The sequence below is a fragment of the Phacochoerus africanus genome, chromosome 9 (genome assembly GCF_016906955.1).
Source record: "Phacochoerus africanus isolate WHEZ1 chromosome 9, ROS_Pafr_v1, whole genome shotgun sequence".
Taxonomy (NCBI): domain Eukaryota; kingdom Metazoa; phylum Chordata; class Mammalia; order Artiodactyla; family Suidae; genus Phacochoerus; species Phacochoerus africanus.
Genome location: NC_062552.1, coordinates 59,698,924 through 59,842,289, shown reverse-complemented (window position 1 = coordinate 59,842,289; position 143,366 = coordinate 59,698,924). Strand labels below are relative to the sequence as shown.

Here is a 143,366-nt window from a genome sequence, read left to right as displayed (position 1 = left end):
TTTCCCAGCTCCCTCTGCAGCACTTAAAATGTAAATGTACATCGTGATTAGCCGCCGGGTCGCTAATTACCGCTGAAGCCATTCATTACTCTGACAGCGCGCGTTGCAGCCCGCCGGCTGTGCGCTCCTGCGGGGCCGCGGAGTGGCAGGACCGGGTGCGGAGCGAAGAGGGGGAGGAGATCGCGGGCAGGGGAGCGGAAAGATTCGAGTGGGGGGGCAGCGAATCAGTGGAGCGACGCTGGCAGGCCAGAAGCTAGGGCGGGAGAGGGGACAAAATGCTGGACGGTGACGTGCGGGGGCCGAGAGAGGCGAGGTTTGCCCAGGGCTGTTAGGAAAGAAGGCGAAGGAGCCGTAGCAAGGATCGCAGAGAAAGGGGGCGCTGTGAGCGAGGAAACCGGGACGAGGAGCGAGGCGACGGCAGGATACTCTGGGGTCGGCTGGGAAGGGAGTAGAGGGCTCAGCTCTGGGAAGGTGGATAAATAAATTTGAGCATCTGTGGTGCACACTCTGCGACAGTTAGAAACATGGAAAGACAGTCAAGACTTTCTGTTGAATGAACTAGGTACCAGCTATCCACACAGTAGGACAGGTATTTTTTAAGCTAGGGAGTGAGGAATCTATTTCTGTGTGCACGTTTATAGATGTAAATGTATTTTTAAAATAACTGCAAGAAAACAGCACACTTCATCTGTTACCTCTGAAGCTACATTTTGTTGGCCTCTCTAAGGAAAGAACTACTAAGTATGAATATAAAATTAAGCCCAGAGTTTTGAAATAGCCTTTGTTAAGTGAGGTCCTGACTTTGAGCCTGAGGTTCATTAACTTCTTTTCACCTCTGTGACTTGGGCATTTTTTTTTTTTTTTTTCCTATTTTGGCCTCCCCTCGGCATATGGAGTTCCCTGGGACCAGGGATCAGGTCCTAGTGGCAATTGCGACCTTCTCCAGTGCTGCAGCAACAAGGCTGGATCCTTTTATCCATTGCGTGGGGGGGAGGGGCAGGGCAGAAATCGAACCCGCAACCTGGTGCTTTGTGCCAGACCCTGTACTACGCGCTCACCTGTACTAACTCATTTCATACAACAATGAAACCACTACCCATTTCGTACCCATCAGGTAGAGCCAGATCCAGAGTCTGTCTGGCTCCAGAGTCTGTTCTTTTCTTTTCTTTTTCTTTTTTTCCCTCCCCCCTCAACCTCCCTCTCTGGCAACCACCAATCTCTTCTCTGTATCTACGAGTTAACTTCTGTTGTTGTTTTTAGATTCCACATATAAGTGAGATCATACATTATTTATCTTTATTTCACTTAACATCATGTATGTATACATACATAACACACAATGGAATATTATACATACACACACACCACATCTTCTTTATTCTTTTATATGTCAATGGACACTTAGGTTGCTGTCATGTTTTAGCTATTATAAATAATTCTGCAGTGAACATGGAGAGGCATATGTCTTTTAGAATTAATGTTTTCATTTTCTTTAGAAATACCCAGGGTATGGGAGTTCCCGTCGCAGTGCAGTGGTTAACGAATCTGACCAGGACCCATGAGGTTGCGGGTTCGATCCCTGGCCTTGCTCAGTGGGTTAAGGATCCAGCGTTGCCGTGAGCTGTGGTGTAGGTCGCAGACACGGCTCGGATCCCGAGTTGCTATGGCTCTGGCGTAGGCCGGCGGCTACAGCTCCGATTAGACCCCTAGCCTGGGAACCTCCATATGCCCTGGGAGTGGCTCAAGAAAAAGGCAAAAAAAAAAAAAAAGAAAGAAAGAAAGAAAGAAAATACCCAGGGTAGAATTGCTGGATCATACAGTAATTCTATTTTTAATTTTTTTTCTTCTGTCATTTTAGGGCTGCGCCCACAGCATATGGAAGTTTCTAGACTATGGGTTGAATTGGAGCTACAGCTGCCGGCCTACACCACAGCCACAGCAACGCAGGATCTGAGCTGCATCTGCAACCCATACCACAGCTCACGGCAACGCTGAATCCTTAACCCATTGAGTGAGGTCAGGGATCGAACCCACAACCTTCTGGTTCCTAGTTGGATTTGTTTCTGCTGCACCATGATGGGAACTCGCTATCAGAGTCTGTTCTTAAGCATGGCACTAGACCATCTGCAAGAGGAAGGAGAAGCAGAGTGGAAAGCCATCAGCTCTAGGTCTCCCCAGCTACCCATGATGAAGGTCCAGAACTTCAGGATAGAATTCTGCTCTGCCAGCTGCTTGCCTGGGATAGCAGGCATCAGGACTGCACTTCCTCCTCCTGCTTTGACCTTGGGGCAGAGCTAGGGTGCTTTGTTTATGCCTTCCCAGAATTATAAATATCCTTCAGGGGTATACTGAGTTTTTCTACAACTTACAAAATGCTTGCCTATCTAACACCCAGGAGCAGCTAGTAGGGTGGTTAACAGTGTGTACTCTGGAGCCAAACACCCGGATTTGAGTCCCAGCTCTGCCACTTGCTAGCTGTGCCCTTGATCAAGCTATGGAAGCTCTCTGCACCTCAGTTTCTTCTGTTGTAAAATGGAAACTATGATGGTGATAACAGGATTATCTCTTAGAATTGCCCCAGGTCCCCCCCATTCCCCCTCCAGGACCTCTATGAGATCACCACTCCCGAAAATCCCTTGTCCAAACTTTGCTTGTAGGCAAAAGTGGAGGATGGGTAGAGTTAAAAAAGAAAAAGAGGAGTTCCTGTGGTGGCTCAGCACTTTATGAACGGGGCTAGTATCCATGAGGATGCAAATTCGAATCCTGGCCTTGCTCAGTGAGTTAAGGATCAGGCATTGTGGTGGAGGTCACAGATGCAGCTCAGATCTCTAGTTGCTGTGACTGTGGCGTAGGTCGGCAGCTGCAGCTCTAATTTGACCTCTAACCTGGGAACTTCCATATAGCACAGGTGCAACAGTAAAAAAAGCAAAAAAAACAAAAACAAAAACAAAAACAAACAAAAAAAGGAGTCAGAGCAGGTTGTCAGCCCTCATGGGGCAGCCAGAGCTGCTGCGCCCCAGCTGTTTGTTGACAGGCAGGAATGCTGACCCAGTGGTTTTATTTTGCTTGTGTGTGATTTAACATTTTCTGCTTCATTTCAATGGGGAGTAGTTGTATCAGCTTTTCTGAATGTTACATACAGAGATCCCTTCTCCCAACACATCCTGTCAGAGTCTGACTTATAATAAACAGTGTAATTCTTTTTTTTTTTTCTGGCTGCACCTGCAGCATGTGGAAGTTTCCAGGTCACAGAGTGAACCAGAAAAGAGGTTGCTACCTGCACCATGGCTATGGCGATGCCAGATCCTTAACCCACTGCACCACAGGAAAACTTTTTCTATTGTCTTAAAATGAATTTTATTATATTTATAGTTGTATAGCCATCATCACAACCTAATTTTATAACATTTCCATCCCAAATCCCCAGCCCATCTCTCCCCCCACCAACTTGTCTCCTTTGGTAACCATAAGTTTTTTTAAAATCCATAACTCAGTTTCTGTTCTGCAAAGAAGTTTATTGTATCCTTTTTTCTTTTTCTGCTTTTTAGGGCCACACCTGCAGCATATGGAGGTTCCCAGGCTAGGGGTCGAATCGGAGCTGTAGCCGCCGGCCTACGCCAGAGCCATAGCAACTCGGGATCCGAGCCGTGTCTGCGACCTACACCACAGCTCACAGCAATGCCGGATCCTTAACCCACTGAGCAAGGGCAGGGACCGAACCGGCAACCTCAGGTTTCCTAGTTAGATTCATTAACTGCTGCACCATGATGGGAACTCCTCTATCCTTTTTTTAGATTCCACATATAAGTGATAGGATATGACCTTTGTTTCTCACTGTCTGACTAACTTCACTTAGCATGATAATTTCTAGGTCCATTCATGCTGCAAATGCCATTATTTGATTCCTCTTTATGGCTGAGTAATATTCCATTGTGTATATGTACCACACCTTCTTTTTCCATTCCTCTGTCAATGGATGTTTAGGTTTCTTCCATGTCTTGGCTATTGTATTTGGTGCTGCAATGAATGTTGGGATACATGTATCTTTTCAAGTCATTTGTCTGGGTAGATGATTAGGAGTGGGCTTGCTGGATCAAAATAATTTTATTTTTAGTTTTTTGAGGAGTCTCAATACCGTTTTCCATAGTGGTTGCATGAATTTACATTCCCACCAACAGTGTAAGAGGCTTCCCTTTTCTCCACACCTTCTCCAGCATATATTGTTTGCAGACTTTTTGATGATGGTCTTTCTGGCTGGTGTAAGGTAGTATTTCATGGTAGTTTTAATTTGTGTTTCTCTAATAATTAGTGATGTTGAACATCTTTTCATGTTTTTTTTTTTTTGGCTATCAGTATGTCTTCTTTGGAAACTTGTCTGTTTAGATCTTCTGCCCATTTTTTGGTGGGGTTGTATGCTTTTTGGTATTGAGATTCAGGAGGTGTTTTTATATCTTGGAGGTTAATCCCTTGTCAGTTGCTTCATTTGCAAATATTTTCTCCCAGTCTGTGAGCTGTCATGTGATTTTGTTCAGGGTTTCCTTTGCTGTGCAAAAACTTTTAGGTTTAATTAGGTCCCATTTGTTTATTTTTGCTTTTATTGTCATTACTCTAGGTGGTGGATTTGAAAAGATATTGCTGTTGTTTATGTCAGAGAGTGTTTGGCCTATGTTTTCCTCTAAGAGTTTTATAGTGTCCGGTCTTGTATTTAGGTCTTTATCCATTTTGAGTTTATATTGTATATGGTGTTAGGAAGTGTTCTAATTTCATTCATTTACATGTAGCTGTCCAGTTTTCCCAGTGCCACTTATTGAAGGGACTGTCTTTTCTCCATTGTATATCCATGCCTCCCTTGTCATAGATTAGTTGACTGTAGGGTGTAATTCTGAGCTTTCTATCCTGTGCTTTTGATCTATATTTCTGTTTTTCTGCCAGCACCATACTGTTTTGATGATTGTAGCTTTGTGGTATAGTCTGAAGTGCATGAGCTTGATTTCTCCATTTCCATTTTTCCTTCTCAGGATAGCTTTGGCTATTCCGGTTTTTTTGTGCTTTGAAACAAACTTTAAAATATTTTGTTCTAGGAGTTCCTGTCTTGGCTCAGCAGAAAATCTGACTAGTATCCATGAGTTTGCAGGTTTGATCCCTGGCCTCGCTCAGTGCGTTAAGGATCTGGCATTGCCATGAGCTGTGGTGTAGATCACAGACGCAGGTTGGATCCCATGTTGCTGTGGCTGTGGTATAGGCCAGAGGCTACAGCCCTGATTTGACCTCTAGCCTGGGAACCTCCAAATGCTGCAGGTGTGGCCCTAAAATGACAAAAAAATATATATTTTTTCTAATTCTGTGAAAAATACCATTGGTAATTTGATAGGGACTGCATTGAATCTGTAGATTGCCTTAGGCAGTATAGTCATTTTGACAATATTGATTCTTCCACTCCAAGAGCATGGTATATCTTTCCATTTGTTTGCATCATCTTTGATTTCTTTCATCAGTGTCTTATAGTTTTCAGAGTACAGATCTTTTGTCTCTTTAGGTAAGTTTATTCCTCAGTATTTTATTATTTTTCATGCAATTTTTTAATGAGATTGTCTCCCTAATTTCTCTTTCTGATCTTTCATTGTTAGTATATAGAAATGCAGCCAATGTCTGTGTATTAATTTCATATCCTGCAACTTTACCAAATTCATTGATGAACTGTAACAGTTTTCTGCTGGTGTCTTTAGGATTTTCTAGGTATAGTATCATGTCATCTGCAAACAGCAGTAGTTTTACTTCTTCCTTTCCAATTTGGATTCCTTTTATATCTTTTTCTTCTCTGATTGCCATGGCTAGGACTTCCAAAACTATGTTGAATTATAGTGGTGAGAGTGGACCTCCTTGTCTTGATCCTGATCTTAGTGGGAATTCTTTCAGCTTTTCACCATTGAGAATTATGTTATCTATGGATTTGTCATAGATGGCCCCTATTATGTTGATGTAGGTTCTCTCTATGGCCACTTTCTGGAGGGTTTTTTTTTAATCACAACTGGGTGTTTGATTTTGTCAAAAGCTTTTTCTGCATCTATTGAGAGGATCATATGGTTTTTATTCTTCAGATTGTTAAAGTGGTGTATCACATTGATTGATTTGAAGATATTGAAAAATCCTTGCAACTCTGGGATAAATCCCACTTGATTGTGGTGTACAATCCTTTTTTTTTGTTTGTTTGTTTGTTTGCCTTTTTATAGGGCTACTTCCCACAGCATATGAAGGTTCCCAGGCTAGGGGTCTAATCAGAGCTGTAGCCACTGGCCTACACCAGGGCCACAGCAACACAGGATCTGAGCTATGTCTGCGACCTACACCACAGCTCATGGCAATGCTGAATCCTTAACCCACTGAGCAAGGCCAGGGATTGAACCCACAACCTCATAGTTCCTAGTCGGATTCCTTAACCACTGTGCTATGACAGGAACTTCTACAAATCTTTTAATGTACTACTGGATTTGGTTTGCTAGTGTTTTGTTGAGGATTTTGCATCTATATGCATCAGTGATATTGGCCTGTAATTTTCTTTTTTTGAGTGTGGTATCTTTGTCTGGTTTTGGTATCAGGGTGATGGTGGCGTCATTGAGTGAGTTTGGGAATGTTCCTTCCTCTGAAATTTTTGAAATAGTTTCATAAATATGGGTGTTAACTCTTCCCTAAATTTTTGATATAATTCTTCTGTGAAACCATCTGGTCCTGGAATTTTGTTTTTTGGAACTTATAAAATCACAGTTTCATTTTCAGTACTTGTAATTGGTCCATTCATCTTTTTTATTTCATCTTGATCTAGTCTTGGAAGATTGTACTTTTCTAAGAATTGTCCATTTCTTTTAAGCTGTCCATTTTATTAGCATACCGTTGCTTGTAGTAGTCTCTTAGGTTCCTTTGCATTTCTGTGATGTCTGTTGTAATTTCTCCTTTCTCATTTCTAATTTTATTGATTTGAGTCCTCTCCCTTTTTTCTTTTTCTTTTTTGGATGAGTCTGGCTAAGGGTTTATCAATTTTGTTGATCTTTTCAAAGAACCACCTTTTAGTTTCATTGATCCTTTCTATGGTTTTCTTCATTTCTATGTCATCGATTTCTGCTCTGATCTTTATGAATTCTTTCCTTTTGCTAACTTGGGGTTTTGCCTGTTCTTCTCTAATTGCTTTAGGTGTAGAGTTAGGTTGTTTATTTGAGCTTTTTCTTGTTTTCTGAGGTAGGCTTGTATTGCTCTAAACTTCCCTCTTAGAACTGCTTTTGCTGCATCCCATATGTTTTGATTTGTTGTATCTTTATTGTCATTTGTTTTTAGGTATTTTTAAATTTCCTCTTTGATTTCTTCAGTAATCCCCATTGGTTGTTTAGTAGCGTGTTGTTTAGTCTCCATGTGTTTGTGGTTTTTTTGCAGTTTTTTTTTGTCTTTTTAAGGCTGCTCCAGTGGCATATGGGGGTTCCCAGTTTAGGGGGTGAATTGGAGCTGTAGCTGCCGGCCTATACCACAGCCACAGCAACGTCAGATCCAAAGTCTGTGACCTACACCACAGTTCATGGCAATGCCAGATCCTTAACCCACTGAGCAAGGCCAGAGGTAGAACCCATGACCTCATGGATACTAGTTGGGTTCGTTAACCACTGAGCCACAATAGGAACTTTGATCACTATGCTTTTTAGGACTGCACCCACAGCATATGGAGGTTCCCAGGCTAAGGGTCTATTCGGAGCTGTTGCTGCTGAACTATGCCAGGCCAGATCCAGGCCATGTGTGTGACCTACACCACAGCTCACAACAACAACAGATCCTTAACCCACTGAGCGAGGCCAGGGATTGAACCCGCAACCTCGTGGTTCCTAGTTGGATCTGTTTCCGCTGTGCCATGACAGGAACTCCCTCTTTGGGTTTATTTTGTATGGTACTGGTTGTGCTTCCTGAATTTGAGTGAGTGATTCCTTTCCCATGTTAGGGAAGTTTTTGGCTGTTATCTTTTATTATTATTATTTTTATTTTTTATTATCTTTTCTGTTCCACATCAGTGATTTTCACTAGTCTGTCCTTCACCTAACTTATTCATACTTCTGCCTCCTGTATTCTGCTGTTGGTTGTTTCTAGTGAATTTTTTGTTTTAGTTATTGTGTTTTGCATCTCTGCTTGCTTAGTCCTTAAATCTTCTATTTCATTGCTCAGTGTTTCTTGTAATTTATCAATCTTTGCCTCCTCTTTACTTCCAAGATTTTTTTTTTTTTTTGCTTTTTAGGACCTCACCTGTGGCATATGGAAGTTCCCAGGCTAGAGGTCTAATTGGAGCTACAGCTGCCAGCCTACACTGCAGCCTCAGCAACGCCAGATCCAAGCCATGTCTGCAACCTACCCCACAGCTCACAGCAATGTCGGATCCTTAACCCACTGAGCAAGGCCAGGGATTGAACCCACAACCTCGTGGTTTCTAGCCAGATTCGTTTCTGCTGTGCCACGATGGGAACTCCTTTATTTCCAAGATCTTGAATCATTTTTACTATTATCAGTCTAGAGTCTTTTTCATGGAGGCTGATAATCTCCAGATCACTTGGCTGTTTTTCTGGGGTTTTTTCTTGCTCCCTTATTGAGTTATAGTTCTCTGACTTTTCATTTTGTATAAATTTTGGTGTGGTCTCTTTTTTGCAGACAATAGGGTTATAGCCTCTCTTGCTTCTGATGTCTGCCTCCTTGTGGCTGAAGTTGGTACAGGAGCTAGCTGCAGGCTTTCTGGTGGGAGGGACTGGTGCCTGCCCACTGGTAGGTGGAGCTGATTCTTATCCCTCTGATGGGTGGGGCTTTGTCTCTGGGTGTGATTAGAGACAATGGTGTGCCTGGAGGGGTGGTGTCTTTAGGCAACCTGTTTGCTGATGGGTGGGGCTGTGTTCCCACTAGGTTTGTTGTTTGGCTTGGGGCTGCTCAGCCCTGGTTGGTGAGGCCAGATTTTTCCAAAACAGCCACCTCCAGGGGAGTTCATACTGATGATTATTCCTGAGACCTTTCCCTCAATGTCATTCCCCCACAATGAGCCACAGTCACCCCCTGTTTTCCCAGGAGATCCTCAAAGTACTGCAGGCAGGTCTGGCCAGATTCCTAGAAAGTCTCTGCTTTGCCCTGGGACCCAGCACACATGAAATCCTGTGTGCGCCTTTCAAGAGTGGAATCTCCATTTCCCCTAGATCTCTGGAGCTCCTGTGTTCGAGCCCCACGTACCCTCAGTGCATGCTCTGGGGGCTCCTCTTCCCAAAGCCAGATCCCCAGGCCTGGGAACCTGACGTGGCTCAGAACTCTCATTCCCGTGGCTGAGCCTCTGCATATAGGGGACTGCCCACCTGGTCTGGGGACTGCCCACCTGGTGGGTATGGGGCAGTCATTTCTCCTACTGTCTCGATGTTAGAAAGGAGGCAAAGGCTGGAGCAATAAGATTGCAAGCAGAGTTATTGACCAAAAGGATGGTTGGGAGCTCTGAGCAGGCAAGACTCAGGCTCCCTCTGCAGAGGAGTGCTTGTTTTTTTATAGACAGGGGTTGTTTTGTTGAGCCATGTAGTCTGCGGCTTTGGGGCTATTTTGTCTTTGGGAACTCATCTGTTTCATGGGCCTGTTTGATAAGAAGGAGTCTGCAGAGTTCCCGGCATGGCTCAGTGGAAACAAATCTGGCTAGTATCCTTGAGAATGAAGGTTCGATCCCTGGCCTTGCTCACTGGGTTAAGGATCCGGTGTTCCCATGAGCTGTGGTGTAGGCTGCAGACACAGCTTGGATCTGATGTTGCTGTGGCTGTGGTGTAGGCTGGCAGCTGTAACTCCAATTCAACCCTAGCCTGGGAATTTCCATATGCCATGGGTGCGGCCCTAAAAAGACAAAACAAACAAACAAAAAATAAAAAGAAGGAGTCTGCAAGTCTGGATTTAGCTGGGTTATGCTGATTTTTTTTGTCTTTTTAGGCCTTGTTTCCTTTTCTGACTAAGACTCTACGCAGCCTCCTCTTTGTCTTCTGGAGTAGGATATCTTTTTTTGACAGTTTCCAATCCTTTTTGTTGAAGGTTGTTCAGCAGTTGGTTGTCATTTGTTGCTTTTATGGGAGAAAATGAGCCCCATCCTTGTACTCCACCATCTCAATCCTAAAGTGAACTTCTTAAGCAGTGTAGTTTTTTTTTTTTTTTTTTTTGCTCCAGTCCCCTGGGATCTGGAGCATTGGGAAAGAACCAGGAAATAGTTTCCTCTTCCCTGGACCACCTCTCTTCTTGGCAATCGTCCCGTCCCCACATCCCCATGGTAGTGAGAGTAGAAACAGCTCTTTTTAACCTAATACCCCTGTCACCTCCATTCCTCAGCCTACTGGCCCAGAACAGAGCCCCCAAATCAAGCTGGAGAAATTGAGGTTCATCCCAGTTCAAGGAGCTACTTGGTCAAATCCCCTTTACGACCATGAGGGTTCCCTGTCACCACCAGGTAACTGTCTTCTCTTCTCTTGAACAAATGACGAAGTTAACCAAGTGTGCCTGCTCTCCGTTTTTGTGAAGTAAATCACAAGGCACCCTTTACATATTGTTCTAGAACATAAATTTTATATATTTCGACAAGGGAAAAATCACATTTTGTTTGCAGAATTCCTGGGAGAACACTTTCTCTGCTCAGAAATTAGGCATACTTGGTGGTTAATGACCTGCCCAGTGAACCTGCCTTGGGAAAGATAATAGTTGTGCTCGAGTGTCACCAGCTCCCATCATTTCTGCTTCCGGAGAAGCCATGGGAACAGGCAGAATTCCTCTCCTCTCTGAAGCAGCTCTCCATTGCACCCACAGAACTTCACTGTGGGTGGTGGGCACACCTTTCAGATTCTGCCTCTGACGTTCAAGCGAGGAACACAGATCCTGTGTTTCCAAAAATGAAATCCCAAATTTCATTTTTTTGAGTGTGACAGTTTAGTGTTTTTTTTTTTTTGTCGTTGTTGTTTTGTTTGCCGTTTTGTCTTTTCTAGAGTTGCACCTGCGGCATATGGAGGTTCCCAGTCTAGGGGTCCAATTGGAGCTGTAGCCGCCGGCCTACACCACAGCCACAGCAATGCAGGATCTGAGCCGCGTCTGCAACCTACACCACAGCTCACAGCAACACCGGATCGTTAACCCACTGAGCGAGGCCAGGGATTGAACCCACAACTTCATGGTTCCTAGTTGGATTCATTAACCACTGAGTCAGGACTGGAACTCACAGTTTAGGTTTTTAAATGTTGCCAAATGTTTCAGTTAACTGTTGCTGGCTAACTAATCACTTTAAAACCTAGTGGTTAAAAATAACATTGATTGACATTCTGGTTGTAGCTCAGTTGTAGCAAACCTGACTAGCATGCATGAGGATTTAGATTCAATTCTTGGCACTGCTCAGTGGATTAAGAATCCAGTGTTGCCACGAGCTGTGGTATAGGCTGAAGATGTAGCTCACATCCTGTGTTTCTGTGGCTGTGATGTAGGATAGCAGCTGCCAACCCGATTGGACTCCAGCCTGGGAACTTCCCTATGCAGCAGGTGCAGCCCTAAAAAAAAAAAAAAAGAAAAGAAAAAAAGAAATTCCCCTCCCCCCAAAAAAAACCCCCACTGATTTATTTTTTTTTCTTTTTCTTTTTAGGGCCATACCCATAGGTTATGGAAGTTCTCAGGCTAGGGGTGGAATCAGAGCTGTAGCTGCCAGCCTATGCCACAGCCATGGCAATACCAGATCTGAGTTGTGTCCTTGGCCTACACTGCAGCTCATGGCAAGGCCAGCTCCTTAACCCACTGAGCAAGACCAAGGATTGAATCCACATCCTTATGCACAAGGATGCACGAGTTGAGCCAGAATGGAAACTCCCTGATTTATTATTTCTAATGCTTCTGCAGTTTGTCTGGACTCAGCCAGGCAGTTCTGCTCCATATGGTGTCAGTTGGGGTCACTCACTGGTAGGCATTCAGTGGGATGCTTGGGGCTAGAACACTTAAAATGGCTTCACTCACATGTCTGTGCCTCAGATGAGGTAGCTGGAATGGCTGGGGTGCTGGCCGGGCCTCTCTTCACATGGTCTCTGGCCCAAGCTTAATTTTTAGTGACTTGATTCCAAAAAGATGAAAATGGAGGCTGCAAAACATCTTAAGGCCTTGACCCAGAAGTCACACATTATTATTTCCTTTGCATTCTAATGACGAAGCTCAGATGCACCAGCCCAGATTCAAAGTGCAGGAAAATAAACCCCACCTCTTGGTGGAAGGTCTGACATGCATTTACAGGCACAGGAGCCATCACTCTGTACAGTCTACCACATCAACAAACTCACATCACTAAAACATACATATCTGGGAGTTCCTGTTGTGCCTCAGCAGTAACGAACTCGACTAGTATCCATAAGGACGTGGGTTTGGTCCCTGGCCTCTCTCAGTGGGTAAAGGATCTGGCGTTGCTGTGAGCCATGGTGTAGGCTGGCAGACATGGCTCAGATCCCACATTGCTGTGGCTGTGGTGTAGGCTGGCAGCTACAGCTCTGATTCAAACCCTAGCCTGGGAACTTCCCTATGCCATGGGTGCAGCACTAAAAAGACAAAAAACGAACACCCCTGCCAAAACACACACACACACACATACACACACACAGAGGTCAATGTGGCCCACAGATGCAGCTTTTACTTGAAACTTGAAACTTTTAAGACATTCACCTGGAAACCCTTCATGACCAGGGACTTTTTATGGAAGGAGATCGGGATGAGGAGTAGCAGAAAAAGGAGACTCTGGGCTTTCCCTGGTGTTCATGTGGCCTTTGTTCTCTGGAGGAGAAGAATGTCAGAAGAATGTCACTGCCTACGCCTGACTATTATTACTTCCTTATTACTAACCTACTTTGAGACTGCTTCCATCCATAAGCCTGTATCCCCAAACTGCCCAGTTATAACCCGGTGGAAGAAGGCCAGCTGATTGCTGAGATCTCCTTTAATACTCTGATGAGTGCACTAGCTTTAGTCTAGGGAATCATCGTACGATTTTAATCAGGACTGTTTTGTTTAGGTTAGTACTTGGGAATTTTTACCTTGGATGCTAAGAAGGCTCTATTCCAGTTACCAACTGCCACCTGACAAATTATCTAAAATTGAGTTTTATAAAGCAATACTTTATTATGCTTACAGATACTGTGGTACAGGAATTCAGGCAGGGCATAGTAAGGATGGATTATCTCTTTCTCATCCAAATCTATGGTTTAAGCTGAAGACTTGAAGGCTGGGGGCTAGAATAATTTTTTTTTGGTCTTTTTGCCATTTCTTGGGCCACTCTCATGGCATATAGAGGTTCCCAGGCTAGGGGTCGAATTGGAGCCGTAGCCGCTGGCCTACGCCACAGCTCATGGCAACGCCGGATCCTTAACCCACTGAGCAAGGGCAGGGATCGAACCCGCAACCTCATGGTTCCTAGTCGGATTCGTTAACCAATGAGCCATGATGGAAACTCCTAGAATAATCTTAAAGTTTGTTTACTTGCACGTCTGTGGGTGCTTGCTGGCTGTTAGATGAAAGCCTCTCAGAGCTCCATGTGGGCCTCTTCATGTGGTCTTTCTGCTTGGATTAATTTGAACTTCCTCACAGCATGGTGACTTGATTCCAGAGTGAGCATCCAGTGAGAGAGAGAGCCAGGCATAAACCATGTTGCATTTTGTTTGTTTGTTTGTTTGTTTGTTTGTTTTTTGCTATTTCTTGGGCTGCTCCCGCGGCATATGGAGGTTCCCAGGCTAGGGGTCCAATCGGAGCTGTAGCCCCTGGCCTACGCCAGAGCCACAGCAACTCGGGATCCGAGCCGTGTCTGCAACCTACACCACAGCTCAGGGCAACGCCGGATTGTCAACCCACTGAGCAAGGGCAGGGACCGAACCCGCAACCTCATGGTTCCTAGTCGGATTCGTTAACCACTGCGCCACGACGGGAACTCCCCATGTTGCGTTTTCTGACCTAGTCTCGGGTGTCTGCTGTATCGTGCTTATCAAGGAAGTCCCTAGGAGTTCCCATCATGCCTCAGTGGTAAGGAAGCTGACTAGTATCCATGAGGATGCAGGTTTGATCCCCAGCCTCGCTCAGTGTGTTAGGGATCCACCGCTGCAGTGAGCTGTGGTGTGGGTCACAGATGCCGCTCAGATTACATGTTGCTGTGGCTGTGGTGTAGGCTGACAGCTACAGCTCCAATTGACACCTAGCCTGGGAACTCCATATGCCATGGGTGGAACCCCCAAAAGACAAAAAAAAAAAAAATCCCACAGGAGATAAGAAGGGGTGGGAATCAGAACAAAGCTGGAGGACTGGACTTAACCTGGGAGAGAGTGGGGAGACAACCGTCTCAGTATGTTTGGCTGCTATAACTACCAGAGGGGAGTTCCCCTTGTGGCTCAGTGGTTAACGAATCCAACTAGGAACCATGAGGTTGTGGGTTCAAACCCTGGTCTTGCTCAGTGGGTTAAGGATCTGGTGTTGCTGTGAGCTGTGGTGCAGGTTGCAGACACAGCTCAGATCTCCCATTGCTGTGGCTGCGGCATAGGTTGGCAGCTGCAGCTCAGGTTCGACCCCTAGCCTGGGAACCTCCATATGCTGTGGGTGCAGCTCTAAAAAGACAAAAGACAAAAACAAACAACAACAACAACCACCAAAACACACTAACCCCTAGTCACCTCCCAAAGGCCTCACATCCTAATACCATCACATTAGGAGTTAGGATTTCAACATATGAATTTAGATGGGGCACAAACATTCAGCCTAAGTAATGTCTCTTCCTCTGTGACAAACAGGAAGGAAGAAAAAGTGTTGGTTAATATTGGTTAATTTCCCCCCCTGAAAGTGGTGAGGCTACCTTCAGAGAATGAATGGCATGGGTACTACTGGGAGGAATTATCCCCAGTGGGCTTTTGCAGGTTCCACATTTAAGAACATCAGGTAATGGGAGTTTATTGAAAGGATACGCAGGGCAGAAGGCAACACTATTATTGATCATTTGTTCCAAATATGTATGGGGTCTCTGTTATGTGACAGGCACTGGTGTAGGTGCTGGGGATATGGCAGTGAACCGCACAAGGACAGTACTTGCTCAGTGGCTCTTACATTCTGGGAAATAAAAATAGCCCAGTAGATGTGCTCATCACCACCTCCATGGCACTGAGTCATTGGATGAGCAGAACTCCCCACGGCCTCTGCAGATGGCGCACAGAACAAAGCCCATGGCCCCCTGCATGTGCCTGGTTGTAGCAGGCCGCTCTATAGTATTTCGTGCTCACTAAGTGTGGCAGACACTGCTGTACCCTTCTTAGTATCCATGCTCCCTGTCTTCCTTCCTAATACAACAGTGATTTTATTTTGCAGAGAATGTGCCCAGTTAAAAAGCTAAAATGTGTCACACAGTCACTTCCTTGCCAAATAGGAGTGACAGTTCAGGACAATGAGAGATAAACGGAAATTATTGGGTAGGGCTTTCTGGAAAGCTCACTAAATGGGGGTGCAGACTCAGCTGGCATGCCCTTTGGCCCTTCCTCCTCCCAGCTGCCTGCAATGCAGCCATGAGGGGAAGCTATCTCAAAAGTCTGAGGAAAAGACCAAGAGATTTGCAGAAATTTCTGCCCTGAATCTTTTTTTTTCTTTTTATGCCCACATCTGTGGTCTGTGGAAATTCCCTGGCTAGGGGTTGAATTGGGGCTACAGCTGCAGGCCTACGTCACAGCCACACCAGAATGCGGTAGTGCCGATCCTTAACCCCCCGAGCAAGGCCATGGATCGAACCTACATCCTCATGGAGACTACGATGGGTTCTTAACTTGTTGAGCCACAATGGGAACTCCTCTGCCCTGAATCTTAAAGACAATGAGCCAACTCACTTATTCCTGGACTTCTCATTATGTGAGGAAAAAGACCTGTATTGTTTAAGCCCTTGATATTTGAGTTTTCTGTTGCACTTAACCAAGCTAAATCCATACATGATACACCAAGAATCGGCTGTGTTTGTTACCTGTGGTGGCCATGGGAATGGCTTCTCATGTCTTTTCTTTTCTTTTCTTTTCTCTTGTCTTTTTTAGGGCTGCGCCCATGGCATATGGAGGTTCCCAGGCTAGGGGTCGAATCCAAGCTGCAGCTGCTGGCCAACACCACAGCCACAGCAATGCGGGATCTGAGCTGTGTCTGTGACCCACACCACAGCTCACAGCAATGCCGGATCCTTAACCCACTGAGCAAGGCTAGGGATCGAACCCAAGTCCTCATGGATACTAATTGGGTTTGTTAATCACTGAGCAACGACAGGAACTCCTGCCTTCTCACATCTTTAATGACAGGGAGTACAACTGACCAAGGTTGCTGCTGCATTCTAAAATCCGTCACTGCGGAGCTCCTGATGTGGCACAATGGGATCATGGGATCAGTGGCGTCTTGGGATCGTTGGGACACAGGTTCAATCCCCAGCCAGGTACAGTGTTTTAAGGATGCTGTGTTGCCGCAGCTATGGCTTAGGTCTCAACTGCGGCTCAGATCTGATCCCTGGCCCAGGAGCTCCATATGTGGGGTGGCCAAAAATGAAAAAAAAAAAAGTCCACGTGGGCTGCTAATCAATGAACAGAGAGGGCATATTAAAGCAGGCTGATCTCTGGGAGATAGATGGAAGATGGGTGGTTTTGGCTAGAGGACTCCCTGGTGGCATTGCTGAACTTTTCTTAGAACTTCACTGCAGTCTAAGATGCTTCTACCCAGCTTACTTCCAGCTTCTTTCAGTTGCTCAGGGTCAGACTTATAGTGTGGTTTAGTGGTTCTCTCAGTCTCACCTTGCTCTCTCTTCATTTTCTCTAACAGATGGTCTTCCTTATAAATGTTTTGTTTATTTAATCCCACCTTGATGACAGCTTCTCTAAGGACTTGAAATAACACATTGCCGAAACTGTTTATGCCTTTTGTACTCACTATTGCAATTACATAATTAATAAAGTATAACCAAGCCAGAAGTAAGAGTGCAGAAGAAAGTGAATTATCATTTTTATGAAGACTAACTTTACTGCTTTAGAAAGTTTTGAAAAAGACAGTTGTTTTTAAAAAAGCTATTGGAGGGAGTTCCCGTCGTGGCGCAGTGGTTAACGAATCCGACTAGGAACCATGAGGTTGCGGGTTCGGTCCCTGCCCTTGCTCAGTGGGTTAACGATCCGGCATTGCTGTGAGCTGTGGTGTAGGTTGCAGACTCGGCTCGGATCCCGAGTTGCTGTGGCTCTGGCGTAGGCCAGTGGCTACAGCTCCGATTCAACCCCTAGCCTGGGAACCTCCATATGCCGCGGGAGCGGCCCAAGAAATAGCAACAACAACAACAACAACAAAAGACAAAAAAAAAAAAAAAAAAGCTATTAGAGTTCTTGTTGTGGCTCAGTGGTTAACGAACCTGACTAGGATCCATGATGATGCGGGCTTAATCCCCGGCCTTGATCAGTGGGTTAAGGATCCATTGTTGCTGTGAGCTGTAGTGTAGGTCGCAGATGAAGCTTGGATCCCAAGTTGCTGTGGCTGTGGTGTAGGCCGGCAGCTGTAGCTCTGTTTCAACCCCTAACCTGGGAACCTCCATATGCCGAGGGTTCGGGCCTAAAAAAAAAAAAAATTTTTTAGTTTTGCAAAATGAAAAATTTCTGGAGATCCTTTGTACAACACTTTGAATATACTTAATACTGCTGAACTGTATATTAAAAAATGGTTAAGATGGAAAATTTTTTTCTGATGTGTTTTCTTTTTTAAAATGGATTTTATTATATTTATAGTTGTATAACCATCATCGCAACCTAATTTTAGAACATTTCCACCCCAAACCCTCAGGCCACCCCCCCCTCTTTGCTACCCTCCCACCCCATCCCCTTTGGTAACCACAAGTTTTTCAAAGTCTGTGAGTCTGTTTCTGTTCTGCAAATAAATTCATTTGTATTCCTTTTTTTAGATTCCATGTATAATTGTTATCATATGATCTTTATTTCTCACTGTGTGACTGATTTCACTTAGTATAATAATTGGGTGTTTTCTTTCTACAATTAAAATAAATTTAAAAAATAATTGTTGAATTTGGATTGGGGAAACCTCGGTAAAAGATTTGGGAAATGGTAGAAATCCAAGAATCTGCCCTCAAATTGCTTTGCAAGTGTTCTAAAGCTCTTATGCATGTTATAGAACCTAGAAGTCTAGGCAATTTGTTAGGAGATGTTTTACAGGAAAAGAAATGTGGAATTCCAATTAGCAGATCCATACTCAAAGAAAAAGCCATAGGATTACATCAAAACCTTGGCAAAAAAAAGAAAAAGTTTGGCAAGTTAATACATGTTTATATGTTTTAACTTAAAACATGTCCAAAAAGAAAAAGAAAATAAAAAAATAAATAAAACAAAACAAACAAAAATGTCCAAATACATATCTTTTTTTTTTTTTTGGTCTTTTTAGGGCCCCACCTGTGGCATATGGAGGTTCCCAGGCTAGGGGTTGAATTGGGGCTGCAGCTGTAGCCCTACACCACAGCAACACCAGATCCTTAACCCACTGAGCGAGGCCAGGAATTGAACCTTCGATCTCATGGATACTGGTCATGAGAGGTATCTTCTGCTGAACCATGATGGGAACTCCCAAATACATATCATTTTAATGATACTCCTATTAAACCGAGTTTTTTGTTTAATTGACCAACTCCTGGTTTCAATTGCAACAGATGAGAGGGTTTCTAATTACAGTTTGGCTAGGGTAAAGGCTTGAGTATAGATACAAAGGAAGGATGAGCAACGAGGAGAGATGTTCCAGGCATCAGGAGGAGATTGATGAACAGGACTCAGGGAATGATGTCCAGACTGAAGGACATGTTAGGCTTTACTGAGAGGCTGGAAGAAGAGCAGACTGTAGTCCAAGAGGCAAGAGGGGAGGGTGAATTTCCTGGGCAAAATGATTCCTGGTGATGTAAGGCTGTGGGAACAGGTGGGGGGCTGCTGGAGTGAGGAGTCATAAGCCCAAGGTGTTAAGTGGGTCATTCTAACTCAGAAATCTTCTAGATGCTCAGCAAGATTGAGCCTACAAAAGAAATTGGGGACCAGTTATGTGCAAGAAGCAGTGATGTGCTGGAAGCAGCTTGTACTGGCTCATGAGAGCCAATTGTGAAAATTTCAATTTTGGACCTGGTTATTAAACACAGTCATTATTAGAAATTTATATTACCTTATAATGAAGTCAACTATATTAAAGCAAAGGCAATACATATTCAAAACTCATAACTTTTAATAAATTTACAACATTTTACTATTCATGCTCTTAAAGTTATTTGTTTCTTGTCTCTATAAGGCAGACATACTATGTGGTGGTATGCCGTGGTGCCTCTTTGCTCAACTCTGCATTCAGTGTCATCATGTTGGTAGCTCAAAATCAGCTATGGTGGAAGTGTTTACATCAGAGCTAGATTTGTTGTTTGGTCGATTACCTATATTCATTCATAAGTTGCAACTGAAGGTTGGCTATGGATACAAGAGTTAAAAAAACAATGAAAGCATTCTGTGAGAATCAATTAGCTACATAAAATTCATGCTATACAATTTTATTTATTATTTTATTTTATTTTATTTTTTCTTTTTGCTATTTCTTGGACCGCTCCCGCGGCATATGGAGGTTCCCAGGCTAGGGGTCAAATTGGAGCTGTAGCCCCTGGCCTACACCAGAGCCATAGCAACGCAGGATCCGAGCCTCGTCTGCAACCTACACCACAGCTCATGGCAACGCCAGATCCTTAACCCACTGAGCAAGGGCAGGGATCGAACCCTCAACCTCATGGTTCCTTGTCGGATTCGTTAACCACTGTGCCACAACGGGAACTCCTATTATTTTATTTTATTTTTTGTCTTTCTGTTTTTTCTAGGGCCGCACCCGCGGCTTGTGGAGGTTCCCAGGCTAGGGGTCTAATCAGAGCTGTAACCACCAGCCTTTGCCGCAGCCACAGCAACTCTGGATCCAAGCCATGTCTGCGACCTACACCACAGCTCATGGCAATGCCGGATCCTTAACCCACTGAGCAAGGCCAGGGATAGAATGCACATCCTCATGGATACTATTTGGGTTCATTACTCCTAAGCCAGGATGGGAACTCTTATTTATTTATTTATTTATGGTGGTGCCTATGGCATACAAAAGTTCTTTGGCCGGGTATAAAACCCACACATGCAGTGACCTAAGCCGCAGCAGTGACAACACCGGATCTTTAATGGACTGAGCCACCAGGGAACTCCAGTTGTATATTTTATTATATGTTAAACTGTGTGTTACACATACATATTAGTAAAACTTATAATAATAAATATATGTGTCCTTCTCTCTCTCTCTCTCTCTCTTGTTTTTAGGGCTGCACTTGTGGCTTTGGATGTTCCCAGGCTAGGGGTTGAATCAGAGCTGCAGCTGCTGGCCTACACCACAGCCACAGCAACACAGAATCCTAGCTGCATCTTTGAACTACACCACAGCTCACTGCAATGCCAGATCTGTAACCCACTGAATGGGGCCAGGGATCCATCTGAGACCTCGTGCATACTAGTTGGGTTCGTTACCACAAACCCACAACGGGAACTCCCACAGTCATTTTTGAAGGGTACTGGTCAGTAATTTTGTTGAATGTTCCTCAATTTGGCTTTGTTTGATGTTTTTCTTGTGATTAGATTGAAGCTGTGCGTTTTGGGGGCAAGAATATCATAGACCTTTGTGAAGTATATCAGGAGGCACATGATGTCACATCTTACTACTGATGATAGGGCTATTTTTGGAGGCAGGAGCACAGGAGGAGGAACAAACCCAGGTAAAATATCTTGGATTCCAGTTTGGGATGGGGCTGAAATGCAGGAGAGAATTCAGATGAGAGACAGAATTCTGGGAGCCCTGGCAACTTTAGAGGTAGTGCAGGACTCTGCAGGAGGCAAATTGCTGGGGGAGAAGATATCAGGCTAAGAAGGAGGAAGGGAGACTGGAAGTTAAAAGCAAGACTGACTTTGTAATATATCTAACTTGTCAGGCAGGTGAGGACTGGAATGTGTTCTGTGGATTTGGTATTTAAGGGCTCAGCCAGTGACCGAGATCAGTGCTTACCAGGCCAGGCCCAGGCTGGGACTTGTGAAGGGTATTTTTTCTCTCTGGACAGTTAGTGGGAGCAGGGTGGGAGGGGCCCTCCATTTTAACTCAACAAGTGAGCAGTAGGTGTTGCATGTTCAGAGCTGCTGGCAAGGCTGCAAGAGGTGGTGGTGTGTAGACTAGGAGGCTGCCTAGCCCTTCTAGCTGCCAGCAGAGCAACCTAACCGATGAAGCAGCTCTGCAAGTGTAGCGGTTGCCAAGTGCAAGTACAGGCGTGGCTGCCCTCAAGTGGTCTATTGGAAGCACTGCTGGTAGAAGGGAAGCAGTGCGAGGCAGTCATTGAGCTGGGTTTCCTGTATAGGCAAGAGGTTGGAGGTCCATAATCATCTTTTCTTTTTCTTCTTTTTATGACTGCACCTGTGGCATATGGAAGTTCCCTGGCCAGGGCTGCAGTTGTGGCCTATGCAACAGACACAGCAACACCGGATTCAAGCTGCATCTGTGATCTATGCCGTAGCTTGCTGCAATGCCGAATCCTTAACCCACTGAGCAAGGCCAGGGATCAAACCCACGTCCTCAGAGAGACAACTTTGGATCCTTAACCCACTGAGCCATAGCGGGAACTCCTAGAATCTCTTTGTTCTCTAGACTCAAGTTACCGCAGGGATCCCCATTTTTTTAATGGCTGACGGTCCTTTACAGAGTTATAATCAATAAGTTTTCAGTGTAATAAATTTTGGCAGTTTTATATACATTATAACTATCACCCAAAAAAGATATAGAATATTCCTACCACCCAGAAATTTCTTTTTCCAGTCAATCTACACCCATCCCCAACTGGAAGTCACTATTCTACTTTCTTTTCTTCTTCTTCTTTACTTTTTTTACTTTTTTTTTTGCTTTTTTAGGGCCGTAATTGTGGCATTTGTAAGTTTCCAGTCTAGGGATCCAACTGGGGCTATGGGTGCTGGCCTACACCACAGCCCCAGCAACACCAGATCCAAGCCTCATCTTCAACTTACCCTCACGGCAAAGCTGGATCCTTTACCCACTGAGCGAGGCCAGGGATCAAACCCGAAACTTCATGGTTCCTTGTCGGGTTCATTAACCGCTGTGCCATGACGGGAACACCTTTTTTGCTTTTTAGGGCTGCACACATGACATATGGACATTCTTAGGCTAGGGATTGAATCAGAGCTGCATCCAGCCTACACCACAGCCACAGCAACACCAGATATAAGCCATGTCTGTGACCTACACCACACACAGCTCAGGGCAACGCCGGATCCTTAACCCACTGAGTGATGCCAGGGATCGAATCCGAATGCTCATGGATACTAGTCAGATTTTTAACCTGCTGAGCCACAGCAGGAACTCCTATTCTACTTTCTATCACGTTAATTTTCTGTTTTTTTCCCCCCCCCTTTTTATGGCTGCACCTGTGGCATATATAAGTTCCTGGGCCAGGGGTTGAATCAGAGCTGCAGCTGGGGCTTACACTACTGCCATGGAAACACTGGATTTGAGCCACTTCTGTGACATACCCCTTCAGCTTGTGGCAGCGCCAGATCCTTAACCCGCTGAGGCAGGCTAGGGATCAAATCCAAATCATCACAGAGACAACGTGGGGTCCTTAACCTACTGAGCCATAATGGGAACTCTCTTAATTTTCCTGCTTTTATTTTTTATTTTATTTATTTATTTATTTTGGTCTTTTTGCCATTTCTTGGGCGAATCCTGCGGCATATGGAGGTTCCCAGGCTAGGGGTCTAATCGAAGCTATAGCCGCCGGCAACGTGGGATCAGAGCCACGTCTGCAACCTACACCACAGCTCACGGCAACACCGCATCCTTAACCCTCTGAGCAAGGGCAGGGATCGAACCCGCAACCTCATGGTTTGTAGTCAGATCTGTTAACCACTGAGCCACGATGAGAACTCCAATTTTCCTGTTTTTAAGCTTCATGTAAGTAGAATTGTATGGTATATATTTTTGGGTCTGATTTATTTGACTCAATGTAATATTTTGAGATTCATTCATGTTGTAGTTATCAGTTGCTCATTCATTCTATTGTTGGTTCACATTCTATTATTTGAATATACAATAATCTGTTTATATATTCACTTGTTTTATTTTATTTTATTTTATTTTATTATTTTTTGCTTTTCTACGGCTGCGCCTGTGGCATATGGAAATTCCCAGGCTAGGGGCAGAATCTGAGTTGCAGTTGCCAGACTACACCACAGCCACATTAATGCGAGCCACATCTGCAACCTATATCACAGCTCATGGCAATGCTGGACCCTTAACCCACTGAGCGAGGCTAGAAATCAAACCTGCATCCTCATGGATACTAGTCAGGTTCGTTACTGCTGAGCCACAACGGGAACTCCTCCATTCACTTGTTGATGGCTGTTTCTGGGTTTTAGCTACTACCAATAAGATTGCAATGAATTTGCAAGTCCATTGTGAATATATGTTTTTATTTCTCTTGGGTATAAACCTAGGGCTAGAACTGTTTAACTTTTTGAGGATCTGCCAGATTGTTTTGCAAAGTAGCTATACCCTTTATATTCCTCCAGGAGGCATAAGTGTTCGAATTTCTCCATATCCCTATAAATATTTGTCTTTTTGATTATAACCATTCTACTGGATGTGAAGTGGTATCTCATTGTGGTTTTGATTTGCATTTCCCTGATGACTAATGAGTTTGAGCATGTTTTCTTGTGCTCATCGGCCATCTGTATTTCTTCTTTAGAGGAATTGCTATTCACACCTTTTTTTTTTTTTTTTTGGCTGCACTTGCAGCATGTGGAAATTCCAGGGCCAGGGATTAAACCCACACCACAGCAGTGACCCAAGCCACAAGGCTGGATCCTTAACCCACTGAGCCACCAGGGAACTCCTTAGATCATATACATATGTAAATCAATCTTTCTTTCTTTCTTTCTTTCTTTCTTTCTTTCTTTCTTTCTTTCTTTCTTTCTTTCTTTCTTTCTTCTTCCTTCCTTCCTTCCTTCCTTCCTTCCTCCTTCCTTCCTTCCTTCTTTTTTTTAGGGCCACACCTGTGGCAGTTTCCGGGTTAGGGGTTGAATCAGAGCTACAGCTGATGGCCTACACCACAGCCATAGTGACACTAGATCTGAGCCACATCTGCGACCTATACCACAGCTCATGGCAATGCCAGATCCTTAACTCAGAAGGATCAAACCCGTGTCCTCATGGATACTAGTCAGATTTGTTTCCACTGCACTACAACAGTAACTCCCCATTTTTATATTTTTATGGTTGATTGTTTGTCTCTTTTATTATTGGGTTGTAAGAATTCATATATTCTAGGTGAAAGTCTCTTATCAGATATACTATTTGAAAATACCTTTTTCCATTCTATGGGTTGCCTTGGGGAGTTTCTTGTCTAATTGGGGAAAGAAGACAAACATGAGGAGTGCAGTAGTGGGAAGGAGGTGTGAGGGAAGAGGCATTGTAGGAGAGGTCCAGGGTGAATTCTCTGAGCTTCAGGTTGCCGTTGGGGTAGTGAGTGGGTTAGATGAGCTGCTCTGACATTGCCATGGCTCTGCAGGCAAGAATGTGAGTCACTGCATACTCAGTTCTGGGCTATCAGACAGACATATTTACATAAAGGCCAGGGACTTGGCATCTCATAAGACCAGGAGCATGGAGTAGGGTGGAGGGAACAGGAAGCTCTTTCTTAAGAAAGGTGTCTCCATGTTGCAAACTTCTCCAGGACTAATGGGTGACCTTGGAGGTGGCATGATGTGTCTTGAGAGTGAGGCAGACTTGGATTTAGATCTTGGTTGCAGTAGATGCTGCTACCTAGTGCCCCTTTAGCCGCTCCTGATAGCTTCTTACATTCTTATAGAAGATATTCGTATATTCTTACGGTATGTAAGTCTCTGGGATTTTTCCACCTAAGGGCTTTCTCTGCTCAGAAGACACACAGAGAAGTCTGGAAATGCCATGAGCAGCCTTTAACCCTTAGTTTCCTCATTCTTTTCGTGGGACCACTGGGCTGTATTTTGCAGTGATCCCCAGTAGGATCGAGCCCCCATTGCCCATGGTATTAACCTGCTCATTATTGCATCCCAAATTGAGTTCCTTTCTTTGTTTCAACTTCCTCCACTTCTCTTTTAGTGCTTCCTGGAATCATCTCTCAAATAGATCAGTGTCGGACTTCTCGTGTGGCTCACAAGGTAACTACTCAGATAGATCAGTGTCTGTTTCTGGGGAAACCCAACCTAAGATACTGGTTCTTCCACTTCTTAGATACATCCATTCTATTTCATTGGGCAGATCACCTCACCTCTCTGAACCTCACTTTCCTTATCTACAAAATGAGGATAGAAGCATTTACTTCATAGGATAGTCATGAGGCTTAGCATCTCGCTCAGACATGTTTAGGGTTTAGTAACTGCTACTAGTCCTCTTTTCTTTCCAGTTGCTTATTGTCCTGTAACATAGATATTCTCCCAGAGGCTCTTGCATAGACATGACTCATTAAACCATATCTAAGCAGGAAAATATAAGCAGCCTGAAGCGGGCCCTGTGGGGGACTGAATTACTGTTCCCTGTCACTTGCTCCTTCCCTGCTGTAGGATTAAACATTCTGTTTGTCAGGCCTTACATCCTCTAGAGGGAGCAAGTCTCCCTGTTGTCCATGCATTAGCCATAGGACATGCTTTGATGAGAGGTAAGTGAGCAGACATGACATTTATCACATTTGAGAAGAAGCTTTATATTTGTTATTGCATGTTTTGACTCCGGCTTTCTCGCTCCTGCCCTCCACCATGAGAAAGACATGTCCCCAGAGCCTAGTATACAGTATGAGCTAGCACTTATTAGACACTTATGGTGTACCAGGCACTGTCCCAATTGTTACATATGTCTATATCTGTTAATTCACTTCATCCTCAAAGGAACTTTAAGACATAGGTACTATTATCATCACCCTTATTTTACATATGTGGAAAACTAACCTTCGGTAAGGATGAGTGCCTGCTCAAACATATACAACTGGGAAGGGGCAGGCAGTCTGCCTTCTAGGTCCATATTCCTAACCATTGCACTATGTTCTTTCTCATAGGTGATCAACAAATTCGTGTTGAATGAAAGTTTGTTTAAATGATTGTAACTTCTGAAGTATTGTTTCCTTCTATTTACCCAAATTCTGATGTGGGTATGATCCACTGGAACAAAGATGGGCTTCTGACTTTGGACCTGGGGACTTTTCCTGCTTCAGTTGTTAGCCGAATAGGAGGCCCTTCTAATTCTCCTGATTGGGGAAAGTCATCTGCTGCTATCAGACGCTAAAGCAAACATTCCTCCCATGGGACCCACATAGTCCACAAGACATCTCTTGTAAATTCCATGTGGACCCCAGACATCTCCATTGTAGGCTTCAATGTGGACCTCAGACCCCTCTCCTAAAGACTCATATGAACCCCCATATCTTTCCTGAGGCCCATGTGGATTCCCAACATCTCTCCTGTAGAAGTCGTGCTTGATAACCTCCTCAGGGTCCCATTCATCATTTCACTGGGTGCTCTGACAACTCTGTAAATCAGCTAATGCTTGTCTTATAGCAGGATAGAGAGCAGTGACCATACAAATGAACTAGAATCAGGACAAAAAGAAGAACCCCATTGTCTTGCCTTATGGCCCATGACTCTTCTGTCCTGATGGACACAGATTATGTTTCCTGATTAAAAGTCCACAGCTACTGAGGGTCCCTCCCTTTTCTTGCCTCTCTTGCACTAATTCTCGTCTGCCTTTCTTTACTCCTACCCTCTTTCTATCCCAGCTGTGGGAGTGAGGCCCACTCCCAGCAGGCTGGAGACAGACAATGGGCCCTTATTCTGGGCAAAGAATCCCCACAGTGTCTCCCACCCACTGAGGCCCCATTCTAGGCCTAGGATGGTGTGGGTGGAGGGCACTGTGGAGGGCAGGAGCCACTCTGTCTGGCAAGACAGAGGGTGGCGCTGGCTGTAGATATCTGCAGGAGTTTACAATGTAAACATCACTCACAATAAAAGCCTGTCTTTCACTCCCAGCCCCATCTCTCCAAGTGCATCTCTCTCAATCCTCATTAGTTTTGGGTTTTAAACATTTATCCTGGTCTTTATTCACTTTCAGTGTTCATCTCTGCATATCATGATTTCCTTCTTTCTTTCCTTCCTTTTTCTGATTCTAAGCCTCCCCTTTCTATTCCTCTGTGTACCTTGTCAATCCCTATTTTTTACCTCTTTCTCACTTAGTTGTGCTCTCTCTCCTCTGTCATTCCTTGTCTTTTTTCTCTCCAAATCTTGATCTCTCCACGTCTCTCTTTGTGTTTCTATGTCTGTATGTTCATGGCTCTCCGCTCCTGTCTATTTTTTATCTTTTTTGGATCTGTGTGTCCTTGTTTATGTGTCATTTCTGTCTCTTTATGACTCAACTCTGATCTTCCATTCTCTATCCCCTTTCTGTCACCTTAGGGCTGTGGATCCGAAGTCCTTCATCAGTTACCACACTCTCCTGCTCTCAAAGCTCGCTTTCACTCTTCCTTTCTGCTACGTCCCAGCAGCTCCTGGGATCCGCATGGGAAGTTATTCTCCACAGTTTACAGATTTGAAAGCTGAGGTTCTGGTTGTTGGTACCAGACTTCCACTTCTGGGTCTCTTCCTTGACGTCCTCGCCTTGTTCTTTTCCCCTTTGTACCTGCCGAACACCTGATCCGGCCCTGTCCAGGAACTTAGTGCCTCGGACAGCTCCTGGGAAGTGCAGGGGCAGCCAAGCCTCCTTTCTCGCGAGAACAGGGGAAGCAGCCCTAGAGGAAGCACGAGAATCTCGCGAGAGCGGCTGCTGCAGGCAGGGGCGGTGCGGGCGCGCGCGCGAGGAGCTTGCCTGAGGCTCGCGCGCGCACGCACCCCGCCCCAGCCCTGGAGCGGCTCGCGGCCGGCTCCGCGCCGCATCGCTGGGTTTAGCGCACATAGCGCGGCGGCCTTTCGGCAGCCAAGCGGCAGCGGCGGGTGAGTACCGGGCCTAAAGGCCCAGAGAAGGGCTTTGCAGGGAAGTTGGCTCAGGGCGAGAGGGGAGTCACCCCATATCCAGCTTTATACCTCTACACCTCACCTTTGGCTGCAGGGGGCAGGCGGAGCTGAAGAGGTGGAGAGTGGAAGTGACCTTCCCTGCTTGGGGCGGAGGAATAGCGCCCTGGCTGCCCCTTAACCCCCATCATTCCCACTCCTGGTTCCCGCAGAGGGAACCCTAGTCTTGGATGACGTAAGACCCCTAAAATCTGGAGCCCGGGCCTTGGGCCCTTCATCCCACCCCCACACCAGCCCCACCTGGCGTTCCCTGGAAACAGGCTCCCACCTCCTGGGGATGGCGCACTCAGCCTGGGATGGGGGCGCCCGGAGGGAGGGTGACTGTGACCTTTGGGTCCTTCCTCACAAGAGGCGCCTGTAGGTCGACCCAGGTTGTACTTCCTACCCCTCAACCTTTGCCAACCCGAGGCAGCGGACCTTTGGACCGCTAGTCTGAGCCGCCGCGGAATTTCATAGGGTGGGTGCATTGGCTTGAGCCAGGGGTCCACCAGGGGTTTGGGATAGTGTGTTGGGGACGCTGGATGAAGCTTATTCTAACAGTGACAGGAGTCGGTCACGCGGCTGGGGGTGAGCTGTTTGGGAACCCATCCCTGTCTCTGCCTCTGGGAGTTTCAGATCCAGTGGTTGAGAAAACCAAATAGAGTGAGAATTCGCTATCTCAGGCGGTTCAAACCGGTAATGCCCCAACTGCAGGATGAGGTGTTTAGGGAGGGCAAGGCCGACTTTTCCCGTGGACGCCATGAACACAAGGAAAATGGGAGGCAAGAGCCAGGCTTCTTGGAGGAGATGAGATTTGGATGAGAGGAAGGATAAGAGAGGGGATTTCTGGGGAACGGTCTGGGCAAAGGCATAGAGGTGGGAACTAAGCATAGCTTTGGGGAGCCTGGCCTGTGAGCCCAGCCATGTGATGGTGCCCATGGTGTGGGAGAGTATGGAGAATTTTGCAGTCTGTGCCCTACCTGTTCTGCTTACAAGAGGCAAGCTTCTGAAAGAGGGAAATGGTTCTTGAAGGGGCATGACTGGCAGAGAGGTTTTGTTAGGGGCTGCACAGATCTTGTCAGTTGAGATTTGATCTGGGTTTGGTGAGCTTGAGTTGCTAAGAGAGGACTGTTTCTGGTCAATGGGCCACAGAAAAAGAATCTTCTTAGGTCTAGCAAACCCATGGAGAGTCAGCAGGGTCCTGGGAAGGGACCTCTGGATGGGGATCTTGGTCTCTGTTCCTGTTTCTTTAACCCTTTCCCTGGCTGGCTGACCACCTTTGAACAAATTGATTCCCCTCTCTGAGTATCTCTTTGCCAGCACCTTTCTCTAGGGATGAAATAATAGGACTAAGTACTGACCTCCCTTGAGGAAGCTGCTTGTTCTAGTTTAGAGCGTCCCTCCCAGTTCTCCCTCTTCCTTTTCCTTTCCTCCCCGCTCCCTCAGCCTTCTTCTCTGTGTCCCTGCCCCCTCCCCATAGCAGTTCCTCTACTGGCTGCACTTCCTTCCTTGCTGACAGCCTGGAGCCTCTACAGGTTTCCTTAAGGAAGTGGGGTACAGCAGGGTTGACAGAAGCTGTGAGCTTAGCCTAATTGGGGGAGGGCATCAGTTGCTCCACTCCCACCCCTTGGGAGGGTGTCCAAGTCTTAAGTAAGAACACAATTAACTGTACTCTGTCCCCTGCCCTGTGCTGGGTCTCTCCTAGAAGCCTATCCACGAGGGAATGAGGATGAGATTGGATGAGAGTGAGTGACACTTGGTGCACAATAACTGGTTCAGAATTAATGCAGTGGGAGGCACAGCAGGGATGTCTGGAAAGGCTTCCCAGAAGAGGTGGGATGTGAGAAAACAGTAATACTTAGAGGAACTGACAGGGCTCTGGTTTACGGTCACTGGAAGCAGAGGGGATGGCTTGATATGATCTGCATGAAGCAGGTCAGCCATGCGGTAGAGGGTAGTGAGTGGGAGGTTTGTAGCTGATTGACACAAGACCTTGATTGCTAGGCACGGGATTAGTAGGGGCTACTGAAGAGTCATCATAGGACAGTACTATTGCACTGCCAGGTGAGTGCTGTTTTCTGAGGGTGATTTGTAGTTCTAGAACATCAGAGCTGGGGATATGGGACTGGGCATGGGATAAGAGGACCAGACATAGAGCAAAAGGGGAAATCTTGCAGCTTAGCAGATAGGCTCTGGGCACATAGGAGGAAAATGACCATTTCTATGCAAGGATGGGGGCCTGGTGAGTAGGGAGCCCTGGAACTAACCCCTGAGGTCAGACTAGTCTGATCTGAGGCAGACCTGACACCCTTAGCTCTGCCATGGACCTTGCTCTCTTTACTGTGGGACCTTCTGTCCTCTCAACTTAATAGTAAGAAATGGAATAAATTATAGTCCTTACCTAAATTTCAGTTAGTATTTGATGTCTTATTGATAACTAAGGAGGTACTTCCTTAGACCTCCATCTTTGAGGGGACATGTAGCATCCCCAATGCCTCCCAACATTATGAAAGACTCTCAGTTGAGGAGTAAATTGCTACTTCTCCCGTTTTGCAGTTTAAGAACTTTGGTTTGCAGAGGCTAATCATTGCTGCATCCCCCATCCCCCACCCCCCCAAAACAAGTATAAAGGCTAAGCCCTGAAATAAGAGCAGAGGAGCCTAGAGCCTTCCATTCCCGTAGCCCTCTGAGCCTCAATTCTCTCTGGGCTAACCATGTACAAACAAGGCACCTTTGCCCTGTGCTTTGGCTCTGAGCACTGGCTTTCCCATCATCTGTACTTTGCTACATTGACTTCTCTATAAACATGGGCACACCTTTGGGTGACAACCTGGGGACCAGACAGGAGTCAGGTTGGAACCAGGGTTAGAGTCTCCCTTGAAGCTCCTATAGTCTAGTTATTGGCCACCCTCCCCCTACATCTTCTCTTTGTTTTCCTGTAGGACATTAGTGCTCGACTCAGTCTCATGTTCCACATCTCATTATCTCATGAGAGGTGATGCCACCCTTTTTACCAGCTACACCTGAGTTTGGTCATCATTGGCATGTGGCCACCTCCAAAATCTTAAACTCCAGTTTCCTTCTCTGACCACTGTCCAATTTCTGCTTTACCTACTTTGGGACCTCAAGGAGACCTCAAGTTCTCCAATACCTCCATTTTCTCTATTCCACTCGAGTGACACCTTCTGTGTCCTTCCTGGACTCCATGGTATGGGATTTTAATCATTCTCTGGCCCATGCCGTCAGTGACCATGCCACTTTGCCTGTGTATCCCACCCCAGCAGCAGGCCCTCCCAATTCTGTATTCTATGCTCAGAATGTGAAAACCCTTTTATTTATTTATTTATTTATTTTTTAAACAATGTGGAAAACTTCTGGTGGCCTTCACATATTATTAGGGCAGTCTAGTTCTGCTTCCATGGAGGGCCTCAGCTGACCCTCCATTACTTCTAGAAACCCTTTCCTTCTTCCCATCATCTCTCCATTCTGTTTCGTGGGGAGAGTATTCCAAACTTGGACTATTATCCTGAAAACTTTTACTCATGGAGAGGGTTGGTTGTGGGAGGGAGGGGAATATCTATGTAGGAGTTAGAACCAACCCATGTTTCTCCACTTCTTGAATCCCGGTAGAGGGAGGGCTCCTAATCTAATGCACCCACTCTGTGCTATGGATGCTGGCACTTCCTATTCCTGAGGTACCATTGTCCATCAGCTGTTACCCCCTCTATTGTATCTTCAGTCACTCTACTGTTTTCCTTAATACCTTTGTCCCAGCTTATAAAAATGCTCAAGTCTCCTATTGGGAAAACCTTTCTTTTTCTTTTTTTGTCTTTTTAGGGCCGCACCCATGGCATATAGAGGTTCCCAGGCTAGGGGTCGAATTGGAACTGTAGCCACTGGCCTACGCCAGAGCCACAGCAACGCTGGATCCCAGCCGAGTCTGCGACCTACACCACAGCTCACAGCAATGCTGGCTCCTTAAACCACTGAGCAAGGCCAGGGATTGAACCTGTGTCTTCACAGATACTAGTCAGATTCGTTTCCAATGAGCCATGACAGGAACTCCCCTGGGAAAACTTTTCTAACTCTGTGTCTTCCTCTAGCTGCTGCTGTTTTAAACCTATGGCTTTGTCTCACTAGAAACTGATATATGACCATTGTAGAAATATTGAAAAATAAAGATTAAAGAAAGACAACAGTAGTTCTTGTTGTGGCTCAGTGGTTAACTAACCCGACTAGTATCCCTGAGGATGCAGGTTCGATCCCTGGCCTCGCTCAGTCGGTCAGGGATCTGGCATTGCCGTGAGCTGTGGTGTAGGTTGCCAACATGGCTAAGATCCTGTGTTGCTGTGGCTGTGGCATAGGCTGGCAGCTGTAGCTCTGATTTGATCCCCAGACTGGGAACCTCCATATGCCTTGGGTGTGGCCCTAAAAAGACAAGAAAGAAAGACAGACAGACAACAAATAACTTATAATTTCACTCAGAAGAAATCACTATTAAGCCCTTAGTGTGTGGTGTTTTATTGTTGACACTAACATTCTCTGTGTTGTATTAAAGTCTCAGCTGGGTTTTTAGTCTGCTAGACTTGTCCCTCTTCTTCTCCTCATGTTTCCTTATTTCTTGGCAGCTGGCCTCTACCCACCAGTCTCTCAAGCTGTGACCTCCTAATTGCCGAGCATCCCATGTCACGCCTGACCACTCCATGACCATGGACATTGTTGACCTGGTTGGCCAGTCATTAAAGAGATTGAGATAACCTGTATTCATTGACATGAAACATTTTCATGAGATATTATTGAGTAGAAAAAAGCAATAATATAAAACAGCATGTATAAAACAATCTTTTTTTTTTTTTTTCCTTTTCTAGGGCCGCACCCGTGGCATATGGAGGTTCCCAGGCTAGGAGTCTAATTGGAGCTGTAGCTGCCAGCCTACGCCAGAGCCACAGCAATGCTGGATCCGAGCTGAGTCTGCGACCTACACTACAGCTCATGGCAACGCCAGATCCTTAACCCCCGCTGAGCAAGGCCAGGGATCCAACCTGCTACCTCATCGTTCTAGTTGGATTCATTAACCACTGAGCCACGACGGGAACTCTCAGAACTTGTATTTTCTACTTTATGCACTTTTTTTTTTTTTTTAAGTGCAAGTGTTTTTATACATAGCTAAAAAGCAACATATTTTCAGAGTTCCCATGTGGTTCAGTGGGTTAAGAACCTGACTAGTATCCATGAGGAAGCAGCTTCAATCCCTGGCCTTGCTTAATGGGTTAATAAGGATCTGGTGTTGCCATGAGTTGTGGTGTAGGCTGGTGGCTACAGCTCCGATTTGAACCCTAGCCCGAGAACTTCATATGCTGCAGGTGTGGCCCTAAAAAGAAGAAAAAACAAAACGAAACAACAAAATCCCCCATATTTTCGTTTTATTTAAAAAGTGAGCTTATGTATTTTTTCTATATATTTAAATGTGTTTAAAATTTTTTTTTTGTCTTTTCTAGGGCTGCACCTACGGCATATGAAAGTTCCCAGGCTAGAGGTCTAATTGGATCTGTAGCCACCGGCCTACACCATAGCCACAGCAATGCCAGATCTGAGCCGCGTCTGGGACCTACACCACAGCTCACAGCAATGCCGATCCTTAACCCATTGAGCGAGGCCAGGGATCGAACCTGCAACCTCATGGTTCCTAGTCATATTCATTAACCACTGAGCCATGACAGGAACTCCTTAATTTATTTTTTATTGGCTGCACCTGCAGTATATGGAAGTTCTGGGGCCAGGGATGGAACTTGTGCTACCGCAGTGACCCGAGCCACAGTGGTGACAACACCAGATCCTTAACCCCCTGAGCCACCAGGGAGCTCCTATTTTTAATTTTTTTTAACTTGAGGTATAGTTAAATTATAATGTGTTAGTTTCAGGTGTACAACACAGTAATTTAGTCTTTTTCAGATTCTTTTCCCTTATAGGTTGTTACAAAGTGTTGAGTATAGTTCCCTGGACTCCAGTAGGTCCTTGCTGGTTATCTATTTTACACATAGACATGTATATATGTTAATCACAACCTCCTAATTTATCCCTCCCCATCCCTTTCCTCTTTGGCAACCAATATTTTATTTTCTGTCTGTGGGTCTGTTTCTGTTTTGTAAATAAATTCCTTTGTATCTTTTAAAAAATTCTTTTTTTTTGGATTCCACATATAAGTGATATATGATATTTGTCTTTCTCCGGCATACTTAGGATGATAATATCTAGGTCTATTCATGTTGCTTATATATTTTTTCTCCTTTAAGGTTTAACTTAAAATTGGCCAAACATCTTGCATAGTCCCTGAGCCAGCCCTGCATCTTGTTTCTTCCCCTGAATGATCACCTTTCCCAGCTCCTCCTGGGCTGCCCCGTTTTTTTGGGTCTACTGCCAGCACCTTCTTGAGGTCAGCAGTTGCTTTGTCCAGGTTCCCAAGAGCAGCCTGGGCAACCTCGCTTTGGTACAAGGCCTTTAAATGGCCAGGGTACCGCTCTAGCACCTGGTCACAGTTCTGGGCTGCCAAATGGGGCTGTCCTAGCAACAAATGTCAGGCACCCAGGTTGGCATGAAGGACAGTTTGTTCTGGAAAGCCAGGTGGTGGTAAAGTCAGCAGCAGTTGAAGAGCTCATCCATAGCATCAGGCAGCCCCTTCAGGGTTCCCAGCTCTAAATAATTCTGTGCCCCTTGCATGTTCTTTCCTGGCCAGGGCCTTTAGCTCCCAGGAGGGCCTCTAGCTCCCAGTGGTCACGGCTCTGAGACAAGGAGGCCAGTGTGAGTCTGATAGGAAGTCCAGAGCTCCCAGGGAACTGAAGTTCTGCCTCTTCACCTTGACACAATGGACTCCAAGCATGTCTCTATGAGCTCTCCCCAAGTTTCCTCCCTCCCTGGGCCTAACCCCATAGTTAGCTCTGTCCAGCCCTCTGGCGGCCCTGACCCCAAAGGAAATCCAAAAGGCTGTACCCAGCAGTGGGAGCCCAGCTTGGGTTTGTCCAAGTTATGGCCATGAATTAGGATCTTCTTGACAAAGCTCCCACTGGGACAGTATCAGAGTTCAGAAGCTTGAAGGGGCTCTGGCATCTCACTGGCTAATCCATGAGACATCAGAATTTCTTTCAAGTCCAGCAGCCAGCCTTTCAATTTCTTGAGGATTTTCTAGAATTTGGCTGGCTGGATCTGGGCTCACTCTCAGCTCAGGGAGTTCAATAGAAGGGTCTTGGGGCTGCTGCCTAATCTGAGTAGTTGAGTCAAGGATCTTCCGGGAGTTCTTTTCCCCATCGTTGCGTTTGAGAGGTGTCCTTCTCTCCCACTGGACTGACTGGTGGTGTCTCCATTTGGGTACGTGGTCCCTTCCACCATGGGTGAAGTGTTGGTCAGAAAGATATGGACCAGGTTCAGATCAGCACTTTCTAACCCTGAACTCCAGAGGTTATATTTTTTAAAAGAAGAAGAAAGGAGTCTCTCAGTGGCTGTCAAGATGCCAAGGATAAAGCTCAAATCCTGTCCATGGCCTTCAAGGCCAGGATGACTGGACCCTCCCACCTTTCAGCCCTATTTTTGCCCTTTATTCCCTCCTTCCACACTGGGCTTTATCTGTGCTCTCCTTCTTTCTGTTCCCTGAATATGCCATGCCATTGCTCTCCTGATTGTCATATTGCTTTCCTGGTTCTCTCTTCTTCTGGCCAGCTCTTATTCATCCTTTAGTATTTAGCTCTGACATCGCTTCTACTATGAAGCCCTTCTTGGCTCCTCCAGGATGGACTAGGGAGGTGGTCCTCTGTGTTCCCACACTTTGTAGACTTGCTTTCAGCTTTGTATACGTGTACTGAGCCCTTCTCAGGCTCTGTTGTAATTGCCCATTGACTTAGCTGCATTTTCTACTCTTACCTCCTCCCTTTCAAATCAAACCTGCCTCTTATTATAGAGAAAATTAAAGCAGACATGTAGGACTCTCACTGTCCTTTCCAAGGCCCCAAACCTTTCCCCTCTGCTTGCATCATGTTCTTTTTCTGCCTGTTAGGATTGAGGCTTCTCATACCTCCTTGCACTGGACCCCCTGCTTCTTCCCCTTTCATGAACTTGCTCTGTCAATTAACCTCTGCCCCTATTGTGATTGCAACTCTTCCCTGGATCTTTCACTTCCCTAGCTTATTGTCGACTTAAACATCCCTCAGCCTGCTCATCAGATGCTCCTGCTTATTCTTTTTTTGTTTGTTTTTGTTTTTTGTCTTTTTTTTTTTTGCTATTTCTTGGGCCACTCCCGCGGCATATGGAGGTTCCCAGGCTAGGGGTTGAATCGGAGCTGTAGCCACCGGCCTACACCACAGCCACAGCAACGCGGGATCTGAGCCGCGTCTGCAACCTACACCCCAGCTCACGGCGACACCGGATCGTTAACCCACTGAGCAAGGGCAGGGACCGAACCCGCAACCTCATGGTTCCTAGTCGGATTCGTTAACCACTGCGCCACGATGGGAACTCCGCTCCTGCTTATTCTTTATAGACAGAGCTCATCCTCTTCTGACTTTTCATTTATTTTTTTAAACGAGCAATGCATTTACATGATTCATAATTCAGAAAGATGTCCTAAATTTCATAAATTCTAAGATGAACATTTTGGTATTTCTGAAAACATTTTAATGTCTATGTCTTTTAAAATTTTGACATCGTATCATTGTAAGTTGGTGGTATTTTTTCTTTCTTTTGGTAAATAAGATAATGATCTACCTTAAAACTGGTAGTGTTTTGGGAGTTCCCATCGTGGCTCAGTGGTTAACAAATCCTACTAGGGACCATGAGGTTGCGGGTTCGATCCCTGGCTTCACTCAGTGGGTAAGGATCTGGTGTTGCCACGAGCTGTGGTGTAGGTTGCAGACGTGGCTTGGATCTGGTGTTGCTATGGCTGTGGCATAGGCCGGCGGCTATAATTCTGATTAGACCCCTAGCTTGGGAACCTCCATATGCCATGGGAGTGGTGCTAGAAAAGGTAAAAAGACAAAAAACAAACAAACTGGTAGTGTTTTGGCTTTGATGATATAAAGATACATAGTAAAAATTCTTCCTCCCACCTATTCCACATTGATTCAGTTCTTCTGTCCTCCAGGAACCACAATTATTTTTTTCTTGATGTCCCACTAGAGACTTTTTTTTTCTTTTTAGGGCTGCACCTGCAGCATATGGAAGTTCCCAGGCTAGGGGTGGAATCTGAGCTACTGCTCCTGGCCTACACCACAGCCACAGCAACACAAGATCTGAGCTGCGTCTGCAACCTATACAGCAGCTTTCAGTGATGCTGGATCCTTCACCCCACTGAGTGAGGCCAGGGATTGAACCTGAATCCTCGAGAATACTAGTGGGATTCTGATGTTCCACTACGGAAACTCCCCTACTAGAGATTCTTTGTGTATATATTACCAAATGCAACTATATATATTTTTTCCCAACTTAAAAGTATTCGTTTTTATTAAGTGTAATTGATATATATTACTTTCAGGTATATAACATAAAGATATTTGTACAACATAATGATTCTTGTATATATTGTGAAATGATCACCACAATAAGTCTAGTTGACATCCGTTGCCGCACAAGTTGTGGCATTTTTTTTTTTCTTGTGATGAGAACTTTTATTTTATTTTATTTTATTTTTTTGTCTTTTTTTGTCTTTTTTGTTGTTGTAGTTGTTGTTGTTGTTGCTGTTGCTATTTCTTGGGCCGCTCCCGCGGCATATGGAGATTCCCAGGCTAGGGGTCTAATCGGAGCTGTAGCCGCTGGCCTACGCCAGAGCCACAGCAACTCGGGGTCCGAGCCGCGTCTGCCACATACACCTAGCTCACTGCAACATTGTATCCCCAACCCACTGAGTGAGGCCAGGGATCGAACCTGTGTCCTCATGGATGCTACTCAAGTTTGTTACCGCTGAGCCATGATGGGAATTCCCTGGGAACCACCAATTTGTTCTCTATCAATGAACTTGGTCTTTTGTTTATTTTGTTTTGTTTTATTATTATTATTATTATTATTTGGTCTTTTTGCTATTTCTTGGGCCGCTCCCGCAGCATATGGAGATTCCCAGGCTAGGGGTCCAATCAGAGCTGTAGCCACCGGCCTACACCAGAGCCACAGCAACTCGGGATCCGAGCCGCGTCTGCAACCTACACCACAGCTCACGGCAACGCCGGATCATTAACCCACTGAGCAAGGCCAGGGACCAAACCCGCAACCTCATGGTTCCTAGTCGGATTCGTTAACCACTGCACCACGACAGGAACTCCTATTTTGTTTTGTTTTGGATTCCACCTGTAAGTGAGATCATACAGTATTTGTCTTTGTCTGTCTGACTTATTTCACTTAGCATAATGCCCTCCAGATCTATCTTATCACAAATGGCAAACTTTCATTCTTTCTATGTCTTGGCTATTACAATGCTACAATGAACCTTGGTGGGGGGTACATATATCTTTTCAAGTTAGTGTTTTTATTTTTGGATAAATACCAAGAAATGGGATTGCTGGATCTTATGGTAGTTCTATTTTTAATTTTTGAAAGGAATCTCAATACTGCTTTACATAGTGAGTGCACCAATTTATATTCCCATCAAACAGTGCACAAACGTTCCATTTTTTCCCACATCCTCCAATGTTTGTTATCTTTCTTTCTTTTTTTTATGACCACACCCATGGCGTATGGAAGTTCCTGGGCCAGGGATTGAATCTGAACCATAGCTGCAGCAATGCCGGATCCTTTAATCCCCCGAACAAGGCCAGGGATAGAACCTGTGTCCTCATGGTTGCTAGTCAAATTCATTTCTGCTGAGCCATGACAGGAATTCCATATCTCATCTTTTTGATAATAGCCATTCTAACAGGTGTGAAGTGATACCTCATTGTGGTTTTGCTCTGCATTGCCCTGATGATCAGTGATGTTGAGCATCTTTTCATGTCCCTGTTGGCCATCTGTATGTCTATTTCTCTTTTTATTTTGAAAAATTTCAAAGCTACAAAAAGTTTGAAGAACAGTGCAAGGAACTACGGTACTTTACCTAGATTCATCAGCCGTTAAGATTTTGTGACATCTGCTTTATCTGTCTGTAATTTTTTTTTTCAGAATCATTCAAAAGTTAGTAGCAGACAAGACTTTGTATTTCTAAATACTTAGGTGTGTAGCTCCTAAGAACAAAGATAATCTCCTATGTAACCATAACAAGTAAGAAATTTAACATTGAGCAATGATATCTATTATTTAGTCTGTATTCACATTTCTTATTTGTCTTAAAAGTGTCTTTTATAGCTGTGATTTAAAATTCCGGGGAGTTCCTGCTGTGGCACAATGGCACCAGCGGTGTCTCTGCAGCAACTAGGATGCAGGTTCAATTCCCTGGCCTGGCATAGTGGGTTCAAGGATCCTGCATTGCCATGGTTGTGGCACAGGTTGCAGTTGGGGCTTGGATCTGATCCCTGGCCCCAAAACTCCATGTGGTGCTGGGCAGCCAAAAAGAAAAAAAAAAAAAAAAAGAGAATCCGGGATCTGCTAAAGGATCACTCATTGCATTTTGTTGCGTCTCTTCAGTCTCCTTTAATTTAGTTGAGTCCCTCTACCAGTTTTTATCTTTCATGACATTAACTTTTGTCTTGGAGAATTTCCCACAATCCAGATTTGTCAGATTGTTTTTTGTTGATATTTTTATTTTTATTTTTTGTCTTTTAAGGGTCACACTGTGGCATATGGAGGTTCCTAGGCTAGGGGTTGAATCAGAGCTATAGCTGCCGGTCTACACCACAGCCACAGCAATGCCAGATCTGAGCCGCATCTGTGACCTACAGCACAACTCACAGCAATGCCGGATCCTTAACCCACTGAGCGAGGCCAGGGACTGAACCTGCATTCTCATGGATACTAGTCATATTCGTTTCTGCTGAGCCATGATGGGAACTCCCCGATTGAAATTTTTGTGTGTGTGTGTCTTTTTGCCATTTCCAGGGCCGCTCCCTTGGCATATGGAGATTCCCAGGCTAGGGGTCTAATCGGAGCTGTAGCCACCAGCCTACACCTGAGCCATAGCAACTTGGGATCCAAGCCATGTCTGCAACCTACACCACAGCTCACGGCAATGCTGGATCCTTAACCCACTGAGCAAGGCCAGGGATTGAACCTGCATCCTCCTGGATACTAGTCATATTTGTTTCTGCTGAGCTATGATGGGAACTCCCCGATTGAATTTTTAATAGTTATTTTCAGATTAAATGTTTTGGCAACAATACTGCATAGATGATCTTGTGTCCTTCTATGTGTATCACCATGAGGCACATCATGTCCTTTCATCTCGATATCAGAAATGCTAAGTTTGGTCACTTGGTTGGCCAGATCTTCTCATTATAGAAGTACCTTTTCTCTCTTGTGATTAATAAATAACTTGAGGGTGACATTCAGATTGTGTTGTGATTGCTCTTCCCAGTCACCTTTCAGCCAATGGTTTTAGCAGCCGTTGATAATTCTTACCTGTATCAGTTCTGACATAGGGGTTGCAAAATGATAATTAAAAAAATTATGTCATTCCTTCTATATTAGAACTTTTCTCCCTCACCCGGGAATTTCATATGCTGAAGGACCATCAAAAGAGGAAAAAAAAAAAAGAAAAAAAAAAGGAACTTTCTTTCCCTCCTCCTTTCCTTTTGTGTATCATCATGGACTTGCTTATTCTTTTCATTTGCTGTGTTATAATACTGACATTAATCTTTTTTTTTCCTCCAGCTTTTTCTTTTGAAAACTTTAAAGTTGAAAGAGTAGTACAAGGGACACTCATATAACTTCACCCAGATTCACCAATTGTTAACATTTGCCATTTGCTTTGACTCTGTCTGTATCTGTCCACCCATCATTTATTTTCTGAACTATTCGAAGATTGTTTCAGACATCATGACACTTAACCCCTAAGTACCTGAGCACATATTTTCTAAGAAAAGGGGCATTTTCCTACATGACCTCAATAACATTATCATTACCAAGAAATGTAACATAGGCACAAAATATTATCTAGGGTCTATATTCAAGTTTCCTCTGATATCCCATTGATTTCCTCTTGAACTAGGATCCAGTCATGTTTACACATCAGTTTTTGTTGCCATATATCTTTAGTCCCTTTTATTTTAAAGAATCTTTTAATTTTATTTATTTATTTATTTTTTAGCATGTTGGCATTTTTTACATTCCAGGCCAGTTTATAGAATGCTCCATAACTTGGATTTGTCTGATTTTTTTCTTTTTTTTGGGGGGAGGTGCACCCACAGCATACAGAAGTTCCCAGGCTAAGGGCAAATCAGAGCTGTAGCCACCAGCCTACGCCACAGCCACAGCAATGCCAGATCCAAGCCACATCCATGACCTATGCCACAGCTCTCGGCAGCACCAGATACCTAACCCATTGATCGAGGCCAGGGATCAAACTCACATCCTCATGGATACAATTCTGGTTCTTTACCTGCTGAGCCACAGCAGGAACTCCTGATTGTTTCTTATGATTAGAAACAAGTTAAACATTTTGGGCAGAAATACTACCTAGGTGATGCTGTACTCTGGGTGCCTCACACTGAGGAGCCAGAATTTGATCATCTCGTTAAGGTGGCCTGTCAGCTTTCTTCACAGTGAAAAAAAGAACTTTTTTCACTGATTAGTTTCCGATGAGCTGCGACGGGAACTCCCCTCTTTTGTAATTAGTAAGTCGTCTTTGAGATTCTGACTCTCTTAAAGATTTAGCAGTTATTGATGATCCTTATCTGTATCAGCTATTACATTCATGATTGCAAAATTAGGAGATTTTCTAATTCTGTCACTCCTACATTCATAGGTAGCATTCTCCTGCAAAAAGAGCTTTCTTTCTTCCTTCTCCCTTCCCTTTAAAAATAAGATGTCACTTTGGACCCATGGATTATTTTCTAAACTCAGTATGTTATATTACTGCCATTATTTTTTAAAATTACTTAATGAATTTTATTACATATATAGGTGTTACTGCCATTATTTTTGATGCTCTTAATTATCCTAAATTTGGCTGGTGGTAGCCCCTTCAAACTGGTGTCCTTTTGACATACTCCAATTAATTGAATTCCTGCTTGTTTCTGGCATCACAAGATGTTCTAGGCTAATGTTGCATTTCCTTGTCTTGGCTTGGGATGGGCCACATATTTTCAAAGTCATGAGTTCATATTGATGTCTCCAATTGAAATTCAACATCACAGGACTCTTTCTTACCTTTCTTTCTTTTTTAGGCTGTACCTGTGGCCTATGGAAGTTCCCAGGCTAGGGGTTGAATCGGAGCTGCAGCTGCTGGCCTATACCACAGCCACGGCAATGCCAGTTCCAAGCCTTGTCTGCGACCTACACCACAGCTTGTGGCAACACTGGATCCTTAACCCACCAAGTGGGGCCAGGGATCGAACCCCTGTCCTCGTGGATACTAGCTGGGTTCATTACCATGGAGCCATAACGGGAACTCCTCTTTCTTACCTTTCTGTGTTCCATATTCTGTCTCCATATCTAATATTGAGAACCCAGGTGGCAACAACATAAACACATTCACTCCCATGCTCTCTGCTGCAGTACAGGTGACACAGGTTCATAATCACCACACTAGGACCAACAGTAACAGTAAACCTGCTAAAATTTCCCATTTCTTTCCAGTTGATTTTGCTTTTTTTTTTTGGAGACTGCATCCGGATTTGAACCATGTTTTTTGCTCTTGAGATATATCCCTCTAAAAGAACATAAAGTGCTGAGATCAAGTCACTTGGCTAGTTTTTTTTTTCCCTGTGTGACTGTCTTATCAATTTGCTGTGCAAACAGCTTCATTTCTTTTTGTTTATTTCAATTTTACACTTTCATTTCCTGCTTTTTTTTTTTTCCTTTTTCTTTTTTGGCTGCCTTGAGACACATGGAGTTCCCAGGCCAGGAATTAGATCTGAGCCCTGGTTGTGACCAATGCTGCAGCCGCAGCAACACTAGATCCTTAATACATGGTGCTGGGCCTGGGACCGAACCTGCATCCTGGCACTGAAGAGACGCTGCCAATCCTGTTGTGCCACAGCAGGAACTCCTAGGCTTTCATTTCTTTCTGGTATAAGCTTTTTGAGTATGTAAGACATTGTGTGTAGAAAGTATATAAAAGCCTTTAACCAGAGAAGTTTCACTACTCATCTAGCCCTTCCATCATTTAGGTGACCATTTCATTAGTTTCTTGTTTACTCTTCCTTTATTTTTCTTGCCAAAACAACCAAACTTACACACATATTCTTATTTCTCCTTTTTTTACTTAAAAAGTAGTGTACTATTCATACTTGTTTTAATTTTTTATTTTAATTTATTTTTTCACTTAACAGTATGTCCTAGGAGTTCCTGTTGTGGCTCAGCAGGTTAAGAACCCAACTAGTGTCCATCAGGATTTGGGTTCGGTCCCTGGTCCTGCTCAGTGGGTTAGAGGATTTGGCATTGCTGTGAGCAGTGATGTAGGTTGCAGATGTGGCTTGGATCTGGCGTGGCTGTGGCTGTGGCTTAGGCTGGCAGCTGCAGCTCTGATTGGACCCCTAGCCTGGGAACTTCCATATGCTACAGGTGGAGCCGTAAAAAAGCAAAAACAGACAAACGAAACCCCAGTGTGTCCTGGAAGTCATCCTGTAGCAGTTCACAAAGATCATCTTTATTCTTTTGGAGATCATCTATATAGTACTCCATTGAATGGTGTGCCATAGTTTACTCAAATGGTTGCATTTAGGTTGCTTCCCACATTTATTATTGCAAAATAGCGTCATGCTGAATAACTTGTATCTGTTGTTTCTTATTTGTGCGTAGAAAACACGAACTAGGATTCTGGAGACAAAAAAAATTTTTAGTCTCCTTTCCTCTCCTTTTTTTCTTCGCTATGAAAGATAGCATACTATGTAAACTAAGATATGTCTTGCAGTTTTTCAACTACTTGTAATTGTGGAGATCTTTCCATATCAGTATTTTAAAATTTGATTATACTATTTATTTAAGCAGTCCCCTGTTGATAGACATACCAATTGTTTCCAATTTTTCGGTATTATAAACAATGCCACAATTAATGTAGCTGTGTCAAAGGATCATTTCATGCGTGTCTTGTGCCTGTCTTTTCCATTTGTGGTGGATGTTGTTAGGTTTTTCTATCTGTATTTGATGTCGTATCACAAAGGGACCACAAAGATGATAATTGTCAAACTTAATTGGATCCAGAGGAATTTTAGTGAAACTCTAGGAGGGTTTGTTTTTCTTTTAAAGCAAACTTTTAATTGAAATATAACACTTAGGAAAGTACACAAATTGTAATTACATGCTTGAGGAATTTTCACAAAGTCAATACCTTTGTGTCTCCCGCACCCAGATCCAGGAACAGACCAGCACCCCAGATGCTTGTGTTCCCTTAAGGGTAATATTATCCTGCCTTCTAACACCATAGATTTGTTTTACTTGATTGAAACATAGAAATCTCAGGAGTTCCCTGGTAGTCTAGTGGTTAAGACTCAGCTCTTTCACTGCTGTTGCCCAGGTTCAATTCCTGCTCTGGGAACTGAGATCCCACATCAAGCCACTGCATGCTGTGGCCAAAAATAAATAAACATAGACATCTCTGCCAAACTTTTAGGTGTTGCATTGCCTTAGTGTTTGGCCATAGACCATTTTCTGTTTTTTCATTATATCTTTAGCTATCTACCAAAGTTACTGTTCTAGTAAAATGATCTCATTCACTTCCTTAGCCTTAAGTCACCTACCATTATCTTGTGCATGCCTCCACGTAGACCTTCTGCTGAACTCCTGACTCAGATATTCCCAGAGCCTACAAGGCAGCCCTCTCTGGGGGGGTGGGGTATCTGGGGGGTGGGGTCTCACAGCACCTCAGACTCAGAATGCTCATAATACAGCTGCTTTTTTTCCCTGGGAACCTGTGCATCTTCTCAGGGCTGCTTCCCATGATGGGGCTTTCAGTAAACAGCCCCACCATCTACTCAGGGAATCTTTATGATGCCCCCCCCCCCCGCCATGCTTCCAATCCACTTCGGGGCTCCTTCCACCTTGCCTAAGTGCCTTAAGAATCACATGCTGCCCACCTCAGCCCTCCAGCCTCCTCTCCTGCTACATCCCCATGCACTCTCTGCTTTGGCCACAGTGGTTTTCTTTCTTGTAAAAGTGTGAGGCTCTTTCCTGTATCTGTGCCTGCTTTCCCCTCTGCCCAGGAGGCTGCCCTGCCTCCGGCAACTCCTCTGTATTCTCCCCTTACAACTTACATTTAATTTCCATGGCTCCCCAGACGAGATCACCTAATATATGCTGTGGATGTTTTTATAGCCATCCTTCCCTTCTATCTTGTTCACTGCAAAGTTTATCGACTGTTTCATGCCAAGGGCAGGAACCACATCAGTCTTATTCATGCTGTCTCCCCAGTGCCTGGCAGATTATAAATGTTCAAGAAGTGAACACATGACCAAAGGCAAAGGCAGGAGGAGGAGAGCCCAGCTTGTGACTGAGGCCAGGGCTCTGCTGTGCTCAAGGTCAAGAATAGAATTTCTTCTTTCAGAGGTTCCCCTCACACCTCAGTCACTTGACTTACCCTCCCAGGTTCCTTTCCTGCCCTCAGATGGGATTTTCTTTTCTTTTTTCTTTAAAAACTTTTTTTTTGGAGTTCCCGTCGTGGCGCAGTGGTTAACGAATCCGACTAGGAACCATGAGGTTGCGGGTTCGGTCCCTGGCCTTGCTCAGTGGGTTAACGATCCGGCGTTGCCGTGAGCTGTGGTGTAGATTGCAGATGCGGCTCGGATCCCGCGTTGCTGTGGCTCTGGCGTAGGCCGGTGGCTACAGCTCCGATTCAACCCCTGGGAACCTCCATATGCCGCGGGAGCGGCCCAAGAAATAGCAACAACAACAAAAAGACAAAAGACAAAAAAAAAAACCCCAAAAAAACCTTTTTTTTAATTGTGGTTGATTTACAATGGTCTGTCAAGGGATTTTTCTGAAGGTAGATTTTATGCCTGAAGGCAGAGGGTGGGCATCCCTGGAAGGATGTAGCTGGTGGAATGGTGGCTCTGTGAGGTGGGCGCTGCCTCCGGGAATGTCAGACGGCTCCTGCCTCAGGGAGTTTCCAGCCTGGCTGGGGCTGAGAGAGGGACTGGGTTGGGTAGGCCATGATCCTCAACCTTCTCTCATTCTTTCTTTCCAGTTTAGGGCAAAGAGCCGTGGATAGGCTGCTGGGCCAGCTGGTACCATCATGGCGGGTAAGGAGAGGGTGGGCTATGTGGGTAGTAGGAATGACAGTGAACATAGGGTGGGTCCCTTTATGCTCCCTAGTTTTTGGAAGTCAGGTTCTTTCTGTCCTGCCCTCAGATTTCCCCTGGCTCCCCACCGAGGCCTGTCTGTCTGAGACCCTCACTGTCTAGCCCTGTGTCAGGCCCCTGACCCTGGGGCCCGAGGATAGAGCATCCTGATGCCTGGTCCTACTGTCCATTTGACTGAGCAGCTCAGTCCTTGTCACCATACTCTCTAATGTTCCGAGGTCTTTTCCTTCTGGTTTTTGAGGTCTGGCTTCCAAAGGCTCGGAGCTGGAGGGACCTTTAGGGACTCTCTAGTTTGACACCTACCCCACTGGATAAACTGAGGTCTGGAGGGGACTCACCAAGAGCATGAATATTGGAGTAGAGGATGGAACCCATGTCTCCAGACTCACCATCCCACTTCCTTGGCCTAGAACTGGCCTCCCTGCTGAAGAGGGTGCCACACCCCTGATGGACAGTGTTTACTATTTTTATTCTTCTGAGAGACAGTGACACTGCCTCAGGGATATTTTGGGAGACCCGAGGAAGCAGGGGCACCTGGGTGAGGAGAGCAAAGTGGCCTATGGCCACAGGGGCAAGAGTGTAGCCCAGGCTGGGGAAAGAATGATCATACTGGATTGTCGGGAGGGGAACATTCAAGGTGATACTATGTGATGTGCCTTGTCCACAGAGAAAGTGAACAACTTCCCACCGTTGCCCAAATTCATCCCGCTCAAGCCATGTTTCTACCAAGACTTTGAGGCAGATATCCCTCCCCAGCATCTCAGCATGACCAAGCGCCTCTACTACCTCTGGATGTGTGAGTGCTGTGGGGTAGGCGTGGGGTGGGCCAGAGCTGGTGGGAGGGATGGGGGAAGGCTGATGGGTGCTGGCATTGGGATGAGGTGTCCCCAGGCCCAGTGTCCTTTAGCCCCGCTTGTAGCATCTGCATGGGCCAGTGAGCCTTTTCCTGCAGGGTCCTCTCCAGGGCCAGCTCCCCAGCTGGGCCTCAGTTTCCCTCAACCCCCCATCTAGGCCTCTTCCGGTCGCCCTCACACAGAGCACATGGGTAGGGTCTGTCATGGTGTAATTGCTCACTCTTCCTCTCCCTTCGCCTTCCCATTGGAGTGGTTTTCCAGGGAACCTCTTGAGACTGCCTCAGGATTCTGGGTTTGGAGAGAAATCCCCCCTCTCACAGCCTCATTTTTCCTTGCTTTCTCTGGAAGATTGCTCAGAAAGATTATTCAACTGGGAATTAGGAAATACTGGAGCAAGCCTTGCTGGTCACTTCTCAAGTAGCTGGTTCCTCATTTGTAGGAGAAGGTATTGGCTCAGTGATTGCTGTGGTCCCATGTAGCTCTGTTAAGAGTCTAGAGTTCTAATGTTCTAAGATTTTGAGGTTGAGAGTTTAAAGTCTCCAGTTTCTGATGGTCTGTGGCAGGTTGGTGGGGAAAGTGTCATCTTAGGGAGCTGGGGCTTGGCTGTACTCAGGCTGGTCACAGGTACCTCTTAGGCATGTGCAAGGAGGCAGGCTGTCTGTCCTGTGCAGTACTGGTCCCAAGGAGCCCCAGATGCTTGCAGTGTGACCGCAGCCAGGGTCTGCCACGCGTGACGTCACCTGGAGCCAGGGTTGCGCTCACCTGGGGAGATGATTGATGGACCAGGAAGGTGGTGGGGAATGCCATCTTTGCAGTGGGTCCTTCATAAAATGCTAGAAAGAATAGATGGATTCAGTGCCGAGTCCCAGTTTGGCTTTTGGGTGGAGAAGGGAGTTTTCCCCATATAACACAAAAAAAGGAAGGGATGGGGCAGGAGTGTGTAGGTCTGTAGATGTTGGGAAAAAAAATGAGAAGGTTGCTTCTGATGGCTCCCATTTTTTTCCCATCATATATGCTGTAGAAGTGGGGATAAGAGCTTTGAGGAGAGTGGGATTAGAATGAGAGCACTTTGTGGATAGAGGGTGAGGACCCTATCAAAAGAAACATGACCACTAAGATTTCTGGGTCATGCACAGGGTCCACTTGAGGTTGGCTGCCATGAATTTATAGTCTCTATGGGGCTAGTTTTTTTCCTAGCAACATTCAGCTCACATATAGATAGGAGATGTGTTCATCCAGCGTGAGTGTGACCAGAAGAAAAGGCAGGGAAGGGAATAAGAAAATGAGTGTAATGGGAGTTCTTTTGTGGCACAGTGGGTTAAGGATCCAGTGTTGTCACTGCAGTGGCCTTGGTCACTACTCTGTTTTGGGCTCAATCTCCGGCCTAGGAACATCCACATGTGGGTGTGGCCAAAAAAAAAAAAAGGAGTTCCTATTGTAGCTCACGGGGTTAAGAACCCAATGTAGTCTCCATGAGGATGTGATTTCGATCTCTCGCCTCACTCAGTGGGTTAAGGATCTGGCTTTGGCACAAGCTATGGCATAGGTTGCAAATGCAGCTTGGCTCTGGCATTTCTGGGACTGTGGCATAGACCTGCAGCTGCAGCTTTGGTTCAGCCCCTAACCTGGGAACTTCTATATGCTGTAGGGCATGGCTGCAAAAAGAAAATAAAATGAATGGAATAGATTATAAATCAAAGCTGGATAAAGAGGGAAGTAGAGATGGAAAAAAGCTGATGGCTAGAGAGAGTAGCCAGGTCAATGGATGTTTGTGCCAAAGAGGTAGTAGAATAATTATGGCAGAGGAACTAGGTCAAATGAGCTGGAGAGAGGTAGGGCTGGGAAGAGAGATGTAAACCAATATAAAAAGAAGTTAATGTCTGTTCTATGTAAAGAGCAAAAAAAAAAATCAGAACACCAAGGTTCTAGGAAATTTGGAGGCAATAAATGGAGATGGAGGAAATACAGCTGCAACTGACAGAAATGATTATTCTTGTTGTGAGGGGGCCTGAGATGGGTGTACCTGCACAGGTGACAGCATTGTCAGGCCAGACTTGGGGAGGACTGGCTCTGGGCTCTGGGAACACTGCCTCTGAGAAGATCTCATCCAGGAGCTGGATTTAAGAGCTATAAATATCTTCCTAAGTCCTCACCAGGTGCCTGCCGGATGCTTTGCTCCCAAGGAAATATATATAACCCTTGAGATGCTTAAGGGTTCTATTCAGAAGCCAAGGCCATAGATGCCTGGCTGTTTGAGGCCAAGATTAAGCCTTCCTTCCTTTGTTTATTCAGCAAGTCTTAGTGGAACCTTAAAGGGACTCAGTCTAATGTTCGAGGAAGGGAGCATCCTTAATGTCAGATGACCTGGGTATGTGTTGGTGCTGGCATCAGATGAGGAGACTCGAGGTCCCTGCTGGTTATGACTCAGTGATACAGATATTTGGAGGTTGAGCTAGATTATATGGACACAGAGGAGAGGGAGCCTGGGTCTTTCTCTTGGGGAGCTTCTAGTTTGGTTGATGGGATATGTACTTGGGGAAGTGTGAGAGCAGCCCAAGTCTGCAGGAGGTTGGAGGGATAGGAGTTGAGTAAGGCTGCAGAAGTGAAAGAAGGAGAATGGAGGAGGTGGCATGATAGTTGTCTAAGAAATGGATTAAAGAAAGACTGAGATCCCAGCCAGTGGTGCTGCCCTATTGAAATGCAGGGCAGATGTACAATGGCTTACAGAGACGTTTCCACGTTTACTTTCCCCTTTTCCTGCCCTACCTTGCAAGAGAAGATGGAGGATGGGTTTCCTGTGCCTTGGATTTGACAATTGCTGTGGATCTGGGGGGGTCAAGTGCTGAGGCCATTCTTATAAGGAGAAGAGCATTTCTGCCACGCTGAGGCTTTGGGGCCCTGCAGAAGGGCTTGCTGGGCCGAGGCTCTGGGTTCCTGTTCTGGAGACTCTTTGTTCTCTAGATTTCTCAGATCCCCAGGAACGGGTGTAGGGAGGGGGTTGGTCTAAGCTCCTAGTTTTCTTTCTTACATTCTGTACTCCCTCTGTGTGTGTATGTGTATGTATGTTTTGTGTATCTGTGTGTGTATTCACTGATGTGGGCTGTGTGTGTGAATCCGTATAAGTGTGGTTTGTGTGTCTGTTTGTGTGTATCTGCATCTTTCTGTGCTTGTGCTGATTGCCTGTGTTTGATTGTGGGTCTGTGATGAGGTATGTCTTTGTGTGTCCATGTCTGGGTGCTCGTGTATTTCTGCATGGGCCTTGGTGTCTGTATGTGTGTCTGGTGTCTGTCTCTGTGTGTGCATGTACTCCTGGGTCTGCAGTGAATAGCGTCACGCTGGCCGTGAACCTGGTGGGCTGTCTCGCGTGGCTGATCGGAGGCGGGGGAGCCACCAACTTTGGCCTCGCCTTTCTCTGGCTCATCCTCTTCACACCCTGCTCCTACGTCTGCTGGTTTCGGCCCATTTACAAGGCCTTCAAGTAAGTGATTGATGTTAAACCCCAGCTCCTGACCCTGTCTCTTTGCCCATCTCCCCTGTTTCTTCTTTATATATTTTCCTCACTCTTTTTTTTTTGCTTTTTAGGGCCACACCTGCAGCATATGGAGGTTCCCAGGCTAGGGGTTGAATTACAGCTAGAACTGCTGGCCTACACCACAGCCACAGCAATGCAGGATCCTAGCTGAGTCTGCCAACTACACCACAGCCCGTGGCAACACTGGATCATTAATGCACTGAGCAAGGCCAGGTATTGAACCTGCGTCCTCATGGATGCTAGTCAGATTCGTTAACTGCTGAGCCATGACGGGAACTCCAGGGCCATCTATCTTGATGGAGCTGCCCATCCTTGTAACATGGGGCTAGCTGCTTTGGTGCCAAATCAACTGTATCTATCCATGTGCCACTGACACTATTTATATGCTTAATGAGGTCATCCAACTCTGCCAAAGGGACTACCCACGCATCTAACAGTGGGACTAGCTGTCTTAGTGTCAGTGGAGGTCTACTTTGTGTCAAATGGGATTTTTAAGTCTTTGTGCCAGTGGGACAACAAGGCTATCTGTCTTGGTGGTGCCAGTAGAGTATCCATCCAATGGGGCCTCAGATATCTTTGCTGGTCAGATCTATCCATCTATGTGCCAGTTAGAGTATAATCTTGGTGCCAGTAGGGTGTCCATTCTTATGCCAATGGCACTTTCTGTCTTATGGGACCATCCACCCATGTACCAGTGGAACTAGATGTCTTGGTGCCAGAAGGGTTGTCCAACCCTTTGACCATGGTCATCTATTCCTGCCACAATGGACCCAGCTATTTCTGTGCCATTGGGGCCAACCATTCATGTACCAGTGAGTGGTCCATTCATGAGATCTCTCCCTATGAAATGTACCCATAGGCCTCACATGTGGAAACTTGCAGTGATCCATGGGTAAATGCTGTCCCATTTTGGCCTTTCAATTAAGACTTTTAAATGTCTTCTGTCCGTTGTGTACTCATTTAAACTTGGAGAGGCTTGGACATCTTGAAGGCAGGGAAGCCCTGGCCCTCTGCCCAGGTGACAGGAGTCATCTCCTCTGTTTCAGGACTGACAGCTCCTTCAGCTTCATGGCATTCTTCTTCACCTTCATGGCCCAGCTGGTCATCAGCATCATCCAGGCTGTGGGCATCCCAGGCTGGGGTGTCTGGTAAGAGACTAGGGTGTTGCGGACTGATCCAGGGCTGTCATGGGTGGCCCTGGGATGTGTCCATTGCTACTTCTGGTGTGCTAAGCTGCCTATCCTCTGGGGACACCATGAGTTATTGGAAGTGTGAAAGAATCCAAGATAGTTTAGTAGATATAGCCATAGCATCAGAGGGGAAGGAGAACCAGCATCGTGAGATAACCTGAGAGAAGAAAGCTTTATGTCTCAGGAGCTTGTTTCCTGAGCCAAGGGTTCTTCATGAACCCCTGACACAGGGCCTTTGCATCCAATGATATGGTCTCTCCCTGTGACAATGAGATGGTCCCTCACTGTAGTGGGGTGGCTCCTGGATACCCCTCACCCTGCCAGGCAGCCCCACAGCTGGCCTCTTTCTGCAGCGGCTGGATTGCCACCATCTCCTTCTTCGGAACGAATGTTGGCTCAGCAGTGGTGATGCTTATTCCCACCGTCATGTTCACAGTTATGGCTGTCTTTTCCTTCATTGCCCTCAGCATGGTATGTGGTCACCTCAAGGGTCAGAGGGTGGCATTGGGAAGGGACTGTGGTTGGTAACAACCCGTCTTCCAAGTTATAGGAAGACCCAGAGGTCTTCTAAGGGATTCACTTTGGAACAGCTTTGGTGGACTCTGCTCCCCATGCATAGGGAATGGGTGGGAGGGAGGATTGGCTTTTACAGTGACTTGTTTCTGGCTCCCATGTATTTCCTGGGTGGGCTTCTTCTTCCCTTTGATTAACGCTTCTTTGTGCTCCTCTTGCTGCAGGTTCATAAATTCTACCGAGGCAGTGGGGGGAGTTTCAGCAAAGCTCAGGAGGAGTGGACCACGGGGGCGTGGAAGAACCCACACGTGCAGCAGGCAGCTCAGAATGCAGCCATGGGGGCGGCGCAGGGTGCCATGAACCAGCCGCAGACTCAGTATTCCACCACCCCCAACTACACGTACTCCAATGAGATGTGAACCAACTGAGCCTACTGGGAGCTGGCTAGGGGCCTGTGGGACAGGGGCTCAAGCCACACGGTCTGTTGTGGTGACCAAGCAGGGTTCCCCCTTCCCTTTTTCTCCTTCCTGACTTTGTACAAAGAATCAGAGTTATATATATATATATATATATGTATATGTATATTCTCCCCCTCCCCCACCCCGCCGCCACACCCTTTGGATTTTGCTCTCAGCACTCTGAGAGCTGTGGGCTGCACGTGGACCTGTCCCGTGCAGTGGTAGTTGTGTCTTTGTCCCCTTGTGAATAGTGTGTAGTGGAGGTCTCTGTTGTTGTGGTGCTAGATGTGTGTTTAGAACTAAACCAGCCCCCCATCCTCCACCAGGCTGCCCCCTCTGACCTTCGCCCATAGCAGAAAGCCTGGCCACTCCCAAGGGTTATGAGCTGAAACTGTTTCCACTTTTGGTCTTACTGGGAAGCAACAATATTTAGCACTCATGGGGCTGGTAGGTGGAAGGGTGGGGACCTGCAGGGGATCTTCCCTTGCTCCTTCCTGTATGGCTCTCCCCACCCTAACCTCCTTCCCCTGTTCTCCTTTCCTGCTGTCAGATTCCTAAGGTCTCTTCTCCCACCCAGGTCTCTCTCTTCCCCATGTAGCTTTTCTTTGTCTCTCCAAGGCTGAGTGTCCCAGTTGTATCTGCTCCTGAGACTGAGACCATTCCTAGATCAAGGAAGCAGATGGGAACTGAGTCTTAGCCCTGATGTGGAAGGGCACAGAGCTGGAGGTATAGAGCCCACTGCAGTACCTGACTCCCAGGGAATGGAAATGCAAGGCAGGATCCTCTCTTCCCGGCCTTGCCTTCCCCTCCTCTTCCCAGAGCCCCGTTGAGCTCCTCTGCCTGTGTCCCTCCCCATACTCTTGGCTGCTTTGGCCTGATTCTCCTACCCTCTGCCTACTGTGTACTAGATGGCATCTGCCATTCATGAGGGCAGATTCCACTGCCTTCCCTGAAGAGCTAAATAGTGTCTAGGCAATTTTCAGATGTAAAAATACTGCTGGAGTAGAGGGTATATAAATAATTACTGGTTCCTGGGTGATGTCTGGTTGGCCCAAGGCCACTAGGCAGGTGCTAGGTGTCTCTAAATGACCAGTGGTTTTCTGGAAGCAATCGCTGTTCTGTTTGGGTTTGATAGAAAGGACAGGCTCAGAGGGCTGGGCCGGGAGGGAAGATTAGAGGAGAAGGCAGGCAGGGCCCTGTGGGAGGGGATCATGTGTCCCTTGACCCCAGCTTTCTCTTCGTCATAGGGCAGTTCTGGGCAGTTGAGCTCAAGGCCCAGGAAGAAGCCAGGCCCAATCCTATATGCAAGGACAATGATGGGAATGGGATTTCAGGTTAGGTGGGGTGGGAGGGGAGGCACTCTGGCTCTTGTTTTTCTTTTTTTTTTTTCTCTTTTTAAAAATCAGATCAAGATCCCTTGCTCCCCTCTGCCTACTAGACTTGGTTCTTGGCCCTTCCTTCCCCTGTCAGAACTTCCTTTCCCTCCTAGGACAGTGATTGCAGGCCTATGGGGCTGTTCTGTTCCAGGCATTGTGAGAATATTGGTGGTAGAGGCACTGGCTCTTTCAGAGACCTGGAGGGGAGTGGGATCTCTTGCAAGGAGCAACTGCTCATTTCTCACTCACTGCCCCCACCTCCTACCTGGGCTACTTGGCTTGAAAAACCAAACACTACCTGGCCACTTTGGGTGGCTCCAGCTTAGAACACAACACCTGGATTTCCAGGTGCCATCCTGAACTTTGAGCTCCAGATACTTTGTTTTCTTATACAGGGAGCCAAGGCCTCTGGGAAGTTCTCTTCCTAATGGTCAGAGTGTGATTGGCTCTTTACTCTCTACCACTCTCTCTCTGGAAAGCACAGCCCCAGGTACCTAAAAAGAGACCCTAGGTCTAGGTTCTTCCTCCCCTTTCTTCTTCCCTAGCCCAGACCTCTGGCTACCTTTATCTCAGTCTCTTTGGTAGCTCCAAGAGTCCTGTGGTCCAGCTGTCAGCGCAGCATCCTTGAAATGTTGGATGCTCCCTCCAATCAATTTCCTGTCCTACCTGCCTTTCCTCTTTCCTGGCTCAGACCTATATGGCCATGATCTGGTTCTGCCCTTGGGAAAACCTGCTACCTGTGGGCAGCCCAGCTTGTCCAGGTTCTGGGATGCTGCATCTCCTGGCAACTATGCACTTTCCTGGGGAGGGAACCAATATGAGAAGTGGAGCTGGGCACAGATTCATCTCTGTTGGATGGCCTGGCATGAGGGTGGAGGAAGGCCCCGAGAATCCTCAGATCTGTGGCCAGCCAGTGACCTGCTTTTGCATTTTGCTGGTGCCCATTGCCCTTCTTTGTTTCTGGGAGACACAGACCATTCTCCCTCTGGCAGTTGATCTGCTGAGCCAATGTATCTGTCTGTGATAACTGAGTGAACCATAATAAAGGGGAACATTTGGCCCTCTGTGTCCTGCTGTGTCATGTGTCTTCATGTGGCCCCGTGTGGAGCCTCAACATGGGCTGTGGGGCATATAGGTAGAGTGTGTCAAGGGGGTCTGTGGCCAAATTTCACACACCTCTGTGAGGTTCTTTCTCTGAGGCAGCTTTGAAGTTGCCATAGAAGCCTTCTGCCTTTTAGAAGGAGGAGTTCCCTGAGTCAGATGTAGAAGGCTGGATCAGTGGGTGAGGGGTGGTTTGGGCCAGACTGTCACTGTAGGCAAGGGCAGGGGTAGAGCACAGAGGCCCCCACCTCCACTCTCATCGAAGGAGATAAGCAACTGATTGAGCAGCCTCAAGGAACATAAGGGGATCCGGAGGCCTGTGGATGCTGGAGAATGAAGACAGGAAAGTGTAGCCAACATACACTTTCCGCTGCTTTCCTTTTGCCAATGCTGTGTCCCCCACGTGGAGGGCTGTTCTGGCACTCCATCCAAGCCCCTGGTATCTTTCAAGATCCACCTTGGGTGGCTCCTCTGAGAGGACTTCCCTGCCTGTAGCTGTTACTTAGGTCCCTCTGCTTCCTCGTAGACCTCATTCTGTACAAAATTCCCTGTTTGTCTCAAGAGCAGGGAAGAGTCTGATTTATCTCTATCCTGTGCACTTAAAACATATAAGAGGCTCAGTAAATATTAAGTGCCTCAGTGGTGAGAGCATGAGATTGGGGGTGGGGAGTGAGGAGGTCAGGTAATCAGGCTAGACCCAGGAGAGAGCACAGGAAAGAACGAACCTGGCAGTAGGGGGTTCCCGGCAGCACTCTCCCAAGTGGACTACAGCTCCCAGAAGGCTGCGCGCTCGCGTAGGCTGCCCCCGGCTCTGGAAACGTTGCGTGCAGCCAGAATCAGCGGGAGGAGCGGCCGAGGTATCGCGGTATTTGGGGGCTGCCCTCGAGACACGCCTGCAGCGGGTGAGGAGTCTAGTGGGTCGTGGGGTTTGGTTTCTCGCACTGGGGCGGGAGAGAGGCTGGAGTAGCTTCGTTGGTGACCTTGGTTCCGTGCCTGTGTGTGTTTGCTCACTTTCCGTGCGTGTGCGCGTGCGCTGCGGGTCTGCGGCTGTGTGTGTGTGTGTGTGTGTGTGTGTGTGTGTGTAGGGGCTGTGGAGCTTGTGGCGCCGGAGCGTTAGGAATCCCTTTGCATCTCTGTCCTGAGGTGGGGAGTTTATATCTTCGCCCCCACGCTTTTTGCAACTCTGCGATTGCCTAGTGCCATTTAATCTAGCTTAAAAGGTGGCCCTGTCAGTTCCCCACACTTGCCGCTTGCCTTAAAAAAACAAAAAACAAAACCCGCTATCCTGCTTTCAAAAATGAATGGGGACCGCCCAAAGTACAGACTATCTTACAAGTTGGTAAACTAGAAAAAGGAAAACCTTAGGATATTGCAGTTTTCCCCTAGCTCTACTTAAAAGTGCTGAATGACTATTCAAAATGAGAGTGAAGGAATTCCAGTTGTGTGATTCACGAGGTAATGTACCCGATTAGTATCCATGAGGAGGCGGGTTCCATCCCAGGCTTCGCTCAGTGGGTTAAGGATCCAGCATTGCCCGTGAGCTGTGGCGTAGTTCGCAGAGGGGCTCGGATTCCCCGTTGCTGTGGCTGTGGTGTAGGCCAGCAGCTGTAGCTCCGATTCGACTAGCGTGGGAAGTCCATGTGCCGCACCTGTGGCCCTTAAAAAAAAAAAGGGAAGAAAAAGAGAAAAAAAAGAGTGAGGAAAAATTTTGTCAGCGAAAAACCTCATGCTGTACTTTGAGGTATTGGAGGCTGTTGCCAGATAATAGGCAGGAGAGATTCCCAGGTTGGGGAAGTGATGGGGATCTTGCAGCAGGAGTTTTCCACATCTCTCCCAATGGTTGAGAGGTGGCAGTACTGTCAGTCCCTTGCTGGTAGCACTGTGTGTGCATGTTATATTTACCTATGTATCCCCAGCATGTGGCCTTGAGGTGGGGTATCTAATGAGACTCTAGGAGCAGCAGACTCAAGCATGCTTGCCTGGGTTTGAGACAAGAGCAATCTTAGCAGAATGTCAAGACCTTGAGCTCTCTCTGAAGAGTTCCTTGCCTTTCCTTGGAAGAAGGAGTTTAAAATGCCCCTGTGGCCACGTGACTCCTTTTAACGACTTTGGGTTTGGGGGCAGAGTGCCACTATGAGCTATAACTGTTTAGTTATTACTGGGACTGGTGGGAGATGAGGCCAGAGCACAAGTCTGGGGCCAGTAGTGAGGAACTTTGATGTTAGGCTAAAGGATTCAAGCTCTTAATGGATCCTGGATCCCTGCTCACCCACCCACCCACACCCCCACCTCCGAATTTTGTTCTGCTTTTTCCTAGGCCCTCGCTCCTCTTGTTCCTGTGTTGTGCTGGGCTCATACTCCATCTGGCCTCTTTTTTTAGCCCTGGTTCTGCTCTGGCTCCTCACGTGCCCATATTGTGACTGGCAGATATTCCTAAAACCTTTGCTTAACTTTGCCCTAATTAAACTCATTAGAGAAGAGACTCACACATCACAGCCCTGCCACGCTGAAGCTCTTTACTCTGTCTGGCCCTGTCTTCCTAAAGGACAGAGAGGCTGCCATTTTTCTGGCTGTGGCTGCATGCATGTGGCTACCTGCATGGCTTGGTGTCCTAGGAGCTTAAGGTTCAATAAGCATAGCCTTCAGGCCTGTAACCTCTCTGCCCGCCAACTCTTTCTGCTGCTCAAGAGTTCCTGTGAGTACAGCAGGGCTCAGGAAAATGAAGTGCTGTCTACAGCTAACTTGGCTGTGCAAATAGATGTTTCTAGCAGGGACTGGGTAGAGCAACAGGCTTACTGGTTTGGGATTTGTTCTTTATTTGAGAATAAACAAAGAACTAAAAATTAAAAAAAACTCCTGCCAACTGTTGCCCTCCATGATCCTGTTAGATTGACCTTGTCTGAACTTGCTTTCAAATTTGGTTAAATTATCCACTTTCTTTCTTTCTTTTTTTTTTGTCTTTTCTGGGGCCGCCCCTGTGGCATATGGAGGTTCCCAGGCTAGGGGTCTAATCGGAGCTGTAGTCACCAGCCTACGCCAGAGCCACAGCAACGCGGGATCCGAGCTGGCTCTGCAACCTACACCACAGCTTACGGCAACACTAGATCCTTAACCGCTAAGTGAGGGATCGAACACCGCAACCTCATGGTTCCTAGTTGGATTCATTAACCACTGAGGCACGACGGGAACTCCCAAATTATCTACCTTCTATTCCTCAAGTACCTATGCCCTCTCCTGCCTCCCCCAACCTTCCTTTTCTAGAAAGGTAGGTAGGCTTTGGTCCTTAATGAAGATTGCTCAGCAGGCTAATTAGTAAATCTTGGGCTGTAACACCTGCTGTGGGGAGGCAGTTGACGTCATCAGTATGGATTCCTGCCCCAAGTGTAAATGATTGCTTTCAGTAACCTATTCCTTAGGAATGATATCAGTTTGATGTGGAGGAGGTTTTAAGTTCAGCTTCTAGGTTTGCAGGAGTCTCCCTGTCCTAGCACCAGTTGGCTGAGGTGGGACAGGGTCAAGGTTTAGAATCTTGCAGGTGGGTTTTCCTGTAGAGTCAAGAATTGGAAGTTCCTGGAAATCCTGGTGTGGCGTAGTGGAAATGAATCTGACTAGGAACCATGAGGTTGCGGGTTCAATCGCTGGCCTTGCTCAGTGGGTTAAGGATCCAGCATTGCCATGAGCTGTGGTGTAGGTCACAGACGTGGCTCAGATCCCGCATTGCTGTGGCTGTGGCGAAGGCCGGCAGCTATAGCTCTGATTGGACCCCTAGCCTGAGAACCTCCGTGTGCCACGAGTGTGGCCCTAAAAAGAAAAAAAGTATGGAAATTCCTTAGTGGCGCAGCAGGTCAAGGATCTGGTGTTGCCATAGCTGTGGCACAGTTCACAACTGTGGGGTGGATTTGATCACTGGCCCGGGAACATCCACCTGTTGTGAGTACTGCCAAAATGAAAAAGCCTCCGTCACCTACTGTGGATGCTAATTAGCATACTGATTAGTTTGGGGAAAGAAGCTGGCTGATAGTCCCTCTAGACCTTGTAAGTTGCTAACAGGGTTCTGCAGACCCTAGAGTAGACTCAGTTCTGCTCTGGGTAAGGCCCTGGCTGAGGTCCCGACAGCAGAACTGAAATCCCTGGCAAATGGAACTTTGGGGGTAATCTTGTTCCAGGGAACTGGCCTGTGCTTAACAAACCCTGCTGTGAGGGGTCTGGGCCCTTGGGAGATCTTTCCAAGTAGGAGTGGGATAATGGACCCAAACAGGATTCTCAGTTCATGTGGGTATGTGCCTGAGTCTTTTTATTTTTTATTTTTTTTGCTGCACCCACGGCATGCAAAAGTTCCCAGGCCAGGATCAAATCCACACCATGGCAGTGACAATGCCAGGTCCTTAACCTACTGAGCCACCAGGAAGCTCCTGTCTGATCTCCCCATCAAACTCCGTGCTCCCAGAAGCTGGGTCTGTTGACCCTCAGAAACCCCAGTATCTGGCTCGGGGTCTAACACAGGGTACTGAATACATTTTAGTTGAATGTATGAATGAAGCAGGCACCTCTTGTTCTACTTTTAGATCTTAAATTCTGACAGAGCTGTATGGAGCCCAGTTCTAGCAAGCTTCCAGGACCCGAAGTCACCAGACCCCACATGGAATCAAGGGCCACATGTTCGGCTGCTGCTCCCTTGGAGAGACAGTTCCGAGTTCTCATAGGTGTTACTGGGAGTGTTGCAGCCTTGAAGTTGCCTCTTCTAGTGTCAAGACTTTTGGATATTCCTGGCGTGAGTATCCCTCCTAGACATGCATGGCAGCCTCTGGCATTGGAGAGCTCATGTTCTGAGGCCAGCTTGCTTTTGTGCAGTATGCTCAGCATTTTCTTTTTCTGTCTTTTTCTTTTTAGGGCCGCACCCGCAGCATATGGAGGTTCCCAGGCTAGGGGTCCAATCAGAGCTTTAGCTGCCGGCCTACACCACAGCCACGGGAACGCCAGATCTGAGCCAACTCTGTGACCTACACCACAGCTCACAGCAACGCCGGATCCTTAACCCACTGAGCGAGGCCAGGGATTGAATCTGCATCCTCATGGATCCTAGTTGGGTTCATTAACCACTGAGTCATGATGGGAACTCCTCTTTTTCTTAATCATGATGTTTGTGAAAGTCTTCTTTGTGCAGTGGTATGAGGTGGATGCAGGAGGCAGAGACAGATGTGACAGTCTCACCAGGAGCTAGGATAGGTGGTGTAGACAGAGGGTGAGGGGAGGGTTTTGGTTCCCAGACTCTGAACTTGGTTTCCTGAGGTCCTGGTGTGGGAGAAGGGCTGGCTGGAGCAGTACAGTGAGTTCTCAGTGTCCTTTGCTACCCTGGGCTCCCTGCCTCTGCTTTCACTCCATCCTGGACACTGCAGCTCTATCCTCCCTCCTTTTATGACACGGCTGTCCTGTTAGTCCGAAGGCACTGGAGCCTTAGGGGCTCCCTGTTGCCTGCAGCTCTGGTTTTAGACTCTGCTCCTTCAGGTGTTTAGAGATGCCCAGGGGTCACAACAGTATGTTGAAGTGGAGGGTTTAGCCCCCTGCCCTTGGTCAGATCACCTCAGCTTTGACTGGTTTTATATATTGGGGTTCTGGGGCAGATTCTTTTTGTGGGAGAAGTTCAAGGCTTTAAACAGTGTGAAAGCCAGCAGGTGTGAATCCTTCTCTCTCATCTGGTATCCTAGGCCCTTCGACTATCACTCTCCCACCGCCCCACGTTCCATCCTGAGGGCCTTTGCTCTGGCCCAGCCCTTGCCAGGCTGTGCCGCCCTCCCTATTCCTTTCTGCCTTTTCAAATTCTCCGCAAACACTTCACACAAAAGCCTTCCTGCCTGCCACAGACCATGTGGTTTTGCTCCCTTCTCCTTTTTTTTTTTTTTTTTAAATTTTTAAATTTTATGGGCATACCTGTGGCATATGGAAGTTCCTGGGCCAGGAACTGAATTCAAGCCACAGCTGTGATCTGTGTGGCAGCTGTGGTAACACTGGATCCTTTGACCCACTGTGTGGGGCTGGGGATTGAACCCGAACCTCTGCAGCAACCTGAGACACTGCAGTGGGCTTCTTAAAGCACTGTGTCACGGCAGGAACTCCTGTTCCCTTCCTTTTGATGTGTTTGTGGGAGAAGGTGAGTGCCACGTCTTACTACCCCACCATCTTGATCCAGCTCCCCTGCTGCTCCCTTCCTTTTAAAACTCATTTGATGTATTAAAGAAAAACTAGAAGTGGTAAAAACAGGTTTTATTCAGAAAAACTACTGCAATAAGGCAAAAGAGGCCTCAGTTTAGAACTGGGTTTAAAAAATAAACAATCAAACAAAAAGATTTTTTTAAAAAATAAGAAAAAAAGTAAAATTAAAAAAACAGAACTGGGTTTAATTTTGAATACAACAAGAAAAGGTCGAGACGTATAGCCAAGGGTGTTAAGCTGATGTGCTTTTTCCTTGCTTGTATCTGCGCCGCGTGTAACTCAGATGGGTGTACTGGAGTGTCCAGCAGGGGGCAGTGCTCACTTGCAAATGACCATGTCAGGGTTTTTTCTTTTTTTTTTTCTTTTAAACTTTCCACTAACTTCTATCCAGAAAGTCACCCCCTCACCCCACCCTCCGTGCTGGGATGATCAGTGAAGCAGGCAGCCAGGGATGCCAGTCAGGCCAGAAGCAGGAAGGGAGGAGAGTGTTGTGGCTGCTCTGAGGCTGGGCACTGGCGCTTCTGGGGCAATAACCTCTTTGGCCTGCCCCCTCCTCCTGTGCTCAGAACCAATGGTAGGAGCTGGCTAGCTTAGAGCCTTCAGGGCAGGAGGCCTGAAAGGGGTGGCTGCAGCCACAGCCTCTGCCACCACCCCCTGGGGAGGGAGGGAGCCGCACAGTTCCCTTTCCCATAGCCCCAGAGCAAGTGAATTTCCGGACTGGGGGTGGGTGGGGGCAGGGAGTCCTATCCCAGGAAACAGATGGGCAGCCTCAGAGCTGAGGGAAATGGCAACTCCACCGCTTCCTGCCATCCCACACAGCCGGCGTTTATAGGGGTGTGAGGAGAGGGTTGCCTGAAGCAGGGAGGCTCTCCAGCCCACCCTAGGCCTTTTAGTCCAGCCGCTGCCGCTGCCGCTGCCACTGCCGGGGGACAGGCCCTGTCTGGAACAGGACTTGGCTCCCTCTCTGGCTGGAGTTGAAGCTGAAAGTCAGGCGGACAGAAGGACAGTGACCTGGGAGGGAGGACTTTCTGACTTAGCCTCCGGGAGCCTGTCTTTCTCATTTGAAAATAAAGATGATGACTGCCACCCATCCCTTCAGGCTGTTGTCAAGGCTGGGGGAGGGGAACACAGATGAAACAGTTTGTCATCTGGTGCCAACGACTAGGCGTAGCTCCCAGCACGCGGAAGCACTTAACAGTGTTTGTTTCCTGTCCTTCACCTTCTCCTTTCCACTGTTGTCGTGTCCTTTGGGGCGGCCACATGTAGCGTGGGGTGTTGGGGTTGGTGAGATGGCCCATGTGGAAAGAGCTGTGGGAGCCACTGTCCATCTGCTTATGTGGAGGGGCCCACTTCCCTCTCATCCTGTGGATGGGCAGCTCTCCAGAGAGCCTAGATTTGCTTAGTAGGGTCCTTGTGAGGTGTTGGTAACCAGAGGAGGGGATCCCTGCATGCCTTGTGTTGGCCCCAAGGCAGTGGCCTTCCCCCCGCCGCCCCCCACTTCCTCACACTCCCTGATGTTACCATCTCCCTAGAGCCCTCCTCACCCAGGAGTTGCCTTTGTCCCTTGGAATGGTCCTTCTCAGCTCTTTGATTAAGGCATGCGTGAGGCTTTCCTGAGCTCCCTTAGGGATCCCTAGATTTTGACTAGCAAATGAGCAGCTGGGGTGTGGGTGGCAGGGAGCTGGGTGATTCTACAGACCTGGCTGAGAACCACTCCTGTTCACCAGTGTGTTCAGGCTTCCCAGGAGGACCACTGACCTGGAGCCAGACCAGGGAGACTGTGAGGGGGTGATGGGGAGGGGCGGATTTGGTCTTCTACCTCACACACCAGCAGGTGGGGAGGGCGGCCACCAGCAAAGAAGCTTTGGAGCCTTTATTTGAGCTTTGACGAGCTGGACCAGCCTGCCCTCAAACGAGGCTGCTGGGCATAGCAGGATTTCTCACCCTGGGACTCTGGGCAAGTCAGGTCTTTTTTATGGCCTGCAATAAAGCAGGGGCTGGGTACTCAAATGATATATCTCCAAGGTCTCTTCCATCTTGAGTGGTGGAAGATCTTAGATGTGAAGACAAAAAGGACCAGGACTCAAAGGCAGCCTGAGGGAAGGTCCTGGGGTGCAGGAGCTGTGGCTGTTTTTCCGTTCTGCCATTGTCATGTAATTGGGTGACCCTTAATGGCTGAGCTTGTGGCTCAGTTCCTGCCTTCTGGTTGGCACCGTCCTCACTGTGGAGAAGACAGACACCTCTCTAACTTTTGCTGGGCAAGTGTCGGCAGGGCTGAGAGTCAGAAGAGGATTTCTAAAGGTGAAGAAAACCTCCCATCCTGGGAGTTGGCAGGCCTGGAGCTTAGAGAAGGCTAAGTTTACAGAATGCCTGTCAGAATATTCAAGGCCATTAATTAAGAGTGAGGGGACTTGTGGCTGCCTGATGGGAGGGGGAGGAAGTGGGAGGGATCGGGAGCTTGGGTTTATCAGACACAACTTAGAATAGATTTACAAGGAGATCCTGCTGAATAGCATTGAGAACTTTGTCCAAATACTCATGTTGCAACAGAAGAAAGGGTGGGGGAAAAAATGTAATTGTAATGTATACATGTAAGGATAACCTGACCCCCTTGCTGTACAGTGGGAAAATAAAAAAAAAAATTATAAAAAAAAAAGAGTGAGGGGAGAGGGCCTTATTCATATGCCGAATGAAATAAATTCTGCTTTTCTGGAGGACTATTTTGGCAGTTATCTGGAGAAACCAAAAATAGTCACAGATTTACCCATAGGATTGAATGTTGTGAGGCACAAAAGTTCACCAGATGTACAAGGATGTTCATTTTAGCCCTGTTTATAATTTCAAAGCAAAACTGAAAAGAAACAAAACATCTAACAATAAGAAGTTGTGATGCAGTTACGGTTCAGCCTCTTGATGGATTCCGAGGCAGCAGTTCAGGGAATGGGTGGCCCTCATGTGCTAATGTGGGACGGTCCCGAGACAGAGTGAAAGGAGCAAGGTGCTGGAGTTGGCAGGCCACGGCCCATAGGCCACATTTTGTTGCCTGTTTTTATATGACCTGCAAACCATACAGACGCCAGCCATTTACAATTTTACTTTATTTTTAGTTTTTTACGGTTTTAAATGGTTAAAAAAAAATCGAAAGAAGATTTTGTGACACATAAAATTATATAAAATTCGGATTTCAGTGTCCATAATGGTTTATTGGAACACAGCCACATCCATTCAAGTGTTGCCTGTGGCTACTACAGTCTTGCTGCTATAGAGTAGAGTAATGGTGACAAAGCCCGAAGTAGTATCTGGGCCTTTATAGACTAAGTTTGCCAACTGCTGGCATTTAGTGTGATTCCCTTTGTGTCTTCACATATCCGAGTTACCGCCTGTGATTTTTCCCCCAGAGGTGGTTACCCATGTGGAGAGATGCAGGCAGGAAGGGAGACTTGTATTTTGGGTGATGCTGTTCAGTTTTGATGTTCTAACCTCTGTATGTGTGTTTATTTTTTGAAGTCAGTGGGGCTTTCTGTGGCGGTACTATGGAACATTTTTTTGTAACTTTATGTGCCTCCCGCCCACCAAGGAAAGGAGAGCAGGAGAAACATGGCCTGGTTTGAGGTTGTTTTTTTTTTTTTTTTTCTTTCCACGTGGGGCCACCTGTCTGCTCTGTGGTCCTGTTGTGGACACTGGTCTGTTTAGCCGTAGTCTTCTGAGGCATTTGTTTGGCCCTCTGCTGGCTTGGCTGCCACCATCCTTCTGTGCCCTGCTCCCGCAGGGAGTGAGCTCCACAGGCCGCTGGTCAGAGGCAGCCAGCCCAGGGCCAAGGAGTCTTGCATCCAGGGTCCTTCCCTGATGCTTCAGAATGGCGTCCTTAGCAAGAGCTTCCATAGTCTGTTTCTCTAGTTTCATTCTTGAGAATTTTTTCTTGCTGGGGAAGGGCTTGGAGGGATCGGTAGCTTTGTCCTGCTCGAATGGCCAGAGAGGGCTGTGCGGCCAGAATACCAGCTTTCCCAGGAGGCCTGTTTGGCACCAGAGGAGAGAACAGCAGAGCCTGGTGGGAAAGGGCAAGGGTCACAAAAGGGCTGGGATGGCATAGTGAGCTGGAGGGATCCCTGGAGGCCCTGCGGTCCAGATGGCTCATGGCTCAGAAGGGGAAACCAGGCCAGAGAGGAAGAATTTGCCTGAGGTCTCCAGCCAGTGAGCTGGCAGAACTGAGGCTCAAGGCCAGTTTTCCTGATTGCTGTCAGCAAGTGAATTTGAGGACCTCAGATCTGGAGCTCAGATCATGGGCCTTCTCTGCTTCACCTAACCATGGCCAAGAGGATGAGAATGCTCAGGAAAGTGTGTATTCCTGCCTGGTCTGTCTTGCTTTATGGTCAGGGGTCATACATATCCCACCCACCTGTTAGATACACTGAGCCTTTACTAGCTCGGGCTCCCGTGTGTGTAGTAGGCTCAGTAAATGTTTGTCAAGTGAAGAGACATCATTGAGAGACATTGGGAAACCCACTCAGCCAACCAGAACGCCCTTGGGTATTTGTTCATGAGGCCACCTCCTCCACAGCTCCCCCAGCTGCTCACTGCACCCAGAGTCCTTTTTCCTAGACTATACCTGCCACCCCCATGCTCAGTGGGGTCAGGCACTGCCAGTGTCAACACTGCGTGGCCCAATGTCAGGGTCTTCTGCTGTGTGTGTGTCAGCCCAGAGGCCTGAGCCAGCAAAGTTCTGGGTTCCTTGCCTTGTGGCAGGTTATGTCACGCCTGGGGCATCCTCTTTAGGGTTCTCAGCAGTCCCCTGTGGAGCTCTCATCACATGCTCTACTTAGAAACACCTGCTCTTTTCTGGCCACTCAGCTAGGGGTTCAGCTGGGGCTCTACTTGTATATAGAGCTGTGCTATCTAATACAGCGGCCACTAGCCACATTCAAATTTAAATTTAAATTATTAAAATTAAATAAAACAAAAATTCAGTTCCTTTGTTATACCAAGTGCTGAGTAGCCACATGAGGCTAGGGGCTGCCATTACTGGACAGCACAGGTGTGAAACGTTTCCAACACTGCGGAGAGTTCTGTTGGAGGATTCTGTAGAGTAGTACTTCTTAGCTGCCTCCCAAGGGGCACTGGACAATGTCATTTTTGGTTTTAATACTTGAGGAAGGGGGTGCTACTGGCTCATGGTTATAGTAGGTAGAGGCCAGAGATGAGAGTGGAGGTAGATGTTCAAGCCATGGGATTTATCTCATTGTTTGACTATGGCAGTCCTCCACGGGCCCCTTTGATATCTGCCCCAGAATCATCCTGGGCTAGACTAGGGGCTGAAAAGTGAAAGAGGAGGTATCACCCCCAAATTCTGTTTTCCATTTCCTTTGCCAGACTCTCCAGGAGCCCCAGGTGGGATTGCTGATGTATCTTTAGCAGAGAAAAGGAAACCAGACTTGCCAACTGGTTTCAGGAAGGAATCTCTCTAAACATCAGGCAAGATGCAGGCAGTTTGTAAAATAAGGTCTGGCCAAGCCCTGGTCACATCACACAGAGGTTCAGGTTAAAAACATTAAGCCATGGGAAGTTACCGTTGTGGAGCAGTAGAAATGAATCTATGAGGAACTATGAGGTTGCGGGTTCAATCCCTGGCCTCTCTCGGTGGGTTAAGGATCTGGCCTTACCGTGAGCTCTGGTGTGGGTTGCAGACTCAGTTTGGGTCTGGCGTGGCCGTGGCTGTGGTGTAGGCTGGCAACTTTAGCTCTGATTTGACTCCTAGCCTGGGACTCTCTGTATGCCATGGGTGTGGCCCTAAAAAGCAAAAAAAAAAAAAAAAAATTAAGACATGAAAACAGTTGCCAGGAGGCTAGGTACAGAGCTGCCTTTTAGGAACTCTGAAGTGTGTGAGGGATTGTTTTAATATCCAGCTCTGCTTCTACCAGGCCCCAGGAGAGTGTAAGAGAAAGCCGAGGAGAGTGCCTGTCCTCAGGAGTTTTCTACTCTGCCAAGACTCCTTAGCATTTGCTGGGGGAAAGGTCAGGGTGTGAATAGTCCAAGTTATTTGGTATCTCAGAAGGTAACATAAGATGCTGGGTTTTTAAAAATTTATTTTTAGTGTGTGTAAACCCAGAGCCTAGCTCTTGGTTCCTAGGACCTTTTGGCAAACAGAATGAAAATGAAAGAACAAAGCCCATAGGGCTGATGAATCAGATCAAGTGACATCCCTCTAAAACCGGAGGAACTAGTCTGGGCCTGCTGGAGTCTGGGTCACTGCCAAGGAGACATGGCTGCTTCTTAGGGGTCAGGGAATGGCATTGGGAACATATGCTTCACGTTACTCTTTAGGTGAAGACTTTGCCCCAAGAAGCTCCCTAACAGTGACTGTGTAACCTGGGCGGGTAGCCGGGAAGGGGTAGACTGAGAGCCTGGGGGAGGAGCTTAGAGGGCAGATCTCAAGCAGCAATGATGGACCAGGGTGGAGGGCCTATTTGGCCCCCTGGTTGGAACCCCCAGGAGCCAGGCGAAGGCAATAGGAAGGCTCTGAGACTCTGAGGGGGCCGTGGGAAAGAAAGGGTAGAGCTGAGAGGGAGGAAGGAGCCCCTAAACAGGGCCATCACCAAACTGAAACTTTGTGAAGACTGACCCTAGGCACAGTCCTCACTTTGAGAACTGACAGACAGGCCTTTTGGGAATTGGGAGAGCAGGGGAACAGATCTTCAGGAAGCAGCTTTCCAAACTTCAGAATAGAGAGAGGATAAACTAGGGTGATCCCAAGCGGCAAATTGCTCAGGATAGTTGGGAAGCTCTTAGAAATGAAAGAAATTCCCCCAAGGAATAGAAGGCAGGGATCAGAAACTGATCTGGCCGCCTGGGAAGGAAACTGGAAAAATAGTTAAGTGGAGAGGAGGAAGCGTCAACATGGATAGACCCAGAAAGTATGCTCCTAAGTGAGATTAATCAGACAATAAAAGACAGGCATGATATGATGTCACTTACAGGTGGAATCCTAATAAAAGGATACCAATGAACTTACTTGCAGAACAGAAACAGACTCACAGACTTTGAAAAACTTATGATTACCAAAGAGGACAGGTGGGAGGGATGGACTGGGGGCTTGGGATTGGCATCTGCACACTGAGGTATATGGTACCTGCTCTATAGCAGAGAATTCTACCCAATATTCTTTGAAAGAATCTGAAGGAGATTGATTGTATATATATGTAGGACTGAATCACTTTGTTACACAGCAGAAATGATCACAACCTTGTAAATCAACTGTACTTAAGTATAACTTAATAAAAAAAAAGATAAGATACTCTAAGTTAGGTTCCCGATTAACACTTAAAGAAAAAAAATGGAGAGGAGAACATGTAACCAAAGATGAAGGTAGACTATGGTCCAGAGGCCACCAGAGTGAGCTGAAGCTTACAGTGAAACTCAGGATGACCAAGAGGGCAGTGGGACAACGCCTGGTCCTGGGGGCCAATGGTATAACACTAGGGGGGCACAGAAGGAAATGGGAGGGACTCTTAAGTTCCACTTTGTGTTTTCATTTTTGTTTTTTAGGGCTGCACCTGCAGCATATGGAGGTTCCCAGGCTAGGGGTCCCATCGGAGCTACAGCTGCCGGCCTATACCACAGCCACGGCAGCACAGGATCCGAGCTGCGTCTTTGAACTAAACCAAAGCTCACAGCAATGCCAGATCCTTAACCCACTAAGTGGGGCCAGGGGTTGAACCCGAATTCTCATGGATACTAGTTGGATTCGTTACCACTGAGCCACCATGGGAACTTTGAGTCCCACTTTGTTTTCATCTTTTCTTTTGAGCTTGAAAAAGTAGGACAAGTTGTAGAAGTGACTTGAACTCAAGTTGGGTGATTTGTCTCCTGACCTGGGCAAATTCAGTCCTCAGGCACCGAGGTTGTGGTTGGATGTGTGGGATGTGTGGGAAACAGCCAGAGGCTGGTGGCTGGAAATGACTAATATCCATTTATCAAAAAGGCAAATTACTCTAGACAAGGCTTGTGAGCCCTTAGAAAAGAACTTAGAAAATGGTTGTCACTGGGGCTTGACTGGGCTTATTGGGAACAAGCCATATTTTTAGTTAATTTTTGGGGGGATATTAGAATATTTCTGGATTTGGTGAGGCCTTTGATGGAATCTTGGGACATTTCCCCCTGGACCACCTGGTAATGTTGTCAGCATGTCTCTACTCAGGCAAAGGGTACATTCTTTTCTTTTTTTTTTTTTTTTGTCTTTTTGCCATTTCTTGGGCTGCTCTCACGGCATATGGAGGTTCCCAGGCTAGGGGTCCAATCCGAGCTGTAGCCGCCAGCCTACGCCAGAGCCACAGCAACGCGGGATCCCAGCCGCGTCTGCGACCTACACCATAGCTCATGGCAACGCCTGATCGTTAACCCACTGAGCAAGAGCAGGGACCGAACCCGCAACCTCATGGTTCCTAGTCGGATTCGTTAACCACTGCACCACGACGGGAACTCCAAGGGTACATTCTTGATTCTTTTCCACCCCAACCCCCTAGCCTGTGGACCTTGGGGAAGGGCTCTGCTGTTGACCTGGTTCTGTTCATGATTTGGATTTGTGTTTCAGGTCTGTTGATGGTGTGCTGGCTGAGAACAGGCCAGGGGGAACAGGATTGAGATTTTAGGAGCTCTTCATAGATTGAGCAAACAGTGGGCCAACTCTGGAAAGGTGAAATTCACCAGGGAAATGTGAAGGTCTGCACTGGGGAAAGTAACAGTGCAGGTAGTTTGGAGCTTGTGGTTTAGTAGCAACATGGGTGAGAAGAGCTTGTGAGGTTTGGCTGATTGCAAGCCCCATATACATCAGCAGGAGGATGTGGCTTCCAGTAGAGCTGATGTGGGCTCAGGCTCCATCAGCAGACAGTTAGTGGGTGCCAGGAACATGATGCTCCAGGTTCCCTGAGCCTAGCAGGGTACCACCTTCTCAGACCCCTGCCGGCAGAAGAGATGACTTCCACCTCTGAGGTCTCTCTCTCTCTCTTTTTTTTTTTTTAGGGCCGCACCTGAGGCATATGGAGGTTCCCAGGCTAGGGGTCTAATCGGAGCTGCAGCTGCCGGCCTACACCACAGCCACAGCAACGTGGGGTCCAAGCCTTGTCTATGACTTACAACACAGCTCACAGCAATGCCAGACCCTTAACCCACTGAGCGAGGCCAGGGATCAAACCTTTGTCCTCGTGGATACTAGTTGGATTCGTTAATCACTGAGCCATGACGGGAGCTCCCACCTCTGAGTTTCTCAATTTGGGAAAATTAAATCTTATTTCTTTTGTAATTTTCACCTCACTATTTTTCTGTTTTCCTTTTCAGGAACTCATTATTAGTCAGATTTTGGACCTCTTGAGTTGATCATCTGATTTTCACATCTTTTAAAAATACTTTTAGCCATCTATTTATCTTTCTGTTCTACTTTCTAGAAAATCTCTTCTAAATTTACATTGAATTTTTTTTCATTATTTGTAATTTTAATTTCCAAGAGTTCTTTTTTGTTCCCTGTATGTTCATTAACAACAACAACAACAAAATCTGGGAGTTCCCATCATGGCTCAGTGGTTAATGAATCCGACCAGGGACCATGAGGTTTCGGGTTTGATCCCTGGCCACGCTCAGTGGGTTAAGGATCCTTTGTTGCCGTGAGCTGTGGTGTAGGTCACAAGTGTGGTCTGGATCTGGCATTGCTGTGGCTGTGGCGTTGGCCAGCAGCTACAGTTCCGATTTGATCCCTAGCCTGGGAACCTCCATATGCCGAGGGTGCGGCCCTAGAAAAGACAAAAGAAAAAAAGACCAAAAAAAAAAATCTGATCTTGTCTGATCTGATCTGCTAATGCCTCCTTCCACTTCCTTATCTTATATGTTGATGTATCTTAACCGCTAGTTTTGGGGTTTTGTTTTTGTTTTTGTTCTTTTTTTGGTCTTTTTAGGGCCGCACCCCAAGGCATATGGAAGTTTCCCAGGCTAAGGGTCTAATCAGAGCTACAGCTGCTGGCCTACGCCACAGCCACAGCAATGTGGGATCTGAGCTGTGTCTGTGACCTACACTACAGCTCATGGCAACACCGGATCCTTAACCCACCTATCAAGGCCAGGGATCGAACCCATGTCCTCATGCATTCTGGTCAGTTTCATTACTGCTGAGCTACAACAGGAACTCCCCTTTGTTCTGATAGTTTTAAAAATCCCTTTAAGGATTTCCCTTGCGGCATGATGTCAGTCACTGCAGAGGTTCAGGTTACTGCTCTGGTGCAGGCTTAATCCCTTGGCCTGGGAACTTCTGCATGCTGCAGGTACAGCCAAAAAAATTTTAAATACATAATCCCTCTTTTAAAAAAAAAAAAAAAAAACTTTTATTTTGGTGGGTTTTTGGGAGGGAGCAGAATTTAATCCACTTTGCTTAACTGAAAGTTTATTCTTTTATTTAAGCTTTATATAGCTTTCTGTCTTAAATGTGTCTTTGTAAACACATTTTGATGTGATTGATGGATTTTTAAAACATTCAATATGAGAGTCTGGATTTTGATTAGGGAGTTTAGCCCATTATATAATTACTATAACTGCTATTCTCTTAGGACTTACTTTGGTATCTTATTTAATGCTTTCTACTTTTCGTGTGTTCTCACTGCTGCCTTTCCCCTTCTTTCCCTATCCTTTATTGTATAGATTGAATTTACTTCTGCTGGTTTGAAAGTTACATATTTTTCTTCCTATGGTTACTTCTAACTTACTATGCCCATATACCTTACTTTATTACTATCTTGCATCTTGATTCTCAGCACTGTCCTGCCTCCCTCTGCTTCTCCACCTGTCCTGGTCCTGTGACATCTTCAGGCTGGGTTCCCTGAAGGGACATCAGCTCTGTTCATTTGCCGTCTTGTTCAGAACTGGACAAGTCTTGTTCAGGGCTGTCCTAGAAGGGACTCCTGTGCTCAGTGGGAGTTTGTTTTAAACGACCTTTAAGAAGGTTCCTGAGGTTTTGTGCAAGTTTTGGGGAGGGTGGATTCCAGGGGGATGTGAGCAGGAGAATGGATGAGTCTGGGAGCCCTGTATTAAAGCTAGAAACAGCAGACTTTCTGAGGTTCTTTCATAGTCTGCCTCTCTGAGACTTCTCTCCCCTGGTTCCAGCATTTCTCTTAGGTGCTATGTAGCACAGTGTCCCACAACCCACAGACTGCAAGAGACAAATAGGGGCCTTGGTGAGATGACAGGGTGGGGACCGGGTTGAACTGACACGGGGACCGGGTTGAACTGACACAGGCACATCCCATCCAAAGAGGAGCCATTACTCAATACCAGCAAGTCATTATCAAGCAGGAATGTGGGCCCAGCAGTGCCAGAGCAGTCAGTTTTTTTAAGAGAGGTCAGGATATTGGATTTTCTTTGTGAAATCTCCCAATTTGCACATATAGGCTTAAAAATGTTTATAACCCCATGCAGGCCAAATAGCACATCTGGCTCAGACACTGCCACCCATCACCCTTGTTCTAGTCAATCGATGATTCTGTCCTTGACTATTTTCCCTGCTGGGTAAATGTCTCCCAAAGATGTGATTTCCTGCACATCCCCACCACCTCTCTGAGCCCTTTTACTCTGCCTGCTTGTTAGCCTAACATTTCGTTTTACAAATGGCGGGAATTGGTCTAGTGCTGCCCACACCACCATGTACTCTTTCTGTTAAGCACCTTCACCACCCCCTTTGTGTGCATTATTAATTTATTCAGTAAAGGAGTAGTGTAGAAGGGAACATCACTCTTGCCCCGTGAGTGTAGGGCACACAGGTTTGGTTTTTCTGGAGCCTGTCTGCAGCCGGAGCCCATGAAGCCTTGTTCCTAGAAAGAAGTATAAGAAGGGCCTCTACCTGCTTTCTCACTGGACTCTGACTGCAGATGCCAGGTGCCGGGCCCCAGCTCCCCAGTGCCTTGGCCTGCAGAGGGCAGAGCTGCAGTGCAGCCCAGAGCTCAGGCCCGTGAGCCTCCTTGGGGTGGCCCCTCCTGCCTGCCATAGCCTTTGTGGCCCTTTTGCCCTCAGTTCTCTTCCCGCCTGCCTCTGCCCAAACAGCAGGAGCCTGCAGCGTTATATACACGGGGCAGCCGGTGACTCATTCCTCAGCAGCCCCTTGGATAGGGAAGTGAAACGGCCACACCTGGTGAGGCCTGACCTTTGGGTGACAGCGGAAGTAGCTATGCAAATGTGAGGCTCGCTGCCTTGGAGGGCAGCCAGGCTGTGAAGAAAGCTCTTGCCTGGCCTGGCCCCATGTGGCCTGCAGGCCAGTGGCTCTGATAACAGTTTCTCTTTCCTTTCCTCCCCCCTTCACCTCCACTTTTTCTTGGTGACAGCTAGAAGTAGCAGTGGTCACAACTGAGAGGGCTAAACATTTCTACAACCCCCAGGATGTTCCTGTCACCCTCTACAGCGACGCTGATGAATGGGAGGTCAGTACTGGGGGCCCCTGGGGCTGAGTTCCATCCTGTTTGTACCAACAGGACAGGACTGCCCTGCCTGCAGCCTATGGTCCTGGTGGCCGGAGCACATAAGCCAGGCTCAAGTCAGCGGTCAGGGCTCTCTGGGCAGAGGCGATGAGGAAAACATCTGTCTAGCTTCTGGCCTGCGGGAGGCCCAGAGTCTCCTCCCAGCTCAGGCAGAGCTCAGCTTTGGCCCCGTGCCTGAGTGTGAGTGTCCTTGTACTTATCTGGGCTGATGAAACCACAGAGGAGCTCTGTTCCCACCACCCTTGTCCACGTGGCTCCCAGTGTCGGGGCTGTCGAGAGTGCCTCACTTCCCACGGCTGCTGGGCTCGGCTTCTGCTCTCCCACGGAGAGGCGGGCACTGGCCAATTCACCAGACGTTGAGTGTGGGCCTCACCGGGGTGCCCTGCCAGGCATTTTTAAACATTCTCAGCCTAGAACATTTCTGGTTGGCCTGTCCTCCCCACCCCTCCCCCTCCATTTCTCACCGCCCCAGAGCCCTTCCCCTGGCTTGGACAACCCAAGCATCCGCCTCAAGCAGACAGGCCAGGAGCTCCCTGCCAGATGTCAGTTCTCTTGAAAACCAAACCATAAAGGGAATAGCTCAGAGAGACAAGGGGCGTTTGTTTCCTCAGGCCTGGTTTCTCTCAGGCTGTTGGCTCCACAGCCAGTGCTCACCAGCTTAGCTGTGAGAGGGGTTGCTCAGGTGGTCTCCTTCTCCTTCCTGACTTAGTGTACCTGCTCTGGGTTGGCCCTCCCCCCACCCCCATTTCTCCCTCCACACTGAGGGGGTGGCCAGCCTGGTGACCCCACTTCCTTCCCCTGCCAGATGTGGAAGTGCCGATCTGATCCAGTTCTCCACATTGACCTGCGGAGATGGGCAGACCTCATGCTGGTGGCTCCTCTTGATGCCAACACTCTGGGGAAGGTGGCCAGTGGCATCTGTGACAACTTGCTTGTGAGTGACTCCCTGGGCATGCCTCCCTCCCTGGACCTCACTCCTAGTTTGCTGAGCGCAGACTGCCGCTGTGCAGTGTTCTCAGCTTGGAATCATTTACGGTGGACCAGTTGGCTCAGGACACAGTTTCCTGGGCCACCCCCCCCATCTGGTCTCACCTGCAAGTGGCAGAAGGCCCAGTCTTTGCAGGTTGCCCTCTGAGGGTGTCCACCTCTCCCCTGCCCCTCGACACTCAGGTCCTTTCTCTTTGTCTCTAGTTCCTGGGCTGCCCTTGACATGCTTCTCTGCTGGCCTCCCTGCCCAGCCCTGTCACCTGCCCCTCTCGGCTCTGCCTTCTCACCAGGATCTGGGTATCCACATGGGCAATCTGATAAGCGTGCTCACTTCCTCATGGATCTCACACACCTCTCTCCTGTAGCTTTAGCCGCTAGGCTGAGCTGTGGTTTCCTGTATGTACAGAAAGCTTAAAGAGGAAGAGAGAGAAAGGGTGAGAGGCTTGGGCTGAAGGAGAGGAACAGAAGTCCAGCTGTCCAGAGTGTGGATTGGCTTAGGCATGAGGGACCTCCCGGGAGTTGCTGTCCTTAAAGAGCCTTTGTCCACATGACCATCCAGGGGAGGCTGGGTGCCATCCCCTCCCTCTCCTTCCTCCCTGTCCCCCATCACCCCTTCCTTCATTCCGAGAGTTCTTACCGGCCACGTACCAGGCCCCATGTGGAGGGACACAGGGAGCTCACAGTCTGGAAGGAAAGGGTTTTGGGGTCTGCTCTGGTATGTGGTACAGTGACACACCTGCACAGTGTGTGGACACTGGAGTCACACCTTACACAGTGCTGGGTGTGTAGTCAGCATTCTATAAATACTTATGGTATGTATGACGTAATTAGTAATTTGACTTTGGCTACCAGCCAGGAGGTTTTCAGAGTTGAATATGATGAAAAAGTGACTAACGGAGCTGGTTTTGAGGAGTCAGATAGGAGGTTTGTCTCCTCATATGCTTGCTGATGGGTGTTTAAGACACTTCTTGAAGAGCTGCTGGCGATTTAAGCATCATTGAGCACAGGTGATCAGAAGAAGAGCAACACACAGATCGTGTTGTAGGGCAGGGGCAAAGGAGCACAGAGGAGAGCGAGCCTAGGGGCAATGTTGTCAAGAAGCCTTCCCAGTGGGGCTGGTGCCAGGCTGGCAGGGCGGCTGGAGCAGGTCAGGCTCCCGGCCACTTTCATCTTCTTGGCTGAGTGTTGTGTGTAGCCAGCACCGTCTCACCAGATCTCCAGGCTTCCCACCGGCTGGCGAGCAGCCAGCTGATGTGACAAAGCACACTGACCTCCAGGAGCTAAGCCCCAGCCTGGCCAACTTTTTGAGGTCTCCTTCCTTCCTCCTGAAAGCTGTTTCCCTCTTTTCTTCAAAGCTTACCACTCCCTGAAATCTTTAGGGTTTCCCTCCTACTGAGTTGGCTGCGCAATGGATCATGTTCCCAAGATGAGCCCCGAGGCCCTTGGCCTCAAAGGTTGCATTTGAAGGCACAAATACTTCAAAGAACTGAAGAGCTTTTTTTTTTTTTTTTTGGCTTTTTAGTGCTGCACCCGCAGCATATGGAAGTTCCTATGCTAAGGGTCGAATAGGAGCTGTAGCTGCTGGCCTATGCCATAACCGCCGCCACAGCAATGTGGGGTCCAAGCCACACCTGCTACCTACACCACAGCTCACAGCAACGCTGGATCCTTAACCCACTGAGCGAGGCCAGAAATCGAACCTGCGCCCTCATGGATGCTAGTCAGATTCGTTTCTGCTGAGACACGACGGGAACTCCAAAGAACTTCAGGTCTTATAAAGTTTAAACTATTGCCATCATGAACTGTGGCTCTGTCCTCTCTCAGAAGATATTTTTTCCTTATATAACCCCCAAAGACACTTGCCCTGCTTCCTCCCTCCTTCAGGTCTTCTTCCTTTCCAGTATCCAGAACTTGGGGTGCTATCAGGGCAGCGTGCTAGGCGTGAACCTGTGCTCCCAGTCTCTGGGCCTTGGGCCTGGGTGAGGTGCATCTGTCCTCTGGCCCTTCTTTGTTCTCAGTAATGCAGCAGATCCAGAAAGAGAAGGTGACTTTCCTGGGTCACCAGTCCAGCTGGGAGCTGGTCTTCTGACACGGATCCAGGGCTTCTCTTCACCCAAGTGGATTCCCAGGGGCAGAGCCTGAGGTGCTGCACACAACATTGGCCAAACAAGTGACTGTGGGAACTGATGCCTCCTTTCAGCCCTCCTGCTGCTGGAAGGTTTGGAGGAGCTGTGGTTTGTCCAGGAAACGCTGAGCTTTGAGATGGGGTGGGAAAAGCTAGAGAGGTGGGGGGGGGCATGGAGATGTTGGGTTTGTGCTCTGGTTGGTGTGTTTTGCTTTGAGCGCCTTTAGAAACCCCAGCCCTGCCTCTGCCCCACACACAGTCAAGGGGCTCTTCTAGGGATGCTCATGACTTCCGCAAAAGCAGCAGGTGGCACGTGGCCAAGAGGAAGTGTGGACTGAAACTGTCCACTCATAGCCTGGTTGCCTCATTACGAGGACTGGGTGGGAAACAAACACTGGTGTCTGGGACGATGCAAGCAGCCAGATCCTGAGGCTGTGTGCTGTCCCACTTCCTTCCTGTCCCAGGAGAGGGCAAGGGCACTGAGAAGGACAGGCATTTTCTCTGGCCTGTTTGTGGCATTGTTGTCTGGACTCCCCCTCTTTTCCCAGACAGGATCCACTTCAGGGAAAGGGTGTGTCAGCCGCTATCTCCCTGAAGGGTCCACAGCCCAGGCAGAGGCACCTGGAGCAGTCAGAGCCCAGGGGAGCACATTCCTAGGGTACTCAGAGCTTATTTCTCCCCGAGACACCCCTATGCCTGTTATAATAACAGGAGCTACTATTTCTGAAGGCCATACTTTGTGCCAGGCCTTGTGCGAAGAGCTTTATAAGTGAGCACACACCCTCTGTCCTCATGACTGCTCGGTGAGGGGGCTTTTGCAGAGAGGAAACTGAGACTCCTGGCGTGAAGGAACAAGTATTCAAGTTCTCACGGCTAGTGACAGCAGATAGCGCAGCAAGATTTGAACCCAGGTCCACGTGATTGCAAAGCTCACAGCACTGAGGACTCTGCGAGCTGCTTCTGTCTGCGAGGGCCGGCTCTGGGGAAGACATAGGCTTGGGCACAGGGAGCCTTGTTTGCACAGGAGGAGAGGTCTGCTTAGAGGTGGCTGGGTCATTGCCAGAGTTGGTAGAGCATCTCCTGTGTGTAGCCTGTGGGGAGGTGAGAGGACCAGGGGACATGGCCCCACCCCGAGGCTGAGACAGCTCCACAGGCAGCAAACTGAGCCCACAGTCCCCCCACCCCCCTCTTCACAGACCTGTGTCATCCGGGCCTGGGACCGCAGCAAGCCCCTGCTCTTCTGCCCAGCAATGAACACTGCCATGTGGGAGCACCCCCTCACTGAGCAGCAGGTGGGCCAGCTCAAGGCCTTCGGCTATGTCGAGATCCCCTGTGTGGCCAAGAAGCTGGTCTGTGGAGACCAAGGTGGGTGTCTGGCCAGGCTCACAGCTCATTCCTACGGCCTGGGGCTGGGGCAGGGCTCAGCTTCAGATCCTAGTCTGCTGTGATCTCAGGTAAAACCCTTCTCCTCTGAGCTCGGCTTTCTCATCTGGGAAATGGAAATGGAAATTCTTCCTTGTCAGAGTTGTTAGGATTAAATGAGACAGTAAAATGCCTCGCATCTTCCCTGGCATGCAGCCCACATAGTTCAGATGGCTACTGTAACCATTCCTGGGACTGTCCGGAGGGTTTCGTGGGAGGGACTGGATGGGTCTGGCTCAGGCCTGGTCCTGCCCTTCCCAGGCCTCGGGCTCTGGGTGGGGCACTGGGGAGCACTGGGTGGGGTGGGTGGGGAATGGTCCCCTGCCTCAGTCTGCAGGGTCACAGTAGAGCTCTGCTCCCCAGGTCTGGGGGCCATGGCTGAGGTGGGCACCATTGTGGACAAAGTGAAAGAAGTCCTCTTCCAGCACGGTGGCTTCCAGCAGAGTTGAACCCGGGATTCTGTCACACATGTCCCTCCGCACTCAGCATGTTTTCAGGCCAAGTTGGTGAAGAAGGTGGCCTTTGACAAAATGGGGTGAAGACTCCCTGCATTTGCTGAACAGGGATCTGACCTGACCCAGGTTAAACTAAACCAAAGGCCCAGATCCCACCTTCTTTCAACCAGGAGCCACCTGCTTTCTGGAGTTCTTCTCCAGCTTTTCCTGGGATGGGCGCAGCAAGTCCGAGGAGCAAGTTGTGGTATTGTGCCTGTTCTCCGGGAAGGGGACTTAGGAGTGACTGAGAAATCTTGATCCTCCATCGCACCCAGGAACTGCTTTTAGAAAGAGCCACGGCTGGTGATCCCCAGGCCTTTGGAGCTTCAGCTCTTTGGTGGGTACAGGGAAGCCTGTGAATTGGCGGGACCATGCTGTGAGAGGAGTACTGAGAATAAAGAAAAGTGACTTTTGGGGAGACTCCGTCCTTCCTTTATGACTCCATCCTTCCTTTACAGCCTGTCCGGGGTTTTGGTGATTGGGGCATCGCTAGGTGTGGCTGGGGAAGGGTCTGGGCTGGCAGCTGACCAGCACTTCCTAGTCCCCATGTCATATGATGATTAAGGGCAAGGGCCTTTGCAGCCAGACAGCCCCTCGTCAGATCCCAGCTCTGCCACGTACTAGCTGTGGGACGTGGCTCAGGGCTCAGCCTCTCTGACCCTCACTCTCCTCATCTGTATTATCCTACCTTCATGGAGTTGCTGAAAGGATTAAATGAGATAATATGTGCACAATGGCCACCCTGCTGCCTTTACGTAGCATCAAATAAATGTAAGTTAAAGCTAGTTGTGTGTTCTTGTCAGTGAGCTTTCTTATGTTTACTGAAATAGACTGTCTCATTTTGGGAAAAATAAAATCCCCAGCCCTACGCTGACATGCACTTTATGCAAGTGACAGGTTCGCAGCCTGCAGAGTTGGAACCTGTCCTAGAATGCAGGCCCCTTGCTTCCTGGTGTCATCCTCATTAGCTCGCTGTGCCTGAGACGGGGCCTGGGTGTCTGAGCCCCCACAGTAGAACACGTGGGTGGGAGAAGTAGACCCCAGAGAGACTCATGCTGTGCCCTATAAACCTCTGCTACTCTGCCTTTGACCTAACTGCCCTTTGGTGGCTGCGTGGTGCAGGGGCTTGTTTGCCTATTTGGAGCTGAAGTCAGAGCAGGTTTCCTGCCCTCTTGCCTTTCCAGGCTGGGGTGAGTGGGTTCCCTGTGCATGCCCTCAGACCACTGCAGTAGAGGTGCCTTGAAGGAGCCCCAGGAACCCTGCCTGCTGGAATCAAGGCCTCCAGCAGCCTCTGAGAGCTTTTATCTCCATGGCACTTGACTTAATCAAGTGACCCTTTGGGATAAAATTGCTTTAGGGCATCAAAGAAAAAATAACTAAAATGGTAGCACCAGGAACCGACTTCTTGGGCTGGTTTGGGGGTCGGGCCTTGGGAGGACCTGGATAACCAAAAGCCAGAGGCAATTCCAAAGTTCCATTAAAAATTCTAGTTTTTTTTTTGCTTTTTAGGGCCACACCCTCGGCATATGGACATTCCCAGTCTAGGGGTTGAATTGGAGCTGTAGCCGCTGGCCTACACCATAGCCACAGCAACACCAGATCCCAGATCCGAGCCTTGTCTGTGACCTACTGCAGCTCATGGCAAAGCCGGATCCTTGACCCATTGAGTGAAGCCAGTGATTGAACTTGGGTCCTCTAAGTCATAATGGCAACTTCCAAAAGTTCCATTGGAGTGGTTTCTAACTTCCCTCCTCCTGTCCACAACACCTTTCCTTTCCCTCTGCAACCTGTTAGTGAATGGAAAAGCTTCCAGTTTTAACAGAAACTGCTACCATTTACTGTGTGCTTATTGTGTGCAAGGCTCTGGGCTAGGCACTTTAGGGAAGACAGTTGCTCAGGAGACTTGCTACAAAATGCCCATTTTAAAAGGCTATGAGGGAGTTCCTGCTCTGGTGCAATGGGCTCAGCAGCATCTTGGGAGCACTGGGACACAGGTTTGATCCCTGGCCTGGCACAGTGGGTTGAGGATTCAGTGTTTCTGCAGCTGTGGCTTAGGTTGAGACTGTGGCTCAGATCCAATCCCTGTCAGGGAACTCCATATGCCCCAGGGGCAGCCAAAAAGAAAAAGAAAGAAAAAAAAAAGCTATGGGAGTAGAAGTTCATAGGCCTCTGTCTGTGGCTGCTCAGAGCGGGACTGAACCTTGTTGGCCAGAAGGAAAGAGATCCATGTGGACGTGAGCCAGCTAAAGGTCTACTGCTGCATCATAGCAGTCCTGCATCTTGTTGCCCATTCTTTTTTTTTTTTTTTTTAGGGCCACACCTGTGGCATATGGAGGTTCCCAGGCTAGGGATTCAATCGGAGCTGTAGCCACTGGCCTACACCATGGCCACAGCAGCTCTGGATCCAAGCTGCATCTGCAACCTACGCCACAGCTCACAGCAACTTCTCTACACAACTGAGCAAGGCCAGGGATCGAACCTGCAACCTCATGGTTCCTAGTCGGGTTCGTAACCACTGACCCACAAATGGGAACTCCTTATTGTCCATTCTGAATGGGGGTCTGGATGAGTGGTTGAGGGCTGAAAAGCCCAGCTGTTCCCTGAGCCAGGTTGGAGCTGAGGAGAGGGCAGTTAGTGTCCGAGCTACCTTTACCTGTCCTTGTCTGCCAGAGGGGTGCTAAGGTGAGAGTGATAACTACCACCCTGCCTGGTAAAAATCAAAGCTCTTGAAGTTGCCATCATCTTGGGTAGAAATGTTTCTCAGAGAAGGTGCTAGCTTCCCTGATTTTTTTTTTTTTTTTTTTAATAAGGGCCACATCTGCAGCATGTGGAGGTTCCCAGGCTAGGTGTCCAATTGGAGCTACAGCTGCTGGCCTACACCACAGCCACAGGAACACAGGATCCAAGCTGTATCTGTGATCTGCACCACAGCTCACAGCAACGCCAGATCCTTAACCCACTGAGTGAGGCCAGGGAATGAACCCGAAACCTCATGGTTCCTAGTCAGATTCATTTCTGCTGTGCCATGATGGGAACTCCTTCCCTGATGATTTTTATAGAATTCTGAATGTTTGGTGGACCAGAACATTAGGGTCTGAAATTTTCACTCTTGTTTGGCAGCCCAGAACCTCTCTAAACTGCTATGGCTGTTGCTGAGCAAGAGGAGGAAGCCTTTGAGCAAGGCCCAGCCTCCACCCTGGACTGTCTCCAGCTCTTCCTCCACACAACTGATGTGTCCCCCTGCAGCCTCCCCATTGCCTCAGGGTAAGGCTCTGACTTCTGCCTTATTGTTCGTCCTCTGTTATCTGGACCCTGTCTACCCTCCTATATCCACCCCTTACCACACACCAACCCTTTAGGGCTCCCTGTCTTCTTGTCAGACTGGACAACCTTGTTCTTGGCCTTTGCACATTCTGCAGCTTTTAACTGGAAGGCCATCCTTCCCCTGGCTGCCTCCTATGCATGCCTCCAGTTGTACATGGGTGCCACGTCCTTTGGAAAGCCTTCCCTGGCCAACTTAGACTGGATTAGGTGGTCCTAGCCCAGGTTCTCATTGTGCCACCTCTTATATATTATGCCCTGGAATTGCAGTAGTCCGTTTGTGTCTTCCTAAAATTGGGATCTGAAGGATAGGGGTTTGCCTATTCTTCACAAAATCTGGCAAGTCATTCCAAGCTTCTTATACTGACACAATTTTTTTTAAAGCTGTTTGTATGGGGGGAGAGATGGGGAGTATCTTCCTTCTTTTTGAGCAAGGCATCCAACCTAGGAACTGTAAAAGCAAAGACTGATAAATTTGACTACAGAAAAATAAACATTTCCACCTAGCAATAGCCCAAAGGCAAAGTCAAAAGACAAACAACAAACTGGAGAAATTATCTGCAGTTCCTATAACAAAGGACTAAATCCCCTAATACAAAGAGTTCCTCTACGTTGATTAGAAAAAGACCAAGAACACAAAAGTGAGCAGAGTATAAAGACAGAGTTCATATAGGCACACACACACCTGAAACATAAAATATGTTTAATTACAATCACAAGGAGAATGGTGCAAATTAAACTACACTGAGATGAAAGTTTTTTACTTACTAGATTGGTGAGGGTGTGAGGAAATGTCACCTTCATACATTACTGGTAGGAATGTAAAATGATACAGCCTCTTTGGAGAATGATCTGGAAATAACTATTAAAATTACACATGCATCTTACCTTTTGACCTAGCAGTTCTACTTCCACAGATACACTCCCCTATATGACATCGCGTCTGAATAAGGCTATTCTTTGTAGCATTGCCTATGGTAGTAAAAGACTGGAAACACTCTCACCATCTCACAACTGAAAGTTGGTTAAGTAAATCAGTCATTCCTGCACTGGAACACCACACAGCCCCAAGACAAAGAGTGAGAAAGCTCTCTAGGGCTGGTAGGGAATGACGTCTGAGATAAAATGGTCAACAAAATGCAAGATGGAGAACAATGTGTATTGCATGCTAGCTTGTGTATAAAAAAATGAGGGGAGAGAAGGAGGATCTATTCATATTGACTTGTATTTGCTCAAATACCTATTGACAAATGAGGATCCAGTCTATCGTTTGCCTCTCAGCAGGGGAGCTGGGGGGTTGAGATACAGGTGGGAGGCTGACTTCATTTTAAGTTTTGAGCCAGATGAATATAGTATCCACCACAAGCCCCTAAATACATACATTTTGAAAAAGGTTCCTTCTGCCCTTTATCCAGAAGGTTTTTTTGTTTGTTTGTTTTTTAAATGACTTGGCAGAGAGTTAATGCAGAAGACTTGGCAGGAGCATCTGGAGATTTCCATTAAGGCCCTTGGAGTAGAAACAGTCTGTTTTTCTTGTCATGAGCTAACAGAGGAAGATGACTTCTGAGTGCCCCAGGTGCTCCTTATAAGCCTTTCGAGGTCCCTGATCTCAAGGAGCTTATGGTCTTATGAAAAGAAGACTCAAGGCTTTAAAACAAAACAATCAAGTGACAGAGAAAATCAGAAGTGAGACTGTGTGGCATACACTCTAAAATGCCATGATGCAAAATTGAGAAACAGCCAGGGTGGGCCTTTTGGAGGGAGTGGAACTCCTTGGCTGATGCTCACTGGAGGACAGCGTAGTTAGAGTGGTGGCGAAGAGTGGAGAGCCGCTGCCACATGCTTGATGAGGGGTACCTGGGCGGGAATGAGACTTTGTGCACTGGAAAGTCGGGAGCTGTACATCCGGGGAGCCACCCTGTGAGTGCGGAGTGTCTTAAAGATCAGCTGCATGGTACATGAGGGACAGATTGGAGGCAAGAAACTGGAGTCAGATGCTAAGTCAGGGAGGCCAGACTGTGCTGAAGGCCTGGGGCACACCCGTGGTTCTGGAAAGGGAGGGGATGACAAAGCAAGTGATGTTGTGAAGGAAAATTGGTATGATTAAAAGTGCGGAAATCACAGTCATTGTGACAAGTGGGGGGAAGGGGAACTTAATGACAATAGTGTGCCCGGTCGCGCAAGACTTATTAATAATCTCCAGTTCCACCCACTGAAAAGAATTTTGCTTTGTCTGCCAGGTATTTCTCTCAAGATTATTCAGCCCGCCCCTCATGTTCCTGGGCATTTTGTGGTGTAGAATTAAGAAAAAACAGATTGAGATATATAACTGAAGAGATGGGAGGAAAGGGGAAGGAATCTTACTTTTTGGGTTGGTACAGAGTCTTCTTTATTGTGTCAAGTTCTGCTAATGGGTAAAGGGAGAGAAAAGTAGAGCACGGAGCAGAGACTTGGTTAATTCCATCCTAAGGAGCGGAAAGGGGCCTGAGGGGACGAATGGCAGCAGAGCCATGCAGGCTGGCTAGACGTTTGGGAGTTGGCTTAATAGAGCCTCCAAGCCGCTAAGAGGTGCAAGATGATAAGAGTGGGGAATAAAGGGATTTTTGAGCAATGTGGCTGAGGATTTGACACATTTAGTGTTCTTCAAGAAACCCAAGTAAGGAGTTCCACATGGCTCCGCAGAAACAGATCTGACTAGCATCCATGGAGACACAGGTTGGATCCCTGACCTTGTTCAGTGGGTTAAGGATCCGGCATTGCGGTGAGCTGTGGTGTACGTTGCAGACTCGGCTCAGATCTGGTGTTGCTGTGGCTGTGGCGTAGACCAGCAGCTACAGCTCTCATTTGACCCCTAGCCTGGGCCACCTCCATATGCCACAGGTGCAGTCGTAAAAAGACAAAAACAAATAAAATGTTCAGGAAACACTTTTCAATAAACACACATTAAAAAAAATGTAAAGTTTGAGTCTTTAAAAACATTTATTTAGGAGTTCCCATCATGGCTCAGTGGAAATGAATCTGACAAGTATCCATGAAGATGCAGGTTCATTCCCTGGCCTCACTCAGTGGGTTAATGATCCGCTGTTGCCATGAGCTGCAGTGTAGGTCGCAGACAGCTCAGAACTGGAGTTGCTATGGCTGTGGTGTAAGCTGGCAGCTACAGCTCCGATTGGACCCCTAGCTTGGGAACCTCCATATGACAGTGGTGTGGCCCTAAAAGACCAAAAAAAAAAAAAATTAATTAATTTAAAGTTATAGTTGATTTACAGTATTATACTAGTTTCAACGTAGTCAATATTTTGTAGATTATACTCCATTTAAAGGTATTATAAAATATTGACTTTATGCCCTGTGCTGAATAATATATCCTTGTAGCCTATTTATTTTATACATAGTAGTTTGTACCTTTTCATCCCCTTTCCCTATATTTCCCCTGAGTCATCCCCTCTCCCCAGTGCAATCACTAGAATATTGGATCTTTTCAATTCCTTTGCCAGCATGTGCTTCTCTGCATGTGACTCCATACAGGACTGGGTCATACGGAGCCCCAGCTTCTACATGGGTTATGTGTATGTGTTAAGTGTTCCTGTAATGCTGAGAGTTTCCTTGATTTCATTTCACCCTCCTAATACTACAGCCTCACGACAAAACCAACTAGTATGTTTTATTCCATTTTATAGATGGGAAAGAGAAGGTTACTCAGCCAGTTTCTCTTTCTGTCCTAAAGTTACCTCCAAACAGGCTGTTGCCACTGCTGAACCAGAGCTCCCACCCTCATTGGCATTTACCTCCCTGGGATCTGTTGAAACACCTTCTCCACCACACACAACCACCATCACCACCACCACAAAATACCTTTTTTTATATTTTTATATTTTTTTATTAAAAAATTTTTTTATCTTTCAGCCCTGACTTTATTTTATTTATTTATTTTTTTAATTTTCCCACTGTACAGCAAGGGGATCAAGTTATCCTTACTTGTATACATTACAACTACATTTTTTTTCCCCACCCTTTGTTCTGTTGCAACATGAGTATCTAGACATAGTTCTCAATGCTACTCAGTAGGATCTCCTTGTAAATCTGTTCTAAGTGGTGTCTGATAAGCCCAAGCTCCCGATCCCTCCCCCTCCCTCCCCCTCCCATCAGGCAGCGACAAGTCTTTCCTCCAAGTCCATGATTTTCTTTTCTGAGGAGATAAATACCTTTTTTTTAAAGTCCCAATTTAGCAGCTGCTTCATTATGTTTTTCTTCCTGTAGCTTCCTTCATACACATATTACAGTTTCTAAAGCAGCATGAAAAAAGTGTCACACAATTGCCTCTGAACAAAGAGCCCTAGAGTCAGATCCCAGTGACTGACAGGGTGTTTACACCAAGAGCTGCCTAGTGGAACAAAATGTCTGTAATATTTGAGGCAGGTTTGGTGCCACCTGGAACAAGGCAAGGGGAAGGAGCAGGCCAGAGAACTGGTGGTTGTCTAATAGCAAAGGAATGCCAGGAGTAGCTGGGTGTGAAGGTAAAAGGCAGATGGGAGAATCGAGCTTCAGGGCCTTTGGAGGACATGCCGCTAATCCACCTGTGATGTGGGAGCATGTCATCCCCTTGCTGCCTGGTCTCATGGTGGCTTTATCTGCTGAGATTACAGGGTTACCCTTTGCCTACTGGCCCAGAGAGCAGGTCCCTGGGGATTGGAGGCCCAGCAGATTCCTTTTTGGGCCTCTGGATTCCTGGAAGAGCAGGGAGAGTTCAAATGTGCCTTCTGTTTACGTGGACAAGGTAGGTGAGGGCTGAAATGTTTCTAACTATAGCGATGGGCTTGGAAGCTGCCAATAGAGACACGTGGATACATGCAGGAAGGAGAGGCTGGAATGCTCCTCAGGGCCTGCTGTGGAGCTTGTAAGTGGAGGTGAAGATCATTTCCTGCTCTCTAGAGAGATGACAGCTTGGGAGCTCATATGTCATTTAGAACTTCTGAAATCACTCTCCTGGTAGGAGAGAAGTTGAGCTCTGGAGTCCCACTCTTGAGAGGAAGTTGGCATGATGGAAACCAGGCAGAGAAGGCTGTGGAAGGGTACTCATGTTTATCTGGCATCTGGCCTGTGCCAGACATGTGCATTGCACACCTTATCTCATTTAATCCTCTAAGCAACCTTTTTTTTTTTTTGTCTTTTGCCTTTTTTGTTGTTGTTGTTGTTGCTATTTCTTGGGCCGCTCCCGCGGCATATGGAGGTTCCCAGGCTAGGGGTCCAATCCGAGCTGTAGCCACCGGCCTACGCCAGAGCCACAGCAACACGGGATCCGAGCCGCGTCTGCAACCTGCACCACAGCTCACGGCAACGCCGGATCGTTAACCCACTGAGCAAGGCCAGGGACCGAACCCGCAACCTCATGGTTCCTAGTCGGATTCGTTAACCACTGCGCCACGACGGGAACTCCTCATCCTCTAAGCAACCTTTAAGATGGGTTTTGCTATACCCATTGTAAAAAATAAAAACCCAACGCTCAGAGAGAAGGCTTTAAAAACCTTCCTGGGAGTTCCCGTCATTGCTCGATGGAAATGACTCCAACTTGTATCCATGAGGATACGGGTTTGATCCCTGTCCTCGCTCAGTGGGTTGGCGATCTGGCATTGCTGTGGGCTATGGTGTAGGGTGGCAGCTGCAGCTCCGACTCAACCCCTAGCCTGGTAACTTCCATATGCTGTGGGTGCAGCCCTAAAAAGCAAAAAAACAAAAAAACCAACCAAAAAAACAGAAAAACAATTAAAAACCCACCTAACTATAAACCAAGACATGGCCTCTCACTGAAATGGGTAGAAATGGGTGATAGTGCGTAGAAATGGGTGATAGTGCTGCTCACACAAGCTGGACCTGAGTTGGGAGTAGAGAGAGGTGCAATTAGGCTGACCATGGATTTTGTTGTCCAAAGCAGGCTCTTCTGAGTGTGAAAAGGGGCAATAAATATACCAGGACAATAGGCATTAACTGGGACTGTCCTGGGAAAACCAGGATATATGGTTACCCTACCACAGAGCACCAGATGGAAATACAGCTCAGAAGCCTTATCCTGTGGAGTAACAGCTACCGTTTATAACGTAATCCTCAGAGTTCCTTTCGTGGTTCAGTGGAAACGAATCTGACTAGCAGCCATAAGGATGCAGTTTCCTTCCCTGGCCTTGCTCAGTGGGTTAAAGATCCAGCGTTGCCATGTGGTGTAGGTTGTAGATGCGCCTTGGATGTGGCTGTGGTGTAGGCTGTAGCTCCAATTCGACCCCTAGCTTGGGAACCTCCATATGCCACGGGTGTGGCCCTAAAAAGTCTATATATATATAAAACGTAATATAGGTGGAGATCACTCCCTAAGGTGGAGATCATTATCCCCTTTGTCAGATTAGCAAACTGAGGCTCAAAGATGTTACTTAACTTCTCAAGTTCTCACAGCTCTTAAGAAGGGCTCCGGCTGGCTCCAAGCCCTTTGTTCTTTCTGTGTGTCATCCTGCCTCCCAGGAAGCCCAGGGCCTTTGGAGGAAGACCAGAGGAAGAGGCCAAATGGAGAAACAGAGCTAGAAGCCTTGGGTCTTGGAGTGTGACAGAACAGGTGACAGTCTCTGTGTGGCATCTCCCAGGACTGGCATGCCAGCAGTGGCTGGGAAAGGTGGCTGAGTATATCATGAGAGGCTGGGGGCAGGGTGGAGGCTTCAAAGGCTTCCGCAGCCTTCCCTGATCTTCTTGGACTTTCAGGGGGGCTGTGGCCAAGGTCAGGAATTTCTAGAGGAAAAAAACTCTTCACTGTATTGCCCCGTGTCTATGACTGTTGAACAAGAACAGTGAGAAATCAAATGGCAGGAACCATCTTGGAACCAGGACTGTCCCCTCTGATCTATAGATCCTGCTCTGGCTCCAGCTCAGTCCCTCTGAGGCTCCTGGAAAGACTGTGGAGGCCTGGGATGCAGAAATACACTAGGTCAGGGGCAAAAAGTCTGCAAGATCATGCACCAGTGGAGTGTTTGTGAGCCTTAGAGTTAGTTCCTGCTACCTTCACTAGCCAGCCTGACCTTCTAGGAGGGGGTCCACAGCCATAGCACAAATGATGGAAGGCCTGGTCCAAATCTCCGATGGCTTCTGCAGCCTCCTTAACTTGCTGCAAAACAGGTGGATGGGCAGGGAGTTGTCCACCATCATCTAGCCATTCAGACCACACCACCTATGTGCACTCAGACCTGGGCTGACAGAGCTGGCAGAACTGATAAGGGAAGAGAAGTCCCTGCCCTCAGGGATGACCAGTCTGCCTTGGGTACCTCACTCAAGGACAGCAGCCTGAGGCCTCTGCAAGCCAGTGTTGCATAATCAAGGGATGATCATATTTCTTCATTTATTTAAAAAAAAATTTAAAAATTAATACACTTGGAGTTACCTTTGTGGCTCAGTGGTTAAGGAATCCAACTAGGAACCATGAGGTTGCAGGTTCGATCCCTGGCCTTGCTCAGTGGGTTAAGGATCTGGCGTTTCCATGAGCTGTGGTGTAGGTCGCAGACGCGGCTTGGATCCCGCGTTGCTGTGGCTCTGGCGTAGGCCGGCGGCTACAGCTCTGATTAGACCCCTAACCTGGGAACCTCCTTATGCTGCAGGAGTGGCCCTAGAAAAGGCAAAAAGACCAAAAAAAAAAATTAATACACTTAATTTTTTAATTTTTATTTTTGTCTTTTTAGGGCTGCACCCTCAGCATATGGAAGTTCCCAGGCTAGGGGTCGAATTAGAGCTGCAGCTGCCAGCCTACATCACAGCTCATGGCAATGCCGGATCCTTAATCCACTGAGCAAGGCCAGGGATCAAATCTGCATCCTCATGGATGCTAGTCAGGTTTGTTACCACTGAACTACAATGGGAACTCCAATAGACTTTTATTTTTTTCAACAGTTCCAGGTTCACAGTGAAATTGAGTGGAAAGTACAGAGAGTTCCCATATACCACTCTCCCCACACATGCATACCCTCCCACTACTCATTCTTTTTTTCCAAATTCTGTGTTCCAGACACTGTCCTGGACAAAGGCCAGCCCTGTTCTCAAGGCACTTCTGGTTCAGTGAGTAGCCAAAAGAGCAGATAGACAAGCCCAGGGAGGAAGGGATGGAGGTAAGTAGGCCTGGGGTGGCAAGGGAGCCCAGCAGGACAGCTCACCCAGCCTGCAGGGGCGGTCTGAGGAACAAGGGAGGATCTCAGAGGAGGTTGTACTTGGGCTGAATTCTAAAGGAGGTGTGGGCATTAACGGGAGTGGGGTACAGCGTGTGCAAAGGCCTGTGCCCAGATAGCCCCTTTGACCCAGGTTCTGGGTTTGGTTCTGAGGTTGGATGTGGTAGGTGGAGGTGGGAGGAGCCCCATTCTGCAAAACCAAAAGCCAAGGAGTTTAGTTTTAGGAGGAGGGGCCAGATGGTCCATAGCAGGTGGGCTTACTTGTGTAGGTGGGGCCACTACTGGCCCTTGAAAGAGTTGGAAAGCTTGGAAACTGAATTGTACATTTTGTGGCTTCAAATGTGTCCTGAAGATTCTTCAAGCCTTTTCACTGATGCCTCAAATGCTAGCCCCTTGAGGACAGGATAATTTTTCTGATGTCCTAGGGGCTAACACCTGGTTCCCTTCTGCTATGATATAGTCTTAACCAACAGTCTCACATCTCATAAAAAAGCAAGTAAGGCTCACCCAGCATAAGTCTGTGTCCAGAAGGGCTTCTCTGATCATGTCAGGTTTTCTCCATTTATTCATTCCTGGTGGTAGTTTCAGAGAAGAGAGGCACAAGCAAAAAGAATGCTTTTTTTGTTTGTTTTCTTTTTTGGCCACCCCTCAGCATATGGAGTTGTTCCAAGGCCAGGAATCAAACCTGTGTCCTGGTGCTGCAGAGATGCTGTTGATCCTCTTGCGCCACAGAGGGAACCCCAATTCTTTTCTAATAGAGCAAGCTGATTAAGGCACAGGGAGGGCAAGGACTTGGACCCGTCTTCCCCGCATGCCTGAGGCAGAGCCTGAGCCCCCTGGGAGGGGAAGCAGACAGGCCCAGGGTACCCTCTGCTTGTTTGTAGAAAATGGAGAAAGTAAAGTATGCCCTTTCCCTGGGGCTCTGAAAGAGGGATGAGGATGAAGGCTCCCTGAGGCCATTGGGGAGCACAGATGGTCACAGGCTAGATTAGGGAATCCCAGAGCAGTCCTGCCCTGGGAGACAAACCTCTTCTCCTCCCCCACTGCTCCAGGCATGCAGCAGAGGAGTCCCACCCAGGGGACAAGAACACACTCCTCTTACCAGCTTCTGGGGAAGGAGACTCGTATGTTCTGAGCATTGTGTGCCAGGCTCTTCCTGTTGCGTATATGACTGTACTTCATCCATCATCTTGTGAGGTGGGTACTGTTATAACCCCCATTTTACTATTGAGTAAACTGAGACTGGGAGAAGGGAAGTGACTCACCAAAGGCACAATCAGGTGAGTGGCAGTGCTGGAACTCAGGCCCAGGTCTGCTTGTTTACAAAGCTCACACTCTGCCATGCATCCTCTTGCTCCATTTGGGCAGGATGAAGTCATGTGGAAATGGAAGGGCTTTGCCTAGTCAGATAAAGTAACATCGTGCCTTAGTCATTCATTCATTCACTTGATCCATCTTCTTTCTATATATACCTGGTGCCAGAAACTGTGCTCAGTATTGGGGATACAGTGAGAAGCAGAAGCAGATGTGCTCACAACCCTCAGGGCTAACTGTCTAATGGGAGACCTTTATCAGACAAGGAAGAGGGAACACTCTAATAAGTACCATGGAAGAAAAGTCAGGGGTGCTATGAGAAGAGTAGCCATGGGGCCTAGATTAGTGGTGGTTAGGGGGGGAACTTCAGCAAAGACTTCCTGGAGGAAGTGAGCAGAAGAAATGTGACTGGGAAGTTCCCATCGTGGCTTAGCAGTAATGAATCAGACTAGCATCCATGAGGATGTGGGTTTGATCCCTGGCCTCATTCAGTGGGTTAAGGATCCAGCGTTGCTGTGGCTGTGGGTAGGCAGGCAGCTGCATCTCAGATTGGACCCCTAGCCTGGGAACTTCCATATGCTGCAGGTGTGGCCCTAAAAAGACCCCCCCCCCCAAAAAAAGATGAGTAAACAGGAGTTAGTCAGAGAAAGGTGAAACAGAATATTCCAGGTCAAGTCTACTGTATGTGAAAAGGTGGGAAGGAGAGGGCTAGTAGGGGGAACTGAAATAAGGATCATGAATAGGGCAGAAGGTAGCGGGTGAAGGGGATAAGGTGGGCAGTGGCACAATGGGACAGGACCCGGGAGCCACAGCAAGTGGCTGTGGGAAACCAAGGCTGGTGCTTGTGAAATGGGAACTTCCTATCTTTCCCATGAGCTAAAGTGAACATACAACAGTGTATGTAGCTTCCCCAAAATTTTGAGCTACATTAATGATGGCATAGCATGTAGGTCAAAGGAGGACATTGTTCCTCCTTCTGGCTCAGACTGCACCTCTTGAGTTGTGATCCTTTCAGGGCCCCCACTGCCCAACTTCTGCAGGGGAAGACCCAGCATGCTGAACAGATGCACAAAAACCAGACTGGATGAACAGGGAAGAGCAGCCTCAGGAGACAGGAGTGTGTCCTAGACCTCTGAGGAATCTCCTGGAAGCAAAGTTCAACCCCATAGAGGGAAGAACATCATGGCACTTAGGGCTTTAGAAAAATGGTAGGTAATGAGCCTCTTGTGCTGGGGAGCAGATACTGGAGGACCAGAGAGGTGGAGAAGGCCCCTGCTTAGCTTAGTGGGTGGTCTAGATTCAGTTCTTGGCATTGATTGAGTACATAGTGTCTGCCTTTTCCTTTCCACCTCTGAACTGAAGGCTCATCATATTTGTCCCCAAAACACATGTCACTGGCCATGCAAATGGTGACCCTGGCTAGCCTGGGGTGGGCTCTACATTTGTTTTCCTTAGACTACTTTGGGGAAGCCAGGTTTTAGGAATAGTAATAGTCTCAGACCTGTGAGCAGGCAGCAGCTGCTCACCATTTGAAGTCATTTTCCAGGGCACTCCTTTCAGAATCCTGAGTGTTTTCTGATACTCCAGACCTTCCAGCTCTCCATCATGGAGTCCCCACTCAATCAGAACCTAGGAGAAGCCAACAAACCCCTCCTTACTTCCTCATCAACTATGTATACACTGAGACTTCCCAGAACTCCCTTGTTTGTTTAAAGAAAGCTGTCCTGGTTCTCATATCCCAGAACTGACATTCTTGATCCCCTCTGTCTCTGACATTCTTTTAGTCCCCAGACATTGCCTTCTTTCTTGACAAGGGCTCCAATCTATGCCCTCTGAAACTTCCCACTGCCAGCTACTGGCCTCCAGACCTAGCCTCCTCAATGATCCTGTCACCTTTCTTCTACTTCCCATTTGATTTCTCTGCTGAGTTCTGGGGGCCAAAGCCAGTTAAAATTTTTTTTAAAAAATTGAAGTATAACATATGCTATACCACCCAGGTCAAGCTAGAGAACACTTTCAGGTCCATCTTTTTAAAATGGCTCCATCCTTGGGAATTCCATTGTGGTGCAGAAGAAATGAATCTGACTAGGAACCATGAGGTTGTGGGTTCGATCCCTGGCCTAGCTCTATGGGTTTAGGATCCGGCGTTGCTGTGAGCTGTGGTGTAGGTCACAGACGGGACTCAGATCCTGTGTTGCTGTGGCTGTGGCATAGGCTGGCAGCTGTAGCTGTGATTAGACCCCTAGCCTGGGAACCTCCATATGCAACGAGAGTGGCTCTAAAAAACAAAATAATAATGATAGTAATAATAATAATAATAATAAATAAATAAATAAATAAATAAATAAAATGGCTCCATCTTCTAGCCCTACTGCTTTATGTCGAACATTTGGCAGGTGCTGCCTTTCATTCCAACTAGCTACAGGAGAGGAAGCATCTGTGTGCATTTTTGCCTCACTCACCTGACCTAACACAGTGCAAGGTCCACAGGAGGTGCACCTTGAGGTCCATTAGGTGGAAGAGTGTAGAGTTTCCCAAGTATGTCTTAGCATATGTGCCCAGTTGCCCCTCAGAAATGTGGGAGAGGTGACAGATGAAGGATGGGGTCATCAGAGTGCAGGAGAAGCCCTGAGCACCGAGTATGTGGGTTCCGCTCAGGTGACTGGCCACCTCCCGCCCACCACCTGGGATGATATGTACAGGTTTAGAGGCACACATTCCCAGCAGAGGGCTCAGGCATATGGAACTCCTTGTATGGAATGTCCTTTAGAGGGCTCTGGGTACAGCATAGAGCTGGCCAAGTTCTCATCCTGGGCCCAGGAGCCCTAGGTTTGGATATCCACCATGGTAGGATCAGAGAACTCAAGGAATAGGGCCAGCCCCAGCTCAGGGGAGCCTTTGAAGTTAGATGTCTGGTATAGAATGCTCTGAGGGAGGCCAGGGTGCACAGATTCTCACTTGGAAGCCAAGACCTTCCCTGTTGGCTTCTCTTGCTCAGGGAGGCCAATCACTCCCTTCCTCTTCCTTCATGGCCTTGCTTAGGAGTTGGTACCCTCAAGGAAACAGAGCCTTGATCTGTGCTTGAGCAGCAAAGTGGGGACAGCAAGGAGCTGGAGGGATGAGGTGAGGCAGTACGGTGTGAGTATGTGGTACGTGAAGTCCAACAGCTGTCCTAAAGAACCATGTCTCCAGGCTATTGGATGATTTAAAGACACCTTCTTTGCTCTAAGACACCCTCAGTCAGGGTCTTCCCCTTAGATGGCCTTCCCTCAGACCACATTGCTCCTGTCTCCTCTCATCTCTTTGATTGTAGTAGATCTTATCATTAAGGATGGGTTGTATGCCTCCATGATTGGTAGAGGCATGATCATGAGCATATGGTGTTAATAGGAAAGGAGAGAGAGAAGGAAGAGAAGTGCACGAACATCAGTGGTCAACACAGATGATAGGACTGACTGAGTTACCTTAGAGCAGCTTCTGAATAGGGAAGGCTGGGGTGTTAAATATTTCCTGAGTGTCTATGGTATGCAAAGCACTCGCTTATATATGATCTGCAAGGGCATATTATCCTTCTTTTACTAAGAGGGAAGCTGATGCTTAGGGGATTTACCCAATCAGAGTCAAAAAATGTGGAGATGGAGTTTGAGCCAGGTATGTGCAACTCCAAGGTTGACCTTCTTTCTTTTCCATGGGAAGTGATCTCTAGGTGCTGTTTGTATGCCTTTAGGATGGGATGTCAACCCTAAAACAAAGATCCAGTCTCTAGACACTTGAGTAAGTCTTCAATATGTAAGAGAGGCCAAAAAACAGAAAAAGGGAACTCAAAAACAAAGATGCTGCAAAGAGAAGAAGAAAATGTCAAGGAAACTATTACTGATAATCTTAGAGAGACTGGAAGAGATATTGCATCCTGAAACAAGAACAAGATGCCACAAAAAAAAGGATCAGAGAACAAGTAAAAAATTTAAAATGTGATAACAAAGTGGTAGAAATATAAATAACAAGGAAACCTTTCAGAAAGTTAAACAGAAAGTAACAGAGATGGGATAATAGGTTAAAACAGATTCAACATCTGACTGATTAAATTTCTTGAAAGACAGAACAGAGACAACAGTTGGGGAAAGGATATTGAAAAAGAAAAAAATACAAAAAACATTTTCAGAAAAGAGAAATGTGTTTAATTAAGAGCCCACCTAGTACCCAGAACAATGGATGAATACAAAACAAAGCAAAACCTCTTATCAAAGTTCATCATTCTAAAATCTTAGATCAAAGCGATCTTAGGGAGATGATTTCTGTAATAGTGAGATGAGAAGCTCTGCCGATCCTCTTTCTGGTAAAACAACCGTAACTGATAAAATTTAATTTAAAAATTCAAAAAATTCTCTGAAATTGCCCTAATGCATATAGGTGAGTAAAGAACATTTATTCAAGAAAAGCTACTAAATCTTGGTGTTCCTGTTGTGGCTCAGTGGAAACAAATCTGACTAGGAACCATAGATTGCGAGTTCCATCCCTGGCCTTGCTCAGTGGGTTAGGGATCTGGCGTTGCCGTGAGCTGGGGTGTAGGTGGCAGACCTGGCTTGGATCCTGAGTTGCTGTGGCTATGATGTAGACTGGCAGCTGTAGCTCCAATATAACCACTAGCCTGGAAACCTCCATATGCTGTGGGTGTGGCCCTAAAAGAAAAAGAAAAAAAAAAAAAGCAAATCTACTAAATCTTGGTAAGAAGAGTGAGAGGTCATGGCATTTCAGCTATGACCTACTTTCTTTCCACTTCCAGGCCACTGTGAAAGTAGCTCCACTCTAGGCAGGTACAGCCAAGAACAAAGGATTCTCCCTACCTTCAGTATCCAGTTGAGAGCTACAGTATCTCTCTGGGAGTGGCAGACCACCAGCATTTTTCATCTTCCTCACCTCTGTGTGTTGCAGCAGCTCTATTCCAGGTAAGAGTAGCTGAGAGGTCTGAGGCTCTCTTCCTCAACCCATTCCCAACTCATAGGGCGGAACTTCTATTCTAGGCATGAAAACCTGAGGATACTGAGGTCCTGATCTCCCTCACCCTGGTTGGCTTCTTTTTTTTTTTTTTTTGTCTTTTTGCCATTTCTTAGGCCGCTCCCGCGGCATTTGGAGGTTCCCAGGCTAGGGGTCTAATCGGAGCTATAGCCACCAGCCTACACCACAGCCACAGCAACATGGGATCCGAGCCACGTCTGTGACCTACACCACAGCTCAGGGCAGCGCGGGATCCTTAACCCACTGAGCAAGGCCAGGGATCGAACCTGCAATCTCATGGTTCTTAGTTGGATTCGTTAACCACTGTGCCACGAGGGGAACTCCCTGGTTGGCTTCTAAAGTGGAAGTTCCATTCTGTGAGAGGCCAGCTTAGAAAACCAAAGTCTACTGCCCCAACCTTTTAAAGCAGGCATGTCATTCCAAGCCATCAGCTTCAGAGCAGTGGCACAAAGGTTTTGTACAGAGAGAGAGAGGAAGTTCATGAGAGGAAGTCCATAAGAACATAAGAACTCTGATGTTCTCTCCAAGGGAACTGAATTTATTTGCAACAGAGTGTGCAGAAATTCAAGCATATGGAGGCTCTCAAAAATTATGGAGATATTGTTGGTATATGCAATTAAGGGAATTCCGGTAGTGCTTTGAGAAAAAGAAGCTAAAAATTAGACCAGCTCCAAGTTTGCCAGAGAGAAGCAGGCAAAGAGGTAGCTGAGAAGAGACCTCCTAAGGTCAGAATAAACTTCAAAGACTGTCCTCAAAGACTGCTCCTGAAAAGGGGTTTAATTTCACTGGATCAGATTGTGCAGCAATTTATGCCCCTGGGCATTGTTGAAAATAATAAAGCAGTTAGTCAGCAATTAGTGGAAGCTAATAACTGGGTGTGATACCAATAGAGATAGCTTAACAGAAAGATCGAGGAAATAGACAAAGAGGGCCCTTTTAAAACCATTGTCATCTCAGGGTGATAGTGCACCTATCCAAGGTTCAGCCTTTTAGGAGTGAAATCAAGAGACTACACACTGCAGGGGAAATAAAATTTCAAAATAGTCCAGCCAGATCACTATGTGTGGGTATGGGTGGGGGGAGGAGTTTGTGGCTAGTATCCAGAGTTGCTGCAATATATTATCTAAAATACTAACTTGGGAGTTCCCTTCGTGGCTCAGTGGTTAACGATCCCAATTAAGATCCACGAGGATACGGGTTCAATCCCTGGCCTTGCTCAGTGGGTTAAGGATCTGGCATTTCTGTGAGCTGTGGTGTAGTTTGAAGACAAAGCTTGGATCCCATATTGCTGTGGTTGTGGTGCAGGCCAGCAGCTGCAGCTCCAATTGGGAACTTCCATATGCTGCAGATGCAGCCCTAAAAAAGAAAAAAAAAATTGAAGAAATAATGGCTGAAAACTTCCCAAATTTGATGGAAAACATTCATCTGCATATCTAAAGCTCAATGAACTCCAAGTAGGATAAATATGAAGAGATCCACACCATAAAACATTGCATTAAACTTTTGAAAGTCATAGACAGATAAAATCTTGAGAACAACAAGAGAATAATGACTTGTCCAAGGAAAGCTTATCATCAGAAACAGTGAAAGCCAGAAAGCAGAGGGATGACATATTTGAAGTGCTGAAAGAAAAAAACTGTCAACCAAGAATCATATATTTAGCAAAACTAGCTTTCAAAAATGAAAATGAGGAGTTCCCATTGAGGCTTGGTGGATTAAGAACCCAACTAGTATCCATGAGGATGTGGGTTCAATCCTTGGCCTTGCTTAGAGTTGCCACAAGCTGTGGCGTAGTTTGCAGATGCAACTCAGATCTAGTGTTGCTGTGGCTGTGGTGTAGGCTGGCAACTGCATCCCTGATTTGACCCCTAGCCTGGGAACTTCCATATGCTGCAGGTGAGGACCCAAAAATAAAAGAAAAAAAAAAGAAAAACCTTTCCAATTAAACAAAAATTGAGAGAATTCATTGCTAGCAGACCTGTCTTACCAGATATATTAAAGGAAGTTCTTCAGACTGAAAGCATGTGACCTCAGACAGTAATTCAAAACCATATGAAAAACAGAGTTCTGTTAAAGACAATTATGTAATTATAAAAGACATTATAAGTGTAAATTTCTTCTTCTTAACTTATTTAAAAAGCAGTTATAAAAAGAAGTTATAGAAAACAGTATGTCTGTAATTGTATTGTTGGGTCTATAACATATAAAATGTAGTATATTTGACAATAACAACACGAGATGGATGAAAACAAAGCTGTATTGGAGTAATGAAGTGACAACAGATTGTAACTTGGATCCACAGGGACAAATGAAGAGAACCAGAATTGATAAATAAAAAACTAAAAATACATTTGCTCTCCTTTCTTCTCTTAGCTTCTTTAAAAGACATATAAATATATAAAGAAATAATTATAACAATTTATTGTTGGATTTATAACCTATGAGGACATATATAAACATACTGTATACTATTTACAAGCAATATATAATAATAGCACAAGGAAAAGGGAATATATAAACAAATGTATAGGATTAATAGTTTTACATCTCATGGAGTTAAAATAAATCTGAATTAGATTCTGATAAGTTAAGAATATATGGTTGGAGTTCCTGCCGTGGCACAGTGGAAACGAGTCCAACTAGGAACCATGAGTTGCCGGTTCCATCCATGGCCTGGATCAGTGAGTTAAGGATCTGGTGTTGTCATGAGCTGTGGTGTAGTTTGCAGAAACGACTCAGATCTGGCATTGCTGTGGCTATGGCACAGGCTGGCTGCTGCAGTTCTGATTCAACCCCTAGCCTGGGAACTTCCATATGCCACAGGTGCAGCCCTCAAAAGATTGAAAAAAAAAAGAAAAGAAAAGAAGGAAGGATGGAAGGAAGAAAGAAAGAAAGAAAAAAAGAAATTTGAGAATTCCACATATGTGGAAAATAGGAACATACTCCTAAAAAAACAATGGGCCAAAGAAGTCACAAGGGAAATTAGAAAATACTTTGAAGTAAGTTAAAATGAAGACATGACATATCAAAATTAATGGGATACAGCTAAGGCAGTGCTTTGAGGGGAATTTGCAGCTTTAAATGTCTATATTATAAATTAAGAGGGATTCCCATTGTAGCTCAGTGGGTTAAGAACCTGACATAGTGTCCATGAAGATGTGGGTTCAATTCCTGGCCTTGATGAGTGGTTAAGGATCTGGTGTGGCTGCAAGCTGTGGTGGGTCACAGATGTGGCCGGATCTGTAGCTGTAGCTGTGGTGTAGGCATATAACTGCAGCTCCAAATTGACCCCTAGCCCAGGAACTTCCATATGCCTCAGGTGCAGCTGTTAAAAAGAGAAAAAAAAAAAAAAAAAGATTACAGATCTATAACTCCACTTTCTACCTTAAGACACTGAAAAAGGAGTGCAAACCAAATATAAAGGTTAGAGTGGAAATTAATGAAATAAAGAGTAGAAAAACAGAAATATTAATGAAACAAAAAGTCAATTGTGAAAAGACAAAATTAAACAAACTTTTATCTAGACTGACCAAGAGAAAAAAGAGACTCAAAATACTAAAATCAGAAATTAATGATTCTAAAATCACTTGATTTTAGAGATAAATGCCAAAAAATTAGATAGATGGAATGCCAACAAATTAGATAACTTAGATGCAATGGATAAATTCCTAGGCCATGAATTTGGCAGAGTATTCTTAAATATGACACTAAAAGTATGAGCAACAAAAGGAAAAATAGGTAATCAAAATTAAAACCCTTTTTAAAGAAATGTTTCATGTAGGTTTCAGCCCATCAATAATGATGCTATTGGCAAAAGTGGCTGAGACACTCGCCTGAGCTCATACTACTTGTGGCAAGTCTCCATGGACATTTCCCAGGCTGGAGCCAACGTTGAGGTTGGACTGGCCCTTGTAGTTATTATGATTGCAAGATGTACCTCAGCAACAACTATCAGAGAACTTTGAAAAATCAAAATTTATGGAGTTCCCATTGTGGCGCAGCTGAAATAAATCCGACTAGTAACCATGAGGTTGCGGTTTTGATCCCTGGCCCTGTTCAGTGGGTTAAGGATCCAGCATTGCCATGAGCTGTAGTGTAGGTTGTAGGCACGCCTTGGATTTGGCACTGTCATGGCTGTAGCGTAGGCCAGCGGCTACAGCTCCAATTTAACCCCTAGCCTGGGAACCTCCATATGCCATGGGTGTGGCACTAAAAAGCCAAAAAAAAAAAAAAAGAAAGAAAAGAAAAATCAAAGCTTATTACTCACAGGTCCTGGAAAGTACCTGGCATCCCTGAGGATCACACAAGGTTGTAGGTAAACAGACAAAGAGCAGACGTGGGGCTATGGCTTTGGGGTTGAGAGCAGGGTACCTCGGACTTCATGGCTTCACTCTTTCTTGGCAAATTTAAAGCTTAAGAGTGGAAATTAGGACATGGGAAGGGAAAAGCAGAGTCAATCAAATGGTCAGTTATTTATATTCTAATAAGAGAGGGTTTCTTTCTTTTTTTTTTTTTTTGTCATTTTGCCATTTCTCGGGCCGCTCTCTCGGCATATGGAGGTTCCCAGGCTAGGGGTCGAATTGGAGCTGTAGCCACCGGCCTACGCCAGAGCCACAGCAACTCAGGATCCGAGCCGTGTCTGCAACCTACACCACAGCTCATGGCAACGCCGATCGTTAACCTACTGAGCAAGGGCAGGGACCGAACCCGCAACCTCATGGTTCCTAGTCTGCGCCACGACAGGAACTCCAAGAGAGGGTTTCTGAAAGGAGAACTTTCATTGGAGTTGGGGGAGCATGGCTTGGCTACTTACTGGTTTTTGACTAGTAGCTTTGTCATTCTAGCTGGCAATATGTTTATTGGAGATGGATGTCTTGAAAAGGAAGCCTCAGAAATCAAAAGCTTAATGTCAGGCACTCACATAAAAAAAAAGCTCAGAGTTCCCGTCGTGGTGCAGTGGTTAACGAATCCGACTAGGAACCACGAGGTTGCGGGTTCGGTCCCTGCCCTTGCTCAGTGGGTTAAGGATCCGGCGTTGCCGTGAGCTGTGGTGTAAGATAAGATGAGACTCAGATCCCGTGTTGCTATGGCTGTGGCATAGGCCGGCAGCTATAACTCGGACTCGACCCCTAGCCTGGAAACTTCCATATACTGTGGGTTTAGCCCTAAAAAAAAAAAAAAAAAAAAAAAAAAGCTTAATATCAGGCGTTTATACTACCAGGACACTGTATTAATTTCTAGGGTTGTCATAACAAAGTACCACAAACTGAGTGGGTTAAAACAACAGAAATTTATTGTGTCACAGTTCTGGAGGCTGGAAGTCCAAAATAAGGTGTTGATGAGGCATTCCTTCTGAAATCTGTAGGAGAGAATCCTTGCTTGCCACTTCCGAGCTTCTGGTAATAGCTGTCAATCCTTGGCACTCCTTGGCTTGCAGCTGCATAATTCCAGTCTCTGCCTCTGTCATGACGTGGTGTTCTCTGGCATCACAGTAACTTGTAATGGATACAGGGTTTCCCTGTGTATTTTCACAACATCCTCTTATAAGGATACCAGTCACATTGCATTAAGCCCCTGCTCTATTCCAGTTTGACCCTAGCTTAATTAATTACATCCGCAATGATTTTATTTGCAAATAAGGTCACATTCTGAGAAACTGGAGGGTTAGGATTTCAACATATCTTTTTGGGGAACACAAGTCAACTCATAAAAGACACTATCAATGAAGTGAAAAGACAGCCCATAGAATGAAAGAAAGTATTTACATGTTATGTATCTCATAAAGGACTTGTATCTAGAATATATAAAGAACTCTTAAAACCTAATAGTAAAGACAGTGTAGCCCAATTTAAGAATGGGCACAGGAGATGAATAAATATTTCTCTAGTGAAGATATACATATGGCCAATTGGAACACATGTTCAACATCATGTAACCATTAGGAAAATGCAAATCAAAAACATAATGAGATACCACTTTACATCTACTTTATCCATAATAAAAAAAGATAATAACAAGTGTTGACAAGGATGTAAGGAAAGTGGAACCCTCATATTGTGCTGGTGGGAATGTAAAATGGTACACTTCCTTTGGAAATCAGTCTGGCTGTTCCTTCAGTGTTGAACATAGCGTTACTGTGTAAGCCAGCAATTTCTCTTCTAGATATATACCTGAGATAAATAAAAACATTCATTCATACAAAGACTTATACAGAAATGCTCATAGCAGCATTATTTATAATAGCCAAAAAGTTGAAAAACTCAAATGTCAGTCAACTGATGGATGATTAACAAAATGTGGTATATCCATACAATGTAATGTTATCCAGCCATAAAGTGGAATGAAGTTCTGATACGTGATGCAATATGAATGAACCTTGAAAACAATGTGCTGAATGAAAGTAGCCAGTCATAAAAGACCACATATTATATGATTTTGCTTATTTGAATGTCCAGAATAGGCAAATCTATATAGAGAGAAATAGATTAATAGTTGCCTAGAGCTGAGTGATTTGAGAGGAGGTGGAGAGTAACTAGTAATAGATACAAAGTTTCTTTTATGGGTAATGAAAATATTCTAAAATCAATTATAGTGATATTTGTTCAATGCCGTGAATACATTAAAAAAAACCCACTGAATTGTACAGTTTAAATAAGTGAATTGTATGTTATGTGAGTTGTTCCTCAATAAAGCGGTTTTTAAGACTGGAGAGGAGAGCCAAGAAGACTCCAGAAAGTGACATCAGATCTGAACTTATACAAAGGATCAGGAATCAGATCAGTATCAGACTTTTTTTTTTTTCTTCTTAGGGCTGCACCTGCGGCATATAGAAGTTCCCAGGCTAGTGGTTGGATCAGAGCTACAGCTGCCGGCCTGCACCACAGCCACAGCAATGCCAGATCCAAGCCTCGTCTTCGACCTACACCACAGCTCACAGCAACGTCAGATCCTTGACCCACTGAGCGAGGTCAGGGATTGAACCTGCATCCTCATGGATACTAGTCGGGTTTGTTTCCACTGCACCACAGTGGGAACTCCCATCAGACCTCTTAATAGCAACATTTGAAGCTAGAAGTCCATGAAGCAGTGCCTTAAACATGCTGAGGGAAAATTATTTTCAACAGAGAATTCTATATCTAGCTGAAGTATCAATACAGTGTGAGAGCAGAAAGTCGATATTTTTAGACATTCAAGGTTTCAGGAAATTTATCTCCCACAAAAACTTCCTCAGGAAACTACTGGAGGCTGTGCTTCACCCCCTGCAAGGACATAAACCAAGAAAGAAGAAATGGAATCCAGGAAAACCAGGGATCATTAAGGAAAGAAAAGGAAAGAAATTTCAGGATGTTGGCCAAGAGAAGTCTCAGGATGACAGCTGTGTAGCTGATATAGAGCTATTAGTTCAGATGGAGGCAGGAGAACCAGGGGCTCTGGGAAGGGTGTCTCAGAGGGGGAAAAAAAAGAAGGAATTGGGACTTATAGTGAAAATATGTATTGAGAATCATTTTACATGTCTTTTGCAGGATGTCAGAAGGGTCATACAAAAAATGAAAAAATTAGTCAACAATTAACTGTGAAGAAGGAAAGAAATTTACAAAGAAAGGAAAGATAGTTATAGCATATTTCTTGGCTCAGCAGTGACCACTATTTACTGATCATGAATGTAACCAAGAAGTGTGGTGTTATGATATTGAAAAGAGAGGAAAAGGGGTGTTAGTTTATTTCATCTGTTATGAGAGAAAGGCCAAGAGACAGTATCTAAATTGGACCTCTCTGGAAATAGCAATAATATCAATAAATGCTTCATTTAGGGGATAAAAACCAGAAGAAATAATTGAGATGATGTGGTCGCTTTTGAAGGTAAGAGTCTGCTGTCTTTGTTGTAACCCTTTAGCAGTTTGACTCTGTAAACACTTTTCACATAAGAGTTTGAGAAGATAAAAATTAATTGAAAGACAGATGAGGGGAAACCATGACAACAATAGGGGGTCTTCCCTTTTGAGATGCTCCTTTCTTCCCAAATGCCCCCTTTAGAATTGAGCAGACAACCCCATCCATCTTTTCAGCCATCTCTCAAAGGGCATTCTTACCCTGTGAGGCAGGTAGTGATAAGAGTTTTCGTGAGGGTCAAAAGAGGTGGTGCTTTGTAAACTGCAAAGTTATATGTGATTTAGATGGTTGTTATGAGGCAAGACAGAAGTAAATATCCCCATGTTACAAGAAAATGGACACCCCCAAAAGGGAAGTATTCCCTCAAACAGCACAGCTGGCAGAGCTGGAATTCTGACTCCATGTCCAGCTTTCACTCAGCTGGCATCAGCCCAGGCACCTCTTAGCCCTCATATTCCCTTCTCCCCCCGCTGACCCCACTGTGCCTTCAGACACTTTCCATGCCTTCCCTGGCTCTGAGCCCCATCTGGGGGGTGATTAATATGATGTCATCAAGACTGAGCTCTCATCCTGGTCACACTGTGAGCCCTAATCCTGGACTGATTCCTGATTCTGGTTGCAGACTGAGCCCCCACCCCTTGCCACTAACTCCCTTAATTGTGTTTAGAGCCAAACCCAAGATGGGCCAGGCCTAGAAGACATGGATGGCTGAGTTCTGTGCCTCTCCAGGAGCAGGGTTGGTGTAGCTGCAGCCTGGCTAAATGCTCTGGCATGGTTTCCCTCCATCCTGGACTAGACTCAAAGCCACAGCCTGTGCCCAGTCCATTTCTGTCCCCTCCCACTGCTCTTCCTTGTGTGGGTGGGGGATTGTGGGGCCCATGGTACATGTTGAGCAGAGATTGACTGATGAGTCATCCTTGCTCAAAACAAAGGAGTCTGGCATGGACAGTACTTCTGGCTTCTCTGCTGCAAGGGAATAACCTCTCCAACCCAAATGTTCAAGTACAACCTTGACCTGGCTGTTTCACACCCTGGGCTCTTCATTCCCCTCCCTCACCACGTCAGCTTTTCTTCAACATGATTTCCCGGAGTTGCCAGAAAATGGGCTTGTGGCAGCTTTTGCCCTGCTTTTAGTACTGGCACCTCCTGTAGGATCAGTTGGAAGGCAAGGCTGACTTCTAACCACTCGTGTCTCTTATCCATGCCAGGAGAGGTGGAAGGTCAGGGAATGGGCACTGGCAGATGCTACGTCTGGAGAAGCTGAAGGGAAGAAGATAAGGGATGGTAGGGGTCATGGTCTTGATATATCATTGAGTCATAAAATGTCAGAGCAGCCGGAATGCTGAAAGACTTCCCCTCCTGCCACTATGTCAGACAGATGGAGAAACGAGGTCCCTGGCAGAGGCAGAGGAACATTCCCAAGATCCTACAGTAACTTGATCAGATTGGGGGTCAAAGTGTGGATTCTTTGTGCTGAAGATTAGCCTTGGGCAGAGGGGGCAGGTTCCATGGCCCTAAAGCCAGAAGAGGACTCCTAGAGAAGGCCCAGGAAGATAGAGGGAGGGGCTCCAGGGAAGGAGGACCTGGGAGTTTTCCAGCCCTGGGACCTCTGATTGGAGGGAAGTAAGGTTCCAGTTCCTCATCATCAGATACATAGCAAGTACAGCCTGGGTCAGAATATGGGGATGTGCCCAGCCATACAGTGAGGGGGAGCTTGCTTGCTCTCTTGGCCATGTTTTGCTTTGTGGGGTTAGAACCAGTTGTGTTCCCCACAATCCTGGGGTTCCTTTGCTTGACCTAAGAGTCTGCTCTCCTTGCTGAACCCTCAAGGTCCAGAACAGCTCACTTGAGCAATTCTGCAGCTGCCTCTGGCTGGTCACAGGCCATGGGAGATGTAAGAGACATCTGGACCCATAGTAAGAGTATGTATTTGAGGAGGGAACTTGGGAGAGGGCCACCCTGGTGGGGGTTGCTTATGGGAGCAGACTGGCTCAGAGAAAATCACGGCAGGGGTGGGAAGCCTGTCCCTCCTCCAAGCCAAGGGTCTGGGCTGCAGGTTTAGGGTGGCAGGGGGCACTTGGGCTCTTGCCTCAGTGCTGCTACCTGGTGCCTACATCAAAGACTGCTTTGGCAGTCTCTGGGCTGTGTTACCCTGGGAGCCATCATTTCCCCACCTAGTTCATTTACATGTCTCTCTGCCGCTAGGCTGGCAACTCTTTGAAAGCCAAATATTGCAGGGTGGGTTCTTTGGGAAACAGACTGTGACTGGAGGTTTATCATGTTGGATGTTCTTTAGGGAGAGCTCTTGAGATGGATGCCTGTAGAAGGGAGAGGGAAGAGGCAGAACTGGGCAGAGGGAGAAGTTGAGCTATAATGCAGGCCCCAACCTAGCCTTGGATGCCTCAGTGGAAGGTCTGGAGTGGAATGGCCCATCACATTCCCACACTGAGTTGAAATAGCTGGGCCTTTATACCCCAAATGGATTGATCTTTGCATATAGATCTCCCAGAGCAGGACATGACCTCAAGTAAAGCAAGTATCTGCCACTGAAGCACTTGGAGGGCTGACAGCCCACAGAACTCCTGCTGGTGTTCTACTGCCCACAGAACTCCAGAGTGGGCATCCCCTCTCTGTCTACCTTGCTGGTTTCAGTTCCCTTTTGAGGAATGCTAGTTCAAGGAATTAATAGATTACTTTGAAAGAAGCCCCTAAAACATTTTGGCCTCATTCTCCCTATCTCTTAAATGGGCGTATCTTCTACATTTAGGTTATAAAAGGCAAAGCTCTTTATAAACACCACACCCCGGAGTTCCTGTCGTGGCGCAATGGTTAACGAATCTGACTAGGAACCATGAGGTTGCAGGTTTGATCCCTGGCCTTGCTCAATGGGTTAAGGATCTGGCGTTGCTGTGAGCTGTGGTGTAGGTTGCAGATTCAGCTTGGATCCCGTGTTGCCGTGGCTCTGGTGTAGGCTGGCAGCTGCAGCTCCTATAAGACCCCTAGCCTGGGAACCTCCATATGCCACAGGAGTGGCCCTAGAAAAGGCAAAAAGACAAAAAAAAATATATATGTAAACACCACACCCCATGGATGTATGAAGCCTCCCTTCAGTTCTCTTTCAGTTGACCCTGCGAGGTTGGGGATAGAGCACTGAAGGTATTGGGGGGAGTGGAGGGTAGGTGGGGTGGACGTGGCAGTTTGTGTTTGATACTTTAGGGGAAACCACAGCTGCCTCTTATTCAGGGCTGTCAGTGAGGCCAGGGGAGGGGATGTTCACATGCCGGATGGGCCGTGGGCACTGAGTCACCACCCAGAGGAAAACTACAGCTTCAAAAGCCCCAAGGTGCAAGGAAGGGTGGCAGATGAGCTGGATGAGAGCCAGGTCTCAGGAGCGGGGATTTGGACAGCCTCCTTACCTCAAGGGCTAGTCCTGTTCCAGCTTGTAGGGCATCACCTACCATATGCCATTAGAAAAGCTGGCTTGGTCACACATCTCTGTGCAACAGAACAGAGCAAGAGCTGGTTGATCCTGGAAAAGAACCAAGCCTCTCTGGTGTCTAGTTCTCCACTCCCTGGGAAAATGGGGACAATTCTTGAATTGGAGAAAATTCATCTAAAGTATCTGAAGACACATAATCTGCAACTTTGCTAATATGATAATTTTACTATCTTCATTATAGTCTAGAGTGGCTGCTATCTGTCACATTGCATTCATCTACTGATTCCTCAATAATTGCATAATAATCTTCCTCAGTCAGTGTTTTCCTTCTTTGTAGGAAGATGAAATATTCTCAATTCTCATCTTATGCAATGAAAGCTAAAATAAGGAAAGATGATGTCTCCATACTTCTTTTTTTTTTGTCTTTTGTTGTTGTAGTTGTTGTTGTTGTTGCTGTTGCTATTTCTTGGGCCGCTCCCGCGGCATATGGAGGTTCCCAGGCTAGGGGTCTAATCGGAGCTGTAGCCGCCGGCCTACGCCAGAGCCACAGCAACTCGGGATCCGAGCCACGTCTGCAACCTACGCCACAGCTCACGGCAACGCCGGATCGTTAACCCACTGAGCAAGGGCAGGGACCAAAACCGCAACTTCATGGTTCCTAGTTGGATTCGTTAACCACTGCGCCACGACGGGAACTCCCTCCATACTTCTTTACACCTTCTTGAAAGATGTCTAATGCTTTGGACAAAACAATTAAAAAACTAAAGGATGGTGGAATAGTAATGATTTGTGTCACTATTGAATCATTCTCCAGGCAATTTCATCATTCTTCTGTTTCCTTATTACTTTTTGAAAATTTATTTATTTATTGCTTTTTGGGGTCACACTCACAGCATGTGGAGGTTGCCAGACTCGGTGTCAAACTGGAGCTGTAGCTACCGGCCTACACCACAGCCACAGCAGTGGCAGATCTGAGCCACGTCTGTGACCTACACCACAGCTCACTGTAATGCTGGATCCTTAACCCTCTCAATGAGGCCAGAGATCGAACTCGCATCCTCATGGATGCTCGTCAGATTTGTTTCTGCTAAGCCACATGGGAAACTCCTGTTTTCTTATTATTTTAAACACTTTTAAAAATTTATTTTTATTTTTTATTATAGTTGATTTACAGTGTTCTGTCAATTTCTGTTGCACAGCAAACTGACCCAGTCATACATCCATATACATTCTTTTTTTCACATTATCCTCCATCATTTTCCATCACCAAATGATCAGATATAGTTCCTTGTGCTGTACAGCAGAATCTCATTGCTTATCCATTCCAAATGCAATAGTTTGCATCTAGGAACCCCAAACTCCCAGTCCCTCCCCTTCCCTCTTGGCAACCACAAATCTGTTCTCCATGTCCATGAGTTTGCTTCTTTTCTGTAGGTGGATTAAAGTCTAGATATGTGATATCATATGGTTTTTGTTTTTCTCCTTCTTACTTACTTCACTTAGTGTGAGAGTCTCTAGTTCCATCCATGTTGCTGCAAATGGCATTATTTTTTTCTCCTTTATGGCTGAGTAGTATTCCATTGTGTATATGTACCACATCTTCTTAATCCATTCATCTGTCATTGGACATTTAGATTACTTCCATGTCTTGGCTATTGTGAATAGTGTTGCAGTGAACATAGGGTGCATGTATCTTTTTCAATTAAAGCTTTGTCTGAATATATGCCCAGGAGTAGGATTGCTGGATTATGTGGTAGTTCTATATTTAGCTTTCTGAGGTATCTCCATACTGTTTTCCATAGTGGTTGTACCAATTTACATTCCCACCAACAGTGTAGGAGGATTCCTTATTTTAGACTCTTTCTAAAGCATGATTAAGAGTAATTAACATGTAATTATGGAAAATAGTTCCTAGGGGGATTAAACAGCAAATATTCTAAGATCTAAGAAAAAGAAGATTATTAAAGGTCATGATATATTTTTGGATTTTAAAGGATCCAATGGATTGATATGATAATTTTAAGATAGAATAAGCTTCATTCGATTGAAAAATAATTGGAGTTCCCATCATGGCTCAGTGGTAACGAAACTGACTAGTATCTATGAGGTCGCATTTTTGATCCCTGGCCCCACTCAGTGAGTTAAGGATCTGGTGTTGCTGAATGCTATGGTGTAGGTTGCAGATATGGCTTGGATCTCACATTGCTGTGGCTGTGGTGTAAGCCAGAAGCTGCAGCTCTGATTCACCTCCTAGCCTGGGAACTTCCATATGCTGTGGATGTGTCCCTAAAAAGAAAAAAAAATGAAATGTCTCTTTGGTTTTGAAAGAACCCTGTGAAAGAATAAAAGTCATAAAATATCAATCCTTACAAATAGTTAAAACTGCTCAAAAAAGAAATTTAAAAATTAGAATTGGGTTTAAAGGAACTTAATGGTATACTGAGAGTTAAAATAAAATTCCCCAAGGGGTATTTAGCTGAAGGTCCACTTCTCTCTGCACCCAAATAAGGAAGAATAATCATAGACTGAATTTGACATAAAATGAGACTCCACATAAATGGCAAATGACATGCAAAAAGATGCAAGTAAATGAGGACAGTACTGAGGGTCCTGGTGGTCCTGGTAGATATGGAATTCTGGCTTCCTCTGGGTGGAGGGTAGTTCCACGAGAGCCACTCTGTCCTCCTCCCAGGGTCTCCCATATGGTTCCTGTGTCTGGGAGACTCAGGCCCAAAGATTGTTCCTGCTTTCTTGTTCCCTCTTCCAGTCGTCCACGAAGGCCCCTGTGGCCCACCAGAGCCCTAAGGCTTAGCATTCCAGGCCCCTGCCTCTGCCTGGCCATGCTGCTCTTCCTGCTACATGGACACTGGGGCTGAAATGTGGCACTGGACATAGGGCAGTGAAGAGAGAGAGAGACTAGGAAAGAAGTAATATTTGAAGAAATATTGACAATTTTTCAAAGATGATGAAAGGCATCAAGCCACAGATTCAAGAATGTCAATGAGCTTGAAGCAGGTTACCTATAAAGAAAACTACAACTAGGCCCTGAAAACCAAAGACAAAACAGAAAATCTTAAAAACAACCATATTTTTAAAGGGGGGAGGGGAAATTAGTTATCAACAGTACAATTGATGGCTGACTATGGAAACCAGAAGACAATGAAATGACATCTTTAAAGTGCTGAAAGGGAGTTCCCATCGTGGCGCAGTGGTTAATGAATCCGACTAGGAACCATGAGGTTGCAGGTTCGATCCCTGGCCTTGCTCAGTGGGTTAAGGATCCAGCGTTGCCATGAGCTGTGGTGTAGGTTGCAGACGTGGCTCGGATCCCACATTGCTATGGCTCTGGCATAGGCCTGTGGCTACAGCTCCGATTAGCCCCCTCGCCTGGAAACTTCCATATGACACGGAAGCGGACCAAGAAATGGCAAAAAGACAAAAAAAAAAAAAAAAGTGCTGAAAGAACAAACCCTGCTGATCTACAATTCTATGCCCAGCAAAATATCCTTCAAAAATGAAGGCAAAATGAATGTGTTCAAATGGACAGAAGTTGAAAGAATTTGGTTTGTTGCTAGTATACACTGGTGCTACAGGAAATTACTAGGACAGTTCTTTAGGCTGAAGGAAAAGATTCCCTGATAGAACTACAGAGGGAATGAAGGACAGAGCAAAAGTAAAAATGTATATAATTATATGTGAATATTGACTGTTTAAACAACAATAATATTTCACAAGATTTTTAACATAGAGGTAAATATATTCCAACAATAGCACCAAAGTGGGAGTTAACTGTTCTAAGATAATTTGCATAACTACTAACTGTAAAAGTACTAGTTTAAGGTAAATTAAGTACCTTAAATAAATCAAGGATACAGGAGTTCCCGTCGTGGCTCAGTGGTTAACCAGTCAGACTAGGAACCATGAGGTTGTGGGTTCAATCCCTGGCCTTGCTCAGTGGATTAAGGATCCGGCGTTGCCGTGAGCTGTGGTGTAGGTTGCAGACTCGGCTCAGATCCCACCTTGCTGTGGCCCTGGCGTAGGCCAGCAGCTACAGCTCCAATTCGACCCCTAGCCTGGGAACCTCCATATGCCGAGAGAGCGGCCCTAGAAAAGGCAAAAAGACAAAAATAAATAAATAAGAATAAAAAATTAAAAAAAATCAAGGATGCATATTGTAGTCTCTAGGATGACCACTAAAATCATAATAAAAGAAGGTGCAATGAAAAAGCTAATAATAGAGCAAAATGAAATAGTAAAAATTAAAAAAAATTTTAAATTAGCCGAAAGGAAAGTGTAAAAGGAGGAATAAAATTACAAAGGCTAAATAGAAAACAAATAACAAGGTAAATCCAACTATACTAGTAGTTATAATTAATGTAAATAATATAAATATGTCAATTAAAAGACAAGGGTTATCAGACTAGACGAAAAACAAAATCCAAACCTGATGTTTATAGAAGACTCACTTTATTGTTTTTGTTTTTCACATTTTTCAAATTATAGTTGCTTTACAATATTGTGCCAATTTCTGCTGTACAGCAAAGTGACCCAGTCACACACACACACATATACATTCCTGTTCTTTTTTTTTTTTTTAGGGCTGCACCTGTGGCACATGGAAGTTCCCAGGCTAGGGGTTAAATCAGAGCTGTAGCTGCTTGCCTACAGCCACAGCAATGCCAGATCCAAGCTGTGTCTGAGACCTACACCACAGTTCACGGCAATGCCATATCCTTAACCCACTGAGCAAGGCCAGGGATTGAAACCGCATCCTCATGGATACTAGTCAGATTCTTAACCCACTGAGCCACAATGGGAACTCCTGCTTATATTTTTCTTAGTCTGTGAGTTTAAACAAAACAATTATCTACTGTAGTCTTGGAGGGCTATTTATATGCAGCAACGTCCCTGATAGCTTGTGAGGGCGAACTATACTTTTGTCTGCTTTTAGTTTGGATGCTTGCTGTCTCTTTCCTCAGTGTGTGCAGGCCGTTATCCCTTGATGGGGTGTAAAGGTATATGGACTGCTTGTGCTTCCAGGGAGGTGGGGGCAATGGGTGGCACCTGCAGGTGGTGCCTAGTTGCTGGGACCTTGCCAGTAGCCATACTCTATGGGGAGGCAGGGTGGTGCCCAGAACCCTTGCAGTGGCCACAGGGGGCATATGTAATCCCAGGGAGGTGAGGGCAGCAGGTGGCACTCTGGGGCCCTCCACAGCAGCAACACCTGAGGTGACTGGGGCTGCAGGCCCGTGCCTGGTCATGGGACCCTCAGTGGTGGCAGGCCTCACCCACCTCTGGAGTCTGAGATTGCCACAGCAGTTTGCACCCACACTAGTAACATGTGCAGGAGGCACCTACCACATGAGAGCTCTCATGTGTGCAGAGAAAGAAGTTCCTATGGTGGTCCTGTTTCCCTCTCCCCTCGCGCTCACCAGCAATGAGGCCTTGCTGCTCTGGCAGGCCCAGGCCTCCTCCTGCACTGCCTCAGCTGTGGTGCACCACTCCCTGGCCCTTTCAGGCTGTTTCCACACAGCCAACCCCAGTCCTCCCCACAGAAGTGACCTCCATAGCCCAAGTCTCAGCACCCAGCCCCCGTCTGAGTGTCTCGGCTGTGGTTTCCCAGGCGGTGTTACTGGCGCTCTCTCTGCTTTGCCCTCCTCAGACCAGTTGCTGTGCTTTTCTCTGAGGCCTTGAGGCTCCTTCTCATCCCAGCTGACCTCCCTGTCAGTTAGGTGGCCTCCCAGGGGACAGACTCCTTTCCTCTTTCACAGCTCCCTCTCAGGAGTGCTGGTTCCAACCTGATTCCTTGTTTTCTCTTCTCTCTCTCTTTTTTTTTCTCCTTTTGTTCTATCCAGTTATGTGGAGCTTTTCTTGTCCTTTTTGGAAGTCAGAGGTCTTCTCCCAGCATTCAGTAGATGTTCTGTGCAAGTCATTCTACATTTAGGTGGGTTTTTTTTTATTATTATTTGTTTGTAGGAGAAGGTGAATGTCAACGTCCTACACCTCTGCCATCTTTTTAAAAATTTTATTTATTTATTTTTTGATCACATCTGTAGTTGTATAATGATCATAACAATCCAATTTCACAGGATTTCCATCCCGCAACCCAAGAACATCTCCCCCCCCAAAATGTCTCCTCTGGAGACTAAATTTTTCAGTGTCTGTGAGTCAGCATCTGTTCTGCAAAGAAGTTCAGTCTGTCCTTTTTTTCAAATTCCGCATGTCAGTGAAAGCATTTGATGTTGGTGTCTCATTGTATGGCTGACTTGATAATTTCTAGGTCCATCCATGTTGCTAAAAATGCTGGCATTTCATTCCTTTTAATGGCTGAGTAATATTCCATTGTGTATATGTACCACATCTTCTTGACCCACTCCTCTGTCGATGGACATTTAGGTTGTTTCCATGTCTTGGCTATTGAACATAATGCTGCAATGAACATTGGAGTACATGTGTCTTTGTGAGTCATGGTTTTCTCTGGGTAGATGCCCAGGAGTGGGATTGCTGGATCAAATGGCAGTTCTATTTTTAGTTTTCTGAGGCATCTCCATACAGTTTTCCACAGTGGTTGCACCAATTTACAATCCCACCAACAGTGTACTAGTGTTCCTTTTTCTCCACACCCTCTCCAGCACTTACTGTTTGTAGACTTTTGGATGATGGCCATTCTGGCTGGTGTAAGGTGGTACCTCATTGTGGTTTTGATTTGCATTTCTCTAATAAAGAGTGATGTTGAACATCTTTTCATGTGTTTTCTGGCCATCTGTATGTCTTCTTTGGAGAATTGTCCGTTTAGATCTTCTGCCCATTTTTGGATGGGGTTGTTTGTTTTTTTGGTATGGAGCTGCAGAAGGTGTTTATAAATTTTGGAGATTAATCCCTTGTCAGTTGATTGATTTGCAAATATTTTCTCCCATTCTGTGGGTTGTCTTTTCATTTTGTTTAGGGTTTCTTTTGCTGTGCAGAAACTTTTAAGTTTGGTTAGGTCTCATTTGTTTATTTTTGTTTTTATTGTCATGACTCTAAGAGGTGGATCTGAGAAGATGTTGCTGTCATTTAAGTCAGAGAGTGTTTGGCCTATGTTTTCCTCTAAGAGTTTTATAGTGTCTGGTCTTATATCTAGGTGTTTAATCCATTTTGAGTGTATTTTTGTGTATGGTGTTAGGGAGTGTTCTAATTTCGTTCTTTTCCATGTGGCCGTCCAGTTTTCCCAGCACCATTTATTGAACAGGCTGTCTTTTCTACACTCTGCCATCTTGATCCCTCCTCACAGAAATCTCACTTTATTTTTTTAATGATTATTTTTTTTAGGAAGCTTACTTTAAATAGAAGGATACAGAAGGGTGAAAGTCAAAGGTTAGAAAGCAATGTCATATAAATATTAACCCCTAAAAAGCTGATATGGACACATGAACACTGGAAATTTTAAGTTAAGATGTATTATGAGGGAGTTCCTGTCATGGGACAGCAGAAACGAATCCGACTAGGAAGCATGAGGTTGCAGGTTTGATCCCTGTCCTCACTCAGTGGGTTAAAGATCCGGTGTTTCCATGAGCTATGGTATAGGTCACAGACACGGCTCAGATCTGGTGTGGCTGTGGCTGTGGTGTAGGCTGGCAGCTTAGCTCTGATTAGACCCCTAGCCTGGGAAACTCCATATGCTGCAGGTGTGGTCCTAAAACAAACAAACAAAAAACCGAAAAAACAAAAACAAAACAAAAAAAAAGAAGTATTATGAGGAGTTCCTGTTGTGGTTCAGCAGAAATGAACCCGACTAGTATCGATGAGGATGTAGGTTTGATCCCTGGCCCTGCTCAGTGGATTAAGGATCCAGAATTGCCATGAGCTGTGGTGTAGGTTTCAGATGTGGCTGGGATTTGGTGTTGCTGTGGCTGTGGTGTAGGCTGGCAGCTGCAGCTCTGACTGGACCCCTAGCCTGGGAACATCCATATGCCACAAGTGTGGCCCGGGGCGGGGGGGAGTATGAGAGAAAAAGAAGAATATTTCATAATAATAAAATTCCTAAGCTCTATCTTTGTGGCCCAACTCATACAGCAAGACCAGGTTATAAGTCACTACTGACTGTAAATTGGGTAGCACCTGCAGGTGGTGCCTAGTTGCTGGCCCCTTGGCAGTAGCTGCTCTCCGTGGGGAGGTGGGGTGGTGCCCAGAACCCTTGCAGTAGGTTAGGCTGCCCTTGTCTATCCCCAGGATAAATGGGGCTTTCAGCAGCTCTAAGGAGGAAGGTATGGGCCCTTTGCCACTACTTCTGGTTTGCTCCTGACCTCCCCATGTTTAATGTCCAGAAGGGTACCTAGGTGTGACTGCCCACCCCTCTGTCATCCTAGGCAGGCACTCAACTTCTAGGATCTCAGCCTGAATCTGGGGTGCACAACACTCCAAACTTGACTTTGAGCTGCAGTCCTGCCAGGATGCCCATCCCAGGGCCTGTGACCTTATAATTGGGGTTGACAATCCCTAGAAAAGCCTATCTTGTTGGCCTTAGCTGCTGTTCCCATGGACAGTGACTATGTAGGTTCCTGAGCCTCTTCCCTCATTCCAGTGGGCAGGCAGGTCTTTGCCACCTACTTCTTGGGCAGGCTGCATAGGGAAGGACCTGCAGCTCCCCAACAAGGCCACAATTCATATACCTAAACAATCATCTCTCAATTTCTGTGACCTTTCTCTTCTATGCCACAGAGAAAGCCGTGGGATAGTGTAGGTCACACAATGTCTGGGTCTATCTGTGGTCCTAAGCCTGGCATCTGTCTCAATTACTAGCTCTAATCTCTGGTACTTTCCTCCTTCAGATACCATTCCATCCCTCCAGCTCCAGCTGCTCCTGCCCCACTGCTGGGATCCCTTCATTTAAAGAGGAGACAAGACATCTTTCATGGTTCTTAGTCTCTGGCTCCCTTTGCTCCCCATTCTGCAACCATTCAAGGCCCTGCCCATATAGTTTGATAGGCCTCAGCCACAGACTTTGTTGGCCTGGCCAGTCCCTACCCCTGCTCACCTGGGCAGATCCAGACCCATTCCAGGTCATGACCTGGGCTAGTTTGGGTAGAGCCACCACTTATAGTCACTTTGCCCATAAGTTTGATAGGCCTCAGCCACAGACTTTGTTGGCCTGGCCAGTCCCTACCCCTGCTCACCTGGGCAGATCCAGACCCATTCCAGGTCATGACCTGGGCTAGTTTGGGTAGAGCCACCACTTATAGTCACTTTGCCCATAGTGTTCTCCCAAGAGACATTATCTGTCCTGTTTGGAGTCTAACATTCTCTCCCAGACTTTATTATCTGTGGCTAGTACATGGCATGCAACGATTATGATAAATGATGTTAATTAGTTTTAACCTCATTCAGGGTGTTATGGGGCTGAAGATTGTAGCCTCTATGATAAGCCTGGGCTTGAACTCCATTTCTGTGATTCTGAGCCTGTTTGAACCTGAGCTTCCTCATCTGTAAAATGAGTTAATATCCACCTTCTAGGAGTGCTGTGAAGAATAGTTAGATGATATACATGAAGTGCTTAGCACAATGCCTGAAATATAGATAATGCTTATATTACAGATGGTAGATGGTTATTTCTAAGGAGCTCAGCTATGTCATAAATATTCTAAGTACAGAGACCATATTTCTATTTTGTTGTGGTTATATTTTTCTATTTTTTTTGTTTTTTGAATTCTGGAATGTATCATATATACAAAAAATGCCTTATATAGTGTGTGTGTGTGTATTAACACCAATATATGTATTTCCCAACTGGAAAATAAAACATTTCCAATTTCTTGAAGGCTCCTTTGTCTCCTCCCAAATCATATGTCCTCTTACTATTCCAAAGGTACCCAGAATAGTACGATGTTAAGTAAGAGGCCATGTGGGGAGCAATAAGAAACACACTTACTCCTCACAGCCAGGGAGGTAGCACCAGGGGTCTAGTGGGAGCTGGAACTCCCATGCCCTCCCAGCAATAACAAATATTAACCCCACTCAAGAGTCATTGGAGGAGTTCCCATCGTGGTTCAGCACTAACGAATCCGACTAGTATCCATGAGGATGCGGGTTCGATCCCTGGCCTCTCTCAGTGGGTTAAGGACCTGTCATTGCCATGAGTGGTGGTGTAGGTCGCAGACAGGGCTCAGATCCCACGTTGCTGTGGCTGTTGTGGTGGCTGGCAGCTGCAGCTCCTATTCAACCTCTAGCTTGAGAATCTCCATATGCCACAGGTGTGGCCTTAAAAAGACAAAAAGAAAAAAAAAGCTGTTATGAACTGAATTTTTGCCCCTCCCCCACATTCATGTGTTGAAGCTCTAACCCCTGATATAACAATATTTGGAGATAGGGCCCTAAAGAGCATAATTAAAGTTAATGAGAACATAAAGGTGAGGCCCTAGTCCGATAGGACTGGTGTCCTTTTGAGAAGAGGAAGAGATAGCCAGGCTGCAAGTGCACAGAGAAAAGGCCATGTGAGGACAGAGTGAGAAGGTGGCCAACCACAAGCCAAAGAGAGATGTCTCACCAGAAATCAAACAGCAACACCTTGATTTTGGACTTTTAGCCTCTAGAATGTGAGATAATAAATTTTTGTTGTTTATGCCACCCAGTCTCTGGTGTTTTGTTATGGAAGCCCGAGTTGACTAATAACAGAGGATGCGAAGAATCTCAATGTCTAACCCTGCCTTGTCATAATGAGGTAGGACTTCCCCTCCTCTGCTGGACCAGTGTTAGAGGAAGCCAGCTAAAATAGAAGGTTTAAATAAGGGCCTGAGACTCATAACATAATGCCAAAAATGCCCAGGCTTCAGTAGTCAATCACTTGTCATGCCAATAGCCAAAATGATCTCACACTGAAGGAAAAAAGAAATAAATAGATGCCAACCTCAAGATGTCAGAGATGTTAGAATTGTTTGACGAGGATTTTAATGCAGCCATCATGCAGTGCTTCAGCAGGTATTTGTGAACACACTTGAAACAAATGAAGAAAGAGAAAGCTTCAGCAAATAAATAGACGGTAATAAAGAAGAACCAAATGAACATTTTGGAACAGAAAAATTCACTAACCACAATAAACTTGGTGGATGTGCTCAACAGCAGAATGGAAGGGGATAGAAGAAAGAACCTAGAATTGGAAAATAAAACAGTAAAAATTACCCAGTCTGAACAATGGAGACAAACTAGACTGAAAAGAAAAAAGAAAAAAAAAAAAAAGAAATGAACAGAACCTTAGAGATCCAGGGGATTATTTAAAGAAGATCTAATATTCGTGTCATTGGCATCTAAGCAGGAGAGAAAAGCATGTAAGATGGGATATATTAGGATCGTCACCTTTAGAAAATATAATCCATGTTGCACAGAGCTATAATTTTTCTATTTCACTTCAGTATTCTATTGTGTGCTCTGGGAATATTCTGTTCAGTCTCCAGGAGTGGAATTGCTGAGTCAAAGGGTATGTGAATGTTCACCTTCACCAAATAATGTAAAATTGTTCTTCAAAGTATGTGTTAAAAAATAAATAAAATGAAAAAAAAAAAAAGTAAGTGTACTAATTTTCTAGCCCCATAGCAGTTTAATAGCTACCTTTTGCCAACATTTTATCAACCTTAAAATTTTCTCCAAACCAGTGGGCATGAAATGGTAACTTGTGGTTTTATGTGCATTTCCCTTTCTACTAACAAGGTTGAGTATATTTTCATAAATGTAAGGGGCCATTTTGTGTTTTCTCTTTTGTGAAATGCCTGTGGGTGTTTTTGAAAAATTTTCTATTGGAGTATTTATCTTGCTAATTGATTGATTTACAGGATTTGGGTACTAATCTTTTTTTGGCATTATGTGTGAAAAATTCTATTAGGACTGTGTTGAAATAGGAAGAAAGCTGTAAATCAGTTTGGGGAGAAATAACAACTTTACAGTGTTGAATCTTTCTATCTGTGAACATAGAAAGATGCTCTTCATTTGGTTTTCTTATTGCCTTTCAATAAGGTGCTATATTTTTCTTTCTTTTTTTGCTTTATAAGGCCTCACCCACAGCACATGGAAGTTCCCAGGCTAGGGGTCTAATAGGAGCTACACCTGCTGGCCTACACCTCAGCCACAACAATGCAGGATCCAAGCCGTGTCTATGACCTACATCACAGCTTCTGGCAATTCGGGACCCCTGACTCACTGACTGAGGCCAGAGATTGAACCTGCATCCTCATGAATACTAGTCAGATTCATTTCTGCTGCACCACAATGGGAACTCCAGTACTTTGTTTTCCCACATAAATATTTTGTATATCTTTTGTTAGATTTATTTTTGAAGACCTTGTATTTTTCATTTTTAGAAAAATTTAACTGCACTTTTTAACTTCATTGCTGTTGTTTATAAATTCATGATATGTATTTTTTGGACATTGAATTGATATTTTCTCCCAGGCTGTGGATTGCCTTTTCATTTTGTAAACAGTGTCTTTTGAAGATCACTGATTTTAAGCAGTTTGATCATGATGTACCTTGGTGTGGCTTCCTTCTTGTTTCTTCTACTTGGGGTTCATTGAGCTTTTTTAAATTATTGGTAATTTTCATCAAATTTGAATTCTTCAAGTTTTTTTCCCCCCTCCCTCCTCCTCTTCTGGAACTGCAATTACATGTACATTAGGCTTCTTGGTGTTGTCCTACAGCTCCCTTTTGGTCAGCTCCCTTTTTTTTTTTCCCCAGCCTTTTTTTCTCGATATATTTTATTTTGATAGTTTCTACTGCTATGTCTTCAAATTCACTCATCTTTTTTTCATCAGTGTCTAGTTTGCTACTAGCAAGGAACTAGCAAGGTGACCAAACAAGGTATGCTGTTTCAGAGAGAACGAGGAGGAGGCGGGAGAGAGTATGGACACGGACCATTTGCCTAAATGGAATGTTGCCTAAGCAGGAAAGAGCAAGATGGTAGCAACATCAGGTCTTTATCATTTTATCAATTGTCACAGAGAGGGGTTCTGTGGCAGGTGGCCTGAGGTGCCTGTCACCAGGAGCAGAAACACTTGATCAGGACATTTGTGTGTGAATTGAAACCACAAGCCTCGAAGTTTCTGTCGTGGCGCAGAGGAAATGAATCCTACTAGGAACCATGAGGTTGCCAGTTTGATTCCTGGCCTCACTCGGTGGATTAAGGATCTGGTGTTGTCATGAACTGTGGTGTAGTTTGCAGGCATGGCTTGGATCTGGCGTTGCTGTGGCTGTGGTGTAGGCCTGCAGCTGTAGCTCCGATTAGACCCCTAGCCAGGGAACCTCCATATGCTGGGGGTGCAGCCCTAAAAAGTCAAAAGACAAAAAAAAAAAAAAAAAGAAAAAGAAAAAGAAAAAAGTAACCACAAGGCTCATCCCACAAGGTGTGTCTCACTGGCCCATTAGCAGAAGGCAGGAAACAGTGTGACAGAAGACAAGCAGCCAGCCTCACAGCCACGGGAGGGAATTATAAACAGATAGGCCTCCCCCAGTGTGTTTTTTCAACCTCAGAGGATGCAGTGTACAGAGGTTGCCTATCCCGTATCTTGTGGACAAGCAGATCTTCCTGTGCAACTTCGTTTCTTAGCTGGAAAGTGTGAGAGCATTGGAGAGGCCTTTGATTCACCACAGCTGCCCAGTTGTATCAGTTTTACCTCGATGTGGCTCTCTTGCTGCAGCCCTCTCTGATCCACTGTTACCTTCAGGGTGAGGGCATTTAAGGCTACTCTGGATCTGGCTCCAGCCCAATACAGCATCTCTCCCAGCACATCCTTACCGCATTCAGGCAGTGTGCAGTCCCTTGATGCCAGACTCCTTGCCTTTCATTGCATGATCCCCTCCACCTGCTCGTAGGCCCAGCTCAGACGCTAGCAGGCAGACCTGGTTGCAAAATATCTGCTTATTCTAGGCGTTTAGTGAGTAGACAAAGGAAGAGGGAGAAATGCTTTTACTTTTTATATGAACAGCTTCTCTTTTGAACTCTTGTTGGGAGGGTAGGATTTGATGAGCACATGTGGGATGATTTATCACTATTCCTAAGGACCCTTTTTCTGTTGGTGATGATCCCATCTGAGAAACCTTGATTCCTCTCTCTTTTTCTTCTTCAGGTCTGCCATTTCTTCTCTCACTAAATCAATCCCTCTCTCTCTCCCACTCCATCTTTCCCTTCCTTTCTCCCCATCTTCTTTCCTTCTTCTCTTTTTCTACCTACTCCTTTCCAGGTTCTTTGTGCTCAGCTTCTAACAGTTTGCCCCATCCACTCCACCTTGCATGCTGTATTTCTGATGACTTTTTAAAAAATATGGCAACTAGTGATTTTGCGGTAGGGCCTTACTCTGACTATGCCATGGAATTTTTTGATGCTTTCCAGCCTAACATCTGTTCCTGTTAGCCTGGCCTTCTCCTCGTCTCCCCAGGAGCCAGGCTCTTTTTGTATGTCTCACCGCTGCTATGAGTTATCCTTCCAGACCCATATATGAGCCTTCTATGAACTCCATTGTGCTTGTAATCATACAGTGTAACCCCCAAGGTTCTCCAGTTTCTTCATTTTTTATTGTGGTAAAATACCAATAACATTTATCATCTTAACCATGTTTAACCGTACAGTTTACCGGTATTAAATACATTTACTTTGTTGTGTGACCATCACCAACATCCATCCCCATAACTCTTCTCATCTTGTTAAACTTAAATTCTAGACCCACTTAATAATAACTCCCCATTCTCCCCCAACTTCAGCCCCTGGCAGCCACCATTTTACTTTTGGTCTCTATGAATTTGACTACACTGAGTACCTCATCTAAGTGAAGTCATATAGTATTTGTCTTTTTGTGATTGGCTTGTTTCACTTAGTATAATGTCCTCAAGGGTTATCTATGTTGTAGCATATTACAGAATATCCTTCCTTTTTAAGGCTGAAAAATATCCCATTGTGTGTATATACTATGTGTTGTTAATCCATTCATTCATCCACACGCCTGGTTTGCTTCTGCATTTCAGCTGTTGTAAATAAAGCCTCAATGAACATGATTATACAAATATGTTTTTGAGATCCCTACTTTCAGTTATTTTGGGTATATACCCTGAAGCAGAATTGCTAGGTCATATGGTAATGCTATTTATTTTTTATTTTCATTTTTTGCTTTTGAGGGCCGAACCCATGGTATATGGAGGTTCCCAGGCTAGGGGTCCAGTCAGAGCTACAACTGTGACCTACACCACAGCTCACAGCAATGCCAGATCCTTAACCCACTAACAAGGCCAGGGATCGAACCTGCAACCTCATGGTTCCTAGTTGGATTTGTTTCCTCTGCACCACAATGGGAACGCCTTGAGCATCTTTTATGTGGTTGTTTTGTATATCTTCTTTAGAAAAATGTCTACTTAAATCTTTCCTCATTTATGAATCAGATGGTTTTTTTGTTGTTGTGTTTTAAGACTTCTCTATATATTCTAGGTAATAATCCCTTATCAGATGTATGATTTGAAAATATTTTCTCCTGTTCTGTGGGTTGCTTTTTTACTCTGCGGAGAGTGTCTTTGATGCACAAAAATTAAAAATTTTCTTGAAGTCCATTTTGTCTATTTTCTTCTTTGTTACCTTACCTTTGGTGTCATCCAAAAAATCTTTGCCAAATTCAACATTGTAAAGCTTCTTTTGTCCTATGCTTTCTTCAAAGAGTTTTTTTTTTTTTTCATTTTTAAAAGTTTTAGAAGTTCTCTTCGTGTGGTTAATGAACCCAACTAGGATCCATGAGGATGCGGGTTCAATCCCCAGCCTCTCTCAGTGGGTTAAGGATCTGGCATTGCCGTGAGCTGTGGTGTAGGTCGCAGCCATGGCTTGTGGCTGTGGCATAGACCAGAGTCTACAGCTCCAATTCAGTCCCTAGCCTGGGAACTTCCATATGCTGCATGTGTGGCCCTAAAAAGCAAAAAAAAAAAAAGTTTTATTGAAACATATTCAATTTACAATCTTGTGTGAATTTCTGCTGTACAGCAAAATGATTCAGTTATATATACAGACATGTCCATTCTTTCTCAGATTCTTTTCCCACACAGCTTATCAAAGAACATTTAGTAGAGTTCCCTGTACAATACAGCAGGTCCCCATTGACCATCCATTCCATATATAATAGGGTACATAAGCCAATCCCAAACTCCCAATTCATCCTTCACCCCCAACTTTCCCCTTTAGTAACCATAATTTTGTTGTTGAAATCTGTGAATCTGTTTCTATTTTTCAAATAAGTTCATTTGTATCATTTTTTTTAGATTCCACATATAAGTGATATCATATGATGTTTACCTTTTTCTGTCTGACTTATTTCACTTAGCATGAGAATCTCTAGGTCCATCCATGTTGCTGCAATTGGCATTATTTCATTTTTTATGGCCGAGTAATATTCCATTGTGTATAAGTACCACATCATCTTTATCCTTTTCTCAGTTCTTCCAAGAGTTATTCTTTTAGGTCTCACATGTAGATCCTTGATGCATTTTGAGTGAATTTTTATATATGGTGTTAACCATCTACCTTAATTCTTTTGCATATCGATGTCTAGTTTTCTTAGGACCATCTGTTGAAAAGACTGTCCTTTCCTTCATTGAATGGTCTTGGCATCTTTGTCAAGAATCATTTGACCATATATATTAAGGCTTATTTCTGGGAGCTCTATCCTGTTCCATTGGTCTATATGTCTGTCTTTATATCAATACCACATGTTTTGATGACAGTAGCTTTGTTGTAAGTTTTAAAATCAGGAAGTGTGAGTCCTCCAGTTTTGCTTTTCTTTTTCAAGATTGTTTTGGCTATTCGAAGTCCTTTGAGATTGTGTATGAATTTTTTGGATTTTTTTTCTATTTTTACAAAGAAGTCATTGGGATTTTGGTAGAGATTGCATTGAATCTGTAGATTGTTTTAGGTGGTATTAATATTTGAACAATATAAAGTCTTCCAACCCATGAGTATGAGGTGTGTTTGCATTTACTTATATCTTTATTTTCTTTCAGCAATGTCTTTATAGTTTTCATTGTAGAAATCTGTGGGGAGCTGAGGAGATGCAGAAACTCAAAAAAAGGACCTTGCCTGACGGCAGAAAAACTTGAAGGCAGGTTCCTAACCAAGAAAGGGAGCTCACCTGAACGGTACAAGCCGAAGGTGGGCTTCTGGACAGGATAAAAGCCAGCCTGTACAGTACAAGCCGAGGGCAGGGCTCAGGTTACACAGCTCTCATTTTGATGTTGATGGGGAAGAATTGGGGCTTTCCTGGGAAAACAATTCCCATGTTTGCACTGGAGAACATGGATTGTTTCTCGGGTGACCTAGTCTTTCCTGTTGTTTTATTTGTTATTCAGTTTTCCTCAGTCTTTCCTGATTATTTACTTATTATTCTTATTTCCCATTCTTATTTTCCTGTGGTGATTTGTGATTTAACAAAATTACAACAATAATATAATAAGAATTTCATCCTGAAGGACTTTCCCCTATTTAAATCCAACTTAGTTAAAACATAGTGTTTATCTATTAACTAGTTTTATAGTAATCTTTAGAGTTAGGATCTTAATGAGGTTCATAAAAGTTAGACATATATTATCCAAAAAACCTAGCCGTGAGTTTTGTCCTTGATTTTAAAAGCTTTTAAGTGATAGCTGGTTTAGTTAAGTTGGTTTATATTTACTTATACTGTCTCCCTGCCATAACGCTTTGAAGATAAGCACCAGTCTACAAACAAGGTTTGTGAATGCCAAATTCTTGTGTCTATGGCCTCTTCAAAGAACTCACTAAGTTTAGTTAAGATAGAGATCTTAAAACATGATGTATAGCTGCTATACCATGTGACAGTTAACCAATGTATTTTTAACACCATGATGTAATCTGTAGTGAAAAACTGTCTATATAATCAACCACTGTTGCCAATAAAGTTTGAGCAGTCCAGCGCCCTGAAAGAAGGGACAAAGAGGCTGTCTCTGATGCAAAAGCCGACGTCCGTCCATCTTCTTCAGGAAAGTGTACACTCCCTGGCCACCGGAGCTGGCCTCTGGCAGAAATCTTTTACCTTCATGGTTACATAAATTCCTAAATATTTTATTCTTTTCAAATCTATTGTAAATGGAGTCATTCTTATAACTTCCTTTTCAGATTAGTCACTGCTTATATATAGATATGCAACTGATTTTTGTGTGTTGACTTTGTATCCTGCTATTTATTGAATTAGTTTGTTAGAGCTATTAAGTTTTTGTTTGTTTGTTTGTTTGTTTTTGTCTCTTTGCCTTTTCTAGGGCCACACCTGTGGCATATGGAGGTTCCCAGACTAGGGGTCTAATCAGAACTGTAGCCACTGGCCTACGCCACAGCTACAGCATTGCAGGATTTGAGCCACATCTGCGACCTACACCACAGCTCGCGGCAACACCGGACCCTTAATCCACTGAGCTAGGCCAGGGATCGAACCCGCAGCCTCATGGTTCCTAGTCGGATTTGTTAACCACTGTGCCACAACAGGAATTCCAAGTTTTTTGTTGATGTTGTGAAATCTTTAGGGTTTTCACTATATATGATCATATTATCAGCAACCAGAGATAATTTTACTTCTTCCATTTCAATTTGAATGCATTTATTTCTTTTTGTTTTCCAATTGCTCCAGCTAGAACTTCCAGTGCTGTTGAATAGAAGTGATGAAAGCAGGCATTTTTGTCTTATTCCTGCTCTTAGAAGAAAAGTTTTCAGTCTTTCGCAATTGAGCATGATGTTCACTGTGGGGTTTTTTATATATGGCTTTTATTACATTGAAGTGGTTTCAAACATTGTTAAGTGTTTTCATCATAAAAGCGTCTTGAGTTTTGATTCAGTTATTCATTGGTTGAGATGATCAAGTGTTTTTTTTCCCACTTTTATTCTGTTGTTGTGGAATATTACACTGATTGATTTTCCTCTGTTGGATCATCCTTGCCTTCCAGGAATAACTCCCACTTGGTCATAGTGTGTAATCTTTTTGATACTGCTAAATTCTGTTTGCTAGTGTTTTTCTGAGGATTTTTTTCAGCGATGTTTATAAAGGATATTGAACTCTAGTTTTCTTTTCTTGTAGTGTATTTGCCTGTCTTTGGTATCAGGGTTATGCTGATATCATAGAATGAGTTAGGAAGTGTCCCTCTTGTTCACTTTTTTGGGAAAGATTTGAGAAGGATTAAATCTTTGGTAGAATTCACCGGTGAACCCATCAGGTCCAAGGCTTTTCTTAGTTAGTAGATTTTGGATTTCTGATTCAACCTACTTACTAGATCTATTTATATTTTCTATTTTCTTCATGATTTGTACTTGGTAGGTTTTGTGTTTCTAGGAAAATTTCCTTCTCATCTAGGTTGTCCAAATGGTTGGTATACAGTTGAATTAGTCCTCTCTTATAATCCTTTTTTTTTTTTTGTCTTTTTGTTGTTGTTGTTGTTGCTATTTCTTGGGCCGCTCCCACGGCATATGGAGGTTCCCAGGCTAGGGGTTGAATCGGAGCTGTAGCCACTGGCCTACGCCAGAGCCACAGCAACGCGGGATCTGAGCCACGTCTGCAACCTACACCACAGCTCACGGCAACGCCGGATCGTTAACCCACTGAGCAAGGGCAGGGACTGAACCCGCAACCTCATGGTTCCTAGTCAGATTCGTTAACCACTGCGCCACGACGGGAACTCCATATAATCCTTTTTTTTTTTTTTTTCTTTAGAATTGGTAGTAATATCTTTACTTTCATTACTGATTTTAGTAATTTGAATCTTCTCTCTTTCTTTCTTAGACCATTTAGCCAAAATTTTATTGATTTCTAAGAATCAAGTTTTGGTTTCATTGATTTTTCTCTGTTATTTTTCTGTTCTCTATTTTGCTTAACTCTGCTCTAATCTTTATTTCCTTCCTTCTGCTTTGGGTTTAGTTCTTCTTTTTCTAGTTTCTTAAGTTGTAAAGTTAGGTTGTTGATTTAAGATATTTCCTGTGTTTTTTTTTTTAAATTTCCTGTTTTTTTTTAATGTAAGCATTTATAGCTATAAATTCCCCTTAGCTCTGCTTTTGCTATATCTCATAGATTTTGGATGTTAAACATTTTCATTTTTACTCATCTGTAAGTATTTACAGATTTCCCTTGTGATTTCTTCTTTGATCCACTGGGTGTTTAAAAGTGTGTTGTTTGGAGTTCCTGTTGTGGCTCAATGGTTAACCAATCCAACCAGGAACCATGATGTTGGAGGTTCGATCCCTGGCCTCACTCAGTGGGTTAAGGATCCAGCATTGCCTTGAGCTGTGGTGTAGGTCGCAGACATGGCTTGGATCCCGCGTTGCTGTGGCTCTGGCATAGGCTGGCAGCTACAGCTCTGATTAGATTCCTAGCCTGGGAACCTCCGTATGCCATGGGAGCGGCCCTAGAAAAGGCAAAAAGACTAAAATAAAATAAAATAAAATAAATAAAAGTGTGTTATTTAATTTCCACAATTTGTGAACTTGCCAGCTTTCCTTTTTATTGATTTTTTTTTTTTTCCTTTTTAGAACCACATCTGCAGCATATGGAGGTTCCCAGGCTAGGGGTTGAATTGGAGTTGTAGCTGCTGGCCTACACCACAGCCACAGCAACATGAAATCCGAGCTGCATCCGAAACCTACTCCACAGCCCACAGCAACGCTGAATCCTTAACCCACTGAGTGAGGACAGGGATTGAACCTGCGTCTTCATGGATGCTAGTCAGATTCATTTCCACTGAGCCATGATGGAAACTCCTCCTTCTTGTTGATTTCTAACTTCATCCCGTTTTGATCAGACAAGATACTTTGTGTGATATCTATTTTTTAGAATCTATTGAGACTTAATTTGTGGCCTAACGTATTGTCTATCCTGGAAAATGTCCCATATGCATTTGAGAAGATTGTATATTCTGTTATTGGGTAAAGTGTTCTATATGTGTGTGTTAGATATAGTTGGTTTATTGTTTTGTTTAAGTCATTTATTTCTGTACTTATGTCTGTCTGGTTGTTCTATCCATTATTGTGAATGAAATACTGAAACTTCCAGAGTTCCCGTCATGGTGCGGCTGAAACAAATCCAACTAGGAACCATGAGGTTGCATGTTTGATCCCTGGCCTCACTCAGTGGGTTCAGCATCCAGTATTGCTGTGGCTGTGGCATAGGCCGGCAGCCGCAGCTCTGATTGGACCCGTAGCCTGGGAATCTCCATATGCCATGGGCGTGACCCTAAAAAGCAAAATAAACAAATAAATAAATTAAATAAAGAAAGAAAGAAAGAAAGAAGCTTCCAACTATTATTGTAATGATGCCTATTTCTCCCTTCAATTCTGTCTTTGCTTTATATATTTTGATAGTCTGTCATTAGGTGCATAAATGTTTATAATGATTGCATATTCTTGCTGTATGGAATCTTTTATTAATATATTAATATCCTTCATTGTCTCATAATCTTTTTTGATTTAAAATCATTTTGTGGCGTTCAGGTCATGGCTCAGTGGTTAATGAACCTGACTAGCATCCATGAGGATGCGGGTTCAATCCCTGGCCTCACTCAATGGGTTAAGGATCCAGTGTTGCTGCAAGCTGTGGTGTAGGCCAGCAGCTACAGCTCTGATTTGACCCCTAGCCTGGGAACCTCCATATACCACAGGTGCAGTCCTAAAAAGACAAGTAAATAAATAAAAGGAAATCATTTTGTCTAATACTAGTATTGCCTATCTTGCTCTCTTTTTATTTTTATTTATGTATTTATTTTTGTCTTTTTGCCTTTTCTAGGGCTGCTACCACAGCATATAGAGGTTCCCAGGCTAGAGGTCTAATCAGAGCTGTAGCCACCAGCCTATGCCAGAGCCACAGTAACGCCAGAGCCACAGTAATGCCAGATTCGAGCTGCGTCTTCGACCTACATCACAGCTCACGGCAATGCTGGATACTTAACACACTGAGCGAGGCCAGGGATTGAACCCGCAACCTCATGGTTCCTGGTCGGATTAATTAACCACTGAGCCACCACGAGAACTCCTGTCTTGCTCTCTTATGGTTACAATTTGCATGGAAAAAAATTTTCCCATCCTTTAACATGTTTGTGTTTTTGGATCTCAGATGAGTCCTTTGTAGAGAGCATAAGGCAGGATCATGTGTTTTTATCCATTATGCCAATCTCTGTCTTTAGATTGTTTAATTCATTTATATTAAAGAAATTACTGATAAGAGGGAATTACCTCTGCCATTGTGCTATTCATTTTCCATATACCTTATAGCCTTCTTGTCTCTTATTTTCTTCATTCTTATCTTTTTTGTGTTTAGTTCTTTTTTTGTAGTACAATGTTTTAATTCCTTTCTCATTTCCTTTTGTGTATATTCTATAGCTATTTTTTGTGGTTACCATGGGGACTACATTTAACATTTTAAAGTTATAACACTCTGATTTGAATTTGTACCAGCTTAACTTCAATAACATACAAAAACTCTGTTCCTTTATAGCTTTGTCCTCACCCCTTTCAGTGATGTTAATATTACAAAATGAAGTTTTATACATTGTATATCCCAAAACAAACTAATAATTCTTTAAATGAATTAGTCTCTTGAATTATCCAGTAAACATTTGTAGTTATGAACCAAAGTTACAGTAATATTACCATTTACACTAATAATTGCTTTTTTCTTTTGGCTGCACCTGCAGCATGCAAAAGTTCCTGAGGCAGGAATTGAACCTGCCTCTCAGCAGCAACCTGAGCCACTGCAGTGACAATGCCAGATCCTTAACCCACTGAGCTACATGGGAATTCCTGCTTTTTTTCTTTAAAAGTTTTAGTCTCAAATCACATAGAAAACAAAAAGTATCATTACAAAACAATTGCTACAGAAAATTATAGACCAATATCTTTGATTAATGTAGATGAAAAAATTCTCAACAAGATTTTAGCCGATCAAATCCAACAACATATAAAAAAGATCATACACCATGACCAAGTGGGATCCATCCGAGGTTCACAAGGATGGTTCAACATACACAGATCAGTCAACATCATACACTACATTAACAAAAGAAAAGTAGAAAACCACATGAGCCTCTCAATAGATGCAGAAAAATCATTTGACTAAGTCCAACATCCATTCATGATAAAAAAAAATTCTTGTATAGAGGGAACATAACTTAACATAATAAAAGCCATTGGTGACAAAACCACAGCCAATATAATGCTCAATAGAGAAAATCTGAAGCAAGATAAGGATGCCCACTCTCACCACTTTTATTGAACATCGTATTGGAAGTCCTAGCCAGAGCAATCAGATGAGCAAAAGAAATAAAAGATATTCAAATTGGAAGAGAAGAGGTAAAATTGTCACTATATGCAGATGACATTATAGTATATATAGAAAACCCTATGGACTCCACACAAAAACTACTCAAATGGATCAATGAATTCAGCAAAGTAGCAGGATACAAGATTAACATTAATAAATGGATTGCATTTCTGTATACTAACAATGAGACATTAGAAAAGGAATATAAAAATACAATACCTTTTAAAATCACACCCCCAAAAATTAAATATCTAGGAATAAACCTGACCAAGGAGGTGAAAGACTTATATGTTGAGAACTATAAAACATTAATCAAGGAAATTAAAGAGGATTCAAAGAGATGGAAAGATAGTCCATGCTTATGGGTTGGCAGAATTAATATTATAAAAATGGCCATACTGCCCAAAGCAATCTACAGATTCAGTGCAATCCCTATCAAATTACCCATGACATTTTTCACAGAACTAGAACAAACAATCCAAAAATTTATATGGAACCATAAAAGACCCAGAATTGCCAAAGCAATCCCAAGGAACAAAGACCAAGCAGGAGGCATAGCTCTCCCAGACCCCAGGCAATATTCCAAAGCTAGCGTAATCAAGACAGTGTGGTACTGTTACCAAAACAGACATACAGATCAATGGAATAGAATAGAGAACCCAGAAATAAAACCATTCACCTGTGGTCAATTAGTCTTTGACAAAGGAAGCAAAAATATAAAATGGGAAAAAGACAGTCTTTTCAGCAAGTGGTGCTGGGAAAACTGGACAGCTGCATGTAAATCAATGAAACTGGAACACACCCTCACACCATGCACAAAAATAAACTCAAAATTGCTTAAAGACTTAAACGTAAGACAAGACACCATCAAAGTCCTAGAAGAGAACATAGTTAAAACATTCTCTGATGTCAACCATTCAAATGTTTTCTTAGGTTGGTCTCCTAAGGCATCAGAAATAAAAGCAAATGTAAACCAAAGGGGCCTAATCAAACTGACAAGCTTTTGCACAGCAAAGGAAACCATAAAAAAAGGACATCCTAAAGAATGGGAGAAAATAGTTTCAAATGATGCAACTGACAAGGGTTTAATCTCTAAAATATACAAACAACTTATACAACTCAACAGCAAAAAAACCAACAACCCAATTGAAAAATGGGCAAAAGACCTGAATGGACATTTCTCCAAAGAAGATACACAGATGGCCAACAAGCACATGACAAAATGCTCAACATCACTGATTATTAGAGAAATGCAAGTCAAAACTACTATGAGCTACCACCTCACATCAATCAGAATGGCCACTGTTAACAAGTCAACAAATAACAAATGCTGGAGAGGGTGTGGAGAAAAGGATACCCTCCTTCACTGTTGGTGGGAGTGTAAATTGGTAAAACCACTATGGAAAAAACAGTATAGAGGTACCCAAGAAAACTAAATATAGAACTACCACATGACCCAGCAATCCCACTCTTGGGCATGTATCCGGACAAAACTCAAGAAAGATATATGCACCTGTATGTTCATTGCAGCACTATTCACAATAGCCAAGAAATGGAAACAACCTAAATGTCCATTGACAGAGGAATGGATTAGGAAGATGTGGTATAGGAGTTCCTGTTAGGGCTCAGTGGTTAACAAAACCAACTAGTATCCATGAGGACATGGGTTTGATGCCTGGCCTCATTCACTGGGTTATGGGTCCAGCATTGCCATGAGCTGTGGTGTAAGTTGCAGATGAAGCTTGGATCTCAAGTTGCTGTGGCTGTGGCACAGGCCAGAGGCTACAGCTCCAATTGGACCCCTAGCCTGGGAACCTCCATATGTTGTTGGTGTGGCCATTAAAAAACAAACAAAAAAATAAGATATGGTATATATACACAATGGAATACTACTCAGCCATAAAAACAAAATAATGCCATTTGCAACAACATGGTTGGAATTAGAGACTCTCATACTAAGTAAACTTAAGTCAGAAAGCGAAAGACAAATACATATGATATCACTTATATCTGAAATCTAATATATGGCACAAATGAAACTTTCCACAGAAAATAAATTCATGGACTTGGAGAACAGACTTACGGTTGCCAAGGGGGAGGGGGGAGGGAGTGGGATGGACTGGGAGTTTGGGGTTAATAAATGCAACTATTGCATTTGGAGTGGATAAGCAATGAGATCCTGCTGTATAGCACAGGGAACTATATCTAGTCACTTGTGATGGAACATGATGGAGGATAATGTGAGAAAAAGAATATATATATGTATATGTATGACTGGGTCATTTTGCTGTATAGTATAAACTGACAGAACACTGTAAATCAACTATAATAGAAAAATAAAAATCGCAAAAACCCAAACCATTGCTATACAATACTAGCTTTTGTAATTGCCCATGTGCTTATCTTTGTTGATATCCTTTTTTCTCTATATGACTTTGAATTACTGCCCACTGTCTTACTTTTCAGGTTTCAGGACTCCCTTTAGCATTTCTTTCAGGGTAAGTCTATTGGTCACTCCCTCAGCTTTTATATCTCTGGGAATACCTTGATTTCTCCTTCACTTTTGGTGGACAGTTTTGGTGGATATAGAATTCTTGGTTGACATTTTTTTTCTTTTAGTATTTTAAATATATGAGCCATTGTATTTTAGCCTCCAAAATTTTTGATGCGAAATCTACCAATTATATTATTAAGGATCTCTTATGTGTGATTATTCTCCTTTCTTGCTGCTCTTAAAATTTCTCTTTGGCTTTTGAAAGTTTGATTATGAGTCTCAGTGTGACTCTCTTTGAGTTCATCTTACTTAGAGTTTGTTGAGTTTCTTGGATGTTTTATTTCTTTCTTTCATCAAATTTATGGTTTCAGTCATTATTTATTCAAACAGTCTCTCTGCCTTTTTCTTCTGTCTCCTGAGACCACCACAATGCACATTGGTCCTTTTGATGGTATCCTACAGGTCTCTTAGGATCTGTTTACTTTTCTTCAGTCTTTTTTCTTTTCCTCAGACTCAATAATTTTCATTTCTATCTTCAAATTGGCTAATTCTTTCTTCTGCCTACTCAATCTGCCCTTTAATTCCTCTAGTGAATTTTTTCTTTTCAGTTATTGTAATTTACAGCTCCAGAATTTTGTTTGGTTATTTTGACATATTCTGTATCTTTATTGATATTCCCATTTTGCTTGCCCATTGTTTTCTTGACTTTATCCCATCTTTCTTTAGTTCTTTGAGCGTATATAAGGAAGTTTTAAAAAAAAGTCTTTTTGTAGTATATGTGCCATTTTGTCATTTTCAAAGATAGTTTCTATTGATTTTTTTTCCTTTGAGTCACCCTGTTTCTTTGTATGCCTTGTCATTTTTTATTGAACATTGGATATTTGAATCTAATAATATGGTAATTATGGAAATTAGATTCTCTCCTTACCCCAGAGTTTACTGTTTTGTGTTTTACTCACTTTTTAAAAAATTGTTGTAGGCTGTCTTTGTGCTGAAGATCAGCCTGAGGTATAAACTTAATGTCTTTTCATATCTTTTCTGAGACTTTCCGTGGGCATGTATGGTCACTTTCTAATTTTCCCTATGTATGCATTTGTTTTTGAATGTCCTTGTCTTTAATGCCTTTTCCTTGAAAGAAGAAAAAGATAAAAATGAATGGCAGTTGGGCATATTTCCAATGCCCAAAACTGTAAGTTGAAAAGATGAAAACTCTAAGTTGAAAAGATACTTGCACCCCAGTGTTCACTGCAGCACTATGTACAATAGCCAAGACATGGAAGCAATATAAATGTCCTTTGACAAGTGAAGGAATAAAGAAGATGTATATACAGTGAAATGTTACTCAGCCATAAAAAAGAATGAAATAATGCCATTTGCAGCAACATGGATGGACCTAGAAATCATTATACTAAGTGAAATAAGTCAGACAGAAAGACAGACATCTTAAGATATCACTTATATGTGGAATCTAAAAAACATAATAGAGGGAGTTCCTGCTGTGGCACAGTGGGTTAAAAATCTGACTGCATCCGCTCAGGTTGCTGCAGAGGTGTGGGTTTGATCCCTGGCCTGGTGCAGTAAGTTAAAGATCCAGTGTTGCCTGCTGCAGCTGTAGTGTAGGTTGCAGCTGTGGCTCAAATTTAACCTCTGGCCCAGGAATTTCCATATGCCATGAGTGTAGCCATAAAAAAATTTTTTTAATGATGCAGTTGGACTTGTTTACAAAACAAAAATAGACTCACAGACACAGAAAACAAACTTAATGGTTACCAAAAGGAAAAGAGGGGGAGGGGATAAATTAAAACTTTGGGATTAGTAGATATGCACTACTATGTATAAAACAGATAAACAACAAGGATTTACTGTATAGTGCAGGGAACTATATTCCATATTTTATAATAACCTATAATGGGAAAGAATTTGAACAAAGTATCTATATATCTATATCTATATATTGATATATATCTGAATCACTTTGCTGTACACCTGAAACATTGTAAATCAACTATATTCAATTAAAAAAATAAAGCCCTGTTTGGGGCAGTTTGACCTGGAGGAAAACATTCTACTAGATACTCTCTAGGAAATAAAGAAAGCTAGTTGGTGATATCTTATTCCAGTGCTTTTCAAATTTTTGCACTAAAAAATCCTTTGCACTCTTAAAATTTACTGAGGATCCCAAAGAACTTTTGTTTATATGGGTTATATCCATCAATGTTTACTATATTGGGATTAAGAACTGAGATAAAAATGAACTGCAGATAAAAAGGCTCCCTCACTTTAGCTAGGAAGCCACTTTAGCTAGAGAAGAGAAGTTTACAACAATGGGAGAGGTGCAGTGACAAAGGCCGCCTACCTCTTTGTCTGCAACTCTGTAATCAGAAGCAACAGCAACAATGAGAAAAGAGATCCCTTGGAGTTCTTGTTGTGGCACAGCAGAAATGAACACAACTAGTATCCATGAGGATGCAGGTTCAATCCCTGGCCTTGCTCAGTGGGTCAAGGATCCGGGGTTGCTGTGGCTGTGGTGTAGACTGGCAGGTGTAGCTCTGATTCAGCTCCTAGCCTGGGAATTTCCATATGCCGTGGGTGCTGACCTAAAAAAAGCAAAAAAAAAAAAAAAAAAGAGAGAGAGAGAGAGAGATCCCTGATATTTGAAGGACAGGGTTCTGTTGGCCTACCCCTATTCCTATATGCTGCATGTATGCTCTTGCAGGAATATGTGCACAGCTGCCTGCCATGTGGCTGAGGGGGTAGGAGCTGGGTAGCTGCTACTGTGCTAAGAGCTAAAATTGGCTGAAGTTAGCAACATTCACCATCCAAATCTTTTCTTGGAAGTTGCATGCCTTCAATAGGCTCCAGATTTTCAAAATAATTACATCAGACAGATCCTGCCAGTGCAGTTCTAGGTGGGGAGACAGATTCCTGGTACTTCCTACTCTGATACCCTCCCAGTGTCCTCCTCTATACCTGAGGACATATAGAGGATGTCAGACATTGTACTTTTAAGCTGTTGTGTTCTGGAGTTTTTGTATTTCTTTGATTTTGATATTTGATTTTATATGTAATTATTTGATTACAGTGTGACCCTTTTGAAACTTACTTGTGAGCTTTTTAAAAATGGTTCCAGAATGGTATGTATTTTAGCACTCATTTGGCAATACCTTTCTGAGACCACTGTCTGATGCCTTGTTTGTCAGGAGGTCCCTGTGCTCAGCTCTTGGGAACATGAACGATTCCTGGTTTTGTCAGCTCTGGGGATTGTTCCGCTTGTCTTTTTAGTGGCTCTTTCCCTGGCTTTGGTAGTATCCTTACATACATGTGCTGATCAGTACTCAGATGAAGACTTCAGATTAATAGAGCTCTCTTTCTTTGTGAAGTTTTCTCATCTCCAGTACTTTGCCTGCAAATTCTAGCCACCTTTTCCTTCCCAGGTTCTCAACTCTGTCTCTTCAACTCTGGTATGAATATTAATATACATATTTGGGGGATATATGTATGTTTTTGCTTCTCCTGAATAAATACCTAGGAGTGAGGTTGCTGAGTCATTTGGTAAGTGTATGTTTTACCTTATGAGAAACTGTTGAATTGTCTTCCAAAGTGGCTAATTCCACTTGGTGTATAATTCCACCCAGTAAAATCATTGCACTGTTTTAAGTCTCACCCAATCACACATAAGAATTCCTGAGGAGTTCCCGTCGTGGCGCAGTGGTTAACGAATCCGACTAGGAACCATGAGGTTTCGGGTTCGATCCCTGGCCTTGTTTGTTCATTGGGTTAAGGATCCAGTGTTGCCATGAGCTGTAGTGTGGGTCGCAGACGCGGCTCGGATCCCAAGTTGCTGTGGCTTTGGTGTAGGCTCGGATCCCAAGTTGCTATGGCTGTGGCGTAGGCCGGCGGCTACAGCTCCGATTTGACCCCTAGCCTGGGAACCTCCATATGCCACAGGAGTGGCCCAAGAAATGGCAAAAAGACAAAAAAAAAAAAAAAAAGAATTCCTGATGCTGGAGTTCCCACTGTGGCACTATGGTTAAGAATCTGACTGCAGTGGCTTGGGTTGCTGTGGATGTGTGAGTTTGATCCCCAGCTGGTGCAGTGGGTTTAAGGATCCAGTCCCTGGATTCAGTCCCTGTCCTAGGAACTTCCGTATGCTGCAGGTGTGGCCATTAAAAAAAAAAATTCCTGATGCTCTCCATTCTCTCCATTTTTTTCTTTTAGCTGTCTCATAGGTTTGTAGTGGTATCACATTGTAGTTTTAATTTTTATTTTCTTAATGACTAATGATATTGAGCATTTAAAATATGCTTATTGTTGGGAGTTCCTGTTGTGGCGCAGGGGAAATGAATCTGACTAGTATCCATGAGGATATGAGTTTGATCCCTGCCCTTGCTCAGTGGGTTAAGGATCCGGCGTTGCCATGAGCTGTGGTATAGGTTGAAGATGTGGCTCAGATCCAGCATTTCAGCCCTAAAAAGCAAAAAGTAAAATAAAAAAAGCTTCTTGTCACCTATATATCTTCTTTGGTAAGGTTTCTGTTAAAATCTTTTCCCCGATTTTTAAACTATGGGTTTTTTGTCTTATGATTGAGGATTCTTTAAAAAAACGTGCTGTATTGAGGTATAATTTACATGCCATCGAATCCACTCATTGTAGGTTTAAAGTTGTACAACCATCCCTACAATACAGTTTTAGAAAATATTCTTCACTTCAAAAATTCCTTTGTATCCATTTGTTTTTGATCTCTGCTCCCACCTCAAGGCCAAAGCAACTGGTGATCTGCTACTGGTGATCTTGCTGCTTTTCCCTTGCTGCTTTGAATTACAGGGTGTCTTGGTGTGGACCTTGGTGTGGACGTTCATCTTTATAGAGTTACATGATTTACATTTTGTACAAATAAGATGATACAAGTAATATTTTGTGTTTGTTTTTCTCCATTTAGCATGATGTTTTTGAGATTCTTTGATATTATAGCATTTACTAATAGTTTGTTCCTTTTTTATTGATTAATAGTATTGCATTATAAGAATATAACCCATTTTGTTTATCCATTCACCAGTTAATAAACATTTGGATTGTTGCCAATTTTAGACCATTATGAACAGTGGTACTGTGAATGTTCATGAACAAGTCTGGGTTGTAAACATATGTTTTCATTTCTCTTGGTAGATAACTAGGAGTAGAATATCTTGATTATATATAGTAAGTACATGTTTAATTTTTAAGAAACTTTCTTTTTTTTTGGAGTTCCTGTTGTGGCTCAGTGGTTGAAGAATCTGACTAGCATCCATGAGGATGCAGGTTCGATCCCTGGCTTTGCTCAGTGGGTTAAGGATCCAGCGTTGCTGTGAGCTGTGGTGTAGGTTGTAGATGCAACTTGGATCTGGTGTTGCTGTGGCTATGGTGTAGGCCATAGCTCCGATTTGACCCCTAGCCTGGGAACCTCCATATACTTCAGCTGTAGCCCTAAAAAGCAAAAAAAAAAAAAAAAAAGCAGCTTTTTTTTTTTTTTAATGGCTGTACCTATGGCATATGGAAGTTCCTACCCCCTTTACTATTTTAGACATATTTTACATCTTTTTGTTTCATGGATCCTTTTACTTACTGTGGATATAGATTATTTTACTACTTTTTTGGGGGTGGGGAGACATTTGCAGCATGTGGAAATTCCTAGGGCAAGGATCAAACCCACATCTCACCTGTGACCTGAGAACCATAGCAGTGACAATGCTAGATCCTTAACTCGGTGTGCCACCAGGAAACTCCAATATTTCTACTTTTGCCTTCCTTCTAGCTTTATGGTTAATTTACTACCTTTACTATATATTTGCCTTTGCTAATGAGATTTTTCCTTTTAAAATTTTCATGTTTCTGGTTATAGTCTTTTTCACTTAGAAAAGTACCTTTAACATTTCTCATAGAGCTGGTTTGGTGGTAATGATTTCTTTTATCTTTTGCTTGTCTATAAAACTTTTGATCTCTCCATCAAATCTGAATGAAAGCCTTTCTGTGTAGAGTATTCTTGGTTTTATTTTCACCTTTAATCACTTTGATTATATCAATCCACTTCCTTCTGGTCTGTAGAGTTTCTGCTGAAAAGTCAGTTGATAGCCTTATGGGAGCTCTTGCATGCAACTTGTTGCTTTTCCCTTACTGCTTTTAATATTCTGTATTTTGAATATTAGCCATTTTAATTACAGTGTGTCTTGGTGTAGACCTTTTGGGTTAATCCTATTTGGGATTCTCTGTGCTTCCTGGACCTGAATGTCTGTTTCCCTTTCCAGCTATTACGTCTTTAAATATGTTCTCTGCCCCTTTCTTTCTTCTCCTCCTAGCACTCCTATTAGGTGACTCTTAGTACATTTGATGTTACACTGTAGATCTCTTAAACTGTCTTCCTTTCTTTTGATTCTTTTTCCTGTTTAACTTCAGTGATTTCCATGACTTTGTCTTCTAACTCACTGATCCATTTCTCTGTTTCGTTTAGTCTACTATTGATTCCTTCTAGTGTATTTTTCATTTTGTTTATTGTGTTCTTCATCTCTGGTTCTTCTTTACATTTTCTCTCTGTTAAAAACTTCTAACTTCTCATTCTGTTCACTCAGTCTCTTCCTGCTGTTTTTGTTTTGGCTACACCCATGGCATGTGGAAGTTCCCAGGCCAGGGATCAAACTTAATCCATAGCAGCCACCCAAGCTGCAGCAGTGATAGTGTCAGACCCTTAACCCACTTAACCACAAGGCAACTCCTCCTCCTGCATTCTTTGAACATCTTTACTCTCATTCCCTTGAACTCTATAGTATAGATTGCCTATCCCCACTTCACTTAGTTCTTCTTTTGGAGTTTCATCTCTTTCCTTTGTTTGGAAGACACTCCTCTGTTGTCTCATTTTGCCTAATTTGCTCTTTTTACTTCTGTGTATCTGGTAAGCTGATTATGTTTCCCAACCTGGGAGAAGTAGCTTTTGTATGATGTGTCCTGTGCATCCCAGCAGCTCACTCCCCTCTGTTCACCAGTGCTGTATTTCTCTAGGGATGCCACCTATTTGGACAGCATGAGTCATTCTTTTGTGGTGGGCTGACTACAGCAGGTGGTCTGGTAGGCATGGCTGGTTGGTTGCCAGGCTCTGCCTTGTGCAAAAACTGCCAGCCACTGATTAGTGGGGCTGGTTATGGGGCCCTGGATGGTCCTGAGACCAGTGTTGGCCCACTGGTGGGTGGAGCTGGGTTCTGGATTGGGTGATTATGGGGATGAGGGTCCCAGATCTAGTGTTGTCACTATGGTGGGTGGGCCAGTTCCTGACACAGTTGGCTACAGAGTCTGGTTGACCCAAAGCTGGTGATGGCCTGCTGGTAAGTGAGGCTAGATCCTGACTGAAGGGTCCAAGTTGTCTTTGAGCTGATATCAGCCTGCTGGCAGGTGGGACTGGGGCTGGGTCCATGGGCTAGTGCTATCTCATTAGTGGGTGGAGCCATTTTCCTGGATCTCTGGCTGAAGGGCCATGGGGGTCTCAGAGCTGGTGTTGGCCTGTTGGTGGACAGGGCTGGTGCCCAGTGTATCCTGGAACTAATACCACCTACTGGTGAGTGAGGCTGGGTCCTGGAGCTAGTGCTAGTCCACTGATGGACAGAGCCGAGGCCTGGGCTTACTGGCTGCAGGGATTAGGGGTCCTGAAGCTGGTGTTCGCTGGCTAGTAGACAGGGCTAAGGCCCAGAGTGTCCCAGGGCTAGTGCTGGCTCAGTGGTAGGCAGAACTGAGTCCTAGGATCTCTGGATGCAGGGCCCTGGGGGGGTCCTAGGTCTAGTGCCTGTGTACTGTGTGACTGTGGGTTCTGGGCCCTCTGGTGGATAGAGTTAGGACCTCGGGTGGCTCTGCATTTAGGAAGTCTTAAAGCAGAAGGCCTGCTGGTGGGTAGGGCTGCATCCCTGCTCAGCTAGTTGCTTATCCTGAGGCATCCCAGTACTAGTGCCAGAAAGGCTAATGGGTGGGGCCATGTCTGGCTCTAATAACCTCCAGGGAGGATTCCAAAATAGCACTTACCAGCACCTATGTCCATGTGGTAGAACAAGCTCCCCATGGCTACCTCCTGTGTCTAGATGCAGTGTAATTTGGCAGTTGCCTCCTGTCTCTCTGGGAGGCTCTCCAAGATAAGCAGGTAGGTCTGATCCAGGATCTTTTCAAATACTGTTTCTGGCCTAGGTCCAGGAGTATGTGACATTATGAGTGCACCTTTAAGAGCAGAGTCTTAAAGTCTCCAGCTCTCTGGCTCTCCTGAAAATAAGCCCTGCTGGCCTTCCAAACCAAACGTTCTGGGGGCTTATCTTCCCAGCACAAGAACCCTGGGCTATGGAGTCTGATGTGGGGCTCAGATTACTTGCTCCTTGGAGAAAACCTCTGTAATTGTAATTATCCTCCCACTCATGGCTGTGGGTCTTGACTATACCATGTCTCTGCCCTCTTACCCATCTTGTTGTGGTTTTTCTTTATATCTTTAATTGTAGAAGATCTTTTTGTGAGTCTTCCAGTTTCTTTCATCAAGAGTTGCTCTGTAAATAGTTTTAATTTTGGTGTGCTTATGGGAGGAGGTGAGCTCAGGGTCTTCCTACTCCACTATCTTGGCCACTCCTTGACTGGTTTTCATGTGTTAAATCAAACTTGCACGCTTGGGAGAAATATTACTTGGTAATGGTGTATAATCTGTTTCAGATGTTTCTAGATTCAATTTGATAGTACTTGTTGGAGATTTTTGTATCTATATTCATAAGAGGTATTGATGTATAGTTGTTTTTTTCCCCTTGTGATGTCTTTGTCTAATTTTGGTATCAGATTAATACTGACCTCATAAAATGAGTTGGGAAGTGATCCCTCTTCTTTTAACTTTTGGAAGAGTTTGTGGAGAAATTGGTGTTAATTCTTCCTCAGACGTCTCATTGAATTCACCAGTGAAGTCACTTGTGCCTCAGCTTTTATTGATGGAAGTTTTTTATTATGCATATTGATCTTGCACACTGTGACCATGTTAACTTGCTCATTAGTTTTACTAGTTTTTAAAGTACACGCCTTAGAATTATCTACATTCAGAATCATATCCTTTGTGATTAAAA

The 143,366-nt window shown here is 45.2% G+C and overlaps 2 protein-coding genes and 1 pseudogene across 7 annotated transcripts; 2 read left to right on the top strand and 1 right to left on the bottom strand.

Moving 5' to 3' along the window:
- The first annotated feature begins 28,010 nt into the window (after window positions 1-28,010).
- On the top strand, window positions 28,011-55,538 carry SCAMP5 (secretory carrier membrane protein 5). The gene is made up of 7 exons (XM_047796049.1): window positions 28,011-28,133; window positions 46,435-46,489; window positions 47,217-47,345; window positions 50,725-50,881; window positions 51,982-52,083; window positions 52,479-52,596; window positions 52,863-55,538. The coding sequence occupies exons 2-7, from the start codon at window positions 46,483-46,485 to the stop codon at window positions 53,055-53,057; spliced, it is 708 nt and encodes a 235-aa protein (XP_047652005.1). The 5' UTR covers window positions 28,011-28,133; window positions 46,435-46,482; the 3' UTR covers window positions 53,058-55,538.
- LOC125136632 (FK506-binding protein-like) lies at window positions 34,486-35,548 on the bottom strand (annotated as a pseudogene).
- Window positions 55,539-56,393: 855 nt separating the features above from the next.
- PPCDC (phosphopantothenoylcysteine decarboxylase) lies at window positions 56,394-97,081 on the top strand. Of its 6 annotated transcripts, none has more exons than XR_007136919.1 (9): window positions 56,394-56,475; window positions 60,139-60,344; window positions 74,185-74,226; window positions 75,089-75,217; window positions 78,592-78,760; window positions 82,432-82,575; window positions 90,665-90,764; window positions 91,874-92,018; window positions 96,919-97,081. XR_007136919.1 is itself a non-coding variant. In XM_047795099.1 (6 exons), the coding sequence occupies exons 2-6, from the start codon at window positions 60,162-60,164 to the stop codon at window positions 79,264-79,266; spliced, it is 663 nt and encodes a 220-aa protein (XP_047651055.1). In that variant the 5' UTR covers window positions 56,396-56,475; window positions 60,139-60,161; the 3' UTR covers window positions 79,267-79,724. The 6 variants fall into 6 exon arrangements, 2 of the variants coding, with proteins under 2 accessions (XP_047651056.1, XP_047651055.1); XR_007136920.1 differs by having other exon boundaries at window positions 74,135-74,226; XR_007136918.1 differs by having other exon boundaries at window positions 74,131-74,226.
- Window positions 97,082-143,366: the final 46,285 nt, after the last annotated feature.

Excerpts from the sequence above, each read along its gene's own strand:
- SCAMP5 (XM_047796049.1), top strand. Across the intron at positions 50,882-51,981 it reads CCCATTTACAAGGCCTTCAA|GACTGACAGCTCCTTCAGCT; the intron begins GTAAGTGATTGA and ends CCTCTGTTTCAG. Across the intron at positions 52,084-52,478 it reads ATCCCAGGCTGGGGTGTCTG|CGGCTGGATTGCCACCATCT; the intron begins GTAAGAGACTAG and ends CTCTTTCTGCAG.
- PPCDC (XM_047795099.1), top strand. The coding sequence starts at position 60,162 with ATGGAGCCCAGTTCTAGCAAGCTTCCAGGACCCGAAGTCACCAGACCC. Across the intron at positions 74,227-75,088 it reads GCGACGCTGATGAATGGGAG|ATGTGGAAGTGCCGATCTGA; the intron begins GTCAGTACTGGG and ends TTCCCCTGCCAG. Across the intron at positions 75,218-78,591 it reads GCATCTGTGACAACTTGCTT|ACCTGTGTCATCCGGGCCTG; the intron begins GTGAGTGACTCC and ends CCCTCTTCACAG.